The sequence below is a fragment of the Pan paniscus genome, chromosome 5, assembly GCF_029289425.2.
Source record: "Pan paniscus chromosome 5, NHGRI_mPanPan1-v2.0_pri, whole genome shotgun sequence".
In the NCBI taxonomy this organism is placed as follows: domain Eukaryota; kingdom Metazoa; phylum Chordata; class Mammalia; order Primates; family Hominidae; genus Pan; species Pan paniscus.
The window spans coordinates 173,616,973-173,761,151 of NC_073254.2; the positions used below are offsets into that span (position 1 = coordinate 173,616,973).

General features: G+C 34.9%; 1 non-coding gene and 1 pseudogene across 1 annotated transcript; both read left to right on the forward strand.

Moving 5' to 3' along the window:
• The first annotated feature begins 26,973 nt into the window (after window positions 1-26,973).
• On the forward strand, window positions 26,974-74,901 carry LOC117980795 (ATP synthase subunit a-like; annotated as a pseudogene).
• A 14,093-nt stretch (window positions 74,902-88,994) lies between these two features.
• Window positions 88,995-89,101, forward strand: LOC112440166 (U6 spliceosomal RNA). Its single transcript, XR_003028354.1, has one exon. It is a non-coding gene; the product is annotated as a U6 spliceosomal RNA (small nuclear RNA).
• Window positions 89,102-144,179: the final 55,078 nt, after the last annotated feature.

Sequence of the window (144,179 nt, forward strand, 5' to 3'; positions counted from 1 at the left end):
TTTGCATTTATCTCTTTTTAACTTTTCAAACTGACATCAGAGTGATATTCATAATACCCTAGTCTTATTACATTATTCCTCTATATCAAAATATGTTAAAGAAATCTGTATATTTAGAGCAAGTTTGTCAATGTAACCATCACATCCAAGCTACCTTAATATCTGATGCCTGACCAATTCCTGCCTTAATTGCTCCATTTATAATTTTCTAACAACACAAAACTACTTAAATATCAGGAAATACATTAACTCTCCATGTCTTTTTGCCTTTTCTCTTCTAACTGCCTGGAGTGCTCTGCCCTCGACTATATCCTCATTTTGAACTTCTACTCATCTTTTCAATCCTATCTCAAATAATATTTTCTCAGTGAAGTCTTTCCTTGGGCTTCTGGAAGAATTTATGCACTTCTTTAAGCTGCTTCTGCATGTTAGAGTTAATGCAGAGCCAGTAGCAAATACAACTTAAACTTGTTTTAACTATAATTTTAAAGCATAATATCGCAAACATTCTGTTCCAAAAATGACAATTTCCCATCAGAAAATTTCCTGCTGGTAAATACTTGTTTATGACAATCCTAAAGTGCCTTAACAATAGGAATCTTATTTTCCACGAATTATCCAGTTATCTGGTAAACCTATCAGACTGTCTGTCTCAAAATAGGGACAAAATGTTCACAAGTTTGTGTTACCATTCAAAAAAAAATTCAGTGTAGATGTAACTGCTTGTTTACTTTTGATTTAAAATAAATCTAAAAACTAGATTAGAATTCCAGTGCACTACTGGTATTTTAATCAATAACATTATCTACACCTTTTAAATGAAAGTTCATATACAAGAAACATTTTGTTCATATAATTCAAATTCACGGCCGGGTGCAGTGGCTCACGCCTGTAATCCCAGCATTTTGGGAGGCCGAGGCAGGCGGATCACGAGGTCAGGAGATCGAGACCATCCTGGCTAACATGGTGAAACCCCGTCTCTACTAAAAATACAAAAAAATTAGCTGGGCGTGGTGGCGGGCCCCTGTAGTCCCAGCTACTCAGGAGGCAGAGGCAGGAGAATGGTGTGAACCTGGGAGGCGGAGGTTGCAGTGAGCCAAGATCATGCCACTGCACTCCAGCCTGGGCGACAGAGTGAGACTCCATCTCAAAAAAAAAAAAAAGAAAAAAGAAAAAAAAATCACGTTTGTTAGCATGTAGTTTCAAAGATCTGAAAATCTTTCAATAGACATAAAGAGACATACAGGAAATAGGAGTTTCAGACAGAAGGTAGTAAATCTGTTAATGAGAAGCTGAGAAAGGCTGAGGAAAAAACGAGCTCTCTTACCCCTAGTCTGATGGTAGGTCCCTGAAATGGTTAAGTCCAAGGTGAGTCACTGATGTTCTAGGCTGATGGTACAAATACCTATGCGGCAGCTTTGCTGCCCTCACTTCTTTCACACCCTACTGCCCTAAACACACACACGTATACCTAAATAGCATTTTATTAAAAATTATACTACAGATTGCATTACCAGTTGGATGTAATAGGAAAACACTGAACTATTCATCAAGATACATGAATTCTAGTCCCAGATGTGCTATTGACCAGTTTTGTGAGTTTAATTGAGTTCATTATACCTAATTTCCTTGGTTTTCTTCATCTCCCAAATGAAGATGAAGTTTGTCCTTTCTCCACAGAATGGCTGTGGGGAACAAATAATATTATGGCTCCAGATTACTCTGTAAATGTCGAAGTGCTGCACAAATGTAAGAACTTACTATGTGCCAGGTTAGTTCTCATCATCTTCTCAACATTCCCTCTTCCTGTGTTCTTTATGTTAGATTCATGGAGTCACTCTCCTTCCATCACCTGCGGGCTGAAAACACGAGTCATTGTTTCTCCCCTTTCTTTTCCCCCTTCATCAATTCAGCCATCACTCCCCTCAATTAGGCCTCCATAGTGTGTACCAAATTGTTCCCCTCTAGCTTCCTTTCCCCTTCCTGAGCCAAAGCATTTGCAGGACTCATTATTCTCCTGACAGGCTGCTAGTTTCTAATTCATTGCCAAAAGTGCTGGAATTGTTTCCTATAAACACAGATTTCTAGCTGACAACATACACACTCCTCAGGCTGGCATTCAAAGCCCTTCACACTTTCACCATTACTAACCATTCCTGTCCTATGTGTGTGTTTGAGTGGGTGGGGGGGAAGTTGAAGTGACCAATCTCTCACCTTCCATCAATCAAAGCCCTCCCACAGTTTCATCACTGCTAGCCATTCCTGACGATGTGTGTGTTTGGGTTGGATGGGGGGAGTTGAAGTGGCCCATCTCTCACCTTCCATCAATCATGCTAACTGCAATGCAACTTTAAGCATTAACACAGACTATTCCATCATTGTGGGATGCCTGTGCTCTTCTTCCACTGCTGAATCCCCTACCATCTTAAGTCCTATTTCAAATCCAAGCTTTCTTCCAGCTCTCTAGTCATAATAGATCTCCCCCTCCCTCTTCCTCCCTTATAGTCACTGTATTCATTATCCACTGGTATGTAAATAAGTACTACAAGACTCAGCAGCTTAAAATAGGAAACGTTTATTATCTAATGCTTTTTCCAAGGGGCAGCTTAGGTACGTACTTCTAGCTCAAGATCTTTTCCAAGGATGCAGTAAAGTGGTTGTGGTCATTTCAAGTCTTAGCTGGGGGTGAAGATGTAGCTTCCAATTTTACCCACATGGCTGTTGGCATGAGGCTTCCATACCTCCCTACATAATCGTCTCCTGAGGGCTGGTTGTGATGTAGCTTCTCTAGAGCAAGTGATCCATGAGAAAGGTACAACAAGCACTCAATATGCCAGCCAATAATCTTAGAAGTGACATATAATCACTTTTTCCACGAGGTATTGGTCACACAGACCAACCTTAGTGTAATGGGGAGGGGAGGCTGAACAAGGTGTGGGTATCAGAGGCGTGGATCTTTGCGAAGTTGAAGGCTGGCCAACACATTCTTCTAGCGCATTAGTTTGTGGTTACTATAGTACTCATCATTATACCACTGCTCCAGAGTTACACCACTCCTCCAGAGTGGTATAACTCCTCCTACTAGACACCAAACAATCTGGCTTTACTTGTTACACTCTTACATCATCAGGAAAAATGATTCATGCAAAGTAGATGCCCATGAAATGTTATTTCACATAAGTACATTTCTATCATGTTCAAGGTTCTGAGTTATTTATAGCCTTGTGTTAAGAAAGTTCAGGTCCTGAGTGTGATTTTCTCTGAGGGTTAGTGAGTCTTATGCAGAAACTGTATATATTACTTGCACTTTAAACTTAGGAACTCATATTTCAAACACATTTCACTGCTAACAAAGTGGGTTGTAAAAGAGATTTGAAGGGCATTAATTACATTCCATCACCATTGCTAAAAATTAATTAGGAATGTGTGTTTTACCAACCCACTGACAGTGATCGAATATGTACACTTGATTTTATAAGAATAAGAGTGCATGGCAGAAAAACACTGGGTTTCCAAGAACTTATATTCCAATATAAATTCACTTTTTTTACGTTAAACCAGTTTACATGTTGCTCTTATCCTCATCACCATAAAACAAGTTTATTCCAACTCTAAAACTGAGATAAAAATTCTTCCTGAATAACTGGAATTTTGAATGAAGATGAGAATAGACAATGCATGTGAAAGTGTGTATCAACTTGGAAGAAAGACTCAATAACCTTGTACTCATCACTTGATACTTTATAAATTGAGGAATGTTGCTTCCCCATTTTTGCCATCTGTACTTCCATCTTTCACCAACAGACCACAAAATTGACCGTATGACATCCTGTTTTCACAGGTATCAGATATTCCATGTAGGATTTAGATCTTATTAGCAACCTAGAGGTTAGGACAATGAAAGGAGGGCTACTTTCATGAGGCAAATAGGTGCTTCTTCTTTTATCTAAGAAAACTCTTGGACACATTAGGGTAATCTAGGATAATTTTAAAATTAAAATTCCAAACTCCCAAAGACATCTTTATAATTTATACAATTTATAAATTTATATAATTTATATAATTTATAAAATTTATACAATTTTATAAATACAATTGCAAGATCCCCAAAGACCAATTAAATCAGAATTTCTAGAAGCAGGACCTTAGCATCATCATTTTTAAAAGATCCACAGTAAATTCTGATATTCATTTATTATTGAGAATCACTGGGGGAAGAGCTATGGGATGGCAAGGAAGAACTTCCAGAAAGCAAGTGAAAAAATGTAATTTCATCTTATGCTCAGCAAGTCATAAAATTAGAATTTTCTTAAGCTCGAAGGAAAAACTAGATTGAATGTGCCTCACTGGTGTTTTAATATGCAAATAAGATATCTTCTTTTTAAATAGTAAATCCAAAGGCATAATATTCTTTTGAACATGCTTTTAATATAAATGTTTTTCATATTTAAAATATACATAATTACAAATATATGACTCATTTTCTACTTTATCTTATTTATTGCACATTTTCTAATAAGAGAAGGCCTATTCTCTGGAATGAATTAGTAAAATAAATAGCAGGTCTTAAATTTGAATTCATGTACCTAGATTGATAGCTCAATTTTTTTCCCATTAAATTGCAATGGTAAGTATATCAACTTATAATATTTGTAATATCAGATAGTTGTGCTTGTGCACACACCCATGTGTTTACATTGTACGGATGGCAACAGTGTCTTCCTACAGATACTTGTGCTGTTAACTCAGAAAATGTCTGAGATCCAGTGAGTCCTCCTATAATCAATCATTTCAAGGACTTGCCATTAGACTAAGCTACCTCCTCATTGAATCCTCTCAGCTCAAAACAACCAATTTTAAATGTATGTCTTTTGAAAAATCAAATTTACTGTGTATTGGTTGAAAGAAGAAAAAGATTACCTGTAAGCTTATTTAAGCATTTGTTTTAGTATATGTGAAAACCTAACCCTTTTTTTGCTTTTCATCTTCTATCAATTATAGTAATGTATAATTGATAGTAAAATAGAAATAAAACAAATAAAAAAGATATTTCAAAGTTGAATATAGTTTGAGAAAACATGGCCTTTCTAGAAAGGATGACCTTAATATCAAGTGGCAAGCCTTTGACTCTATTTAAAATGCTCTATTCATTAAAATGTTAAAGCTCAGCACATAAAGATGAAAGCCAAGTTTCTTTTCATTACCAATACCCTCCTGTTAAGTATTTGAAAACATATTCCCATCAATGCATTTGATCTTTTCAAATTAAATTACTCTCTTTGAGTGAGCTAGATGAAAAATGAGTTACATTAAAATTAATGGGTTTCCTCACCTTTCCAAAGTGAACTGCAATAATTTCTTCTAGTTTTAAATTATATTTCCAGATAATGATCTTTTGGTGTAGGCGCTCTTATACTATATAGGATCCCAGTGGATTAACACTGAGACAGCATTTGAAATGAGCCCAATATGGTTTTACAACCGGGAGGAATAGCAACAATATATTACATATCTTGTGTGTGGGCATATGTTGTCTTAGTCTGTTTTCTGTTGCTAATAACAGAATATCTGAAAATGAGTAATTTAGAAAGAAGTAATTTATTTCTTACAGTTATGGAGGCTGTGAAGTCTAAGGTCAAGGGGCTGCATCTGGCGAGGGCCTTCTTGCTGATGGTTACTCCGCAGAATCTCAGGTGGCACAGGGCATCACATGGAGAGGGGAATGAGTATGCTAGCTCAGGCCTCTCTTTCTCTTCTTATAATCTTTTTTTTTCCTTCTTTCACCAGTCCTATCCCCAAGATAATCCATTAATCTTTAATTAATTAATTAATCCACAAATGGATTAATCCATTTATGAAGACAGAGAGACAATCACCTCTCAAAGGCCCCACCTCTCAAAAACTACTACATTGGAGATTAATTTTTCTTTTTTTTTTTGAGACGATGTCTCACTTTTGTCCCCCTGGCGAGAGTGCAATGGCACAATCTCGGCTCACTGCAATCTCTGCCTCCCAGGTTCAAGCAATTCTCCTGCCTCAGCCCCCTAAGTAGCTGGTATTACAGGCACACACCACCACTCCCGGCTAGTTTTTGTATTTTTAGTAGATATGGGGTTTCACCATGTTGGCCAGGCTGGTCTCGAACTCCTGACCTCAGGTTATCTGCCTGCCTTGGCCTCCCAAAGTGCTGGGATTACAGGTGTGAGCCACCGTGCCTGGCCTGGAGATTAAATTTTGACAGGAGTTTTAGAGGGGCCAAATATTTAAACCATAGAATGCATGTACAGTTTTTATTATTTTTTTCTGTTTTACCATGCAAAAAGATTCTTTATTTAAATAGAAAAAATGCATGATATTATTGAATAGATGTTTGCATGCAGCATAGCTCTGGGAAGTCTCACTGGAAGTCTGTGCCCTCTCAGTTCTGGCTATAAGGAACTGCTCCATCTCAATGTCTATACCTAGCAGAGTAGATGGCCCTCAGCAAATGTTTGTTACATTAAAACTTGAGATATAAGAATTAGATGATAAAGTTTTTCATTGTCTTCAAAATATAATATTACACAAAGTGGCTACACAATACTACATATTAAACTCCAGCCTCTATCTAGCAGGAGTTGGTTGCCTAAAATTGTCAGTTCGTCAAGACACAATATTGTTGAGGGCAATCCTACCCGTATGTCTGGCCAATTTATATTGGTTTTTCTTTAAAAATTTTTTCAGAGATTGTTACAGTTGGTTTGATTATGTTACTGTGTTGACATGAAGTAATAATTAGTCTAAATTAATATAATGTATAGAAATATTACTTTTGGAGATAAAAACTATGAGATACAGATTCTATCTCTACCAAAAAATACACAAAAAGTTTGATATTATTCCTTTCAAACTCATGTTATAAACTGATAGTAAAGGCAGACTGGCTGACTTGCCTACTATAGCACTTAAAATAAACCTGTTACAGACTACTACACACTCTATCCAATTGACTCATAAAGGAAGAATGTGATGGTAAAGAAAGATTCAGTTATTCTCTTATTCAACTCAATTTACAACTGTATATTTCAAAGAGATACAACTTATTACATTTATTACTAGATAAATTCAGTGGTGATTAATGGGTTTACATAAATGGCAGAATATTCATTTTTACTATGGTTACAATTCGGTATTTTAGATGGAGGAAAGCTCATTTAGATAGGAGTTTAAATTTATGTAATGCCCCAAAAAGCATTCCAAATACAATCATAATAGGTTGTTATTATTCTATTAGTAAGAATCCATTTGCAGATGATAGAAAACATTCCAGCTATTTTAAGCATGGACTGATGTTTATAAAATTTTTAGAATAATCATAGGGGCAGGTTTTAGGATGGATTTCAATAAAGCGTTTCCAGAACAACCCTGGGAATTGGGCTGCTCAGAGAATAACACAATCAGAGAGCTGGGCCATTAAGTAACTGCTGTCACATTTGTTGGCTTTGGGTTAAAACATTCTAGCTGAGATTTCAGAGTAAATTTGTAGCAACCAGAACAACTGCCATCTACTAGATTAAGAAAACTGTTTTCTAACATGTTATGGTATCCCCGCTACTTCAAGGGCCAAGCAAGGGCATAGTATCAGCAGAATGCCAAACACGTATAAATCCTTTTTGTAAGTCTTTTGTTTTTTTTTTTTTTTTAGACATGAGGTGTTAGTTTCACAGTCTCCAATACACAGACAGGAAACCTAGAAAGATGTTCGAATACGTGTATAGTGAATCAATCTAATGCATACACCACATTGAACTTTAAATTCATATTATTAATAACGAACACATAAAACCATTCCAAAGTGATCATAAACTATCTAGTTTGATTAGAAAAAACACAAACACATGATTTTATGTTTCATTTGGTAGGTTTTTTTGTTTGTATTATAACTGTATTATTAAACAATTCTGATACTTTTTAAACAAATGATGTCAATATCTGTTGTATGAGCTGTATCATTAATTTCACATTATCACTAGTGAGATATCACATAGATACTGACAAAATTGTGGGTAATTTTTCCTACAATAATTTGATATTTTTCTCAGATAGACATAAATTTATTTAAGTGGCAGTTAGCTATTTTATATGAGTCAATACAAATGGGAATCTTTAATATTTATTATTATTTTTATTGCAATCAAACTGATTATTTGGCAACAAGTTTCAAGGTGACATTTCTTGGCAAGAGCTCAAATAGTAAAAAAGTAACTATACTGTCATAATTTCTGAAGAAATTTGCATTTTGAAACAAACAGTCCATCAGGATGTAAATATTATGAAAGCTTTCTCAATGCAAAAAATCCACTTGTATAGCAACTCAGGAAACAGTTAATGATCAGGTGATATAGATTGTTGGATCTAAATCCCAAGTTACCTATTGTTAGAGTTTTTGTGATGAAAATAAAAAGTCAACATGTCTGTAATTTTGAATAGTTCTTAGCAGGTTAGGAGAATATATTATTTTGCCTGATATTTTCTAAGTCACAGGTTTCTAAATATTCAGGTAAGATAACAAAACAGATATTGCATATATTCTTACATTGCAAAATACAGGCTCAGATAAAAATATTTACAACTTACTGAAATGAACAGATTTCCAGGATTTTCAATATTTGCATTGCTAGTATAGCTAGTTTAACAGCAGCAGTTGTAAGTAGTTTTCAGAGGTTTTGTGTGACGTCAAGTAAAACGCAAGTCAACAGTATGATAAGGTTAACCAATATGCTAAAGCAACCGATTGAACTAATATAAGTATAGTATTCAAGATAAAAGATATAGTGCATCTTGTTTATAATATGTTATTTAGTCAACTGTTGGAGAGTGAATTAAGTTGTAAGTTCAGAGTACAATATATTGGAAATGATATTAATACACTGTAGTTTAGACTGAGGAAATTAAATAGATGGTTAATGGTCTTCAAACCATATCATATGCATACTGATTAAGCAAAAAAGAACAGATAAAATTCCAGTGTAATAGGTGCGTTAGTTTGGGCTGTTATAACAAAAATACCATAGACTGGGTGGTTTAAAAGTCACAGAAATTTATTCTTCACAGTTTTGGAGGCTGGGAATTCTAAGATCAAGGCACTAGTAGATTTGGCACCTGGTGAAGGCCCCTTTCCTAGTTCATAAAGTGTCTTCTTGCTGTGTTCTTACATGGTGGAAGGAGCAAACAAGCCCTCTGGGGCCTTTTTTATAAGGTCACTAATAATATTTATGAGGATAGAACCCTCGTGACCTAATTACTTCGCAAAAGGCCCTACCTCCTGATACCATCACCGTGGGGGTTAGGATTTTAACATAGGAATTTTGGAAAAACACAAACAATCAGACCATAGCAATCGTTCAGGATTAAAAATTTTTTTAAAAACTTAAACATTCAATCAATACTAAGAGTTCCTTCTCAAAATCAGGACGTCCCTGAACATGGGAACTTTTAAAGTAATGAAATGCAAATCTTTACTAATATGCAAAAAACTTCAGAGTTATTAGATAAAGGGCAGTTTAGTCTCTATGTGTTTTAAACAGCTACCCAAGATTGTGAGATTTTAGCTCTGATTGCCTGTGTAATGACCTATTTGCTCAGCATGAGACAGATAAAGCAGCTATCTTCTGAGCTGTCAGAAGTCTGCACGAGGCAGGTTACCAGAGAGATTTACCTCCACTCGGAAATTAAAATAACATCCTTTCCTTTCCATCATTGTAACACTTTTATTGTCTTGGTTTTGATAATTTTACTATGGTGATGTTAACACCAGGGGAAGTTGCCAGAAGGATATATGGGAACACTCTGTACTACTTTTGTGACTCTGCTGTAAGCCTCAAATTATTTTAACATAAAAGTTAAAAAAATTTCTCCCAAATTAAACAGATTTAATAGAAAACCAGGGAAGTAATTTGTAATTTATACAGTTAATTGGATTACTAATGTGTAAATTACTATTTTGTTTTTTAAATTTATTTTACTGATAACCGGAGAGACATATGTCTTCATTTTAATCTGCGTATCTATGTGTATATAACATCTGCACCGATTATTACTATAGCTTACTATTTTCTTCATTATTTTAAAAATATAATTATATATAAACTGGAAGCCAATTGCACATTGAAATAACTAGCAAATTAGACGTCAATTTTCAGGACATACTCTATTCTTGACCGAATTTCCTAATAACATGCAACATTTGTTGATATACTCTTCTCTGATCTTCACTAGGGCAGGTGTGTAGGTAGAAATGAGAGAAAATTTTTCATTCTCTGGTGTTGGTAGAAGAAATGCAGGAGTTGAGGAAGCAAGCTTCTCAACTGCGGTGACCTCATTCCAGTTGTCATAGTTTGGGTTCCCCAAGAAAACACCAAGACTCAGATTTGCATGTAGGGAGAGATGTATGGGAGTGCGTTTTGGGAAATAAAACCTGTGGGAGGTGAATTACACAGGAATGGGCAAAGGTAGAGGTGATACAGTTGCAGCAGAGGCTCCAGGGCTGGGATGGCCCTTCGAAATTGAGCTGAATTGGGGCTTGCCTGTACCCCACATTGATTAGTCATTGTATGTGCACACACCTAGGAGAAGGGCCAGGGTCTTAGATCTATTTAGCTGAATGCCCCATGGGAGAGACTAGGCTGACAGCCATTAGTGCCAACCCTCCTAGCAGCTGGGAGAATGTGTCAGTACTGAAAGGGAGCTCTTAGCAGCACACTGCAGTTCATACTGCATAAGCTCATACTGCGGTTCATCTCTTGGACTGCTTGGATCAAATTGTTTCATACAGGCCGGGCGTGTTGGCTCACACCTGTAATCCCAGCACTTTGGGAGGCTGAGATGGGTGGATCATCTGAGGTCAGGAGTTCGAGACCAGCCTGGCCAACATGGTGAAACCGTCTCTACTAAAAATATGCAAATTAGCCCAGCATGGTGGTGCATGCCTGTAGTCTCAGTTATTTGGGAGGCTGAGGGAAGAGAATCACTTGAACTCGGGAGGCAGAGGTTGCAGTGAGCTGAGATTGTGCCACTGCACTCCAGCCTGGGCGACAGAGTGAGACTTCATCTCAAAAATAAAAAATAAAAACAAGCAAACAAAAATTGCTTCATATAAGTTCTGCACAGCTCCTCACGGATTCTGATTGGTCTCTTTTCATGGAAAAATGCGCAAAACAGAGGTCAGTATAACGAACTACAACCCCATCACACCAGCCCTTATCCAGGCTGCAAATGAATACCCATCATCTTTCTCCTCTATACCAATCCTAGATTCCTCTCATTCTCAGCTAGCCCCTGAGTCGAGGTGACTTACCTGTTAGGGTGGCCCCAGTACCCTCTCTTTGAAATCTATGATTTTGTCCCAATGCCCTTCTCAGGACACAGATGCTACACCTGTGCTTTTACCATCAAAACTTGGCAGAGGAAGATCAGAACCTTATGAATGAATCCTTAGGGTGTGAAATGTATTCTTCACAGCCCCCTTAAGCAATAGCAGAAATAGAAGCTCTTTCTAATAATCAGAGAAAATTACTCCTACCAATGTGATTACTTCTTTTCTTACCTACTGCCCTCTTGGAAAAGCTGGCTAAGGGACCCAGTGGCAGCCATGACTTAAAGTTTAGTGGGACACTTGCTGTGTCTCTTGGTGGAAAAGTTACCTTTCTGGGAACTAGGATGTCTAGACATTTGCAACGGAGAGATTTGGGAGAGGAAGCACAAATTCCTCAAGTGGGTCACTGTCAAGTGATGGTAAATGTGGGCATTCCTACTGCCACTCTTGGGCTCTTGGGCCTCATAGGGCATAGTAGAATAGTTGTTGATTTAGGGTATATTTTTCATTCTAAGGGTGGTGCACCATCATTTCCAGGTTTCGTCTCTAAGTTGGCACCTCAGCTGTACCCCCACAAGGCTATTTCACTGCTCCATCTCAGTGGGGCTCCTGGAGCTGCAATATGTGATATGGCTGGTGGTTCTCATGGCCATGCATCCATCGGCATGTTCATCCTGGCATGGCATTTGCTGTAATGTGGGAGTGTCATGGGCTGATGTGATGTTATGCCTGATCCTGTGCTGCTGAATCAAGTACTGAATAAGCCCTTGAATAGTAATGTGGACTTGGTCACTAAAGGCAGGACAAGCAAATGAAAATCCAGGATATATGCTGATTCCAGTCAAGATGAATTGCTGCCATTTCGAATGTAATAATACCAAGTTACATTCATGACTCAAAGAGAGCTGCCAGATTTTGTTCTGCCTTTTCTTGGTGCTAAGTGTACAATTCAACAAATAGCCCCGTATTTTGGAAGAGATGTCTCAGCATTCCCCATAAAACACAACTAACTTGTTCCTTAGCTCTTTATTGGCTTGATCTCCCACCACCTGAAAGTGCACATTTCTTGCCAAAGCCTTTAGTCTACTTCCCCTTTCTTGCTCATCTGATATCATTATCTTGACGCTCTCAAAAGAGGAGACTAGAAGAAGGTATGATGCTCCAGATGCTTTCTGACTATAGTGTAACAGAGGATGAGAGAGTTACTGTAACCCTAGGGGAAGATGATAAATCTACCATTATCCTGCCCACGTGAATGTGAACGGAGAGCCATCTACTTTGGGTGTGCGTGTAGCAATGGGGGCAAGTAGAGAGGGCAAAATAACCTGAATCTTCTTATATAGATCTACTGATGGAAGCAGCTAATAAGGTATGAGGAAAAATTACAAATATGTGAGTATCATATGCTTATGTTTATGTGTGTGCTAATGTGTGTATATGAAATACACACATATATGTGCTTAGTAAATACATATGAACATACACACATATATGTATATATATGTGCATTTCTCTGTTTATATATGACCAATTGTGTCATTCCATTGCATTGGTATAAGGAATACTGGAGACTGGGTGATTTATAAGGAAAATAGGGTTATTTGGCTCTTGGTTCTGCAGGTTGTCAATGAGGCATAATGCCAGCATCTGCTTCTGGGTGGGGGGCCTCAGAAAGCTTACAGTCATGGCAGGAGGCAAAGGGGCACATGACAAGAGAGGGAGGAAGAGACAGAAGAGGAGGTGCGAGGCTCCTTTAAACAACAAGCTGTCCTGTGAATTCGTTACCATGGGAAGGGAACCAAGCCATTCATAAGCAATTTGCTTCCATGACCCAAACACCCCCTAATATGTCCCACCTCCACCACTGGGGATCATACTTTAACATGAAATTTGGAGGCAACAAACCTCCAAACTATATCAATGTTGTCTTCAAACAAACCAATGTTGTCTTCTAATAGAAGTAGCTATAAAATATTTGCTTGAATACGCTTCGGTTGGAGTGTTTATTCAAAATGATGATTCTACACTTCCACAACATGCAGTAGGCTTTTGTTGTAACTTTGGAATTTTAACTTTAATTCAGCAGTAAAAATAATTATTCTGATTCCCAGGAAACTCACTTTGGAAACTATTTTACTTGAGAAGAGTTCCTAAAATTTCCATCCGTCAAACATTTCCTCATTTGACCACACTATTGAAGTATGACTAATGCTAGTTCATATTAAATAAACCATAAAAATAGAGTAATTTAAAATGAATCTATATAAATAAAAATAGTTTAAGGCAAGTCTTTTTTCAAGAGCAAAACCTAAATTGTGAGAACATTGAATAATAATCTTGGCTTAATTTCACATCATAACTTTTACAATGTCCAGGGTACAGCCTCATCATACTCAGCTTCAATCCAGTGAAAGAAGAAAATATGACCAGTTCTCCAGAGAACATACAATCATTGCAGGCAAACCTTATGAATACTTAGCTGTTAGAATTGGCAAGAAATATTTTAAAGCAATTATAACTGTGCTCAATAACAATAAAAAAAGTGCCTAACATATGAAAACATAAGAAACCAAAGCAAATAAATAGAAACTATAAAAAGAAACAAATGGAAATTTAGAACTAAAAAATACAATATTAAAGATTAAAAATTTCTTGGGGTAGGTATAAAAGCAGATTGCAGATGCGAGAGAAAAATGTCAGTGAGCTAGAAGATCGATCAATAAAAATTATCTGATGTTTTATTAGTTAAAAAAGAGGGAGAATATGATTAAAACATAAATGGTACCTCAGGGATTGCTGGGATAATATTAAAAGGTAACATGCCTGTAATTAGAGTCCAGGAGGAGAGCAGAGAGAAAACGGGACAGAAAAATTTTGAAATACATTATGGCTTACAATGTCTCATAAATTTAGTCATAAATTTAAGAGATTGAAGTTTAGACAGTTCCAAGAAGGATGAATATTAAGAAATCCACATCAAACCCATCATAGTAAAACTACTAATAACACAGTTAAAAGAAAAATCTTTTTTTTTTTTTTTTAATCTTTAAAATAGCCATAGAAAAATGACACGTTATATATAGAGGAGTACAGACTTTTTATAAAATTCTAGAACTGAGCAACACAATAGCTGTAATAAAAAATCAATGAAAAATGAGTGATGTACAGAAGAATGGTCATGAACTTGAAGGTAGGACTATGCAAATTATCCCATCTGAAGAACATACAGAAAAGTAAATTACAGAAAAATAATAGCACTTCAGTGATTGTGACACAATACCAAGTAGACAAAATATAAATGTAGTTCTAGGAGAGGACAGAGGAAAATGAACAGAGAAAATATTTCAAGTAACAATGACCAGATTTCTCAAACTTGGTGAAAGGCATCTATTTACAGATAAGACACAAGAAGCTCAGTAGGTCTCAACCAAGTTAAATACCAAAAAGCTAAACATACCTAGGTACATACACAAACTGCTCCAAGCTGAATACAAAGGGCAAATTTTGAAAGCCAGAGAAAAAGGGGACATTGAAAAAGGGAGAAAGAACAATAGAAATTATATCTGACTTCTCATCAGAAGCAAGGCTGGAAGTAATGGAATGACGTCTTTCAAGCGGGGGCCAGGGTAAAAAAAGCCAAAATACACATACTACAACCACAACAATAACAAAAACACTTAATCCAAACTTTTAATCCAGCAAAAATATTCTTCAAAAATAAAGATATTTTACGGTTTTTTTAAAGCTAAGAGAATTTGCCACCAGCACACCTAAACTGTAAGATAGAAGTGCTAATACTTCTATTTGAAATACAAGTAGAAGGTAAATATAAAAAGATAGCTATTTGTTATTTTTTAAAGACAACTTTTTTTTAAAAAAAATTAATGTCTACTTAAGGCAAAACGATATCTCTTCCTTATGGGATTTAAAATCTATGTAAAATTAGTGACACTACAAGCCCAAAGAACAAGGGCATATTAAATGGAATTATATTGAAAGGTTTTTACATTCGTAAGCTGTGAATTGGTATAATATAAATTTAATGTCAATTGTGATGAGTTAAGAGATATACCGTACTTCCTAGAACAACCAGTAAAATTCATAAAAAAAGATATAAAGGTAACGACTATATAAATTTTTATATAACTAAAAAGCATGTGGAAGAAATAAAACAGAATGCTAAAAGATGCTATATTAATTCAAAAGAAGGCAGGGTAATCAGAAGGGAGAAACATAGAAGAGGGTAAAAAATAGAAAAATAATAGTAAAATGGTAGACTTAAACCCAATCATAAGTATTCCAATGATAAAGACAACAAGTAAATGGAAAGTAACAGAGTGCGAATGTTACAGCATAACAAAGCTGATGGGACTCTATTAATATCAGACAAAGTAGACTTTAGGACATGTAGGATAACCATCATAAGAGCTATGCTTTGTAAATATAAAAGCATGATTCATCAGGAAGACATGACCATTTTAAATGTGCACCTAATCGTAGAGCTTCAGAATGTAAGCAGAAGGATATGTCCTCAACCTGATGAAGGCCATCCACAAAAAACCTACATCTAAAACTATATTAATGGTAAAAGATTAAATTATTTTCCTAAGATCAGGAAAAAAGCTAGGATAGTTGCCTTACCAGTCCTATTCAATATTACACTGGAGGTTCCATTTGGTGCAACAAGACAAGATAAAAAAATAAAAGGCATCCATATTGGAAAGGAAAAAAAAATGTTAAGATAGGAATTGACCCACAATTATAGCTGGAAATTAGGATGCATCTTTCCTAGTAACAGAGCAAAATTTACAAATAACACTATCAAATAATCTGACCTAGTTGATATTTCTAGGGCTCTATGACCAGCAACTTCAGGTTCATATTTGCTTCACATGCACATGGAATATTATTAAGTAGACCATAATCTAGGCCATCAAAAGTTTCCATACATTTCCAAAGAATGAAATATTACAGAGTGTGCTTTTGACAATAGAATTAAATTAGAAATCAATAATAAAATACACCTAGAAACTTGCAAATATTAGACACTAAACAATACTTCTAAATAACCCATGAGTTATAGGAGAACTCACAAGGAAATCAGGAGATATTCTTAACTGAATAAAAACGAAAACATAGCATTTCAAAATTTCTGGGATGCAGCAAAAGCAGTGAGTTAGGGAAATTTATACTTTAAATGCCTACATAAAAACAGAAGAAAGGTTTTAAATCAGTGGTACGTTTCCAGCATAGAAAATTAGAAAAAGGCAAATTAAACACCGAGTAAGTAGAAGGAAGGAAATAATTCGGATGAAAACATATCTCTGGGGGTTGGTGGCGGGGCGAGGGGAGGGAGAGCATTAGGACAAATAGCTAATGCATGCGGGGCTTAAAACCTAGACAACGGGTTGATGGGTGCAGCAAACCACCATGGCACACGTATACCAATGTAACAAACCTACACGTTCTGCACTTGTATCCCAGAACTTAAAGTAACATTTTTTAAAAAAAGAAAGAAAATATATATTTGAAATAAAAAGAGACAAACAGTATAGTAAAAATGCCAAAAGGTATTTCTCTGAAACAGTTAATACAACTGATAACCTCTGAGCAAAACTAATTAACTGACCAAACTCAAAGGATATCAGGGTTCCCTTTGCAGATATTGTTAATAGTAATGATACTATGTTTATCAAATGCCTTCAATTGATAAAATGCATTTTACAAGTGGATTTTTTCTTGTTCAATTCACAAAGTAACTGAGTTATTTCTAATTTCTAATTTCAATTTCCATAAAATTAATCTTTCATATTCTTGCATGTTAGAAAACAATTTTCTTCTATTTAAAAGATATTTTAGTCTGCCCTTTCTTCATTATCATTTTTATGATTCAATTTATTTATTTTTACTACTTGTAAACTATTCATATTTTTACTAAGCTTTGTATGCTTCACAGAATAAATAATGTTAATATTTCCAAATGCAGCGGATTTCTAGTACTTGACAGGTAAGCCTTTGCAAAGTTAATATATTGTATTTGAAATACCCCCTGGGAGGCGGAGCTTGCAGTCAGAGGAGATTGTACCACTGTACTCCAGCCTGGGTGACAGAGCCAGACTCCGTTAAAAAAAAAAGAAAAAGAAAAGAAAAAAAAGAAAGAAATATTCAAGCTGCTGAACAAGGAAATCAGACAACCTCTTTTGTTTATAAGCAGGATCCCATCAGCCTTATCTCCTAACTAGATAAATGTAACCAGTTATTGAAGCATTACCACAGTTAAATAATATACAGACAGCCCCTCACCTCTCCTGGCAAAAAAACAGCCTTTAAAAAAAAGATTTCTGCACCTGCCTGTAGTCCTAACTACTTGTGAGTCTGAGGCAGGAGGACAGCTGGAGCTCAGGAGTTCAAGGCTGCAGTGAGCTATAATTGTGCCACTGTAGTCTAGCCTGGGTGACAAAGTGAGACCCTATCTCTACTAAAAAAAAAAAAAAAAAAAAAAAAAAGGAAAGAAATTCTGAATTCCTTTCTTTCTTTGACCAATTGTTCTGGATGTTTCATAGTTTGTGTCTTTCCTTGTGTCTATACTATAACCCCTTTTGAACAATTAGCACTTTATTATTTCCTATACAAACAAAATAGCCCTAATGCCCTCAAATATGGTTCCAAACAGTGTAAGAAGATTGCAGCCTGTCTGAACTGTCAGCCTTCTTACTTCTAAAGTCATTTTTGTTTATTAGTTCCTCATCACCCATCAGACCTCTTTTAGAATGTCTCAAACTGTTGTTACATTAATGGAGGGTTTCAACTCCCCACATAGAAAAAAGAAAATACTCATAGGTAATTACTTATCATATTAAACATGCACAGGTTTGTGTGCATGTGCACACACACATAGATACCCTAAAAATAAAGTTTGCTGGATTCAAAATATTCATGGCATTTGGGAAGAAGAGAAAGGGCAGGTCTTCGCAGTATGCTTCTAGATCTATTTTAAATATGTAATAATAGTGGAGGGATCAGTTTATTTTTAGCCTGTTTACCTTAAGAAAATATATAATCTCAGTTAATCATGTGTTAATACGATGGGTGCAGATAAGGATGTATTAAGGGATATATGATGTGTGCAGATAGGGATATTCTAGATCTATTTTACATATGTAATAATAGTGGGGGGATTGCTTTATTTTTAGCCTGTTTACCTTAAGAAAATATATAATCTCAGTTAATCATGTGTTGATACAATAGGTGCAGATAGGGATATATTAAGGAAATCTATGCAAACTCAAGATAATCACACTTAATTTTTTAAAGTGCAAGTGAGAGCACAGATCATTTCTAGGGTTTCATCATTGCCTGTATTAATCAGTAAATAAACAAGTACTTATGTGATTACTAAGTACCGAGAAATATCAACATGGAGAAGTCCATTAAAGGTCCACACAACACAGTGCCCTCTGCTTTAATGCACAAGCATATAAGAAATAGATTTCAGAGAATTTTTGAGGTATGTTCACATATTTCTACTTCATTTATCAAATATTATTTTGGCATGTACTATTACTCAACACTGCTATAGTTTCTAATACGAAAATTATGACTGCAAAGAAAATGGTAAGAGAGGAAGAAAGACATGAGACACAGCCTGGGAGCAAATAACTCAGCATTAGACTAATAATGTGCTAAACATTTTACAAACATTGTCTCATTTTTGTCCTAACAAGAAAGCTGAGGTGTGCTTTTACTATTTTGATCATACAGATGAAGAAATTGTCACATTGCTATTAAGTAAAAGAGCCAAATTTTGAAACAAGACTTTTCTCATTCTACTAATTAAAAATGCCTTTTGTTTATAACTCGACTATAAATTATAATTTCTAATTGTATTGTGAATTATAAGCCCAAAATGAGTTGAGAGCTTTAGAAGATACATTGTCTCTCAAGAGTCGACAGGGATTGGAAAATTTATAGCCTAATTTATCAAGCCTTGAACAATACAGAATTTACTTTTAGTAAGGTTTCTGTGGATGATTGCCTAATCTGGTGTAAACCAAAGAGATGCCCAGGCTTTTTAAAAATCAGGCATGCCCATAACTAGCATGATTATTCTCATTCAGGAATCCCAAGGGATGTTTCAATGGCTAAATTTCCTTGAAAATTCAATTATTCCTCAGATCATCCAATACTCAGTTGTGAAGTACCGTATTATGAAATCCACATGGTGGTAGATGCCCTAACTGTGTTTGTTCTTCTACAGTAATCAGACATCAAAGGTATTTATATTTCTTAATTTAAAATGTCTTATTAAAAATATAAAGCTATCTATTTAAATCTTGGTCATTAAATGGGCTGCTCAAACATGTTAGAGAAATCAGCCATTTTTATTTTATTTCATGTTATTTAAATAACTACATTCAGCAAATTTCAGGCAGTATTGCCATGGTCGTACTCATTTTTATGTTGACTTTTTGTTTGGATTCAATGCGTTGACTTTAAATGTAGCTTCTCCATGCTCACTTCCTCACTTTCAGGAGGTGGCATGATTTGCAATCAGAGAGACTTGAGCTAGAAATGGCCATACCATGGCACCTCTCACCTGCCACAGAAAGGTGTGTCTTTGGGTGAGCTATATATCATCTCTGGGTTTCAGTTTCCTCACTTGTAGAATGAACATAATGTGTTTACTTTCCAGGCCAATTTTTAGGTAAGCAGAGATAATATATGTCACCTGAACACATATAATCAGTATTCAATAACATGTTATTAGATAAATGATAGACATTATTGTCTACAATCTTCTGAAGTCACTTTACATCAACCTATTATGTTGATAGGACTAATGCCAGTTATTTTTCATATTTTTCTTTTACCAACTATAATAATTACAAAATTAGATATGCAGAGCTAATAGCTTTGCTTCTTTCTCCACCCCTGCAAAACACAAAAAACAAACAACAGAACAAAAACAAAATGTCTTAAGAAGAAAGACAATTTGTATCAAGATTCTTCAGAGAACAATCTATTTTTCCAGAGTTATTTACATTACTCTGGACAATCAGTTTTCCCCAGATGCCCTTTCTGTTGTGTCTTGTGCTTTAAAGTTTGATTCTTCTGCCATGTCGTCTATGGGTCGTAGAAATATGGATTAAATATCCCCTTTTTATAGCCAATAATGGTGCTAATCACTGTCTTACTATTGTTACATTATAGGTATATGTGATTGCACATAATATCCAATTTCCTCTGTCTCATTCTGTCTTAATAAAACATTTCCAAAATTCTTAAAATTTTTTGGATCTCCCTTCTACCTCGCCTAAAAGTATTGATGATGGTATTTCACCAGCCCAGAAATAACCACTCAGTTTTCTTTACTGCTTTGTACTATAAGAATATGTTCACATATATTATTTTCATATGCATTTTATAAAAAGGCACATGTATAACTTTAATTATTTTCCAATTCCCACCAACCCAGAACCTCACAAAATTTCCATAAGTGATGATAGAGTTATATTCTGCACCACTGTTGACTGAGGGCTGCTAAATAGTGTCACAGAGGAATTGGCAAGTAAAGTGACAGCACACATGAGTCATTATTTTTTAATTCAGACTCCAAGCCAGGAAACTTCCTTCATTCCAAAAGGACTTTAAAACTCTATGCCTTCCATGGTCCAGTGTAGAGTATAATTGCTGATTTTTACAGATAGTTACATCCAATTTAGAGACACTGAGAGCTGAAGATTCCATAGCCACACTTTTGTACAACAGTTTTGAGGAAAGCAAAATGCTTGTATTAATTAATGAATTAAAACTCAAAATAGCAGGAAAGCAGAAATAGATAAGAAATAATATGAGTCAGAAACCAGAAATAAATATACCTGACTCAGATGTACACTTAGAAAAAGTCCATGTTAGGTGAGAACAAGGAGGCATTGGAGACATTTTCATGTGCCTCATCACTTGAATAGTTTGTGATATGTAATTATGTAAAGCTCAGAAACCACTTCAAGCTTAGAAACGGCATAGCAGGTTTGTTGTATGTTTTAATTCAAATGTGATTCTTAGATACATGTTTTATTTTCCTTTCTCCCCCCTGAGCTCAGCAAGCATTTTATACTTGAGAACTGTTGCCGATTAGCTAACACATTTTTGGCTTAAGTATATTTACTATCTCCTTGGTCTTCTCTAAAGACTGAGATTCTCTATCCCTGCATATTTCAGTTGCCTTTAATAAGATATAAAATATTTCTTCATGTCTAAAAATTCTCCAATTATTATTATTATTTTTTTTTCAGATGGGGTCTTGCTCTGTCGCCCAGGCTGAAGTGCAGTGGTGTGATCTCAGCTCACTACAACCTCAGCCTCCCGGGTTCAAGCGGTTCTCCTGCCTCAGGCTCCCGAGTAGCTGGGATTACAGGCGCCTGCCACCACGCCTGGCTAATTTTTGTATTTTTGTAGAGATAGGGTTTCACCATGTTGGTCAGGCTGGTCTTGAACTCCTGACCTCAGGTGATCCACCTGTCTCGGCCTCCCAAAGTTCTGGGATTACAGGCATGAGCCACCAGGCCCAGCCCAATTATTATTCTTATTACTGTGAAATATATGATTCTCCTAACCAACTTAGGAAGTAAGTAGATATGGGAGAAGGCATTATTTAAGAGATTTTGCAGTCTGTAAAACAGGATGGTAGTACCATTTGTAGGAGTGTGACCAAAGTGTGCAGTGCTTATTATTAATTTAAGTATGGGTTGAAGGATTAGGGGGAATGTTAGAGAGAATAAAGTGAAAATTATCAAGGCTTGCTAAGATTTTAAATTCTAAGATATTCTGCTTACTTTTTCTTTACGGTCACAAATGAAATGGGAGATAGTATTCATTGAGGATACAAAAGAAAGAATCAAAAATATTTTAATTGTTAAAAATATAGGAGTTCTCAAATATAATTTGATAGGATTTAACATTATGATCATAATAGAGAAAGTTCCAAAAGTCATCATTACAATTTTAAGTGAGAGGTAGAAAGAGTATAATCAAGATTATTAATATCTATTTATGTAGCTGAAGTCAAGATCAAATTTTCTTATGCTCTGTAATTGCCTCTATTTTTATCATATGATTTGAGCTCAAAAGATAGTACCATATTCCTTTAGCCATCAGACATCTGAAAGATATAATCAATCAATGTTAAAAAACTAAAAAAGAAATTCTTTCTTATTTAGATAAAAATCTTCTGAAAATTTTCATCCAGAAAGGCTCTAGGCAGAGTATAAAGAATCTTCTGGGTTCTTGTCTGTGTTCCCTATAGGACTGTAAGAATTCCTGCATACAAAACAAAATACTAAAGTAATAGATACAATTGAGTACAGTGACCCCACAAAAATTTAAGCACATATAGCAGCAGCCACCAATGAATGATACAAATCATATGTCCACAGCATCATTAGCACAAAATTACATTTTAGCGTCTTCCCTAAGTGGATGAATAGCCTAAAGTTAAATCTCATGATAGTCAAAGACTATGCTAATAAAATCAGACACTAGGGGAATGAGAGAGGCTCAAGCCTTAGTGCTTAAAATATTTTTATCCTAAACCTGCTATATGTTGAATGTGTATCAGAAAGTCATTTTAGTTAATCTTTCTAGATGCCTATACAACATTTAATAGTAGTCATTTATTTGACAATCTGTTTCATTCCACTGCCAGATATTTTTTTCCAATAAGAAATGCAACTTTGTATAACTTAGCTTTCAAATTTTTTCATTAATAATTTCAGATACTTCACTAAAGGGAAAGTTTCTCAAATTGAAATTAGGTAATAAAAGCTGATGAAAGGCTTTTGTCGTGTCGGGTTTGAGATCTTAATAATGCTAGAGATGCCTTAAGGGAAAAATTCCACATACTAGTGACAGCATGTTTTATAACATCTTTTTTTTTTGAAAATTGCAGCCATTTATGAAAAATAATAGTCATTTCAGTTAACTTATTAGTACAGCACATGTAGTTAAGGGTACATGCACAATAATTCCTGCTACTCATGTTTTCAGTTTGAAAAATGATTAATCTTACATGCAAGTTACCTTAGGATACAATTATAAGTTTCTCAGTTTCATTTCAATGCATAGTAATCACCCATAGTAACTGAAGTATTGAATTAAAAGTGACTTGTTAGAACGCTGTCTCCATAAAAATAAAGAACACTCAATTACAGAACAAAAAACGTCAGTGAAAGATCATGTATTCCATTTGTTCCCAAATGTTGGCCTGTGGAAGTTGTCTATTGGTTACATGTGTCCCACCGGGGCAGCTTACTGAGAACAAAAGTGCCTGGTCTCACTGTGAGACACAGGTGGTAATGGAAGCCCGAGGCCTGGCTACTCAAAGTGTGGCCCTGGGCACGCAGGTTGATGTCACCTCAGAGCTTGTTAAGTAATCAGAATCTCAGGCTCCCTTCCACCCCATTTTAAAAGATCTCCAGGTAATTCATATGCACATGAGAGTTGCAGAAAGTGTGGTCTAGGATGCCAGCTTTTTGTTTGCTTTATTTGTTTTCAAAACACTCAGTTGATCCATAGAATATCAAATGACATTTTTCCTATACCACTTGAACTTAGGGCAGCAGAGGATTAAAGCAATTATTATTGAAAGGGGTTTTATGTGTTTGCTTGTTTTCTTTATCAAAGTCTTTGTCTTTGAAATTCCTGCAGAATGTGAAATAGGATGGCGAAAACTGAGAGAAAAGGCATTCCTGGATGAATGGACAGAGCATCAGGAAATGATCTATGGTGGAATATGCTGCAGAAATCAATGACTATAGATTGTAACTACAGCTAACTTGGAGAAAATCATGTGCAAGGAGAGATTTAAGATTTCTGAGAAAAAATTGACTGCTATTCCTGAGTCACCAGACCTAGGAAAACATAGATTGTGCCCTCAGTATGTGGAAAGTTATTCTGGCCTAATGAAATTAACACAAATGACGAGATCTGCGGCAGATGAGTATGTGCAAACAGTAGATGCAAGACGTGTGTGGAGAAACAGGTTATTATAATGAAATACGAACTTTTTTCACTAATGTTATTTACATATTACATGACTCAGGACTTACTGAATGTGTACTCATGAAGTTAAATATTCCATTTGAACCTGATAGATTTGTTTCCTGTTTTTCTAGTTATTTGCTTTGGGTGAAGAAATAGTAAAAGACCACTGGAGTTTTCTAAGGCATATTCTACACATTTGGGCAAACTGCTTTTAATCGTGATCTTTTGCATACAGGAACTGAAGGCATTTCTCTTAAAAATTTTCAAAAACGGTGTTATCGTATATAAAGAAAAACAGAACGTGCAACCATCCTGAGATAAAGAGGAAAGTAGGCAAGCTAGGCAGAGACGACTCCGTGGGATCAATGAGCATGGATGGCATTTCAAATGACTTTGTGTGAGCTCGAGATGAGGTCTGTGTGTCAGGAAAATGATATAATTGGCGAGGGGCAAGATTATTGTAGGATGTGCCAAATACAGCTGGCAAAATTTGGACAAAACAAGAAGAGAATGCAGAACAGATCATTACAGAGATAACAATCTAGCTAAATAGTTTTATTTTTTATGTTTGAATATTATTAAATATCCTTTATAATTTTATAAGTGATTTTATAATTTATAATTATTATATAAATATCCTTTATAGTTTTATAAGTGATTGCAATTATATAGAGAATATATATGAATGCGTGTATACATACACACTGATATAAAATAAATGTATGGAAAGAAAATTATGGGTTTTTGTCATTAATCTATTATTACAGCATTAAGTATGAGTTTATTATTGATAATATGCAAGACATTACATGAGGCAATGGGAATGGAACATAAATAATGCAAGCTCCCTGCTGTTAACTAATATACATTTTCATGGGGAGAATTCGGAAAAGAAGATACCAAGGTTGAAGTATATATATATATATATATATATATATATATATACACACACACACACACATTATACTTCTTATGTATACTATTATATACTATATACTATATAATATATATTATATAGTATATACTATATAATATATATTATATACTATGTTGTATATAATATATATTATATACTATGTTGTATATAATATATATTATATACTAAAGACTATATAATATATATTATATACTATATACTATATAATAGATATTATATACTAAAGACTATATAATATATATTATATACTAAAGACTATATATATATATATATATAAATCAGGGAGAATAAATAGAATGAAATGGTCAAGTTTGGAGAATGAGGAGGCATAGAGCAGTGTTTAACAAACGCTTTGTATAGGAACTCTACTTTGAATTGAATCTTCAGAGATAAGAAGGTGTTAACCAGGACACAAGAAGGCAAGGGCCAGCAGTGTCATGGCAAGCGAGAGATGTCCAGACAGCCAGATACTTGGAAAAGTTCATGCCCTTCTCTAACACATGCAAAAGATTTGTTTTTTTATTTTCAGTGTAAGGTTTGTGATCATCAAACAGAAAGACTTTCTGGACCTGTAAGACTTTTTTCTCATTATTAATAAATAAATAAGAAGCTTTTTATAGTTTGACTTTTCTGTCTTCAAAGAAGAAAGGTCATCCTGCTAATAAACAGAAAAACTAGACAAGCCTTTCCTGTTGTGACTCATTTGACACATTCTTATTTAGTCTATTTAAAGTTTTAGAGATAACCAGGTCTAATTGGAATCGCTATGATAGCTTTGCCCATTGCTCATGTGTGGCTAATATTGGTGGCATTAATGGACAAGTAACTAATGTACAGAAAAGCATGATTAAATGAAAGTCTTTTCAAAGGTTGTGCACACTGTTTGAAAAGCCATTTAAAGAAATAGTTTATTTCTTCCAAGTGAGTTGGAACTGAAGCACAGCTGCTGTTTCTCCCTGGAGATCGATGTCTCGAAGCCCATAGTTCAGATCAGTCAATGTGATAATCTTTCCTGTCAAACAAAGTACCTGCCTGTCCAAAGTCATGCTGGACAAGAAAGATGTTCTTTGTGCTGCCAAAAGATTCCAAATAAATAAGGATAATAATCATGTTCTCGCCATTTTATGAAATATTTCTGTCATTCTCAAGGAAAAGGATTAGATCAGGGCATCAAATTACAATTTCACTAAAGCATTCTCAGATTTTGCTACCCTTTCAAATGGTTAAAAAAGTCTAGAAGAGGAATGTTGCTTTTTAAAAAATGAATTACAGAATACCACTGAGGTTGAAATCACAGGAAAACATTTTTAAATATAAAATCTTCCTGGCTGAACAACAAAATTTACCCCTTTCCCACCTGACGTACTGGAAAGTTGTGGAAATGAGACAAAGTCCAATGTTATTTTCCTCAATCTTAAGGCCCGATGATTCCATAGCCAGCTACTGAAGAGACGAAAGGGAGTTAAATGCTTTTGAAATCACCTAATTCATGGAGATATTATCAATAGAATAAATGAGACCTGAAGTATCAGAATGGCGATTACATTTTATTCAAAGTTTTTCTATTTCTCTTGATGCCAGAAAGGCCTATTTTTTGCCAAGGAGACACTAGAAGAAGCACTTCCCCAAACCAGGATGACCCATGGGACGGATACACCCTTTACCTGTGACAGCCACTTTCATCCGGGATTTCATTCAGCTGAACAATTTCCTGGAAAGAGGTTAATGCAATACGGATCCTTCATCCAAAAAAAAATATATATATAGATATATATATATATGATTCATATATATATGAATTTTGCTAGTTTCTGGCATCAAGAGAAATAGAAAAACTTTGAATAAAATGTAACTGCCATTCTGATATTTCAGGTCTCATTTATTCTATTGATAATATCTCCATGAATTAGGTGATTTCAAAAGCATTTAACTCCCTTCCGTCTCTTCAGTAGCTGGCTATGGAATCATCGGGCCTTAAGATAGACGAAAATAACATTGGACTTTGTCTCATTTCCACAGCTTTCCAGTATTTCAGGTGGGAAAGGAGTAAATCATATAGGTATGATTCATATATATATATATATATATATATAAGAATTTCTTATTAAAGGTAGCATAATATTTTGAATAGTTCTCTTTGAATTTCAAGTGATTTGTTATAGGAAAGGAAACAAAATGCGACATATTATCACATTGTGACAAAACAACACGTCTCTTTCCTTTCAGAAGGAATGAGCACTATCATTTTGCATTTTGTTAGTTTACTCATGTGCTTAGTGATAGGGGTAGTTTATAGAAATAAGGACTCACTGTTCAGGCCGGACTGTCAGTCTTAATTTGACGTGACTCTAAAGGTAGGGATATTTAAAACCATTTTTACAAAGTAAGTGTTAAGAAATACTCTATAATAAGAATATATTTCTTTTTCTACCATCGTCACCATCTTTGGGGTCTGTTAGCTGTCTCAGCATTGAAAATGATGAGCTTAAAAATCACTGACCTCCCTTCCCCGCTCTGCCGCTTCAGTTTGTCAAAGTGTTCAGAGAGTGATCATTTGCAGTCATGGAAGAATTATGTTTAGTCATGCACGAGGCCGAGTGAAACAAAAAATCTGATTTCTTTTGATAGGGAGAAAAGTAACAATTTCAATTTTTCACACTACTAATTGTCTTTCTCAGCAGAAAGTGCATTTCATTTTCGTTACTGATGTTGTGATGAGTGGGAAGGACAAGAGCCAAGAGTCAGGGGACCTGAACTAATTAATCCTCTTGCTCATCTGTGGGGAGCAGGCAAGGTGTTTATTTACCGTTTCTGTAGCTTGCTTACCACATCAGTCCAATGCATGCAAGATGATTCCGAAGATTACTTTAAACTCTAAAATACTATGATCATTAACGTTGTTACTGTTATCACTTAAAAGCCCTTAACTGCCTTCTATGAAATATGTCAGAAAGCAAACCATATATGATCCCTCAAAGTTAGATTACTGCAATATAAAATACATGATATTTATAAGGATTTATGGAAAACAGAGAGATAATTTCTGAACTGAAACTGTAGCCTTAGCTACGGTTATAAAATGCTGACTGAGCTCCTAAACTGAGGATTAAAGTCTTTTCTGGCTTCTAACACATCATGATTGATTTAGAGACGTGCACATAACTCAAGCTGGAGGAAGGGGAATAAAACGTGGGTGTTGCAGCAACTGTAGACACAAGTGGGAGAGAATTATTGATTGTCCACAACATGAATTGCATTGTATTATGTGCTTTGGATATTTGGGATTTTACTGAGAGAGAGAAAGGCTTTAGTCTCATAAAAGTGTAACATAAAATCTATCCTCTAGAAAAGAGTAGCGTTTTCCAATTACCTTATATGTAAAGGTAAAATTTATATAGGGAGATTGAGTGGCCTGTTTGCCAGAAGAAATGGTTAATTATAGCTAACACATTGTAGCGCCCATACTAGTTTGCCAGGGATGCCGTAACAAAGTACCACAGCCTGGGTGACTTAAGCAACAGGAGTTTATTTTCTCATAGCCCTGGAGGCTAGAAGTCTGAGATCAAGACGTTGGCAGGGTTGGTTCCTTCTAAGGGCTGTGAGATCATCTGTTCCAGGCCTCTCTCCTTGGCTTGTAGATGGTTGTCTTCTTTCTGTGTCTTCACATCCTCTTTCCTCTGTGTGTGCCTGTGTTCAAATTCCCTCTTCTAAGATTGCCTAATATTGAATTAGGGTTCATTCTAATGGCCTCATCTTAATTGAATTACTTGTCTAACGACTGTATCTCCAAATACAGTTACAATCTGAGGCACTGGGGTTAGAAATTCAGCATGTGAACTTTTGAGGCACACGATTCAGCCCATAAGAGCACCTAACAAGGAAGTGCAAAGTCCTTTGCTAAAAACTTTATATAAATTAACTCATTTAATTTTTTCACAGCCTTGTAAATTCTATAATTATCCATAGAAGTTATGTAATTTGTTTCAACAAGAAAGTGGCAAGACAAAGATTTTAACTCAGTCCATATGGCTCCCAAGTATTTGCTTTTAACCGAAGTTTGGCAGACCCTAGTTTAAAGCCATCTCATTCTATTTCCTCTTCCTAGGTACAAAGGAACTAATTTTCCCATTTTTTCTTGCAGTGAGTTTGGAGCCACATGGCAGAGGTTTGACCGGTAGAATGTGAGTTCAAGGGACAAATGCTACCTTTAGATCTGAGACTCTAACATACCCCAAATAATCATCCTTGCTCTCTCTCTCTCTCTTTTTACTCCTTAGTCCTACTGAACACAGAGCAGTGGAGAAACCCAAGGAGGCCCAAGGAGTGTGGTGGCCCAGCAGGATGACAGGTCCTAGGAGCTCTGAATTACTGCATGGAGAGATGATTTAAAAACAGATGAATTGGCCAGGTGCAGTGGCTCACACCTGTAATCTTAGCACTTTGGGAGACCGAAGTGGGCAGACCATGAGGTCAAAAGATCGAGACCATCCTGGCCAACATGGTGAAATCCTGTCTCTACTAAAAATACGAAAAATTAGCTGGGCATGGTGGTGCACACCTGTAGTCCCAGCTACTCAGGAGGCTGAGGCAGGAGAATCGCTTGAACCCAGGAGGCGGAGGTTGCAGTGAGCCGAGATTGCACCACTGAACTCCAGCCTGGTGACAGAGCGAGACTCCGTCTCAAAACAAAACAAAACAAAACAAAAAACAACAAATGAATTGTAATATGAGTGAGAAATTAAGCATTATTGTACTAAGCTATCTAAATTCTGGAGTTAATTATTATATTAGTTAAAATCAATTACCCTGACCAATAAACATGAAAGCATAGTAGGGAAAGAGCTAACGTTTAGAGAAATTAGGTGTTTTTTTTTTTTTTTTTTGGTCAGAATATGTAAGCTATATTCTGATAGATAAGAAAAATGGAATTAAAAATATACTGTCATTATAAGGCTTGATACCTGTTAAGAAACCTACTATAAGATAATTTCATATTCCAGTTTTGCTCTCAATGAAATTATTTCTTTAGAAAAATCTTTATTTCTGTGGCACATAATTTAAATATATGGCTATGATAGACACTTTTGGCTATTTTGATTGCAAAAAAATTTTTAAACTTACCTAACTTAAGCCTAATTCAAAACATGCTTATGTCAAACAGTTTAAAATCAAATATTATTGAAGTAAGCATCAAGTTCAATGATGAAATGTTGATATTTGGTCATATGAGGTCTCAAATCAAGACTTCATCTTTTTTTAGAGAAAATTACATTGAGCTATAAAATTAGAAAGAGGAAAAACTGGAACAGCAATGAGAATTTTTATTGTCATGACATTGTTGTAAAATATCATTTTATTTGAAGTAATACTTTTTAAGACTACAGAAAAATGTGTTCCTTTCCTGTTTAGAAACAAAAGCCAGTTTAAAAATATAGCCCAAGAGGGATAATAGTTGAATACTTGGAATCCTTCCCTCTCCTTTCTACAAAGTAGAAAAAATTGACAAATTAGACAAAATATAGATTTCAAAGTAGAGAAAAAGAAGGAATCCCATGGAGTGTGCTAGAATTGTACGGTCAAATCATGTAGAGGTGACTTCGAAGCCAGGGACTTTCCAAGGCAGCTTTCCAGCTTTTCAATGCTGTAAGTTAAATATGTTGCTGTTATGAGTTTAAGCAAATTGTTATCATTTAGAGAAATTAAGAGTTTAAAAAGAAAATATTTTTATATTTATTTGTTGCTGGATACTTTTCCTTTTTTTTACATAGATATGAGTTTCTCATTTGTACAGTCTTCCTTATACCTGATAAGTCCTTTTCACATTTCTGATATTACAGGTCTGCTGACAATAAATTGCCTCGGTTTTGTTTGTCTGAGGAAATATTTCTTTTCAACTTTTTAAGAATTATTACATTGGATATTGAATTCTAGGTTGTTAAGATATTAGTTTGGTGCAAAAGTTACTGCGTTTTTTTTTTCCATTGAAAGTAATGATAAAACCCACAATTATTTATGCAGCAACCTAATATTTTTCTTTCAACATTTTAAATATTTCAGTCCACTCTTTCTCTCTTTTTTTCCTTTCATGGTTTCTAATGGGAAATATGCTGCGATTCCTACCATTGTTCCTTTATGAGTAAGACATTTTCCCTCTGGCTTCTCTCAGGATTTTCTCTTTGCCCTGGTTTTCTGCAGTTTGAATATGGTATACATATATGTGATTTTTTTTTTTTTGGTTTTTGTTATTTATGTTGTTTGTTTTTCTCTCATCTCCTTGGGTCTGTTGTCTCATATCCGTCGATAATTTTGAAAATATTTCTTCTGCTCTGTTTCATCTTTCCTCTCATTCTGGTATTTCAATTATATGTATTTTGCAATTTTTGATATTTTGCCCCAGCTCTTGAATGTACTGTTCTGATTCTTTCTTACTATTTTTCTTTGCATTTCACTTAGGGAAGTTTCTATTGACTTAACTTTGAGCTCACCGAATCTTTTCTATTCTACGTAGTCTATTAATTAGTCCATTGAAGACAATTTTCATTTCAGGTGCTGTGTTTTTGATTTCTAACATTTCCTGTTATTGTTGGAGTTTCCATCTCTGCTTATATTATGCAAATGCTTTTGCATGTTATCTGTTTTTCCCATCAGAGCCCATATTAAACATAGTTATTTTAAATTGCCTAATAGTTCCAATGTTTGCATTTTATGAGAATGTGACTCTGATGATTGCTTTATCCCTTCACACTGTTTTCCTTCTTGCTTTTTTGGCATGCCTTATTTTTTATTGAAATCCAGACTTATTAAATAAAATAGACTGGGGTAAATAGTCCTTTAGCAGGAGGATTTATGCTAATTTGGCCAACAGTTTTTCTGTGTTTAGTGATTGTTGTAGCTTTGGATACCAGAGGATACAATTTTGTTCAGTGTTTTTGTTTTAATCTGTCTTTGCTCTGGTTCTTCCCTAAACACTTCTTCTCAGAGAGAGTCTGTGCTGGCAGCTCTTACACCTTAATCCACTATGCATTTTTCTGGATTCTTATTGGTAGGGTTATAAGGAGTGGGAGATGGGGAGCGTTCTTTGCCAGTTAAATTAAATTGCAGTCACTTAGTGGGCCTATGTGTAGGGCTGTAGTCCTCACATGTGTTTCAATCTCTCCTCTAGTAGTAGAGCTGTTTTGGGCCCTCCCCACCACTCCCTTCCCTGGCTGGCACATTTCCAGTGGATTTCCTTGAATGCCTAACTCCCACTATAGATGTTTCTCGAACTTCCTTAGGTAAGAAAGAAAGACCGGAAGAGGTAAGGATGGGGAGAACTGCCCTTCCTCCAGCTCAGATAAGATTTCAGAATTGCACTTTGGCAAGGTCCTTTCCCCTGGAGATTAGGTCTTTGCCAAGGAGAAGACTCTGAAAATGTTTCAAAACAGCTATTCTTGTTCCCTTCCTCCTGTCAGGGCCACACCGAGATCATTGTGGGATCCTCACCATGAGAACCTGGGATGGTCCTGATGAGAAAGCCAATGAAAGTGTATGAGGCCCCGTAAAACTACACTTTGCAGAGTTTCTTTGTCTCATGGTGGCTCTCACTCAGCCTGAGGAATTCAGACATTTAAGATTGCCTTCCGGTTTATAGCTCTTTTGGCTTTTGCTGCAGGCAAGTGGCCTTTGGTTGCTATATATCCCTGGAAATAACTGCCTCTTTAGATTTAGGGTAGTGATTTGACCTGGGACCTTAGTTTTCTTATGGGATCAATAAAAACAATTGATTTTCAGGTTTTACTTGTTGTAGGGATGGGAGTAATGACTTCTAAGCTCTTTATGTATCAAAGATGAAGTTGACAATAGCTGTCTTTAAGTTTAGGAAATGTTTAAAAGGTTCACAATAACTTATATCAAAGATTCAACTATTTATTAACAAATAAGTTTATGAAGTTGAGGTTTAAATGGACCTTTAATAATATAGGTCTTAACTCCTAATTATATTTCTGGTACTGAAAATATTTTAATCAGAAAATAGCGTTATTCAAAATATATAAGCAGACTTTGGTTTACTTTTTCAGTCTGTGGAATGCAACACAATATGATAAGATTTCCTCCTACAGCACCACCTTTCTGTTTTTTTTGACACAGAATCTCGCTCTGTTTCCCAGGCTGGAGTACAGTGACACAATCTTGGCTCACTGCAACCTCTGCCTCCCGGGTTCACGTGATTCTCCTGCCTCAGCCTCCTGAGTAGCTGGGATTACAGATGTGCGCCACCATGCCTGGCTAGTTTTTTGTGTTTTTAGTAGAGATAGGGTTTCATCATGTGAGCCAGGCTGGTCTTGAACTCCTGACCTCAAGTGATCCACCCGCCTCGGCCTCCCAAAGTGCTGGGATTACAGGCATGAGCCAACGTGCCCGGGCAACACCACATTTTTAAAAAAGAAAACATTGCTAGAAGCTTATATATGTTAGTCCCATAAAATATTATATTTTATTCTTTTTCTTGGAACTTTTGAATTAAACCATGCATTAATGTGATTAAGACTACATATGGGAAACGGATTTGTTTCCTGCATAGTCAGATGAATTACTTAAAAAATGTTATGATTTAAAACTAGTGCAACAAAAGAAAACTGTAAAAAAGTGGTATTTAAAATTCCCTACAAATGTATCACAGAAAGACAATTGTTCATATTTTGCTACTTTAAAAAATGTTTTTCATTCACATTGTATATACTTTAGATGACATAAATATAAAATATATCCTATTTTCTTCACATACTATCACAGCAGAAGCTTATGCAGCTATTATCACATCTCTATAGATGGAATTTAATGCCTAAAATATTTTATCATTTATATAGCTATTCTATATTGTTAAATATCTAGATTTTTCCAATATTTCATTATGCTTTGCTCATATTTATTCATATATTTTTAAGTTTAACTGCCAAATTTACTGAGCTATGACCATTACTGGGTTTCCAGAAATAAATTATCATTTGCCTTAGTTATATGCTATTATAAGTAACAATTATTGTTTCCTATATGCTAGATAATATTTAAGTGCTTTATATATGATCATCACAAGAACAATATAATGTTGATTTTGTCATCATTTGCATTTCAGACATGCAGAAACTGTGGCACAAATACGTGAACTGTTCAAGGCTGGACAGAGTACAGGTGGTGGAGCTAAGGTTTGAAAGAAGGGAATCTGGTCTTGGGTTCTGGAATCTGGTCCTGGATTCTGGATGTTTCTACATGATGCTACATTCCCTTTTCCATTTCACGTCATCTACATCATTAAAAAAATTGCTAACTGAATGAGTTAAAATAACACACAGCTCATTCAATAAATTACTTATAAATTACTGAGTACACTATATATTATGTTAAATGCAAGAAGTGCTAGATACAAAAGCAACATTAGAATAGGGTACAGGGACTAAAGACCTAGAGGGGATGACAGTTTGAAGTATTTGAGTAGGGAAGCTTTAAGCAAAGAATGCATGAGGGGACTGGCCAAGGGGACTGGCCAAGGCTGGAGGGGGGCAGAAGGAATGGCTTGAGGGAAGATCCTGAGACTAGAATGTGCTTAGTGAGTGTGAGAAACAGTAAGAACGCTCAAGTGGGTGAGATAGAGGAAAGTGAAGGAAACTTGTAGATGTCAGAGTATAAATGCATGGCAGATTATGAAGGCTCTTGTAGGCCACTGGTAGGACCTAGGCTTTCACGCTGAGTGAATTTGGAGAGGATTGCAGGTTTCTGATCTGACTCACTGATTTTATTTGCATATCTTTGATTCCTCATGAGGTTGACTATTTTGTTCTTAAATGTAATTTATTTACCTGTTTTATGAAACACGTGAAATTTTGAAATTTATTTTGTTGACTTTGAGTGAGGTTTTCTTTTTTGCCCACAACATAAAGCAATTCTGGGTAACTTACACTGACAATGTCAAAGGTATTAATGTAATAGAAAGTAATTCACAGATCCAGGCAGAGTGGAATAATAATCACGGCTCAGGGTAGATGGGAACCAGGGTAGCTCTAAGAATCTCAGAACTGGAGACTAGAAACATTATGTGTCATAACCCCAAATGCCTTCCACTACCTACAAGTCTCAGAAGACAGTCCAATTGCCTTATATGAGGCCGCCTTTTTAATCATGGTTTGGATGCCAGGACTGGTAGCTTACCAGAAACATGGAAGTAGAAATGGGGTTAGTTTCCCAGAAAAAGACATATGAGGTAGACAAAATAAAAACTGTCTAATATAAAACCTAGTGTTATTAAATGTTGATTTCCAAGAGATATGTATGTGTCAAGAGTGTTAATCATTTATTTAGCATATGTGTTGCAGCATGACAGTTTATAGGTATTCTCGTGCGTCTTTATCATGTGGGGATACAAAATGTAATTTATTATCTCATAACTAACATAGACGGTTTACAAAAATACTATTTTATCCAAAGCTTTGATTACAGTCAGGAAGTTTTCTTTTATAAAGTGTCCTTGAAAATGATGTACGATGGTGGATTTACAACTGTATAATTATAGGATAATTGGATAATGACTTAGAAGTCTGTTTCACCCTTGCTGTAGTTGGTAGATATTAATTTTTCTGACTTGGCTATTGAAATGCTTTGAACAAACCTTTCTAAATTATTATTAAGCCTATATTTTATCAACATAATTTACGTTTTACAAGACACTTAAAACTTATTTCATCTCATATGAACCAGAGATATTTGACGCCGGCAGTCAGATGGTTTCATTGTCTTTCAATAGATAAAGCGAGCACAGAGAGGACAAATTAAGAATGTGTTAGTGAGGTTTCCCACAATATCTCCAGTGACTGGCATGGGGCATGCAAGCGGTAGGTTTTCTGTAAATATTTGTTGAACAAACAAATGAATCAATCTCACCAGGCTGCCCAGTGCCTACAAAATTAGAATCTTTGTAAGCATTTTCACAAAGCTTATCATATCTTCTCATCCATACTCAGAACTTCCTCTGTTTTCCAATAAAAGTACAGAAGCAATTAGACTGAAAATAAATACATAAACTAGTTTTATCACATTAGCCGTGAATTTTAAACTCATGAACAGAGAACTTCTAGGTAGAGCAGTGATGCTATATTCAGGCAATATTTCTCAGCACATATGAACGTTGGGGAATATAATAAGTCTTTGTCAGGTTGTTTTTGCTTGTTAATTTGTTTGTTTAACTTTCTCAGAAATCAATCCTTAACCAAAGAGGGATAGTCTCAAAATGCACTGCTTTCTACCTCTCACCTTCACTGTGAAAGACAATGCCAGCCAACTCTCCAGCTGACTCTCTCAATAATGTTTTCCCAGATGTGAAATTCTCATCAATGAACTGTGGAAGTGTGTTAGATCCCCTTACATTTTTCTTTTTTTTTTTTTTTTGGAAAAATTGAAGATGCACAACTTTTAAGTAAGATGATATGAGTACTTTCCATTTTATTTCTACTGGACTTCAATGATAGTAATCCTGCCAGAACAAATCCAGTTCACATTATATTTTAATTTAATTGAATCTACTCAGCTAGCTTGGTGTGCTTAATATTGCTCTACCAACCCAGAGATGAGTCTGTGAGTACCCTAAAGAGAATTCCAGAAATTCAGTTCTGCTGAAGGACACAGGATATCTCTTTCACTGACTCCTACCTTCTGTTAGAAAAATTCTCACTCTGTCACAGTATTCTGTGATCTTTCTGGGTTCTGCTTTTTTGAGGCCATTACCAACTGATATGGGACTTTACTCTCTGACTTAGGTTTAAATTTTAGTTTCTCCCTGAAGGGTGCCTAAAAAGTGATCTTCAGATCAATCCTTGTAGATTCAATGCCAGCTTTTAATCCATCACTGAACCCAATCTGAGTTAGACATCTAACCTCTGACATGATCTTCAAGAAATTTAAGACTTTGTGTTTGCATAATAATTTATACATATCTTACATCGGAGAAAAGGAAGTGGTGTCATCACGGACGTCTTGTACATCAGACGCTTTAGAGAGAAACTTTTATGTAATCCTTGCATTACTGAGAGTCGATAATGTCCACATTTTATCAAAAGGATGCAGGCATAGAAAAATTATTGAACCCAAGACCACTATTTAAAAATTATAGCAACTGCAATTAGACTTAAGCTGTAGAACCACAGAACCAATGCTCCTACTGTCCATATATGACATAAACTTTGAGAAAAGACAATTCTGAGAAGAAAGTTTGTTTTCCAATGCCTTCAGCCTTGCAATGCTGCCTCTTTCCTTTCTTTACAGGACCTAATTTTTGTTGTACTGAACACACTTTGACATCTGCTTCAGGAAGATCTAATAACCTAATTTAAATATAAGCCAAGAAATACTAATGCAATGCATGGCCTTTTCCAAGAGCTTTTAAATTATAATGAATTAACTACATCCTCAATAAAAGGAGCATGTACAAATTCTAAATTTATGCATTTTATACTTAGGGTAGGAGATATTTTGTTAGTGGAAATAGAGTATTCTTGAAATTGAATCATAGAGGCATATCAAGCACTCTGTGTTTGATAAAAGTAGTGCTGACCCTATCCACAAATAACTGTACCATCGTAGATGAGTATTTCATTATAGCATGGCTAGGTGTTCTGTGCATTCAAATGCATACAATATCAAGGAGTCTGTCTCAAATGCATTTTAGTAAGTTATTATGTAATTAACTAAACTGAATTCATAAAATAATCCCTGAAGCAAAAGTTCATATTCAATTCTTATAAAATGTATTTTTCTCAGTATGAGCATTACCAATGCCTTCACCATAAGCTTGAGAGAGTCTCCTTATTGTTAATACCGTCTGGCCTCTAACATTTACAAATTTGATGTAATATCTTGAGTTTAACACTGATTTTTTTTCTCATAATTCTCATTTAACCAGCTCTACATACATTTAAGAAAATATAATTCTATCTTAGACAGACCTTTTCCTCAGCCTGTGTTGATTTTGATCTTAGCATCATGGAGCCAGGCTCGTATATTCCAGAAAGGGTTTTTTTTTTTTTTTAACAAAATCATTTATGTAAAATAGATACAGAACAAGATACTGAATTTTAATATTCTAAATTTATCTTGCTAAGTTAAAAATAGAATAGCAATTGATAACGATATGATTTATTATTGTCTATAATATTTTTAAAAAGGCACGTAAGACCATATTCAGGCCAAACTAGAAACATTGATAATTCTAGTCTCAAAAGACATCATTCCAAAAGAGAATTGTAGTTTTCAATGTTACCAATTAAGATTATCATTCCTGGCTTGATGATAAAACTTCTGAAAGATGGTTCTTTATTATACTTTTAAGTTCTGGGGTACATGTGCAGAACGCGCAGGTTTGTTACATAGGTATACACGTGCCATGGTGGTTTGCTGCACCCATCAACCCATCATCTATACTAGGTATTTCTCCTAATGCTATTCCTCCCCTAGTGCCCCACCCCCCAACAGGCCCTGGTGTGTGATGTTCCCCTCCCTGCATTGTTCAACTCCCACTTACGAGTGAGAACATGCGGTGTTTGGGTTTCTGTTCTTGTGTTGTTTGCTGAAAATGATGGTTTCCAGCTTCATCCATGTCCCTGGCAAAGGACATGAACTCATCCTTTTTTATGGTTGCATAGCATTCCATGGTGTATATGTGCCACATTATCTTTATCCAGTCTATCATTGATGGGCATTTAGGTTGGTTCCATGTCTTTGCTATCGTGAACAGTGCTGTAATAAATATAGGTGTGTATGTGTCTTAATAATAGAATGATTTATAATCCTTTGAATTATATACCCAGTAATGGGATTGCTGGGTCAAATAGTATTTCTGGTTTTAGATCCTTAAGGAATTGCCACACTGTCTTCCACAATGGATGAACTAATTTACACTCCCACCAACAGTGTAAAAGCATTCCTATTTCTCCACATCTTCTCCACCATCTGTTGTTTCCTGACTTTTTAATGATCGCCATTCTAACTGGCATGAGATGGTATCTCATTGTGGTTTTGATTTGCATTTCTCTAATGACCAGTGATGATGAGCTTTTTTTTCATGTTTGTTGGCGACTTAAATGTCATCTTTTGAGAAGTGTCTGTTCATATCCTTCGCCCACTTTTTGATGTGGTTGTTTTTTTTCCTGTAAATTTGTTTAAATTCTTTGTAGATTCTGGATATTAGCCCTTTGTCAGATGGATAGATTGCATCAATTCTCTCCCATTCTGTAGGTTGCCTGTTCACTCTTATGATAGTTTTTTTTTTTTTTTCTGTGCAGAAGCTCTTTAGTTTAATTAGATCCCATTCCCATGTGTCAATTTTGGCTTTGTTTGCCATTGCTTTTGGTGTTTTTGTCATGAAGTCTTTGCCCATGCCTATGTCCTGAATGGTATTGCCTAGGTTTTCTTCTAGGGTTTTTATGGTTTTAGGTCTTACAGTTAAGTCTTTAGTCCATCTTGAGTTAATTTTTGTACAAGGTGTAAGAAACGGGTCCAGTTTCAGTTTTCTCCACATGGCTAGCCAGTTTTCCCAACACCATTCATTAAATAGGGAATCCTTTCCCCATTTCTTGTTTTTGTCAGATTTGTCAAAGATCAGATGGTTGTAGATGTGTGGTATTATTTCTGAGGCCTCCCGGTGGAGTGAATTCTCCTGCCTCAGCCTCCTGAGTAGCTAGGATTACAGGTGCCTGCCACCGTGCCCAGCTCATTTTTGTATTTTCAATAGAGATGGTGTTTTGCCATGTTGGCCAGGCTGGTTTCAAACTCCTGACCTCAGGTGATCTGCCCTCTTTGGCCTCCCAAAGTGCTGGGATTACAGGCATGAGCCACCACCCCTGGCTGGTATTTTCATTTTTAAACCAGTAATAATAGGGCTTGATATTTTTTGCAAGAATCTATTTATAAAGCCAATAGGGCTTGATATTTTTTGCAAGAATCTATTTATAAAGCCCACCCTAATACTCTGCAAATAAATCAAAATGGCTCCATTCTGATAAGCCCTTTAAGTAAATCATTTCACAAAAAAATTATCAAATATATTTCAGCAATTAGCTGATCAAAGTCCCACTTAGAGGCATAGCATGAATTAAAACTTTTAATTTTACAATTCTATGTATAAAATAAAATTTAAAAACTCTATATACTATATGATTTCTACTGAGGTAGATTGTTTGTATTAAGGGCCCACCTTAATGGTTTTCATGAATCAAAGTCCTTTGCCTTGTAGCTCTATAGTTCCTTCTCATGCTGACTCCTGGCTGGTCCATGGGCTTGCTTTGGCAATTAATGTTAGCACATACAATGATAGCAGAGGCTTGAATTTGACTTGCGCATTTCTACTTTCTCTTCTGGACCCCTGCCACTATCACAAGAATGTGCTCAGCTAGCCTCCTAGAGTACTGTGAGAGACATGTGGAAGAGCGCTCAATTGCCCAGCAAAGGCCATCTTAAAACAGCGTGCCCCCAGCCTACCACACCAACTACCTGCAGATGCATGAGAGAACCCAGCCAGTCTCAGTCAGTCCTGGCTCAGATTAGCAGAGCAAGTCTGCTAACCCATAAAGCTATGAGAAATAATATACATTGGCCGTTGTAAACAACTAATTTTTCAAGTGGTTTGTTATGCAGCATTACTGAAGTGATAAATAATTGATACATCTACTCTATACTTTTTCATTGCTTTTAAGAAAAAGGGATTGCTTCATAATTATTATCATTATCATCAGCATCATTATTATTAAATTTTCACATAATCTATGCCAATGCTCTTGACCTTGGCTATTTGGGATAGGTACAAAGTATTTTTTAGACAAGGTGTGTACATTGTTTTTTCTAAGACCTAATGCCACTGGACACTTACCAGACTGTAGCAAGTAGAGTGTAAACATAACTTTTATATGCACTGGGAAACCAAAAAATCTGTGTGACTCACTTTATTGCAATATTCACTTTATTGCAATGGTCTAGCACAAAACATGCAATATCTCTGAGGTGTGCCTGTACTTAATTCTGAAATGGCAAGGTGGGAATGGCAAAGCTATAATAAGCTACCATTCTCTTAGAGCAATTTGCTTTTAAGTTTTTCATTATCTAAATAATTCTTCATTTCCTAAGCATTAGTATTATTTACAGTTTTATTTGAAAAGGACTAAGACAATTTATTATGGTCCTAATTTTTTGTGATATTAAATGAGTAACCAGTATATTTCTATGACAAGACTTTCTGCATGCCTTTAGGATTGCAGCTTCAGATAGTCTACAGTTCAGATAGTCTACAATTAAAATAGTCTACAGTTCTGATAGATAGAAATAGAAGTCTGTAGTGTTTTACTTTTTTTTTTTTCATTTGTGGAAAAGATTTAAAGCTCCAGGGAGGCTTTTCACTATTAAATCTTTTACTAAACAAAAGAAAGAGAAAAAAAAACTATATCTCATGGACTGTCAAGAGTGCACAAATAGATTGTAGTTGTAAGGTTAATGTGTCATTTTATACATTTCCCCAGACCCTGGTAGTGGAGTGACTTAAAGAGTGTGATATTGTCATAAAGGGACAGTGAACAAAAACAAACAACAAATAAGAAAACTCTTCCTCATCTTTTTCTCTGAACAGACTGCCTTATTATAATGTATGAACACCATCAGAAATGCTTAAAGAAATGCTGGAAGCACTAACAGCTTTTCAGAAAGTGCAGAGAAATGCTCATCACTACCCATGAAATTCTATTCAATATTTTGTTTTGTTTTGCTCTGAAGAATCAGCTCAACAGAGCAAAGAAATCTGAAACCATTGTGAACTCAGCCCAAAGTAATCTTTACTCTTCTGCTTGTTCTTAGACACAGTGAACTGATGCAAATTAAGTACATGACTGGGAATGAATACTTGCAACATATTACAAACATAAGACTCATGTGATTTCAAATCATCAAGAAAACACAGCCCAATGGACATATGATGAAAACAGGTAATTCAAAAGAAAATATAATATAAATGGCTAATCAGTATGTGTAAGCATCCAGTCTAATAGTAATCAGACAAATTTAAAAGAAAAATGTAGTATAATATTTTACCCATTTAAGAAACCACACAATTTATCTTTGAGAATACTGAAGAGGCTTCAGGAAACTGATCCTGCCCTCAATATAATTGGGCAAAGCCACTTTGGAAGGCAACATAAAAGTTCATTACAATTAAAATGAGCACACTGTATGATTCCAATATTCCTCTCTCCACTAGAAAAACCTTTCCACTTTTCCACAGGAAGGCATATATATGGGTGTTGATTCTTTTCACATATTGTAGTAATAAATAATAAAATAATTTGGATGCCCATCGCTGGAGAAATGACTAAAATTGTCAATGTTCACATTACGGTATTATAGTCACAAGAAAAAAACGGAAGCACATTTCTTGTAAACCAAAATAGAAAAGATAAATAACATGTACTGTTGGGTGAACAAGCAGATTTTGTACTTCAATAACTTATAATACAATAGTCAGATATATCCAGAAAAAAGGCAGTTGTGTACAGAACATTTAGAAATGCTGGATGAATTACTATAAACATGCTTAAATGCAAAACAGGATTCCAAAGAAAGTAAATAAATTCTGCAGAGCAAAAGCAAAAGCAAAACAAAACAAATTAGAAACAAAAGCAAACAAGCAAAGAAAACAAAATAAAAAACATGCAACCTGAGTGGTAAACTTATACAAAAAATGCAGTTTCATGGTGGCATTTTTGGATATGTATAAGCAAAAGGCTTGCACTGGGTAGTTTTTGTTTGTTTTTTGCTTTTTAAATTTTTTGACATGCATATTAGCTTTATTTTATTTTACTTTACTTTATTTTATTTTTTGAATGGGGTATCCATCCCTTTAAGTACTTATCCTTTGTGTTACAAGCAATCCAATTATACTCGTTTAGTTATTTTAAAATGTACAAATAAGTTATTTTGACTATAAGTCATCCTGCTGTGCTATCAAATAGTAGGTCTTATACATTCTTTCTAACAATTTTTTGTACCCATTATCCATTCCCTCTCCCTCCCCCACCCCCACCTACCATTCCCAGCCTCTGGTAACCATTCGTCTACTCTCTATGTTCATTAGCTCAGTTGTTTTAATTTTTAGATCCCACAAATGAGACAAGGTGATGTTTGTCTTTCTGTGCTTGGCTTATTTCATTTAACATAATGATCTCTGGTTTCATCCATGTTGTTGCAAATGATGGGATCTCATTCTTTTTTAATGGATGAATACTACTCCAATATGTATATGTACCACATTTTCCTTATTCATTCATTTGTTGATGGACACTTAGGTTGCTTCCAGTGCTTACCTACTGTGAACAGTGCTACAATGAACATAGGCGTGCAGACAGCTCTTTGATACACTGATTTCCTTCTTTTTGGGTATATACCCAGCAATGGGCATGCAGGATCATATGGTAGCTCCAAACGGTTCTCCACATTGGTTGTACTAATTTACATATCCACCAACAGGATATAAGGGTTTCCTTTTCTCCATATCCTCACCAAAATTTGTTATTGCCTATCTTTTGGATATAAGCCATTTTAACTGGGGTGAGATGAACGTTCCATTGTAGTTTTGATTTGCATTTCTCTGATAATCCAGTGATGTTCAGGACCTTTTCATATGCCCATTTGCCATTTGCATGTCTTCTTTTGAGGAATGTCTATTCAAATATTTGCCCATTTAAAAAATCAGATTATTAGACTTTTTCCTATAGAGTTGTTTGAACTCCTTATTTATTCTGGTTATTAATCCCTTATCAGATGGGTAGTTTGTCAATATTTTCTCCCATTCTGTTAGTTGTCTCTTCAATTTATTGATAGTTTCTTTTGCTGTGCAGAAGCTTCTTAACTTGATGTGATCCCATTTATCCATTTTTGCTTTGGTTGCCTGTGCTTGTGGAGGTATTGCTCATGAAATGTTTGCCCAGACCAGTGTCCTGGAGGCTGAAGTGCAGTGGCGCAATCTCGGCTCACTGCAACCTCCACTTTAAGGATTCAAGCGATTCTCCTGCCTCAGCCTCCCAAGTAGCTGGGAATACAGGCGAGTGCCACCACGCTCAGCTAATTTTTGTATTTTTAGTAGAGACGGATTTTCACCATGTTGGCCAGGATGCTTTTGATCTTTTGACCTCATGATTCTCCCACCTCGGCCTCCCAAAGTGCTGGGATTACAGGTGTAAGCCACCGTGCCCTGCCAATATTTTCTTGTAGTAAGTTCATATTCTGAGGCCTTAGATTTAAGTCTTTAATTCATTTTGATTTGATTGTTGTATATGGTGAGAGATAGGGGTCTATTTTCATTCTTCTGCATCTGGATATCCAGTTTCCACAGCACCAATTATTGAAGAGACTGTCTTTTCACCAGTGTATGTTCTTGGCACCTTTGTCAAAAATAAGTTCACTGTAGGTGTGTGGATTTGTTTCTGGATTCTCTATTCTGTTCCATTGATCTATGTGTCTGTTTTTATGTCAGTACCATGTTGCTTTGGTTACTAAAGCTCTGTAGTATAATTTGAAGTCAGATAATGTGATTTCTCCAATATTGTTCTTTTTGCTTAGGGTATCTTTGGCTACTATGGGTCTTTTTTTTGATCCATATAAATCATAGGATTGATTTTTTTCTATTTCTGTGAAAAATGTCATTAGTATTTTGATAGTGAGCACACTGAATCTGTAGATTGCTTTGGGTAGTATGGACATTGTAACAATATTGATTCTTCCAATCCATGAACACAAAATATTTTTCCATTTTTTGGTGTCCTCTTCAATTTCTTTCATCAGTGTTTTGTAGTTTTCATTATCGAGACCTTTCACTTCTTTGGTTAAGTTAATTCCTAGGTATGTAATTTTATGTGTGGCTATTGTAAATGGGATCACCTTTTTATTCCTTTTTCAGATTGTTCACTGTTGGCATATAAAAACTCTACTAATTTTTGTATGTTGATTTTGTATCATGCAACTTTACTGTACTAGTTTATCAGTTCTAACAGTTTTCATGTGTGGGTTACTTAGGTTTTTTCAAATATAAGATCATATGATCTGCAAACAAGGATAATTTGACTTCTTCCTTTGAAATTTGAATGACCTTTCTTTTCCTTTTCTGATGGCTCTAGCTAGGACTTCAGAACTATGTTGAATAACGGTCATGACAGTGGGTGGGCATCCTTGTTGTTTTTAAGATCTTAGAGAAAAGGCTTTCAATATTTCCCCATTCAGTATACTAGCTATGGATTTGTCATACATGGTTTTTATTATGTTGAAGTATGTTTCTTCTATACACAGTTTTTAAAGAGATTTTATCATGAAGCAATGTTGAATTTTATCAAATGTTTCTTCAGCATCAACTGAAATGATCATATGATTTCTATCCTTCATTCTGTTGATATGATATATCACATTGATTGAATTGCATGTTGAACCATCCTTGCATCCCAGGCATAAATCACACTTGGTCATAATGAATGACTTTTCTAATGTATTGTTGAACTTGGTTTGCTAGTTATTATGTTCAGGATTTTTGCATCAATATTCATCAGAGATATTGGTCTGTAGTTTTCTTTCTTTGATGTGCATTTGTCTAGTTTTGATATCAAGGCAATACTGGCCTTTTAAAATGAGTTTGGAAGTTAACCCTCCTCATCTATTTTTTGGAATAGTTTGAGTAGTACTGGTATTAGTTCTTTAAATGTTTGATAGAATTCAGCAGTGAAGCCATCAGGTCCCAGGCTTTTCTTTGCTGGGAGACTTATTAGAGCTTTGAGCTCATTATTTGTTATTAGTATGTCCAAGTTTTGGATTTCTTTCCTGGTTCAATCTTGGTAGGTTGTATGTGTCTAGGAATTTGTCTATTTTTTTTCCTGGATTTTCCAGTTTACTGGCATATAGTTGTTCACAGTAGCCATTAGTGATTCTTTGAATTTCTGCAGTATCTGTTGTAATGTTTCCTTTTTCATTTCTGATTTTATTTATTTGTAACTTCTCTTTTTCTTAGTCTGGTTAAAGATTTCTCAATTTTGTTTAACTTTTCTAAAAATCAACTTTTTGTTTCATTGAACTTTGTATTGTTTTTTTCTTTCAATTTCATTTATTTCTCCTCTGATTTTTATTACTTGTTTTCTCCTACTAATTTTGGGTTTGGTTTGCTCTTGCTTTTCCAGTTCTTTAGGATGCATAATTACATTGTTTATTTGAAGTTTTTATACTTTTGTGATGTAGGCACTTATAGCTATAAACTTCAACTTCCATCTGAGCACCACTTTTGTTGTATCCCATAGGTTTCGGCATATGTGTTTCCATTATCATTTGTTTCAAGAAATTTTTCAATTTTCATCTTAATTTCTTCATTGACCCATTGGTCATTTGGGAGCATATTGTTTATTTTCCATATATTTTTATAGTTTCCAAAAATTCCCCTGGTTATTAATTTCTAGTTTTATTCCATGTGGTCAGAGAAAATGCTTGATATTATTTCAATTTTTGGAATGCTTTAAGACTTGTTTTGCCACCTGTCATATGATCTATCCTTGAGAATGATCCACGTGGTAAGGAAAAGAATATGTATTCTGCAGTTCCTGAAAAAAATGTTCTGTAAGTATCTATTAGATCCATTTGGTCTGTAGTGCAGATTCAGTCTCTTATTTCTTTGTTGATTTTCTGTCTGGAAGATCTGTCCAATGCTGAAAGCGGGGTGTTGGACTGTCCAGTTAAAACTGTATTGCAGCCTCTCTCTCTTTAGCTCTAATAATATTCACTTTATATATCTGGGTGCCCAAGTGTTGGGTGTACATATATTTAAAATTATGTACATGCAACATATGTCAGTTGCATATCTCCTTGCTGAATATACCTGTTTATCATTACATAGTGACCTTTATTGTCTCTTCTTATAGGTTTTGTCTTGAGATTTTTTTGTCTGATGTAATTATAGCTACTCCTGCTCATTTTTTGTTTCCATTAGCATAGAATATCTTTTTCCCATTCTTTTAGTTTCAGTCTATGTGTGTCTTTATAGAAGTGTGTTTCTTATAGGTAAATATTGGTAAACATGTAAGTAGATCTAAACAAATATGAACTGTATAAAATGGTAATAGTAATGTTTAATTCAATAAGAAAAAATAATCTGGAAACAAAATTCCAGAATAAAATAATTTGGTTTTTTGGACAGATATAATTAGAGCTAAGCATGCTAAGTTCTTATGATATTTGGGAAGAAAGTAAAGATATTGATTAAAATTAGAATGTGGTTAAATATAACTATTATTTTTAATCATAATGACCCAAACTAGCAATTGCATATAATTTTAAATTACTAGAGGTAAGTAAATTTTTTAAAAAATTCAAGGAAAAAAAAACAGGTAGGAGAAAAACAAGATACCTTGAAACAGAGAAATAAAAAGCATAATATAAAATGATAAGAAAAAATTTACACATATGTACAATCTCAATAAATATAAATGGATTGAACTTGTCAATTAATGTAACAGCTATCCATATCTGTTATAATTACCATGTTCGTATTTACGTTGTACAAATTTACAATGTAAGGACATAAAAGGTTTGAATTTTAAGGTTGGAAAATTATATTTCAGATGAATACCAAATAAGAGGAAGCATGTCTCAAAAATAGAGTTTATAAGCCAAAAGGCAGTATTAGGGAAAAATTCAATATACTAGGATATATATATACATATATATATATAAAATAATTCAAAACTGGCATTCGCTTAATAAAATAGCCTCAAAGTATTAGAAGCAAAAATTGACAAAAGTATGAGGTAATTTATTAATCTATGCAGAAAACTATTATATATTTTCTCATTCAGTAATTGATAGAACAGTCAGATAAATAGTATGGTTAAGGAATATTTGAACAACACATGAACAAAGTTTTATCTGCAAATCATATCTAGAGGAATATATAATTAATGACTTAAAAATATTTTTTCCCCAAGCTCACATGAATATATGTAAAATCTGATCATGTGTAATGCTGTGAATTCCAATCTCAACAAATTTCAGAGTATCATCCTGAACACATTCTTTTACTTAAATGCAACTAAGTGAGCAAGTATTTAAAAACATATGAATACAAAAACACTATTTGTTTGCAGCTCATAATCTATTTCTAAATAATTAATTGGTCAATGAAAAAGCAATCACTAAAATTGGGAAATAATCAAAATAGGACAAAAGTAAATATATATCAAAACTTGTGGGAAGCAGGTAAAGTGGTATTTAGATATTTACAAACTCGAATGCATGCATTAGTAAGAAAGACATAGTTAATGTTATTAACATCCAACTTTAGAAGGTTAAATATGCCCAAGAAAGTAGAAGGAATAATATAAAACAGAAAATGTATACCAAAATTAACGAAAAATAAATATTTAATATAGAATATTGCCAAAACCAAAATTTGATTATTTGAACAAATCAACAAATTAGGTAAATTTCTGGCAATATAGCTAAAGGAAAAAAGAAAGCTCATGTAAAAAAATAAATTAAAAGGCAAACAGTTGTAGAGAAGTTGCAAATGAAACACAATTATAACTATATGAACTACTTTATTCAAATATAATTGAGAGGCAGAATAAATAGACAATTTTCTCTAAAACTTTAACTTACTAAGATGAATTTTAAAATATATGGGAAATCTAAACAGAACATAGCCCCAAAATATAATGAGTCATTTTAAAACATCTAAAAAACAGATATAAAAATAGGAAAAAAAATACTATGCAAAGATGTATATACGTATATGAGCAAGCTTTACTAAGCATTTAACAGATAATCACAGCCTCATACATCTTCAAGAAAACTGTTTCAGAAAAAAGAAGATAAAAACAATTTGAGAAATAAAAAGTGCTGTCTTTCACATAGATGCAAAATATAAAAACAAAAATTTGCCACACTAAATCCAGCAGTTCTAAAAATTATACATCATAAGCAAATATTATCATGAGAGATAAAAGGTAGCTTAAGTTTAGAAAATTTGCTATAATTCACATAGTATTTTATAATCATCTCTATTGAGGCAGAATAGCCATTTAATTCAATTTAATATTCATGTATAATTTTAAGAGCTGTTAGTCATAAGGAAATGAAAATTAAAATTCCAATGAGGAAAAACATATAAGAAGTTTAAATAAAAAGGGACTCCGTATTACTGATGTTTCCTTTCACCTCCAACCTCGCTATGGCTCTACACAGCACTGTGACTGTTCTCGTCATTATTAAAATGTTCATATTTGTTCATCATTGATTTTTTTGGCATTAATTTTAATTTTTAAAAATACTGCATTAAATATTTTTTAAAATCCCAATGAAGTACATCCCTCAACAGGTGAATGGATATTCATGAAATATGGCATATATTATGGTATACTCTTAGAAAGAGATACTATGCAGCAATGCAAATGATAGCATATAACATCATGGACGAACCTCTCAAATATTAAGCTGAGTAAAAGAAGCCAGACATAAAATAACACACACTTGTTTGATTTACAGTCAGGCGCTATTAGACCAGTGTTAGCCTAAGCCAGCTATTGTGGGTGATTTGACTGGAAAAGAGCACTAGATAATTTTGAGGGGTGATGAACATTTTATATACCATGGCTTGGATGGCTATTACACAGCTAATTATATTTGGCAAAACTCATTGACACTTAAAATAGGCACCTTTGCTTTATCACATGTAAATTAAATCTAAATGAAGTTGGTTTCAGAAAGCAAATAAACACTTCATTCTGCATTGAATTATTGGAATAATCTCCTTAAAGTGAGACAAGTATTTCCACTCTCACTATATATCTAAACATGGAACTTGAGGTGCTAACCAGAGCAGTAAAAGGAGGAAAATAACAAAAGCCTTATAAATTTGAATGAATATTATATTATTTACTAAGGACAAGATTTTCTACATAAGAGACTGCATCTAATATAGAAAAGTTAATTCAAATTAATAATAGAGTTCAACAACATTCCTTTATATTGTTCAGCAATATTCAGAAATCAATAGTGACAAATACATGCATAATGTAATATTTACAGAAGGTAACATTTATAATAATAATAAAATAAGTCAACTAGGAAGAAATCCAATAATAGAAATAAATAGACTATATGGAGCAGATGATAAACTTCTTCAAAATTGTTTAAAGAATACCTACATGTATGATGAAACATGCTGGACTCCTGAATAAGTTCCAGTATCAAAATGACAGGTACCTCCTCTAAAAACTCCTAAAGTTCCAAGAAGAGATAGTTGTTGCTTTCTTTCTTTGCTTTTCTTTTTCTTTCTTTTCTTTTTTTTTTTTTCTTTTTCTTTTTTTGAGACAGGGTCTCACTCTGCGGCCCAGGCTGGAGTGCAGTGGCACCAACACAGCTCAGTGCAACCTCAGCCTCCTGGCCTCAAGTGATCCTCCCGCCTCAGCTTCCTGAATAGCTGGAACTACAGATGCATGCCATGTCTGACTAATTTTTTGATTTTTTTTTTTTTTTGTAGAGATAAGATCTCACTATGTTGCCAAGGCTGGTCTCAAACTGCTGGGCTCAAGTGATCTTCCTGCTGTGGCCTCTCAAAGCGCTGGGATCACAAGCATGAGCTACCGTGCCCAGTCAGTTGTTGCTTTTCTAATGCTATAGGTCCAATATTTTATATTTATATAGCACGGTAATAGGGGAAGCACTCTCCTTTATTATGTATTCAGAAAAAAAGGCTATCATGATAAAAACAGGATAATGAACAAAAACATCCGGAAAAATTCCATTTATAACTGTAAATTTAATATGTGGAAGAATTGCACTGTGTATTAGAGTAGAAGTATATATTTTTTTCAGTAAAGACTGCTGAAACAATTAATTACTCATAGGAAAAAATATGTTTGTAGTATGATCTCTATCTCGAATCCTATGTAACAAAAAATTCTTTATGAATTAAAAAGTAAATATTTTTAAACATTCTTTAAAGGCATTAGGTAAAAATATATCTTATAACAAAGGACTATTATAAACAAATCCACAAAACAAACCACAAACAATAATAATAGAGATAATTTGATTATTTAAAAAATTTTTTAAATCATGAATCAAAAGACATTATAAAGCAGTTGAACAGAACAGCCACAGATAAAATGCATATTTGAAATAAAAATAAATCGCAAATAAATACAAGCATTTGCAATAGAATTACCTCATAAAAATTAATATGTTAAATATATAAAAATCTTCCAAATGCAAAAAAAGACAAATAACTGTTAAAAAAAGGTGGGCAAAATCTATCAATAGGAAACTAATAGAAGAGGACGCTAGAATATCCAATGTACATATGAGAAGTTTCTCAACCTCAGGGGTGGAAAATTGCAAACTAAAGCAAAAATAAGATGGTATCTCATGTATCAAGCTGGCATAAATCTTGTGTGTCAGAATATTGTTTTGATATGTATATGATGCAATCAGAATGCTTATATATGCTTAGTAGTAGAAATGTAGATTGGTAGAATATGTTCACAGTACATAGTATATTTAAGATTGTGCACGCCCACTCACCTAACAATTCCATTCCAACTATATCCTAGAGGAGTATTTTCCAAACCACGAGTCTTGACATATTAGTGTGTTATGAAAGTAATTTAATCGATTGTAATAATATAAAACTAAAATAGAAAAATCAGAATGTATTATGACTAAGAAAGTAAAGTATTGGCTTGTAAAGTTATAGTTCACCTATTTATGTGCATGCATGTACTTTTGTGCTGAATCTTGATATCAATTGTGTTTCTTACCCTGAGTTGAAGTAAAAGAATCTGAAAGAACATCTTTTGTGGAATATCACAAGTATGTTCAAGGACACATATAAAATAATGTTTTGGATAGAATTGATTTTTATAGCAAATAATTGACAACAATATAAAGTCTAACCACCAAAACAATAAAACAAAATTATTGATTGTAATGTAGTCATAACATGTCCATATAACAGTAGTAGAGGGAACCAATTTTAGTTGAAGGTGAGGAAGTGGAAGGAGACAGACAACGTAAAGGGTTGTTATATGTGTTAGGACAGTTTTGGTCTTTAACCTAAGAAGGATTGGAAATCTTTTGTTTGTAAATGATTGTGATGAGTATATGTGTGTGTATGGTGGTGTGCACTCACAAGGCAGTCAGGAGCTGATTAACATAATTTGATTTCTCATTGCAGGTGGGGCAAGTGTGGATGCAGGAGATCACTTTGTTAAGCCCAGTGGGAAATAATGGTAGATGGGAGGCTTAATAGCAGATATCTGAGTTAAACAACTAGGTGGTTGATAGGTAACATTCATTAAGATACGGGAAACTAAAAGAAAAGTATACTTGTTTTAGGTATTCTAAATTTTAGGTTATAGTTGGGACACATATACATAGTGTAAAGGGAACATAAGGGCCTGAGGGTTAGATTAGGGCTTGGCTTTATAAAGTCATTCCTCAAGTGTCATCTTCTCAGTGAGGCCATTTCTAACTAACTCAAATGAAAAGTCTCAACACAAACTCCACCTTCCCCAATTTTTCTTCAACACTCTTATGACCACCAGGTCAATTCAACATACTAGAATTTATTTTGTTCATTGTTTGTCCTTCTCCAATAAAATGAAAGTGCAAGCAATCAAATATTTTGATTCACCTGTCTCCCACTTTGTCCCATTTACCTGGCACATGTTGTTACGCAATAAATAATTAGGAATGAAAGAATCCGTAAGTGAATAAATGAAGCTGTGACATCACAGTAAATCAATCCCCCAGGAAACACTTTTAAGTGACAGTACAATTGACAGTTATTATTTAAATCTCAATGTTATCTATCCTTTGTTTTTCCTGTTGCTACTCCCAAATTCTAAAAGGATGCACAGAAATGCACTACATTTTGACATTTTGTTACAAAACAAAACAAAAAAAATGTTAACTAAAATGGACCATGGACTTAAATGAAAACATAAAACATTTAGAAAAATTTAGGATAACATTTTTGAAATCTAAGACTTGGTAACGAATTCTTAGGCATAACACCAAAAGCACAGTCCATAAAAGAAAAAACTGATCAATTTGACATCATCAAAATCAAAACCTTTTTTCTGCAAAGTACTTAGTTGAAAAGATTTTAGAAAACAAACTACAGAGTAAGAGAAAATATTTGTGAATATGGCGAAAGACAAATATCTAGAACATATATATGTATGTATTTCTAAATTTAACAGTAGAAAATAGTCAATCCAACTAGAAAATAGGCAAAATATACAAAGAGTTCACCAAAGAAGAAAGGCAAATGACAAATAAGCATGAAAACATGTTCAACGTCATCAGCTATTAAAGTGTGCAAATGAAAAGCACAATGCAGTATTTTTACACTCTTATCAGAATGGCTAAAAGAAAGTAGTGACAATTACCAAATGCTGGCAAAGATTTGCAGAAATTAGATCACTCATACATTGCTGGTGGAAACGGAAAACAATATTGTCACTCTGGAAAACCACCTGGCAGTTTCTTTAAAAACTAACCATGCAACTGCCATACAACCTGGCATTTAAACATCTGGGCATTTATCCCAGGAATATGAAAATGTATATTAACACTAAAACCTGTACCTAATTTACTTTTTATTTGTAATAGGCCCAAATTGAGGATAATCCAAAGGTCCTTCAAGAGGTTAACACAGCTGTAGTATATTCAGCCATATAAAGGACAAAATACTAATCCATGCAGCAACCTGGATGAATCTCCAGAGAATTATGGTGAATGAAAGAAAAAAAGCCAAACCAAAAAGTTACATGCTATATGACTCCTTTTACATGACATTTTTTAGATGACAAAATTATAGAAATGGAGAACACATTAGTGGTTGCCAGGGATTAAGGTTAAGAAGTCAGTGAAGGTGAGTGTGGATTGGGCGTGGCTATAAAAGGACCACATGAGAATGCTTGTCATGAACAATGTTCCATGTAATGTCAATATCTTGATTGTATACTGCACTATACATTTGCAAGATGTTGCCAATGCAGGAAGCTGGGTAAAGGGAACAAGATGTCGCTCAGTACTATTTCTTATAACTTCATGTTGATTTATAATGATCTCAAAAAAGAAAGAAACTACATATGTGGTTTGCCTTTTTGGCTCACATTTTATTATCTGTAAATTATAGTTATTTAAAAATAAATTATGGATAACAATGCATCTATATTAATCTATATCTATACTTATATTTTTAATTACAGTCATGTACCATATAATGATGCTTTTGTCAAAGAATTGCACATACAAAGGTGGACCCATAAGATTATAACACCTTGTTTTTACTGTACCTTTTCTAAGTTTGGATACACAAATATTTACCATTGTGTTACAATTGCCTACAGTATCCAATACAGTAGACTGCTGTATAGCTTTGTAGCCTGAGTAGGTAGTAGGCTGTACTGTCTAGGTTTGTGAAAGTACACTCCATGATGTTAGCAACTCAATGAAATTGTCTAAGGATGCATTTCTGAAAAAGTATTCCTGTCATTAAGTGATGCATGCCTATATTGGAGAAAGGTTGGGTTCCAAAGGCTGCTCTAACTTTGTAGGCCAAATAGAAATAGACCTACCCTTCGAGTCATTCAAATAGAATGCCATTTCCTTATTCACAGATGCACATTTCCTTGTTGAACCTCTCCCAAAATAGAACAATGTGTTCTGTGCTAAGGTATCTAATGAGAGTAGTAGCACTCTCTTTATCATCCCATAGGTGTTCCAAAGAACTGCTTAATGCCTTATTGCTTTGCCACTCATTTTCATTGGCAGAATTGAACCTTGAGCATGTACAATCATATGTTCTTGAGTAAAATTTGCTATTGGTAGCATTTTCAGCTTGCCTATCTTTTAACTTCTTGAACTTCCTCAGAATTAACATTTTACAAAGAAGTTTCTAACTTTGGGGATAATCCTTCAGGCCCACACTCAAAAATGTTATTTAATTAATTGCTTTCCTCACCCCTCGCTGATTATTGTTGATTAAATTATTTACATGTTGCATCATTTGCTCTGTTTTTCAAAATAGTTCTTACTCTGATAATTTTTCCCATAAGCCCAGGTAACGTGATTTTTCTAATTCCTTTGGGCTTTTAAATGAGCTCTACTTGCATTTTCATTTTAACTGCACTACCGATCTTATTAGCACTTTCAACCTTCTCATGGTTTTTCATATTCATTGGATGTGATGGGTTTAAATTATTTATAAAGCACCTCTACACTAAGGACAAAATGAGCACAAAGTATGATTAGAAACAGTGTGATAGAGGAGACAAAAATGACAGCATGCAAATTATAAGGCATTTGATGGCTGGCAGAGGTGATATTTCTCCTCAGGAAAGAATCTTCCTTCCTAGCTACGAAAATTCATAATTTGAAATGTCATAATGTAGGAGGAGCTTATATGGCCAATTTCATGAATCTGGTAACTAAGTTTTCTGGTTGCATTTAAATGAATAATTCCTTGACTTTATTTATATCTCATTACCAATTTTGATTCATTTTCGTTTATAGCCTGTTATTTAGAATGATGGCAAATTAAGAATATGGACCTGATTACTGTTTTTGTTTTTGTTTTTATTGTGGTAAAAAACACTTAACTTGGCCAGGCGCAGTGGCTCACGCCTGTAATCCCAGCATTTTGGGAGGCTGAAGCAGGCAGATACCTGAGGTCAGGAGTTTGAGACCAGCCTGGTCAACATGGTGAAACCCCATCTTTACAAAAGTACAAAAAATTAGCCAGGCATGGCAGTGGTGTATGACTGTAATTCCAGCTGCTTGGGAGGCTGAGGCAGGAGAATCGCTTGAACCCGGGAGACGGAGGTTGCAGTGAGCCAAGACTGCACCACTGCACTCCAGCCTGGGTGACAGAGCAACATTCCGTCTCAAAAAAAAAAAAAAGTAAAATAATGATAATAATAATAATAATAATAATAAACGAGTTCATCTTTAAGTCAGTTTTAGGAAATGATAGTTAATTTCATTTAAAAATCTCTTCTGTCTTCAGAACAGTTTCAGAAAATGATAAAGGTGGCAAATAAGATCATTAGCCTCAAATATATAAACACCAAAGAAGGCTTATGTGATAATTATGAAGTATCATGGAGATATTTACCTCCTTACTTTATTCATTACGTGAATCTATAAGGGTACTGGCCTGTAAGCCAGGGAACTAGAATTCTTGGGGGCATAGTACGAGGGTGGTTGTTTATCTTGTCTGCAATCTTCAATTTTCACAAGTGAATGCCCTAAATATTTAAAATAACAACAACAATGCAACAATAATGGCAACAGCAACAGCAACAAAACAACAATAATTTAAACACTCAACAATGCGACTTGGCTGAGCTGTCTTTCCAGTGCACCAGCATTTCCTTATTCTTCAGAATAAGGGATTTTTATTACCATCATGATAGCTGCTTTATGGAATATATCTGATTATATTTTTACAGTCCCAATACCCTTAGTTTTCCCGACTTTACCCATGAAAGCAAATAGAGCTGCTTTGCTCAGTCCTACAATCTAGATGCTGGATTTCACAAGTATGCCTGTTCGCTTGGGATATTAAGACATGTTGCTTAAATGTTCTTGTCCTCTTATTTATCAAGAAATGCATCACATTTGCATTTATTCATTTTCACTTATCCTAAGCATATAAATTGGTACTATTGCCTGACATATTATATATCATAAATCCAACCTGCCCCATGCTAAGCAGAGCACTCTCAAGCTTTCCACTACAGGAAAAAAATACATGAGACAAAGGAATTCAGGCTACATCATCCCAGTTCAACAGCTGAAATGATATTCTTCAACTGTTACTGCTTGAAGCACAGGTAAGGTGTCACCAAACTGTGGTTAAATTAATTACTTTTGATGGCTAGCTTTCCTTTTTACAAGTATTGTAATAAAAGTCCTCTCTTAAATTTCTAAATTACATTTTAATTAATGTAATTTAGTCAAGTTACAAAATGAATCATACAGGAAATAATGCAAGATAGTAATAAGAAAGTGAAAACCACCTTTAATCTATCCAAACAGATGTCTTACGATAACATTTTGGTGAACATGTTCCCAAAATGTTCTAGTAACACATGAACACATACATCTATATTCATAAAATGTATGAGATCATGTTATACATGCTATTTTGTAACTTGATTTTTCAGATAAGATTATATTATAAATATCTTTCCAAATTAATAGGAATAAAACCTATGTCTTAATGTGCAGGTTTATAATTTTTATTTTATCAATATCTCTTTCTATTTTTCACAAATATAATTTACACTGAAATGAACTTCCAATACATTTGTCTTTGAACTATTTCTTGGGGAAAGTTCCAGAATTGAAATTACCATACACTGAGCAGAAGTATCTCAGACTTTCCTTAAATCAGGGTTTACCAAGAATAAGTATCATTAATTATTATTCTTTTCTCATCTAGAGTACGAGATTAGTTTCTCATTATTGTAATAATTTACATTCTTTGATTTCTAGAATCAAATGGTTAAACCATTATTTTTGTCCAACTGAATTAATTTCATTTTATTTGTTCAAGTTTGCATGGCAATTTATAAGTGATGACCATATTTTAAGATATCACCTTTGTTTTATATACATGTACATATATATCTGTTATTATTTATCAGAATGTATTAGTTACATATTACCTATTATAATAGTTTATAAATTATCTGATTACATTATAAATGCTAATTTATTGATTTGATATGTGTTTACTTCATTATGTTTGGAGTTAAACATTTTTATATATTAGTTAAACATTATTCTTTTAAAACTTTTATATCATTTTCCAATTTTTTATATTGAATTGTAAGATATGTTATATGTAAGATATGTTATAATCAATTTATACCCAATTCTCTCTTGTCCTTTGATTTTTTTTTTTGGTAAAAATGTGGGCATACATAGTTTATCATCGCCATTCATCATTTAATTTTCATGTTATCATGCTTGTTCTTTGTTGTTTCTTCATGGCTTCTGGATTTAGGGCAATGATTTAATTCAAACATCAATAATAATAATCCTGTCCTTAGTTAAAATTTTGTTCATGATAGATAGCTTTGATTTTTAGAATGTTTAAATATTAAAAATATTTCAGCATAATGTTTTAAGTATTATCTTGATCACTGAGCTTTTTGGCATCCCCTCTAACTGTGCACAAGAGGTCAGTGAGGCACTTGCCTCATTCAGTTCATCCTAGCCTAGCCCTGGATTTGGAAGATCTCCCCTCTCAAAATTATAAAATTAATTACTTATGGGTTTTTAAATAGCTTTTATATTTTTACATTTAGTTATCTAAGGGCACCTGGAATCCTGGGACATAGAAGTAGCAAAAAAGGAATCTAGGTTTATATATTTTTCTCAATGGTTATCTTACTAATAGGCAAACCCACTAATTTAAATACCATGTTTAACAGGTAATAAACTGCTCATTTTTCTCTTTAGGAAAAAAGTCTTCAAGAAAAGCTGCATCTGATATTTTATTCATTAGTGGCTCCTTTACGTTTTTCCTGAGGAATCAGACTTCCATTAATTTTTCAATCTATTTTATTGCTCTTAATAAAATATTTCATACAGATAAAATATTGCATATTCATAAAATTAGTAACAATAAAAGGACCCCAAAGTGCCCATCACAGAGATTAAGATATAGATGATTATCCAGTCAATTGGTGAATTCATCCCTTTTGTCATTAACACCAACCTCCCCACCCCCATATATACGGCTATCATGAAGGGCTGTGTGTTTGTCATTCACTTAAATTTTAGCTTTACTATATACACATACATTACTGTATGTATTTTATATTTAAATATACAACATTCTACATATTTGACTTTACATTTAAAAATAACTATTTTTTGAACTAAGCGACATTTCTTTTGTTCAGCATTATATTTGTGGCATTTATCCTTTTGAAGTGGTAATTTATTCATTTTCACTACTAAATAGTATTTTAACACGTGAATATATGTCCAGTTTTCTTCCAATGACTAATGAGGCTGTATCTCATTTAATATCTTTATGATCACACCCTCATGTCACCTAAGAAGGCTCGTCTGTCGTCCATCTTTTGGTCCTTGAAAGTAAACCCTTTCCTAAAAATAAGCACCTGAAAGAGTAGGCTCACCTTTCAGGTGACTGTTTTCAAGCATAACAGAGGTTGTAAATGCTCCTGAAGGAGCTTCCCCTTTTAGTATCTTGAAGACAAGGAAAATACAGATGAAAAGGAGAAAACATAACTTCAGGGTATTAATTTATTTTTGTTCTTGGAAGGGGTTTAGATTTTGTCACTAATTTTCAAATTATCTCATGTAAGGCAATTTTTGTGATCAACGATGAGTAGAAGTGGCAAGTACATTTTAGCTTTCTCAAAACTTTCACCATACAAATGTTTCAACAGTATGTGAGATATTATGTAAAGTATATTTTCTACCATAAAAATGAATAAGACGATTAAAGAAACAAGGCTTATAAAGAAAAAGTCAATAATACTAAAGACACAAGTAGGTTATTTCATATGGTATTTAAATATATAACACCTAAATTAATTGTATAAAAGAGCAATTTTCTATCTATAAAAAACTTTCTAAAAGATAACACTATGAAAATATTCTAAAAAATATATAACTTTAAATGTGTAAGTGGTTAGATGTAGGTTTTACTTTTTAAAGTAGCTATCATGTAGGCATTCCTTCTAACCAAACATTTTCCAAGTTTTTTGGAAATTTGCCATAACTTTATCCTTTACCAATCAAATCATTTATCATGAATTGTACAACTGAAAACCAGACTTAATGTTTACTACTTTCTAAGTATGTTCATTTATACAGAGATGTAGAATTCAGTAATTACATTTATACAATTGGCAGGTTTAACTTGTAAACAAGTTTTAAACGTATATACAGAAAACATAAATTCAAAAATCTGACAAATGATAAAATGTATTCATTAGAGCTACTTTCAAATTTTTTGCTGCTTAGATGTGCCAAGTTCAAAAAAGACAGTCCGCATTTCAAATTATAAAATAATGATATTTAAATCAACTTATAATGAGCAAGATATGTAATTTGCATTGAACTTTCATTAAAAGGAATAATGTCTAACATTTAATGTTTTGCTCAAAAATACGTTATGTGGTTACAAAAATTTAATTTTCATTTTGTCATGAAATAGCTTAAGTTTGCTTAGAGAATACCATTTTAGTAACCCAATCCACTCCTGTCATAAATTTATATAAATCTAGTTTAAGTTAATTTTTATTTAATTCCTAAGCTCATTGATTCATCTAGACAACATTTTTTGAATACGCATTATGCTAAGAGCAATGTAGAAACCATTGTTAAGAAGGAAATGTAGGTGCAATTATTATTCTGGAAGATCAATCTATTGTAATAAACAGTCTAGGAATCAGGGAAAGAATTCTGATTTCATCATTTCATTAGTATGACATTCCATAATTTATTACATATCTTAACAATTTAATTCCTTGATTGATGAAATTGGAGAGATAAACTAAATAATCTCTAGTGCTTTTACATTTTCTATTTTTATAATGGTGGGGGTAGAGTAAATATACAATGTATCAAAGAAATTCTGAAATGATCACAGATGTAAGAAGGTAATTAAGTTGTAGGTACATATATTTGTAATTATGAACAGTAGGTGTTAAAAGAATAATTAAATTTTATCCTTAAAAACAATACTTGAATCTGATACAACTGTGTCCATCTTGAATTTTACTTTGCATTTGCTCAGGTTGCCTGATTGCTATGTATACTACGAATTAATGGTATATATTGATTCAAACACAATGTAAGTTTACTTCCTGATCATGGAATAGATAGTACCAATTGCTAAGCACGTCTAAGGGGTTAGGGGCTTGGTAGGCTAGGGGTGTACTTCCGTGCAATATTCCACAGATTCAGGCTGAACAAGGCTGTGTGATCTACTTGGGAGTTTGCAGGTGGTCCTGAAAAGATGTCCGTGATAAGCAGCCAGCTGGACAAAAGATCAGCAGAAACATCTCAGGGAAGATTTTATGAAACAGGCTTAGAAGTGATGCCTAGTATCCTAAGTACATTCCGTTAACTAGATGTAAGCCACATGCTCAAACTGAACTGGAGATACCTGGGATACGATGTTCTTGGGGAAAGACCATTTAAAAAATAGCTATCTGCTATGGAAAGAAGAACATGAATATTTGATGGACAGCTAGTAATCTTTGTCATATCCTTGATTTTTTAAGAAAAATATTTTTGAGAAACTCTGAAAGTTATTCTGTAAAACAGCAGTTTATAAAGTTTAGAATAGAAATATTTAATATTTATTTGATAATTTCTTAACAAACCCATAAGATTTTACCAAGAGTCAGATTATGTTTCAGAGTATGTTCTAACCAACCTAAGCAGGGAGCTCTTACCAGCTTTCTTTGTAAGGAAAAGTACTCCCCTGGTGAGTGCCTACAGTCAATTTACAGTTAGCCCTCTGGATCCATAGGCTCCCATCTGCAGATTCTACTGATACAAAATATTTGGGAAAATAATAAAAAATAATAATGCAACAATAAAAAATAATGCAAACAAGGCCCGGCACAGTGGCTCACACCTGTAATCTTAGCATTTTTGGGAGGCTGAGGTGGGAGGATTGCTTGAGCCCAGGAGTCAGAAACCAGCCTGGGCAACATGGCACAACTCCCTCTGTACAAAAAATTAGCTGGGTGTGGTGACACACAGCTACAGTCCCAGCTACCTGGGAGGCTGAGGTGGGAGGATCATCTGAATCCAGGAGGTCAAGGCTGCAGTGACTGCAGATTGTCATTGCACTCCAGCCTGGATGACAGAGTGAGACCCTGTCTCAAAATAATAATAATAGTAATACAAACAAAAATACAATAACAACTATATACACCGCATTTAACATTTTATTAGGCCTTATAAGTAATCTAGAGATGATTTAAAGTACATGGGAGAATATATATAGGTTATAAACAAATACCATACCATTTTACATCAGGGACTAGAGCATCCATAAATTTTGGTATCCACTGACTTGTCCTGGAACCAATCCCCTGCAAATACCCAGGGATGACTGTAGACTGCTGAAGCTTGACAGGAGGAAGACCTGTAGGTAGACCTTGACCAGGTCCATGGTCTGTCTCTGTCAGTGGTTTTTCAAAGACAGGGCTTCAGCCACACTATATTTTTCCAGGCAGGATGTAAGGAATATTCCTGCCCCTCCCATTTATCCCACCCTGATTTCCCCCATCCACCTTTTTACACTGAAATTGAAGCACTACTGAAGCCCAGGGTTCTAATCTGTGATGTGCCATGACATAACCTTGACAATTAAGCTTGATGAAGCTAAGTTTCCTCATTTGTAAAACAAAAAGATTGTTCTAAATGAACTCAGTGGTTGTTGCCAGAGTTAAATTTGAGTCACAAAGGGAAAACCAGAGTCAATAAGCAAAATTCTGTTCTGCTGATTTTGAGTCCTATTTTGTCGGATTCAAGACTTCAGCAATTCTTTTGCATTGCCAAAGTTAGCTAATAGACATCAAATCTGATTATGTTCTGAATACCCAAGCATTCTCTGCAGTTTGAAACGAAAAACACTTCACATCCTGTAATATTTCATATTGATATTGATTTTTTTCTTTCTAATAAACTGGGAACTTCGCTTAAGTTTGCAGAAATCAACAATTTTATGATTCACTGTAATCCTCCTTAAACCGATTTCTTAAATAACTGTGTCCTGTTTGGTTGGAAAATGTTATTGAGGCTGTAGAAGATTCGATGATGCCTGTGAGACTGATGAGTCATCACTAAATATTCTGCAGGGTAGGCTGGGAGCGGTAGCTCATGCCTGTAATCCCAGCACTTTGGGAGGCTGAGGCGGGCGGATCATGAAGTCAGGAGATCGAGACCATCCTGGCTAACACGGTGAAACCCCGTCTCTACTAAAAATATAACAAAAAATTAGCTGGGTGAGGTGGCGGGCGCCGGCAGTCCCAGCTACTCGGGAGGCTGAGGCAGGAGAATGGCGTGAACCTGGGAGGCGGAGCTTGCAGTGAGCCGAGATCGTGCACTGCCCTCCAGCCTGTCTGACAGAGCGAGACTCCGTTTCAAAAAAAAAAAAAATATATATATATATATATATATATATATATATATATATTCTGCAGTGTAAAACAGAAGGGGAAACAAGCAAATTTCTAAGCAATTCTTTTTTAACAATACTCACAAATATATGTGTGTTCATGCATAAATGCCCACATACACATTTCATTACCTTTCCCTAAACATTTCAGGTTGAACTCAGAAATGTAATTTTATTCTGAATAAATTAAATGTGTGTAAGTACACTAGAAAATATCACCTCAGTAGATTTACATCCAGATACGTTGTTAACAGAAGTCATGCTCCTTTTCCCTCCCTCGTGCACAATCCTCAATTCTTCCACTGAAAGAATCTATATGATAGTAGTGCCAAATCAGGTATCCCCATCTGATAATTACAGTGAGCCTTCCTTTAGAAATGTTTAGGCCAAACTGGAGTAAAATGGTGAACTATGTTTTAATAGAAGTATGCACATATATTTGTAGATGTGTTATTTAGATACTGTGTCTACATGCATTTTTAAACAGAATCATTACATAATCACCTGGGTTATTTACTTGTTCTTCTAGATTATAAGCTAGATTTCTCAGTCATTAGACCTATTTTTGCTGATAGAAAAAGCTCCACTCTGAACTGACTTTGCCTGGCTTTCATTTGGCAATTATCTGTTAACCTTGCCACAAAGACAGCTTTTAAGAAATTGGCACCATACTGTGGTTTTAATATAGTATTAAAAATGGTCACAATAAAGGTAATTAATAGAGCATCTTCAAAAGTTTAGCTTTTTTTTTTCTTTTTTAGCAGTCAAATGTTACAAAGATTTATGAAATAAAATATTACTATTTCTCTCAGTGCCATCCCCTGGAGGTGTCCAATGCTAACAGACTAGTATCAACAGTATCATTCTGCATCCACACCTTTCTTCATACAAACAAATGCCAGTATGCACACATGCATGCAAACACACACACACACACACACCCATGCCACACCACTTATTTATTGCTTGGCTGTTGTTCACTGAAGTATTAGGGCTAGACAGCAGAAAGATCATTTAGGAAAGTATTCCAACAGTTCTTATGAAAATGAAGTGGCAGTAGGATTGCGAAGTTGGAGAAAGATCAAGGAAGCAGATGGGAGACAGAATTGAAAGGAATAATGATTAAATGAGAAAGGGAGGTGGAGAGGATGAAACGTGCTGACGACTGGGTCCGTGCTCTTAACATTTTAAACAGAAGTAAAAAGTTATGAGCAAAGTCAATAAGAAAAGGACTATTTAATTTTGAATATGTTCATAGGAAAGACTAAGTGATTTTAAAACCATGGGAAAATAAGTTAAAGAAGCATTTAAATACTATGAGGAAACATCGAAGTCTTGTAATTGATAAAAAAGTTATGTCAAACTGCTCATACGCTTGGCTCAACATAATTTGAAAAATGATTAAAATGTCATTTCATTTTGCCACCACAACATAAGCTCCATATAATGTAACCAGATCATTAAAAGAATGGGACTGCTTAAATTAAATGACAAGTTTGAGGCTTAGAACATGATGCACTTAATTTTATTTTTTTCTTTGAGTTAAAAATATCAATGTTAATCAATTATGGCAAGATAATAACCTGACTTATACAATGATTTGATTTCACTTTATTGCCTTCTATTAATTCCACTGAAAATTTCATTTAAAATAATTGTTTTAATCCAAACCTGAGTAAACCCTACATATCTTTTTGCAAATGCACAAACCAATATTTTAGCCAATAAATAAGTTTTTACATCAGGGTCCATATTTACTCATTTTAGAAAACACAGCTTTTAAGTTTGGCTTAAAACACACATATTGTTTTTGCACAAAACAACATGAGGTAGCTTTGTCATCACAGAATGTAAGAATACAAATGGAATCAAGTTCTCAATAATTAGGGAGGGAGAAGATTGTTTCTACCACATAAAGTATCTCCGAGCAAATTCAAAAAAACCACCTACTGTAGGTAAACAAAGTGTCATTTAATTGTACTTTAGCAAGTGAAAGTTATTTTATACGGAAAGGAGATCTCTGTAGGTGAGTGCATCCTATTCCCAGGATAATCAATTTACATGTGGAGCAGAGATTTTATTCCCATCCCATTTGCCCCTTCAGCTAGACACTCTTGTATAGCAAAAAATATGTACAACCATATATAATGGTTCTTCTAGGGAAGGAATAAATAGTAAATTTGATTTTAAAATATAATGAAAAGTAGGATGCACTCACTAAATAGTTACGCAAATTAGAATCACTTCTATAAATTAAATGATAAACAATGTATATATAACAACTTCTTATGCAAATTAGTATTGCTTCTATAAACTGTTGACCCTGAGACTCTGAAAATATTACTGCATCCATGGGTAGTATAGTGTGTCCTTTCTTAACTCCCTGTATTAATCCAGTTTCTCCAGAGAAACAGAACCCATAGAAGGTTATCTATCTATCTATCTATCTATCTATCTATCTATCTATCTACCTACCTATCTATCTATCTATCTATCTGTCTATCTATCCTCTATCTATCTATCGAGAGAAAAAGAGAGAGAAGGAGAGAGGAGAGAGATTTATTTTAAGCAGTCAGCTCACATGATTGTGGGAGGAGCTGGCAAATCTTAAATGAGAGCAGGGAAGAGTTAATGTTGCAGTCTCAGTCTGAAAGTCTGGAGGCAGAGATCCAACTTCCTAAAGGGACCTCAGTTTTTTTCTCTTAAGGCCTTTAACTCATAAGATGAAGTTCAGCCACATTTATGGAGGGTAATCTGCTTTACTCCATGTCTACTGATTTAAATAATTAATTACACCACCACACTCCCCAAGTTCCATGAAATTTATTTTTTAGTCAATTTTCTCTAGAGACATATCCATTCTTCTGAAAATCTCAGTTCACATTAAGTATACTACTTCCCCCCTTCCCCTCTCTTTCCAAAAGCCCCAGTGGTACAAGTTTAAGTACATTTGATGAGAGTATAAATTTCTTTTCCAAAAACACTTCATGGATAACTAGGCATCAAAATGCTTCTCATAGATAAATTGAGAACATATCATTCTTTGTCTAAATCCATTTTAGAAGTACAGTTTTCAAATTTAATCAGTGCCTGCTTTAAAAAATACACATGTATTTTTTTCTTCTCTAAACCAATAGGCCATTAATTGAAATTTACTTTTCTCATGAAAATCGTTTTAGATAAGTGGATTATAGTTTTACTTTTAGACAAACATAATTTTTCAATTTTATCCTGAAACTTTGAAAAAAATATCTAGTTGATATAAAAATTAAAGATTTCATTTCTTTGTTAAATATAATTTAATGCAATCTATTTTTTTTTAAAAAAAAATCATCCTTGATACTGCTGAGAAAAACACTGTAATTCCAAGTTACAGTCTGCTGTTCTAAGCTTACATGGATAAAAAGAAATCCTGAAATGACAGAGCAAATTCAAAGCACAAGTGTGTTCTCATTCTACTTGATTCATTGGAAAACTCTTTAAAAATTTCCTTGAATCTTCCTGACTCTGGCATGTTTATACCTTGACCCCATAGCCACTGATTGCGTGAGGGATCTTGAAACTGCATATATTGATGGAAGATTTATTGCAAGAATTCCCCCCAGTTGTTCAAACTTGTTTAAATTCTTGTCCTTTGCAACATGACTTTTCAGCTCTTGACTCTGGGCCGTCCTCGTCACTTGCTTTTGTCAACAGGATGGTACTAAATGTGATCTAGAAAGAAACTTGGCAAAGTGCTTCCAAATGTTGCCTTTTGCCCCCTGTTGCTCTTGAAATTCAACCACTGACTAAAAAACAGTTTTCTAGATGTTAAGAGTCTCATGGCTATTCACACCCATCACCCAAGGCGACAGCCAGATATATTAGAGTGGCCATCCTGGATGGCCAGCTAAGCTACTAGCCAACCCTGTCAGCTTATCATTGACATGTTAACAAGTCCAGAAAAGATCAGTCAAACTTGACGATACAGGCAGATTTGCCCAGTTGATAAGTGAACTCATAACAAATGCTAAATTCTTATTGCTTTAATCACTGGGATTTGGGTTAGTTTGTTATATAGTAATAGCGAACATTTTACATGGACTTTGCTATAGTCCCAGACAAACATTTAAACTTATTCAACTGGCTTCCAGCATGAAGCCATGAATCTGATTCCAGCATGAATCTGAAGATTCCTCTGCAAATCAGGAGTACTGATTTAAATTACAAAGGACATCATATTGACAATACATTTCCCCAATTAACATCCAATCTTACCACTCACATGCAAAATACATGAGAGACTCAAACACTCATCTCCACTGTAAGACAGAATTTTGCCATTTTGCTTGTGGCTGGGACTACAGGCACACACCACTGTGCCTGGCTCATACTGTTTTAATTAGGGTAGCTTTGTACATGTTTTGACATCAGGAAGTGTGAGTCCTTTAGTTTTTTCTTTTCTTTTTTTTTTTTTTTTCCTGCAAAAAGTGCCATTTGGATTTTGGTAGGAATTGCATTGAAACTGTAGATTGCTTTGGGTAGTATAAATATTTTGACAATATTAAATATTCCATATATGAACAGGGAATGCCTTTCCATTTATTTATGACTTTAATTTCATTTAGCAATATTCTACAGTTTTCAGTATACAAGTCTTTTGCCTGCTTGGTTAAGTTTATTCCTAAATATTTTATTATTTTTTATGCTATTAGAAATGGTATTGTTTTAATAATTTTCTTTTTGGATTATTAATTGTACATGTATTTAAAACTACTAGGCCAGGTACAATGGCTCACGCCTGTAATCCCAGCACTTTGGTAAGCCAAGGTGGGTGGATAAGGAGGTCAGCAGATGGAGACCAGCCTGGCCAACATGGTGAAACCCCGTTTGTACTAAAAATACAAAAATTAGCTGGGTGTAGTGGTGCATGCCTGTAATCCCAGCTAATTCGGAGGCTGAGGCAGGAGAATTGCTTGAACCTGGGAGGCAGAGATTGCAGTGAGCCAAGATCACACCACTGCACTCCAGCCTGGCGACAGAGCGAGACTCTGTCTCAAAAAAACAAACAAATAAACAAAAACTACTAAATTGGAGGTGTATTTGGAGATGTATTTTGTATCTATAACTTTACTTGTTTATTGATTCTAATGGATAAATTTGTGGAATCTTATGGTTTCTAAGTGTAAGATCATATTATCTGCAAACAGATAATTTTACTTCTGCCTTCTCCATTTGGATTTATTTTATTTCTTTCTCTATCATAATAGCTCTAAGACTTCCAGTATTATGTTTAATAATAGTGGTAAGAGTAGGCATCCTTGCCTTGTTCTTGATCTTAGAGGAAAGCTCTCAGTTTCTCACCATTAAGTATAATGCTAGCTGTGGGCTTTTCACATGTAACATTTATTATATTGAGGTAATTTCCTTCCATTTCTAATGAGATGAGGTTTTGTACCATGAAATGGTGTTGAATTTTGTCAAATGCTTTTTCTGCATGATTTGAGATAATCATGTAGTTTTTGACCTTCATTCTATTAATGTGCTTTATACATTGATTTTCACAAGTTGAACTATCTTTTCATTCCAAGAGTATATTAATATTCCATTTGTTTATGGTTGTATAATTCTTTTAATGTACTTGTGAATTTGATTTGCTAGTATTCTGTTCAGAATTTTTGCATCAATATTCATCAGGGGATATTGGCCTGTTGGTTTTTTTTTTTTTTTGGTAGTATCTTTGTCTGGCTTTGGGTAATCTTCTTCAGTTTTTCAAAGACTTTGAAAATGATTCTGTTAATCTCTCTTTAATGATTGATAGATTTTGCCAGTGAAGCCATCTAGTCCTGGCATTTTTATTGTTGGAAGGTTTTTGTTTATTGATTCAATCTCCTTACTATTTATAGGTCTATCCAGATTTTTTATTTCTTCATGATTCAATCATGGCAGGTTTTACGTATTGAATTTATCTACTTCTGGGTTGTACAATTTGTTGGCCTATTGTTCATGATAGTCTCATAAATTCATTTTATTTCTGTGATATTGTGATGTCTCCTCTTTTACTTCTAGTTTTTGTTATTTGAGTCTTCTCTCTTTTATTTTTTAATTAGTCTAAAGATTTTTTATATATGTTGTTCTTTTCAAAAAACCCTTTCTTGGTTTTGCTGATTTTTTTATATTGTTTTCTACTCTGTATCTTGTTTGTTTTTGTTCTAATGTTTATTATTTCCTTTACTGATTATCTTATGGAAGTTCCATTGTATGTAACAAATTGCTTTTCTCATACTTCTTTCAGGATTCTCTCTGTCTTTGACATTTGACAGTTTGATTATAACCTGCCTTGATATTGGCCTTCTTGAGTGTATCCTAGTCACAGTATATTGAACTTCTCAAATGTGAATGTTCATTTCTTTCCTCAGATTTGGGAAGTTTTGGGCCACCATTTCTTCCAATAAGCTCTCTGCCCCTTTTCCTATTTTCCTTCCGATACATCCATAATTCATATATTGGTCTGCCTGATGGTGTCCCATAAGTTCCTTAGACTTTCTTCACATTTCTTCATACTTTTTTTTTTGTTCCTGTGAATGCTAATTTCAGATAATCTGTCTTTAAGTTTGATTCTTTTTTCTACATGATCAAGTCTGCTGTTAAACATTTCTAGTAAATTCTTTAAGTTATTGCATTATTCAGCTTCAGAATTTGTTTGGTTCTTTGATATAGTTTCTATCTCATTGTTAGTGCATTATTTTCCTGATTTTGTTTACTTGTCTATCTGTTCTCCTTTAACTCATTGAGTTTCTTTAAAATGGTTGCTTTGAATTCTTTGTCAAGTAGTTCATAGATCTTCACTTCTTTAGGATACTTTTCTGGAGGTTTCTTTTTCTTTTGATTTGATCAGATTTTCCTGTTTCTTCATATGTCTTGTTAAATTTTACTGGGATTTTGGCACTTAAAACAAAACAGTTACCTCTCCCAGTCCTCAAAGACTGGATTCACAGAGTGGAAGAGCTTCACTACTCAATCCAGCTTAATATTTTGGAGCCCTCTCCAACTTTTTCTGGAGACATAACTTCTCTTGGCTTGCAGATCTAACTTTCCAATTTGAAAAGTTGCAAAGTTTATTTTTTAGCAGCTCGTATTCTCTTCCTCCCTCTGGTGTCTGTCTACAGTAGTCCAGGCTCTACTGTGTTTCAAGAACCCACCAGTCTCTCCTTTGTTCTCAGAAGCCTCCAGCCATCCAAATTATGCCAGTTCTCCATCAATGCTACAAATCAGGCAAAACAGAAACCAGTTCCTTCTGCACCTCCCAAACACCAGGACATTGAACATGAGACCCACTCTTTACGTTTCCTCACAAGAGAATAGCTGTAAATTGAACCTTTTCTCCTGGTTATTCCTAGCTGTGCCAGATTAGGGAAGGGCCATCAAAGAGAAAATGCAACGGTTTTTCTTACCCCTTCCAATGTGACTATTCTTGGCTTTTTTGCTTGCTTGGAGGATTACAAATTCTTAACTGGTTTCTGAAGTTTCTATAAAAGCTTTTTGGAAATATATTGCTGTTAGATCAATTGTCTTTGGAGGAAAACGGTCTGGGGCTTTCTGTTCTACCAACTTGTTAACATCATTCCTCACATACAATTATCTTGCGTTAAAAAGTGTACCTGAATTGAAAATATTTTTTGTCTTAATACAAATATTTCTAATCTTAATTCTTAAGCTATCTAAAAACATTTTAATGTACACATTTATAAGGGAGAATTGCAACAAAATATTTCAATGGCCAAAATTAATTCAAGGTATATTGAATTTTATACAATTTAAAATTATTTGATTTCATGTTTCTTTACTACTTATTATTTAGTTCAGTTTGTGAAAGGAAAATAAATCTTGGGGTCACAAAATCACTAAGCTAAAGGGAAAAGTCAAGCTGGGAACTGCTTAGGGCAAACTTGCCTCTCATTCTACTCAAAGTCACCCCTCTACTCACTGAGATAAACGCCTATCCGATTGCCTCATTTGGAGAGACTAATCAGAAACTCAAAAGAATGCAACCATTTGTCTCTTACCTACCTATGACCTGGAAGCCCCCTCCCTACCTTGTTTGTCCCGCCTTCACCTTGAGTTGTCCCACCTTTCTGGACTGAACCAATATACATCTTACACATATTGATTGATGTCTCATGTCTCCCCAAAATGTATAAAACCAAGCTGTGCCCCTACTATCTTAGGCACATGTCATCAGGACTTCCTGAGGCTGTGTCATGGGTGCGTGTCCTCAACCTTGGCAAAATAAACTTTCTAAATTAATTGAGACCTGTCTCAGATTTTTGGGGTTCAGAGGATCCATGGGGTATTTCACAGTGTAACAGCCCTTTCAAAGTTTACTTTGAATGTACTTGTTTGATTATAATATAGTCTCAAAAATCTCAAAAGTCTAATGGACTTGTAAACTATTCAAATAAAAAATGAAGAGTAATATGTTTTTATACTTTTAATATTAGTTTTAGTTGATTATTTAAACCTTATATTTTAAAATATGATTAATATTAAAATGAAGAAAAAGATAACATTTTACCACAATATAGAAATTCTTATACAATCTTTATCTGTGCACTACACTAAAATAATTAAATGTTTAACTTATACCATATTAACTAAAATTGATAATAAACTATTTTTTCCACTAGGTAAAGTATCACAGCAAGGCTCATTTCATTGGGATGTTTTATTTATTTGTATGTTGCTTTCGTGTATCAAAACATTAAGCAATACAGGATAAGTAATGCAAAGTGGAATATACATCAAAAAGTGTATTTTATTAAACATTAGTTTTATTTCTAAGTTTTTTATTCTGTGGCTGTATAAAGCACAGTCATGCATTACTTGCTCTATTAAATCTATTTGTCTGAATAAATTTTGCAAGGGAGGAGTAGAGACCAACACATAATATAAGATTAAGAAGATTTTATTTATTTGTTGAATTTCCGAATCATTTAGCTTTATTTTGGAACAAGAGACGCAAAGACTGTCACTTATGCTCAAAGTGTAACATAAAATATTGCCAAGTTTGAATTTCATGATGATTTATTATGAATATATTTGCTTCCTCTTTTTATAATCCCCTTTAAATAACATAATGTGTTGAATTAATAAATTATCCATTTACTAAAAAATCAGTAAGTTATCCATAATGTATTGAATTAATAAATTATCCATATTAATAAATTATCCATGCCTGAATTGACTTTGCTAATAACCTCTTTATAACAACTTTAATCCTCATAATCAATGGGACTAAATAAAACAATTTTATCAAGTTGTACATTTGACAAGAACATTATGTAAGCATACACAGTCTGTGTATAGAAGATAATGGCTATAACACAAACTGGCTTTAACTTCCAAAAGAATTTTGGTTATAAGTGTGTCAGTTGAGAAAAATGACGAGACAGGTCTCAGTCATTTTAGGAGGTTTATTTGCCAAAGTTAAGGATGCACTCCCAGAAGACAAGTCTATCCCTTTCTCTGAAGATGGTTTTGAGGGCTCCAAATTTAAAGGGAGAAAGGAAGGAATTGAACCCCAAAAACTGGTTTCAAGCCAATCTCATAACTTCTATGACTTTTTCCATGAGATATTGGTAAAACTATTATATAACTTTGTCAAAGTTAACTTATAGGTTAAAACCCTATGTGTCTTAATGGCTCATCCATTTCAATTAGGTCTTCAAGATGCTGTATCTCCTATTATAGAAGAATTACTTAATTTTCATGACCACACTCTTATAATTGTTTTCCTAATCAGTTCTCCGGTTTTCTATATTATTTCCCTCATAGTGACAACAGAATTAACACACACTAGCACTACAGATGCCCATGAAGTAGAAACTATATGGAATATCGTACCTGCCTGCTATTATCCTAATTTTAATTGTCCTCCCATCTCAACATATCCTATATATGATACATGAAATTAATAACCCCTTTCTCACTGTCAAAACAATTGGCCATCAGTGATACTGAATTTATGAATATACAGATTATGAGGACTTAGGCTTTGATTCTTACATAATCCCTACAACAGACTTAAAACCAGGAGAACTATGACTCCTCAAAGTTGACAATCGAGTATTTCTCCCAATAGAAATTCCTATTGTGTATTAATTTCATCAGAAGATGTTTTACACTCATGAGCTGTCCCATCACTGGGCCTCAAAACAGATGCCATCCCCAGGCGCTTAAACCGAATGACCTTGACCACCACATGGCCAGGCCTTTACTATGACCAATGCTCAGAAATCTGTGGACCCAACCACAGCTTTATACCCATTGTTCCAGAAATGGTCCCCCTAAAATGCTTTGAAACCTGATCTATATCCATACTCCAATGTCACTGTAAAGCTAATTAGCATTAACCTTTTAAGTTAAAGATTGAGGATTCTGAACTCCCCTGCAGTAAAATGCCCCAACTAGACACATCCATGTGACTCATTACTATTTTATCCATAATCATAACTCTATTCGTCATTTTTCAATTAAAAGTCTCAAGTTTTATTTACCCTTTGAATCCCACACCAAAAGCAATTAAGATGCAAAAACACTCAACACCTTGAGAATTAAAATAAATGAAAATTTATTTGCCTCGTTCATTACCCCAATAAATATTAAGTCTACCTATGGCAATCTTAATTATTTTATTTCCCACTATGCTACTTCCCACCCTTAGCCATTTAGTCAACAACCAACTGACCTCTATTCAACAGTGACTAATCCAACTTGTATTTAAACAAATAATAACAATGCATAATATCAAGAGACGAACCTGATCCCTTATGTTAATTTCCCTGATTCTCTTTATTGGTTCAACTAATCTTCTTGGACTTCTACCTCATTCATTTACACCAACTACTCAATTATCAATAAACTAAGGGATAGCAATTCCTTTGTGAGCTGGAGCAGTGATCACCAGCTTCCACTTGAAGACAAAAGCTTTCTTAACCCACTTCCTACCATTTCCTACCACAAGGCACACCTATCCCACTTATCCCCATATTAGTAATCATTGATACTATTAGCCTATTCATTAAACCAATAGCACTAGCTGTACGATTAACAGCCAACATTACAGCCGTCCACCTACTAATGCACTTAATTGGAGGAGCTACTCTAGTATTATCAACTATTAGTTTATCCACAGCTTCAATTACACTTATTATTCTAGCTTTACTAACCATCCTTGATTTTGCTGTAGCCCTTATTCTAGCCTATGTCTTTACACTCCTAGTAAGCCTCTGCCTACACGACAACACATAATGATCCACAAAACTCATGCTTACCACATAGTTAACCTTAGCCTCTGACCGCTTACGGGAGCCCTTTCAGCACTACTGATAACATCCGGCCTAGCCATATGATTTCATTTTAACTCTACTCCCCTCCTGACTAACTCTAGGCCTATTAACCAATACATTAACAATACATCAATGATGACGTGATGTTACCCAAGAAGGCACATTCCAAGGCCACCACACATCAATCGTCCAAAAAGGCCTTCGATACAGAATAATCTTATTCGTTATTTCAGAGGTGTTTTTTTCCGCTGGCTTCTGAGCATTCTACCATTCTAGCCTAGCCCCGACTCCAGAACTAGGGAGATGCTGGCCTCCAACAGGCATTTACCCTCTTAACTCTCTAGAAGTCCCTCTCCTTAATACATCTGTTTTACTTCCACCTGGAGTTTCAATTACTTGGGCTCACCACAACTTAATAGAAGGTAACCAAAGACACATACTTCAGGCACTGTCCATCACAATTGCCCTAGGTATTTACTTTACACTTCTATAAGCCTTAGAGTATTTCGAAGCCCCTTTCACTATCTCTGGCGGGGTTTACGTCTCAACATTCTTCATAGCTACAGGCTTTCACAGGCTTCATGTTATTATTGGATCAACATTTCTTACTGTCTCTCTATTCCGCCAACTAAAATTTCACCTTACATCCTACCACTATTTTGAATTTGAAGCCACTGCCTGGTACTGGCACTTTGTAGACATAGTATGTCTATTCCTATATGTTTCTATCTATTGATGAGGATCTTACTCTTTTAGCACAAAATAGTACAATTGATTTCCAATCAATTAGCTTTGGTATTATGTGAAAAAAAGAGTAATTAATCTAACATTAGCCCTAGCAACTGACACCTTACTGACACTCTTACTAGTAACAATCACATTTTGACTCCTACAACTTAACATCTATACAGAAAAATCCAGCCCCTACGAATGTGGGTTTCACCCAATAGGCTCTACCCGCCTCCCCTTTTCCATGAAGTTTTTCCTAGTAGCCACACATTTCTCCTCTTTGATCTAGAAATTGCCCTACTACTACCCCTACCATGAGCTTTTCAGACAACTGACCTAAAATTAATAATTAGTACAGCCCTCATATTAATTATCATTTTAATCTTAGGCTTAGCCTATGAATGAACCTAAAAAGGATTAGAATGAACTGAGTTGATAATTAAAGTCAAAATAAATGATTTTGACTCATTAAATTATGATAGATTATAATTACCAAATGCTATTTATATTAATATTACATTACCTTTTATTATGTCTTTAATAGGGGTAATAATCTATCGATCCCACCTGATATCATCCCTACTATGCCTAGAAGGCATAATACTATCAATATTTATCATAAGTACTCTCATAACTTTAAACATACATTTCACACTAGCATCCATAATACCTATTATCCTTTTAGTTTTGGTAGCCTGTGAAGCCGCTGTAGGTTTAATCTTACTGGTTATGTCCTCCAGTACCTATGGTCTAGATTATGTACAAAGCCTGAATTTACTCCAATGTTAAAAATTATTATCCCAACTATTATACTACTTCCAATAACATCTTGCTCTAAGAACTCTATAATCTGAATTAATACAGCCTCCCACAGTTGACTCATCAGTCTCATCAGCCTGCTATTCTTCAACCAATTTAATGATGATTCATCCAACTTCTTATTAACTTTCTTTCCTGATCCACTGTCATCACCCCTTCTAATTCTGGTTACTGAATTCTAATACTGGTTACTGCCCCTTATAATTTTAGCAAGCCAATATCATCTATCCAAAGAATCACTCCTGCAAAAAAAGCTTTATATCTTAATGTTAGTTTCTCTACAGATATCTTTAATTATAACATTCACAGCCACAGAACTAATCACCTTATATTCTCTTTGAAGCCACGCTAGTCCCCACCCTAATTATTATTACTCGTTGAGGTAATCAAACAGAACGCCTTAACGCAGACTTATATTTCTTATTTTATACACTGGTAGGATCCTTACCTTTGCTCGTAGCACTTATCTATATTCAAAATGCATTCAGCTTACTAAACATATTAGTAACAACATACACTTCCCAAGAATTGGCAACCTCCTGATCCAGCAACCTTCTATGACTAGCATACATCATGGCATTTTTGGTAAAAATGCCTCTCTCTGGACCCCACCTGTGACTCCCTGAAGCCCACGTAGAAGCCCCCATTGCCGGCTCAATAGTACTTGCAGCAGTACTCCTAAAATAAGGCAGCTACGGAATGATATGGCTCACTCTAATCTTTAACCCCATGACAGAATACATAGCCTACTCTTTCCTCATGCTATCCCTATGGGGAATAATCATGACAGGCTCCATTTGTCTACGCCAAACCGATCTAAAGTCACTCATTGCTTACTCCTCCATAAGCCACATGGCACTCGTTATGGTAGCTATTCTCATTCAGGCAGCCTGAAGTTTTATAGGCACAACGGCCTATATAAAATGCTAGATGTTGAGAAGTACACAATTTTCATGTAAGAGGGGACTAGAAAGAACATATTCATGCTTTCGTCTGACTCAGTGAATCTGCATTTTTACATAAGGTAGCATAGACAAATAGGGGAAAATGCAGGGATTCTGTGTTTTTACATAAGCCAACAAAGATAAGTGGGGCAGGAGAACAATCAGATATGCGTTTGTGCCACGTGGGCAGAGGGGTGACTGCATCTGTAAAGATATAAGCTAACCATTTACCGTGCCATGGTGAATTTTAACAGAAATACTATAGGGTAAATATCTTGGAGCTAAGAATTTCCTTGTGGGCAAAATATGAGGAAGATGTGTAGCTTCTCATCTTGTAACCACCTTATTTAGGAACAAAAAGGGAGAGGCAGGTTTGCGTGACCCACTTCCCAGCTTAACTGTTCCCTCTGGCTTAATGAGTCTGGGGTCCCAAGATTTATTTTCCTTCACAAGTGTATGTCGTTAGAGAGTGTGAAAGAAACATTGGCAATCATCAACACCAAGAAGTCTATATACAAATAAGAACTTTGCATCGGGATAATATTGTATGTTAATGCTCTTAATTCTCCAGGGATGATTGAATAATAAAGATTACTAGTTTAAAATGAAGCATCTTAACTACAAGACAGAAAACTTTAAAATGTTATACATGGTGGAATATGAATTATTTTTCTTCAGAAAGAATGACTTCATTTTAATTTAATTTCACAGGAAGAACTGAGGTTTAAATACAATAGCTACCTCATCCACTTCAAAAGATTATTGAAAGAATCAATTAAGACAACATCTGACTTCATATTTGAAAAATAAAGGAAGACTTATAAACAGAAAGTACCATGGAAAGTAAATTTTTTTCATAATTATATGAACAATTGTCTCATTCATTCTAAAGGCATTCAATTAAAGGAAGTCCAGATAAAATGAAAATCAGTCCATTTTACACTGCTTATCAGCGAAAAATAATGCACGTTTCTAGCAATGATTTGATTAAACAATTTGAAAGGCTTTCAATAAATAATATGAATAGCGAAGAGTTTTTTATCCAAGACAAATGATAAAGATGATCGCTTGCCACTCTTATTTTGCGATTGATATTTCTACCAACAAAAGAAATTATTTCAGCAGTGCCCACATTTTTCAAGCATATCTTCTTGGTGAACTATGAGTCAGACAATGCTAGCTTATTCTTATTAATCAAATTTCATATAATGTCAATGTCAACTACTATGATTAATAATGTTCAAGTTGCCACAGTAATCTGGAAAAATAGACCTGATATTTTAAAATAATCTCTTGGACTATCAAACATTCTTTTAGTTAAAAATCAATCTTAATATTTGAATCAGTAATCAATATTTAAGTCTCTTTTTCACTCCGAATAGATATTTATTGTTTTAATTATAACATAATACATCAATTTTAAAAAGTATATTTTAAATAATAATTGTTCAAAATATCTTATTTAAAACTGTCTTATTCAGTTCAGGCTGCTATAACAAAAATACCATAGACTGAGTGGTGTAAACCACAAATGTTTATTTCTCACAGTTCTGGAGGCTGGGAAGTTCAAGGCTTTCAACATCAAGGTGAATATTGATTATATTCCTAGTGAAGGCCCTCTTCCTAGTTTCCAGATGGAAGTCTTGTTGTGTCCTCACATGGAAGAGATTGGAGGGAAGTGAATTCTCTTGTGACTTTTCTTTATGAGGGCACTAATCCCATCATGAGAGCTCAGCTGTCATGACCTAATTGCCTTCCAATGGCCCCATCTCCAAATAACACCACATTGAGGATTAAGGTTTCAGAACATAAATTTGGGGAAACACAAACATTCAAGCCATAGCGACAATTAAACAAAATTTTAAATGCTATCAGGCAGATTCAACTCAGCTGAAGATCTTGTTATTTATTTGCCAGCTATCTGACACTCAGTGGTTTGCTTCTAACATGCAAAGTGATGGGATGTTTCATTCAAGATTAGGTAATAAAAGATGGTAGTTTTCATCTGGCTTGCATATTCCCTCTCTCCAGTCTCTGTCTCTGTCTCAGTCTGTGTCTCTCTCTCTCTGTGGCTCTTCTTTCATGCTTACTCCGATTAAGCAAGATGTGTTATGAGCTGCCGTATGAAGAAGTCCACATAGCAAGAAACTGAAGGAGGCCTTCTTACCAACAGACAGATAAGTACTGAGGACCCCACTCTAACAACCATTAAGGAACTACCAAAAACCATATGCGTGATCTTGGAAGTGAAGCCTTCCCCAGTCAAGTATTCAGACAGCTGCAGCCACCATTTGGATTCAGTTTTTTGAAGCAGAAGATTTATTCAACTAAGATATGCCTGGATTTATGACCCACAGATTGTTAATATATCTTAGTTAATTCAGGCTGCTACAAAACTGCCATAAACTAAGTAGTTTATTAAAAAACATAAATTTATTTTTCATAGTTCTGGAACTAGGAGGTCCCAGATCAAGGCAGCAACAGATTTGGTGTCTCAGGAGGAGGAACTGCTTCCTCATAGACACTGCCTTTGTACCATGTACCATGTCCCATGTACCATGTCCATACACAGTTGGAGGGGTCAGCTAGCTCTCTGAGGTCTCTTTTATAAGGGTACTAATTCCATTCTTGAAGGTTCTACTATCATGAACTAGTTACCTCCCAAAGACTCCACCTCCTAATATTGCCACCTTAGGGGTTAATATTACAACATCTGAATTTGGGGGGATGTAAACATTTACATCACAGCATAAGCTAATAAATATGTATTATTTTAAGCTGTTAAATTTGTCATAATTTGCTGTATAGCCAGTAGATAACTAATACTATCATGGTAATTAAAAATACAAATAGATGGCAGAAAAAATACAAATAGATCATTAATCACAGTAAATGTTACTGGAGTAAGCTAATTTACTGAGCAAAAGAGATTGAGAGAGGATGCGCAAGAGAGATTAGAATCCAGCTATATGAAGCTTACAGAAGTCATGTTTTGTGGAAAAAAATATACATGTTGAAAATAAAGGAATGGAAAAAATCATAGCAACTATTATACCTAGAAAACAAAAAAACTATATATGATATTCATATCAGGTATTATATTATACAAAATGTATTTATTTCAAGATAAACCCTAAATAATAATAAAAGGAAAAATCTGCTGAAAACTAAAAATAGGCAAGAAAATAACATTATGTATAAAGTATATAAAGCAGAAATTAATAAATGTGGCATGTGGGAGATGAAAGCTATTAGATGGGAGCTGGTCTGGCACTAACAGCTGGACCACAGTGTTTTCCTGTTGATGATAAACAATTTCACAGAATACCCGCACCAGACAAGACTGCAATGCACCAACCACAAAACTGATCAAACATGCCTCTCTCTTGGCTAGTGTGAAAAACTTTTGTTTCTTTGCTAATTAGTGTTTAGCTCCAGTTCATTCATCCTGCCTTCTAGATAAAAAATATAAGGGTTCAATCATAGAACTGCCTCCACTTTTAATATGATGCAATCCTGAGAAAAACCACAATTGTTTGAATTGTTCTACAAATCATTAACACAAGTTCAAATTCTGTAGCACACCCCTCCTAACATCCTATTACTGAGATACCACATCATTGCCGTAGTATGTTGTCTCTCTCATTGCACTGAGTCAACAAGCCCACATTTATTTGACTGTAGATTTGCTCCTGGTGGTCTTTGGATGAAGGGTATCAACAATATCTTTCGATATTTAACAGTTAAGGCTGACAATAATATCCATGATCTATTTTTAAGCAATTTATCATCAGTAAGCAAGGTACCTTTAAAAGCAGAAAAACCTTTAAAAGTAGAAAAAACAAAAATTATAATTAATGCAAATTGTGGCATCTGAGCTTTCTAATAAAAGTTGCCTATCAAACCTTCAGCCCTTGCATAAAAAAATGTTGATGAGGTGCTAATACATGCTTTAGGACTTAATGAGTTTAAACTTGATCAACATTAACCAGTTTCTTAATGAATAATAAAAATGCTACCATTTTTCTAAAATTTTGCAAAACATATTTTAGAGACATCAGCATTAATTAAGTTTAAATCAGCTAATTTTGGAAGTTGCTGGAAGCTTGCAGGTTCAATTTACCTTGTATTCTCTTTTCTTCTTCAACATTTTCTGTGACTCTACAAATGATTTACCAACAGAATAAAATGGCATGTTATTTGTCCCTATTTATTTATGTTAATTTCCTTTTCTTAAGTTTAAAGATTCATATTAAATAAATTATATATGGGACTCAGATATTATGGTACAGTTCATGGTAGTAGCATAGCCATGATTATTCTAGACTTTAATGTGTCTCCATAATAGCTTACTCTAAAGCCAATAATTTTTCACATTTTTTCTAAGCATTTAAAAAATAAAATTGAGATGAGTTATCTAGTGAGACTTTTTCCAATTGATTCTGTCTAAAATGTATTTTAATATGTTTCTAAATTTAACAAGTGAAAGTTTTTATAATTAACCTGTATCCCAATTTTTATGTAGTTTAAAATTTATTTTTAATATCTATTTACATTTAACAACTAAGAAAACAAGATTTTATACATTAATTGAGACCCTCAGCATAAAATCCAAACAGTTCTGCTGCAACCTGACATGAACTCCTAAAAATTTCCGCTCTAGGCAAAATCAATAATAAAATTTTAGAGAGAATAAGGAAAAATGGGCTTCGGAGCATAACACCAAACAACTTTGTGATATATAAAAAATAGGAAAAGAAAGTAATAAAAACTTTAGCATAATTTTACATATTTGATTGTTTAAAAATACATAACTACTATAGTAAATATAACATTTTACTTGGTGAAAAATTGGAAGTGGGTATCTGAGGGATTACAGGTTACGAATTTTTGTGAAGTGATGGAGGAGGGTAATCTGAAATCAGATAGAAATTTCCAGCACCAGATATGGATGGGCGTGGCTCAAAATATGCACAATGAACTGAGGTAGCTGGTAGGTGTTTGAGGTGAGTACATGTGTGTTTCTTACGTGTTTCTATGCCTTGGATTCATCCAGGTACAGTTTTTTGGTTCAGAGTATTTCTTGCAGATAAAATCAAGCATAAGTAAACATGAAATTCAAGTTATGCTCAAATGGTTCCCTAATATATTAGTCACATTGGACCAAATTTGTTTTCAAAATAGGAATTAAGGCAAAACTGACTGTAATATCTTTCTATTTGGAATGGAGAATTATAAAATGTGAAAGCTAATGAAAACCTCTGTCTTTTGTCTCATTTACCTATTTTTGCTTACTTTATGGTTCATTCTGCAATATGTCATATCCACAAATATATTTTGATATTTCCAGATTTTATTGACACTCCAGTGATATAACAGATCTGGGCTCAGAAACAAAGCACTTTTGATATCAGGATTTCTCTGACCTTGAACTTCCTGCCTTGCTCCTGAATACATTAACTTCACCTTATACACAGTTCTAGTAATTTGCCGTTCCCACATCTTGAGCCACATATAAAACAATAATGACACTCAGAATCAGCACAGGTAAAAAACCCTCACATAGGTGATCCACAATTGTCTAGTGGAGAAAAAGAAGGATAATGCCTTTGAGTGGTATGAATGTGCATCCCCACTATATATGTAGGGAACAGAACGCTAACTAGGATGATTTGATGCACTTATCAAACACTGAAGACGTAACTTTTCTAAAAATGGTTCTGTGACTTAATTATATGTTATAGATGTAATTATATGTCATAGATAATTACAGTCTTATAGATCAACTCTAGAAAAAGTATGTCATCATTGTCGGTAAACAATGCATAAAAAAGCTAAATAATCTATGTGTATTTTACTAACACTAAGATTTTTAAAAAGAATTAGAAGAAGACTAGAAGACTGGAAATAAGTATTATAAAAATTTAGCAATGATTCCTTTAAGTTGATTTATACAAGCTTAAATTTTTGGGAATTTTTCAAACTTTTTTTGTTTTTTTGTATCTTTATTTTTAATATTATTATTTTTAATTTTAGATTTGGGGGTACATATGCAGGTTTGTTACATGGATACATTGCATGATGCTGACGTTTGGGCTTCAGTTGAATCTGTCACCCAAATAGGTAGCTTTTCAACACGCAATAGGTAGACCCAATAGGTAGTTTTTCAGCCCTTTCTCTCCTCCCTTCCTCCCCGTTTTTGGAGTCCCCGTGTCTATTGTTCCTATCTTTGTGTTCATGTGTATCCAATGTTTAGCTTCCACTTATAAGTGGGAACATGCAGTATTTGATGTTCTGTTTCTGTATTAATTCACTTAGGCTAATGGCCTCCAGCTGCATCCACATTGCTGAAAAGGACATGATTTCCGTTTTTATGGCCGTGTAGTGTCCCATGGTGACCACATTTTCTTCATCCAATCCACCACTGATGGGCACCTAGGTGGATTCCATGTCTTTTCTATCGTGAATAGTGCTGCAATAAACATGCAAGAGCAGGTGTCTTTTTGGTAAAATGATTTATTTTCCTGTGGGTATATACCCAGTAATGAGACTGCTGGGTCACATGTAATTCTATTTGCAGTTCCTTGTAATCTCTTGATTTTCTCCTAGTCCATTTATCTCTATCTTGTCTTGCTCAAAATTTAAAACAATGAAAATAATGAAAACATGAAATTGTTTGCTGTGTTTGCTGTGTACAGTTTTGCCCAAGCATTGTTTTGATTTACTGGCTCTCATCAGCACTCCATGTTGAGAGGTCTGAAATTGAACTGTCTCCATTTTCCTATAGAGTCAATTGGGTAAAAAATTAGGTTAGAACCCACAGCCACTTAGAAGAGAATCAAAGCAATGCCATTTTAAAGTGGTTCTTTCATAAAGCCACCAAGGAAACATCACAAGCAGATAATGTATTACATTGCATTGCATATGTTGCTATTACAATATCTGTAACGGTTGATGCCACTGCTTTGAGGATATGAATTTTAAGATTGTTTTCATTTTAGAAATGTTTGCTATAGTACATAACCCTTTCAATGACATCCTCCTTTCTAGCAATAGTTTTCTCACTATTAGGCTGTATAAACTCACACTAAGTTTATTTTAATACTCCTTAAAGCGTATGCTCAGATTTTGAGCTCTGAATCTTGAGACTTTATAAAACTGAATTTTATAAAGACAATATTCTAATTGAACATTTTTTTTCCGTTTTAAACTTAATCTAACCTCCAAATATAAGTTCTTTCTTGAGACTAATATAACATTTTTAAAAAGAAAAGTTTATTCAGTTATGCTCAATGTCATTCCTACATACTTGCTGGAACTTTAAGAAGTTATGTAACAAAATCTTCATTTGAAAAACTATCGACTGAAACAAGACAGTATCTCAGTTCTGCAAGGAGAAGCAAATCAGTGCATTCTCTTAGAAAAGTGCTATTGATTGTGCTTCATATTTCAACAATCACTTTTTAATTTTTCAGCTAATATTTGATATCCAAAATTCCCCCTTTACTTTGAGATTATTCAGAACATCTAAGAATGATATGCCGTGAGACTGCCCATAACAAGATATGAGGAAAGGACATTTCTTCATGTTCTTTGAAACCCAAAAACTTAAAAAAAAAAGGCTCACAATATTTTAGATACAGTGAGATTTCACAGAAGAAAAATAATCTTTTTACAAGCTTTCCTGCTCTGTAAAAGCTCTGTGAGATGAAGCAAGAAACTGATGAAGCACCTAAGAAATAAGGGATGATTTATCTTTGTGATTTCTCTCGGTGATTATGATGAATGCTAATAAGACTGCAGAATGCAAATGAGATCATGTAAAACAACTTAAGATTTTATTAAAGGGAGGAATAAAGAAGACACTCAATGAATCACACAATGCATATAGACCATCTGGCATCTGGACTATCTTTTTATCTTTAAGATTAAGAACTAGAACTACAAGAGGAATTCTAAGTATGCCCCACAAATTTAAAGAAGGAAAAATAAGTAGGTCTCTAACAAAACATTCCCTGTAAGGTAGAAAAAAATAAACTGAAAAATGTAAAAGAAAGAAGAAACACTGGACAAAACTAATTAAAATGCAATAAATTAAGTCAAGCTATATTAACTTGTTTGAATTTCTAGTTACTTTGCCCATTTTCCTTGAAAAAGCCATCTGCAGTGGCTATTACTACGCTACACTTTACAACAAAATTGGTTAAGGGACTAGGAGGCTGAAATCATTTGTGGAGGGCAGGTATACCAGTTCACCTTACTGTTTGGTAATCTCAGAAGGCTGAATGCTTCAGTTTTAACCCACTTTCCCAGCTAATAGCTCATGAACAGTTTTCCCCTGGGGAAAAATTAACACTTTCTTTTTTTTCTTTTTTAAATACCGTAGTTTTATTATGCCTTTTATATGTTTAGATATACAAATGCTTATCATTGTGTTACAATTTCCTACAGTATTCAGTGTAGCAGTATGCTGAATAAATTTGTAGCCTAAGGACAATAGGCTACAACATTTAGCCTAGGTGCGTAGTAGGCTAAACCATCTAGGTTTGTGTAAGTGCATTCTATGTCATTCACATGACAAAATTGCCTAATGACACATTTCTCAGAACAGATCCTGGTTGTTAAGTGACACATGACTGCACACATTTTGAAAAATAGAAAAATCATTCATTCCAACAAGATGAATGTATGCCAAAATTGTAATACAAATTCCATTATTCATTGGATTTGCATTGTATTTTTTAAATTATACTTTAAGTTCTAGGGTACAAGTGCACAACGTGCAGGTTTGTTACATATGTATACACGTGCCATGTTGGTGTGCTGCACCCATTAACTCGTCAATGTTATCCCTCCCCCCTTTCCCCACCCCATGACAGGTCTCGGTGTGTGATGTTCCCCACCCTGTGTCCAAGTGTTCTCATTGTTCAATTCCCACCTATGAGTGAGAACATGTGGTGTTTGGTTTTCTGTCCTTGTGACAGTTTGCTCAGAATGATGGCTTCCAGCTTCATCCATGTCCCTACAAAGGACATGAACTCATCCTTTTTTATGGCTGCATAGTATTCCATAGCGTATATGTGCCACATTTTCTTAATCCAGTCTATCATTGATGGACATTTGGGTTGGTTCCAAGTCTTTGCTATTGTGAATAGTGCCTCAATAAACATACATGTGCATGTGTCTTTATAGCAGCATGATTTGGGGAAAATCATCTTGTGATGCAGTGATTAAGATATTGGAAACTATCACATTTAAATAAGTTTGTTTGTTGGTCTGTTCTCCACTGTTTTGCTGAAATAGTGTTAACAGCACTTCTTGATAGAGGCTCTGGTATGTGAATTCCACCTGCATTTAAATCAGCACGCGTTTTTTTCTTTGTCATTAAATTTTTAATATAAGAGGTCTGTATTAGTAATGTGTTAGTTTATTATAAGATCCAGTTATATGATTGCTCAAATTGCACACTACCCACCCCTGTCTTTTAAACCATATCAACTATAATGATACATACAAAAACAATGTGCAATAGTAATTATTAAGGATATATTAGATGTTTCTTGATTTTTTCTATTAAAAATGTGTTTATGGACTAGATAATTTAAGACTTTGGCTTTGGAGCTAGACTGCCAGGTGTTAAAGGTTCGTTTTCTGAGCAAATCACTTCACCTCTGTGTGCCTTAATTTCTCATTGGCAAATTGGGTTGGTATGATAATTAAATAGTTTGATTCATGTTAAGTGCTTAGAACAATGTTTGATACTATTTCAGCCCTCAACAAATACTAGTTATCATGAACTTGACTTATCAGATAGTTTTAAAAAGCACTACTTTGAATGGAAAAGATCTGTTACATACTAACTGCATGTAACTCATTCTATAAACATTGATTTTTTTCATGTGATTCAGTCAACGTCTTTAGTATAAAAAAATTACCAAGAAAAAAGCCATATACCTACAGCCAACTGATCTTTGACAAAGTTAACAAAAATATACACTGAGGAAAGGACACCCTATACAATAAATGGTGGTGGGAAAATTTGATAGCCCCATGCAGAGGAATGAAACTGGACCTGTATCACTCACCATACACAAAAATTAACTCAAAATGGAGTAAAGACTTAAACATAAGGCCTGAAGATATAAAAATTCTAGAAGAAAACCTAAGAAAAACTCTTTTGGACATTGGCCCAGGCAAAGAATTCATAACCAAGATCTCAAAAGCAAATATAACAAAAACAAAAATAAACAAATGGGCTTTTAAAACTAAAAAGCTTCTGCACAGTGAAAGAAGTAATCAACAGAGTGAACAGAGAGCCTACAGCATAGGAGAAAATAATTGCAAACTACATATCCAGCAAAAGGCTAATATCCAGAATCTTCAAGGAACTTGAACTTCTCAACAGGAAAAAGCCAATAACCCCTTAAAAGTTGGGCAAAAGACATGAACAGTCAATTGTCAAAGGAAAATACATAAGAAGCCAACAAACACATGAAAAAAAGTTCCACATCACTTATCATCAGAGAAATGTAACTTAAAACCACAAAGAAGTACCATTTTACACTAGTGAGAATGGCTATTAATAAAGTGTAAAAAAAAATGTTGGCGAGGATGCAAAGAAAGCAGAATGTACACCATTGCTGGGAATGTACATTAATATAATCTCTATTAAAAACAATATGGAAATTTCTCAAAGAACTAAAAACAGAACTACCATTCAATCCAGCAATCCCACTACTGAATATATACCCAAGGGAAAAGAAATCATTATATCCAAAAGATATCTGCACTCATATATTTATTGCAGCAGTATTAAAAATAGCAAATACATGGAATCAACCTAAGTGTCCATCAATGAATGATTAAAAAAAGAAAATGTAATAGACACACAGACACACACATGCACACACACACCCCCCACGGAATACTACTCAGCCATAAAAATATGAAATCATGTCTTCTGCAGCAACATGAATGGAACTGAAGGCCATTATCTTTAGTCAGATAACTTAGAAACAGAAAGTCAAATACCAGGTATTCTTACCTATAAATTGGAGCTAAATAATGTGTACATATGGACAAAGAGAGTGGAATAACAGACATCAGAGACTCAGAAACATGGGAGGTTGATTAGGGATAAGAAATTAATGAGTTCAATGTTATATTAAAAGCTCAGACATCACAACTATGTCATATATCCATGTAACAAAACTGCGGTTATAGCTTCTAAATCTATAAAGATAACATAAAATTGTAATAGAATAATATGAAAAGTTAATGGTTTACCCTGGATTATATTCAGTACATTTTTCTTCATTAGAAGTACAAATGCTTGCATCCCAATTAGATTTAAATATTTTACCTGATTTACTAATCTAATAGAATCAAATTAATTTAATAAAAGGTGTATGCCACATTTTTAACATTGACATGATAATAGCAAACCATGATTGAGTCTATTTTCCATTTTTGACAAATTATATTATTGCCTCTTATTTCTCTCAATATTAATGAGCCATATGCATCACAAATATAAAGTAAAACTAATATTTAAAAACTGTTTGCACTCACTTCAGCAGCACATATACTAAAATTGGAAGGATACAGACAAGATTAGCATGTTCCCTGTGCAAGGATGACATGTAAATTTGTGAAGCATTCCCTATTTTTAATATAAAAGTAAAAAACCCATCCAAAGGATAGCAACTTCAAAGTTTAAAGGAACATCAGCCCGTACAGATGAGAAAGAACCAGTACAAGAACTCTGGCAACTCAAAAAGCCAGAGTGTCTTTTTACCTCCAAATGGCCACACTAGTTCTCCAGCAATAGTCTTTAACTGAAATGGCTGAAATGACAGACATAAAATTCAGAATCTGGATAGAAATGAAGATCATCATGATTCAGCAGAAAGCCAAAACCTAATGCAGGGAATCTAAGGAATCCAGTAAAAAAATACAGGGGCTGAAAGATGAAATAGCCATTTCAAGAAAGAACCGAACTGATTTGATAAAGTTGGCAAACTCACCAAAAGAATTTCATAATACAACTGTAAGTATTAACAGCAGAATAGACCAAGCTGAGGAAAGAACTTCAGAGCTTGAATACCAATTCTTCAAATTATTTCAGTCAGACAAAAACCAAGAAAAAAAAATGAATAGAACCTCCAAGCAATATGAGATTATATAAAGAGACCAAATATACAACTCATTGGCATCCCTGAAAGAGAGACAGAAAAAGCAAGAAACTTGGAAAATATATTTGAGGATATTGTTCATGAAAATTTCCCTGACATTGCTAGAAAGGCCAACATTTAAATTCAGAAAATGCAGAGAGCCCTTGCAAGATAACATACAAGATAAGCATCTTCAAGACACATACTCATCAGATTTTTCAAGGTTAACATGAAAGAAGATCTCTACAAGAATTACAAAATACTCCTCAAGGAAATCAGAGACAACACAAACAGATGGAAAAACATTCCATGCTCAGGAATAAGAAGAATCAATATTGTTAAAATGACCATGCTTTCCAAAGCAATTTACAGATTCAATGCTATTCCTATCAAACTACCGATGACATTTTCCGCAGAATTAGAAAAAATTATTCTAAAATTCTATGGAACCAAAAAAGAGCCTGAAGAGCCAAGGCAATTATAAGCAAAATGAACAATGCTGGAAGCATCATATAACCCAACTTTAGATTATATCACAAGACTACAGTAACCAAAATGGTATGATACTGTACAATAACAAACACATAGACCAATGTAACAGAATAGAGAGTCCAGTAAGTGTAAGCCCATACACTTACAACCACGTGTTCTTTAACAAATTCAACAACAACAAGCAATGGAGAAAGTACTCCCTATTCAATAAATGACACTGGGATAACTGGCTAACCATATGCAGAAGACAAACTGAATCCATTCCTTAAACCATATACAAATCAACTCAAGATGGATTAAAGACTTAAATGTAGGCTGGACGTGGTGGCTCATGCCTGTAATCCCATCACTTTGGGAGGCCGAGATGGGTGGATCACCTGAGGTCAGGAGCTCAAGACCAGCCTGGCCAACATGGTGAAACCTCGTCTCTACTAAAAGTACAAAAATTAGCCTGTCATGGTGGTGCATGCCTGTCATCCCAGGTACTCAGGAGGCTGAGGCAGGAGAATCGCTGGAACCTGGGAGGCAGAGGTTGCAGTGAGCCAAGATCATGCTACTGCACTCCAGCCTGGGTGACAAAGCGAGATCCCCATCTCAAAAAAACAAAAAAAAGAAGACTTAAATATAAAACTTAAGACTATAAAAACTCTGGAAGAAAGCCTAGGAAATATCATTTTGGGCATAAGAATAAGCAAAGATCTTATGACAAAGATGCCTAAAGTAATTGTAACAAAAACAAAACTTGACAAATGGAACCTAATTAAACTAGAGACCTTCTGCACAGCAAAAGAAATCATCAGCAGGTTAAAGAGATAACTCACAGAATGGGAGAAAATATTTGCAAACTATGCATCTGAGAAAAGTCTGATATCTAGAATCTATAAGGAACTTAATTTTACGAGCAAAAAAAGAAACAACCCCACTAAAAAGGACATGAACACACTATTCAAAAGAAGATATACACAGGACCAACAAGCATAGGAAAAAATCCTCAACATCACTAATCATTTGAGAAATGCAAATCAAAATGGCAAGAAGATACCATCTCACACCAGTCAAAAAATAACAGGTGCTGGTGGGGCTGCGGAGGAAAGGGAATGCTTAAACACCACTAGTGGGAAGATAAATTAGTTCAGCCATTGTGGAAAGCAATTTGGTCATCTCTCAAAGAACTTAAAACAGAATTACCATTCAACCCAGCAATCTCATCTTTGGGTGTATATACTCAAAGGGATATAAACCATTTGATATGGTTTGGTTCTGTGTCCCCACCCAAATCTCATCTTGTAGCTCCCATTTCCCACGTGTTGTGGGAGGGACCCAGTGGTACATAATTGAATCTTAGGAATGGGTCTTTCCCATGCATTCTCATGATAATGTATAAGTTTCATGAGATCTGATGGTTTTAAAAATGGGAGTTTCCCTGCACAAGCTGTCTTTATTTGCCTACTGCCATCCATGTAAGATGTGACTTGCTCCTTCTTGCCTTCCACCATGATTGTGAGGCCTCCCCAGGCATGTGGAACTATAAGTCAAATAAACCTCTTTCTTTTGTAAATTGCCCAGTCTTGGGTATGTCTTTATCAGCAGTGTGAAAACAGACTAATACTCCATTCTACCATAAAGAAACATGGACTTGTATGTTCATCACAGCACTATAAACAATAGCAAATACATGGAATTAACCTAAATGTCCATCAACAGTAGACTGGATAAAGAAAATGTGGTACATGTACACCATGGAATACCACACATCCATAAAAAAAAAGAATGAGATTATGTGTTTTGCAGCAACATGGATGGAGCTGGAGGACATTATCCTAAGTGAACTAATGCAGGAATAGAAAATCAAGTGCCACATGTTCCCATTTATAAGTGGGAGCTAAACATTGAGTAGAGATAGACACAAAGAACGGAACAGTAGACATTGGAGCCAATTTGAGGTGGGAGGGTGAAAGGAGACTGAGATCAAAAAACTACCTGTTGGGTACTATGCTTATTATGTGAATGACAAAATATTCTGTAGCCAAACCTCCACAACTCGCAGTTTACCTAAATAACAAACATGCACATGTACCCTTTAAACTAAGCAGTATCTTAAGAGAATAAAAATGAAGATTAAAAAGTGTTACCTTCCTGAAAAGCAAGGAATTTTCCTTTTAATTTACATATGAGTTGAAGGAAAATTAGTCTTAAATTGGTCTGTTTAGAAATGAGAAGTAAAAATCTGAAGTAGGAGGATAATACAGAGATGAGACAAGTTTGAGGCACATTTGAGACATAAATAGGTGTCCTCAGGAAGTGACTGAAAATGATGAATTACAGTGAGAGAGGTAATAGAGAGTAGTAGTTAAAATTAGCCTTGGCTGTCAAATGAAATGATGATACAATTTCAGCTTTGCCACCTGATAACAATAACACTATAGGCAATTGGTTTAACCTCACTTACCCTCATTTTCTTTTATTGTTACATGGAGTGTTTGGGATGATTAAATAAGATAATGTTCCCAAATCATTTAATGATCCCTGGATTACAGTGAACATTCAATAATAGGTAGATATTACATTTCTGACAGTGATGCTGATGGTGATGGTAGTTGTCATGGCAATTAGAAAACAACTGAAAGCTTTCAGTTTAGGGCACTTTGTGATATAAGGTGATAAAAGTAATCTGGAATTTTGGATATATGATAACTTTAATGTCTGTAGGATATCTGGATTAACCTAGAAGAGATTATCCTAAGTGATAAAAATTCTGGATCACCACTGAGCAGGTAATATCTGGCGTTATTACCCAAGACAAGTGTGTTAAATGAGACAAAAATAAATGACCAGGAAACATTGACATTGATTGCATTTAAAAAGAGAAAAGAACTCTCATGGAGTCAGAAAAAAGATAGAAGATAATATTATCAAAGAAGCCAAGGCAAAATAATTTCTTGATTAAAAGATTAAACTGCAATAGTGAAGACATCTCAAGAGAGTGAAGACCAAGAGGAAATCATTGGATGTGGCAGTCAAGACATCCATTAATTATCATGACAGCCTGTTTTTTTTTTCTTTTGAGTGGGGATGAATAAAGATAAGTTAATTTTGTTGATGCCTGGATAAAATATTTAAAAAGATGGCAAAAATAGACTAATCTTCAAAACAATCTTCATGTTAGCCCTATTTTGTATGTGAGAAAAACAGAAGCAGAGAAAAATTAAAATACTCACTTGTGATCACAGTTCATAAGCAGTGGAATCAGCATTAAAATCTTGTTTTAGAGCAGTTAAAAATCATAGCTCTCATTAATATATTCTATTTGCAATTAATTTCAATGAGATTAATTTGTCCACATATAATGAAAAGCTAATTTCTCTTGGCTTATAGACAACGTTCTAATCTATTGGGTTAGACATTAACTTTAGTAGGAAGTGATTGATTTTCAAGGGGAGAAATTATTCTAAAATTCTGGCAAAATTTCATTTAGCCATAGGTAAAAAATTAGATCAGGATATTGTTTTACTATGGGTGCCACTTCAAAGGAAGAAAAATTTTTTAAACAGGGAACCTGTATCATTGGCCAAAGAAAACTGTTTCTATAATTCTTGACACTATGTCAGCTCTGAATCTGCACCTTGACATGCCTAGTACAGTCCAATTAAATGGCACCTGTTCTTTTGGGGTTTCTAAAAAAGCAATTATTCTTAGATTTTTGTTTATTCCCACCCTTCCTCTAACCCTGAAAGTAGTTGTTCATCCAACCACAGTAATGATGATGACAGGATAATTTCATCAAATTGATCCTAGAGACTATATGATTAAATCTCACAGACGGTTTGGAGGGGTCATTCATTGGCTAAACTGTTTTAGAATTTCTCTAATTCATCAGGCCTGTCCCAGACCAGTTATTAAAGCACAGAAATGCCAGAATCTAACTTCCACCTAAGGCTCTTTCATTCTCCAAGACTGTAACTAAATATGTGGTACCTGGTATTTTTTGTGCTGAAGAGAAATGAGGGAAGATAACAGGATGGAGATGAGGACCTTCAATTTTCCCAAAAAGTTCTATAGGTAAAAGTAAAAAACAAAAAAATAATAAAATTAAGCTTTATAGGGGACATTTTAGAAAACAACACATACTATTGTCTTTGAGGAACTTGGGCCTTTTGCATGTTTAAAGGGACAAGAAGACCCCAGGCTTAATACTTCCATGTCTAAGAGAGTATTTTATTAGTCAATTAATAGTTTGTGTCTGATATTTAAAAATAAGCATTAATTTTAACTTACATATAGAATGGCATGACACACAAACTTTTTTTGTATATTCACTATCTTATTAGAGCCTGCCAACAATTTAATAAAAAATCTAACCCCCTACAAAAACAACAGTTCTGGATAAATTAACAGGCTTGTTTTCTTTTGTTGTTGTTGTTTATTACTTTATTGGGATAATTTAATAAGTACATAGGACAGTAAGAAAATTGTACAGTTCAAATACACATATTTGTACTCCTAAATGAACATTTTACCGATACATGTAAAATGTGCAAAAACAGAGAGAATCTCACAAACATAACTATGAGCAAAAGAAGCTAGAAACAAAGGATTACATATTGTTTGAATTAATTTATGACTCAATGACAGGCAAAACTTATTTATGCTAATATATACGTTACAGTAGATATACAGTAAGAAAATTGTACAGTTCAAATACACATATTTGTACTCCTAAATAAACACTACCTAGGTTAGGATACAAAACATTCCTATTACCTAAGAATTGTCCCTTATGCCCCTCTATGCCAATAACTCCCCGTTACCACTCTTATATTAGCATAAATAAGTTTTGCCTGTCATTAAGATTCATAAATTAATTCAAGCAATATGTAATATTTTGTATCTAGCTTCTTTTGCTCATAATTATGTTTGTGAGAGTCTCTATGTTTTTGCATGTTTTACATGTATCAGTAAAATGTCTTTTCTTACTGTTGCATACCACTTTTTTTGTCCCTCCCCAGCCCCCCACCCCGCACAGGCCCCAGTGTGTGATGGTCCCCTCCCTGTGTCCATGTGTTCTCATTGTTCAACTCCTATTTATGAGTGAGAACATGTGGTGTTTGGTTTTCTGATCTTGTGATAGTTTGCTGAGAATGATGGTTTCCAGCTTCATCTATGTCCCTGCAAAGGACATGAACTCATCCTTTTTTATGGCTGCATAGTATTCCATGGTATATATGTACCATATTTTCTTAATCCAGATAGTTTGCTGAGAATGATGGTTTCAAGCTTCATCCATGTTCCTGCAAAGGACATTAACTCATCTTTTTTTTTTTTGAGACAGAGTCTCGCTCTGTCACCCAGGTTGGAATGCAGTGGCTCAATCTCGGCTCACTGCAAGCTCTGCCTCCCGGGTTCATGCCATTCTCCTGCCTCAGCCTCCCGAGTAGCTGGGACTATAGGTGCCCGCCACCACGACCGGTTAATTTTTTGTATTTTTACTAGAGACAGGGTTTCACTGTGTTAGCCAGGATGGTCTCAATCTCCTGACCTCATGATCTGCCCACCTCGGCCTCCCAAAGTGCTGGAATCACAGGCATGAGCCACAGCACCCGACTGAACTCATCCTTTTTTATGACTGCATAGTATTCCATGGTGTATATGTGCCACATTTTCTTAATCCAGTCTATCATTGATGGACAGTTGGGTTGCTTCCAAGTCTTTGCTATTGTGAACAGTACCACAATAGAATGATTCATAATCCTTTGGGTATATGCCCAGTAATGGGATTGCTGGGTCAAATGGTATTTCTAGTTCTAGATCCCTGAGGAATTGCCACACTGTCTTCCACAATGGTTGAACTAATTTACACTAATTTACACTGCCACCAACAGTGTAAAAGTGCTATTTTTCCACAACCTCTCCAGCATCTGTTGTTTCCTGACTTTCTAATGATCGCCATTCTAACTGGAGTGACATGGTATCTCATTGTGGTTTTGATTTGCATTTCTCTAATGACCAGTGAAGATGAGCATTTTTTTATATGTCTGTTGGCTGCATAAATGTCTTTTGAGAAGTGTAACAGGCTTGTTTCCAAAGAAATAATTCACTCTTTGTTTATCCCACATACACAGTTGAGTGTCAACACTTTATGCCAGGCAGTATCCTGGAAAGCAAAGATTCAATAGTGAACAAAATATACAAACTTCCTAATATAATAGAATTTATAATACAGTTTGCATACTGGGAAAGAGAAGAAAAAAATGCAACTACTAGAAAATCAGATAGAGATAGAGAGAAAGGGAAAAAATGTAAGTAATAGAAATTCAGATTTTAGGTGAAAAATAGGTCAGGTGCGGTGGCTCACACCTGTAATCCCAGCACTTTGGGAGGCCGAGGCAGGTGGATCACTTGAGGCCAGGAGTTCAAGACCAGCCTGGCCAACATGGTGAAACCTTGTCTCTAGTAAAAATCCAAAAATTAGCTGGGTGTGGTGGCGGGTGCCTGTATCTCAGCTACTTGGGAGGCTGAGGCACAAGAATCACTTGAACTTGGGAGGCAGAAGTTGCAATGAGCTGAGATCACACCACTTCACTTCAGCCTGGGTGACAGAGCAAGGCTCTGTCTCAAAAAATAATAACAACAGAGGCTAGGGGAAAAATAAAGCGAGGGGCAGAGGGAGAAGCATATGGAAGGGATGAAATGGGTGAGGTAGGTGAAGTTGTTATTTAACATATCTATGAATTAGCCATCTAGATGAGCAGGAGAGTGAATGAAGAGAGAAAATGAGATTGGTTTCTGAAAAGACTTATAAGATTACTTGAAGTCAAAGGTCATAAATTTAAAGTGAAACCAATCATCACAGTTGTGATTTTTAAACTATGTTCCCCCCTGCAATAGGAAGCAAGTTGTAATTCAACCAGGGATGTTAATACAGTAATATACTAGGTATGTCCAACCAAGAAAGGCAGGACAAAAGATTTGAAAGTACATGCAATGGAATGATGACCAATTAAGTATAGATCAAAATCAAGTTACAATATTATGAAAGTCAGGGTCCTGGAGGCAGTAAACTAGAACAGAAAGTATTGAGGTGTTTAATATTTTATAGATGGAGTGCAATTATTGGTTGTAACATAGCATTCGGTATGAACTTGGCAGTAAGAAGCTAATATGGAATGGAAGTCAAGATTATTAGCGTAAAAACTGTCAAAGAATGAAGAGCATTGGGTATTGAATGTATTATCTAAATGGATATTGAGGTCACCAAAAAAGTATGAGGTAACGTTGGGTAGGGTTGGATTTAAAAGCTAAAATCTTCACACAATGAGGGGGACCAAGGGTATGCTCTTAGACTGACTAACTCATGAATGGAGAGCAGTCTTTGAAAACTGAGGCATATACTACTGGAATGAACTTCCAAGCAGTGAGTTTTTAGAAAGAAAGATAGTGAAGAAAGGAGCAAAGAGGAAATATCTATTCCAGTACCAATCCCACAACAATAGTAAGAGATAAATCACCTACCCCTTAAGACAGCTAGAAGGAAAGCAGTGTTATTGGAGGGAATAGTTAGGTTTTATTTAGAGTAATACATTGAAACCATCTAGAGAAGAAAGGGCATAGAGAATTCTTTTATTGATCATTAGTTACAGAAGGCAAAGTTCATGGTTTTGAAACCAGCCCAATTGTTCCATAGAACTCTTATTTATATTTTTTTGAATAAACATAGAAATGGACCCTCCCTGGTCCTAAAACTTGAAACTTACATTTGCCATACCTGAATTCCTCGCTCAGGCAAGGAGCTGAAAGTTATCAGATAGCTGTATGCAGGCAATGAGACACCAGACTCCTCATCCATCATGATTTCTTCCTTACCCCTCCTTAATTCCTGTTTTCCTGCCTTCCTTACTATATAAACCCCTAATTTTAGTTGGTTCAGGGAGATGTACATAAGACGATTCTCATTGGCATTGGCTGAAACACTGGAATAAAGGCTTCTTCCCTGGAAACAGGACATGGACTGAGAACCCTGGCATTTCAGTGACAGTTTGGTATGCTTAGCAAGGAGTGAAGAGAGGAGCCATGTGAGGATGTATAGACTCATTTGAGAATGAAGTACATGTGATGACCTGGAAGATGTAGGTTGATTATCAATGTAAAGAGGAATAAAATAGAATGAGAAACCAGTCCTAATGGTCATGGAGACGGGTTGCAGTAGTGAAGCTGTTTAAGTTGAGAAGGGAGGCAGTGGAGGTATGAGGATGTGAGGTTCTTATCAGGAATTGGCAGAATGCTGAAGCTTCTTCCTTCTAGTTGACATAGTTCTGATAGCTGTGGGAAGGGCATGTTGCAGACAGCACAGAACACAGAGAACTCCTATCTTAGGAAATGATTCCAAGGTGCAGAATATACCTTTCTTATATGACTTTTGTTTACTCAGGTTCCAAGCAGAACAGGAATAGCACAGACCACCATGAACTAAAAGGGTATGTCCAAGTAAGTTTTTTTTTTTAATACTTTAAGTTCTAGGGTACATGTACACAACATGCAGGTTTGTTACATATGTATACATGTGCCATGTTGGTGTGCTGCACCCATGAACTCGTCATTTACATTAGGTACATCTCCTAATGCTATCCCTCCCCTGTCCCGCCACCCCACAACAGGCCCAGGTGTGTGATGTTCCCCTTCCTGTGTCCAAGTGGTCTCATTGTTCACTTCCCACCTACGAGTGAAAACATGCAGTGTTTGGTTTTTTGTCCTTGCGATAGTTTGCTGAGAATGATGGTTTCCAGCTTCATCCATGTCCCTACAAAGGACATGAACTCATCCTTTTTTATGGCTGCATAGTATTCCATGGTGTGTATGTGCCACATTTTCTTAATCCAGTCTATTACTGATGGACATTTGGCTTGGTTCCAAGTCTTTGCTATTGTGAATAGTGCTGCAATAAACATACATGTGCATGTGTCTTTATAGCAGCATGATTTATAATCCTTTGGGTATATACCCAGTAATGGGATGGCTGGCTCAAATGGTATTTCTAATTCTAGATCCTTGAGGAATCGCCACACTGTCTTCCACAATGGTTGAACTAGTTTACAGTGTAAAAGTGTTCCTATTTCTCCACATCCTCTCCAGCACCTGTTGTTTCCTGACTTTTTAATGATTGCCATTCTAACTGGTGTGAGATGGTATCTCATTGTGGTTTTAATTTGCATTTCTCTGATGGCCAGTGATGATGAGCATTTTTTCATGTGTCTGTTGGCTGCATAAATGTCTTATTTTGAGAAGTGTCTGTTCATATCCTTTGCCCACTTTTGGATGGGGTTGTTTTTTTCTTATAAATTTGTTTGAGTTCTTTGTAGATTCTGGATATTAGCCCTTTATCAGATGAGTAGATTGCAAAAATTTTCTCCCATTCTGTAGGTTGCCTGTTCACTCTGATGGTAGTTTCTTTTGCTGTGCAGAAGCTCTTTAGTTTAATTAGATTCCATTTGTCAATTTTGGCTTTTGTTGCCATTGCTTTTGGTGTTTTAGACATGAAGTCCTTGCCCATGCCTATGTCCTGAATGGTATTGCCTAGGTTTTCTTCTAGGGTTTTTATGCTTTTAGGTCTAACATTTAAGTCTTCAATCCATTTTGAATTAATTTTTGTATAAGGTGTAAGGAAGGGATCCAGTTTCAGCTTTCTACATACAGCTAGCCAGTTTTCCCAGCACCATTTATTAAATAGGGAATCTTTTTCCCATTTCTTGTTTTTGTCAGGTTTGTCAAAGATCAGATGGTTGTAGATGTGTGGTATTATTTCTGAGGGCTCTGTTCTGTTCCATTGGTCTATATCTCTGTTTTGGTACCAGTACCATGCTGTTTTGGTTACTGTAGCCTTGTACTATAGTTTGAAGTCAGGTAGCGGGATGCCCCCAGCTTTGTTCTTTTGGCTTAGGATTGACTTGGCAATGAGGGCTCTTTTTTGGTTCCATATGAACTTTAAAGTAGTTTTTCCCAATTCTGTGAAGAAAGTCATTGGTAGCTTGATGGGGATGGCATTGAATCTATAAATTACCTTGGGCAGTATGGCCATTTTCATAATATTGATTCTTCCTATCTATGAGCATGGAATGTTTTTCCATTTGTTTGTGTCCTCTTTTATTTTGTTGAGCAGTGGTTTGTAGTTCTCCTTGAAGAGGTCCTTCACATCCCTTGTAAGTTTGATTCCTAGATATTTTATTCTCTTTGTAGCAATTGTGAATGGGAGTTCACTAATGATTTGGCTCTCTGCTATTACTGGTATATAGAAATGCTTGTGATTTTTGCACATTGATTTTGTATCCTGAGACTTTCCTGAAGGACTTTGCTTAGGAGATTTTGGGCTGAGACAATGGGGTTTTCTAGATATACAATCATGTCATCTGCAAACAGGGACAATTTGACTTCCTGATTTCCTAATTGAATACCCTTTATTTCTTTCTCCTGCCTGATTGCCCTGGCCAGAACTTCCAATACTATGTTGAATAGGAGTGGTGAGAGAGGGCATCCCTGTCTTGTTCCAGTTTTCAAGGGAATACTTCCAGGTTTTGCCCATTCAGTATGATATTGGCTGTGGGTTTGTCATAGATAGCTCTTATTATTTTGAGATACATCCCATCAATACCTAATTTATTGAGAGTTTTTAGCATGAAGGGCTGTTGAATTTTGTCAAAGGCCTTTTCTGCATCTATTAACCATGTGGTTTTTGTCTTTGGTTCTGTTTATATGCTGGATTACGTTTATTGATTTGTGTATGTTGAACCAGCCTTGCATCCCAGGGATGAAGCCCACTTGATGATGGTGGATAAGCTTCTTGATGTGCTGCTGGATTCAGTTTGCCAGTATTTTATCGAGGATTTTTGCATCGATGTTCATCAGGGGTATTGGTCTAAAATTCTCTTTTTTTGTTGCGTCTCTGCCAGGCTTTGGTATCAGGATGATGCTGGCCTCATAAAATGAGTTAGGGAGGATTCCTTCTTTTTCTGTTGATTGGAATAGTTTCAGAAGGAATGGTACCAGCTCCTCCATGTACCTCTGGTAGAATTCGGCTGTGAATCCATCTGGTCCCGGACTTTTTTTGGTTGGTAAGCTATTAATTATTGCCTCAATTCCAGAGCCTGTTACTAGTCTATTCAGGGATTCAAATTCTTCCTGGTTTAGTCTTGGGAGGGTGTATGTGTCCAGGAATTTATCCATTTCTTCTAGATTTTCTAGTTTATTTGCATAGAGGTGTTTATAGTATTCTCTGATGGTAGTTTGTATTTCTGTGGGATCAGTGGTGATATCCCCTTCATCATTTTTTATTGCATCTATTTGATTCTTCTCTCTTTTCTTCTTTATTAGTCTTGCTAGCGGTCTATCAATTTTGTTGATCTTTTCAAAAAACCAGCTCCTGGAGTCATTAATTTTTTGAAGGGTTTTTTTTTGTGTCTCTATCTCCTTCAGTTCTGCTCTGATCTTAGTTATTTCTTGCCTTCTGCTAGCTTTTGAGTGTGTTTGCTCTTGTTTCTCTAGTTCTTTTAATTGTGATGTTAGGGTGTCAATTTTAGATCTTTCCTGCTTTCTCTTGTGGGCATTTAGTGCTATAAATTTCCCTCTACACACTGCTTTAAATGTGTCCCAGAGATTCTGGTATGTTGTGTCTTTGTTCTCGTTGGTTTCAAAGAACATCTTTATTTCTGCCTTCATTTCGTTATGTACCCAGTAGTCATTCAGGAGCAGGTTGTTCAGTTTCCATGTAGTTGAGCGGTTTTGAGTGAGTTTCTTAATCCTGAGTTCTAGTTTGATTGCACTGTGGTCTGAGAGACAGTTTGTTACAACTTCTGTTCTTTTACATTTGCTAAGGAGTGCTTTACTTCCAACTATGTGGTCAGTTTTGGAATAAGTCTGATGTGGTGCTGAGAAAAATATATATTCTGTTGATTTGGGGTGGAGAGTTCTGTAGATGTCTATTAGGTCTGCTTGGTGCAGAGCTGAGTTCAAGTCCTGGATATCCTTGTTAACTTCGTCTTGTTGATCTGTCTAATATTGACAGTGGGGTGTCTTACTCTAGGGAGGATTTAGCCCCACTATTAGAGTTTGTTATTCTGGCATCTCTACTGAATTCACTGAGCTACGGATGAGGCTTCCCACCATGACTAGTTAGTACTCCAAAGCACGCCAGCTCTGAGATATACTCAAGTCGCAGCTCTTCAGTTGCTTTTGTGTCAGGCCTTTTTGAGATCTAACCCTTAGGCTTAGATGCACGTCTTTGTATTCAGCAAAACCTCAAGACTCGCTCTTTGCCTAATTTCAAAGCATGTTAACCTATACATGCATACTTCATATTTAGCAAAGATGCAAAGCTCTTCAAAGACCCTGATACAAAGTTCGGGAACTTATCTGTAGAGCCATTTCAAGTCTGGAACCTTGGCCAGCTATATCCATTCACCTCAGTGTCACTATCTACAATCTCTGTTTCCTAGATTCAGTGGGACCACCCTACTCCCCCTGGCCTGGCCATCTCTCTGGAGTGTGCTTTCAGGAATAAAGTCTGGGGCTATCGAAGGTTCACCTAGTATTTTTATTTTTCTCTTTCCTCAAGGATCACAGTCATGCCATGCTTATTTTCCAATATCTGCACCTATGGTTTCATATCTTTTGCCCAGATTTCTTATTTTTGTTACAACACAAAGGTAAATCCAGTTTCTGTTACTCCACCATGGCAAGAAGCAAAAATCTCCTTTTAAAAACGAAGAAAACTAACACTAACACACACACGCAAAACTAGAGGTCATTTCTAAATTATAGGACTTTTACCATGCCTAAAAACTGATCATGGCATACAAATGCATTGTCTCTGATTACCACTTGCCATGGTGAAATGACCTCTCCATAATAGGGTCAGTAATTGAGATGAAAGGACTCCTTACAGAAAGCTTAATTAAAAACAGAGAGGTATGTTCATTGGAGTAGGAGAGCATTGACTTGGCATCTCCCAATCTTTTAGTTCCATTTTTTTGTCATGAAAAATGACAATTTTGTTCATGTGTAAACCTCAACTTTCATAGAAAATTGCATTCTTGTCTTTGGATACTGTAATAAATGATGTTAAATATACATATTTTTCAGATTGCTATTGAAATATTGATAATCAACTAATTTGTTCCCACTTTCTTGAATGCTACTGCATTTTGGGCTATATTCACATTTGTCAAGTACTTTTTAGCTCACCAGTAAACACTCTAGTTAAGAGATGAAATTATAAAAATACCTTCTAGGATTTTCTGCTGCTTCTATTTGTAGTTGTCCCTAGTTCCCTCTGAAACCTTCTTAATTGTATTGCAGAGTTTCAAGAACTTTTTTGTAATTTCTTACATAGTTAAAATGTCAGAAAACTCAAATACAGTCATAATTTTTATTGACTAAAAAAGGCAAACTTACGAAATCCTGAAACTAATTATGCCTTTTCTATAGCCCTTGGGCATAAGAGAGAATTCTGTCTTTTTGAGGATTTTCATAGCCCTTTTATATCTTTTTTAGATAATTTTTTTTTTTTTTTTTTTACTATTTAGAGTCTTTGAGTATGCCCCAAATTAGCATCATCCAAGGATGGTTTTTTTAAAAAATGCTATTAAAGTACAAATATAATCTTTGTGATTTTGTATCACCTTATGGAAAATAAAAACAAAAAATAGCACTATACAAAATAATATGATGGAAAATATTTTTATATACTGATATAAGTACTTTTTAATGTCTCCATGTATAGAAATGAAAAAAACTTGATAGATCATCACTCATTTATAATATTTATAGAAATCAGGTTTTTTTTGACAGATTATATTTAGCAGCAAAAACAATCCTCAGCAATAAATTAGATTTCAGATTATTTATCTGCTGTTTTCTGACCAAATGTAACATTTAAATCTGTTCTGGTTAAAATTTTCTTTTTTCAGAATCTTCACCTTCTTCCCTTTACCCTGTTTTCTAAAGAAACAGTAAAGATGAATAATTGCAGTCTATATTCCTCAAGCCAGACAATCATGATATGTTTCAGGCATTTGCATTTAATGTCAGTTCTTGTCTAATTAGGAACATAGTAAGCACATGTGGCAGACTGCATTATTTGCCCCAATCCTTGATGTCTTTTGTACATGATTTTGCAGTTACTTTCATTAAAGCAAGCTTGTCCAACCCACGCCTCATGGGCCGCATGCAACCCGGGAAGGCTTTGAATGCAGCCCAACACAAATTTGTAACTTTCTTAAAACATTATGAGATCTTTTTTTCAATTATTTTAAAGCTCATCAGCTATTATTAGTGTTAGTGTACTTTATGTGTGGCCCAAGACAATTCTTCTTCCAATGTGCCCTAGGGAAGCCAAAAGATTTGACACCCTGCATTAAAGGATCACAACAGATTTTCCCACTCTTTGACTTTGGGTTCAGTCATATTACCTGCCTTTAGACAATGGGACAGAATTACTGACATACCAGTTCTCTGTCTGAGCCTGAAGTGTCTCCCATGTTTCTGTCTGCACTCTCAGGCATCCACTGCCACTGAAGTGTACCTCAGCTAAGGGGCTGGAATTTGCACTCCTACTTCTGCTCTTTAAAAACCACTGCCAACACTGCTGGAGCTCCCTGATATGCAAAGGAGAACCCAGAATGGTGAGAATGCAGCTGGGAGCCAAGAGAACTGGAGTAAATGACCCACATTCTGAAATTCTTCTATGAGGAATTTTACACGAGGGTCCATATTGTATCTAACCACTTAAATTCATCCATTTAAACTCACCCTCGCCTTGCATAAATTTATCATATCTCTGCAAATCATGCCTATACCCAAAGTTTCCTTGATCAGTAAGCAAAGTAATTTTATTTTATTTTATTTTATTTTTGCCAGTCCGATAACAACTCCTTCTCTGACCTCTGGCTTATGTTTGCCTTGTTTCTTCTGATATCTACAATGAATCAACAATGAGTTCACAACACAAGGAAATAACTTGGCTCTGTCCAGAAAACATCAGGTGTCTGATTGACTGTTGTCTATTATTGTTGGTTGTAGCTTTGTTGTTTCTTAGTTTAACAAGGTTTCTATGCCTAAATGCAAGTGGAACCAGAAAGAGATTAACTATGGATTGTTAAAAATAAAACTATTTTTGCTGTGGTTTCGTAACAGTATGGCCTGAACATAATATAATGGTGAGCAATATCACTACTCAAAGTGTCACTATTATTTGTCTGGATAGCTAAATAACATTTAAGGAATGTCCATAATATTTTAGATTGAAATTTAGCAAATATTCTTTTTATACAGTGTAAAGTTAGCTATCACAATTTGCAGGTTGTTTCAATGGACATTTAATGAGTTGAAACCTTGAAGCACAATTAAAAATAAAAAACACTTGCCTCTCAACCTATAGCTGTTCTGCTGTATTGATCATTAATAATTAAATACCATGTCCCAAGCCACTCTTTCCAAGGAGGCACTTAATGGAAATAAAAAAAGGAAGCATCCAAATGCTAAAAAAGTCACATCTTTAATGTCAAGCTTGCAGTGACTCATCTTCCTTCTTGTGCCTGTGACCGTAGTCGGCAGAGCGTTCAAGGCAAAAGAACACCGATTTGCTTGCCAAGAGAAAGGTGAACGGAGTTGCAGATGTCTAGGATAACAATCAATATTTAGAGAGAAATGCTCCAGAGAAGAAAGTATCTTCCTATATCTCCTGTCCCAGCCAATCTCCACCCCCTTGAACCCTCTCAGATAGTAGAGGAGCCAGTTCCTATTCTCTTGCATTAGCTTTAGAGAAGAGGTGCTCAAAAACACCAGGAGGCTTTTTTTTCACCTCTCTATATCGCCAAAATACCAGGAGAAAGGTTTTCATTTTCTCATCACAGAGCTTCTCCCCAGTCCTGAACAGCAGGGCTCTGTGCACAGATGAGATTTTGTATTAAACTACTCGAATAGGAATTGTGTATTTTATAAGGAGGGGATACATTCATTGATTATGCATTCAAGTTGCAGTTTTAATACAACAGTAAAGATCCTTGCAGAGAACAGCACATTTAACTTGTTAGAAAATGTAAAAATTATTTCGAGGTTCCTCTGAGTCATTACTCTGAATCATACTCATCTTTTCTTTTGCCGCACAAGTTACAGTTTATGAAGTATTTGCATTAAAAATATTCGTTCATCAATCTTCTAGCCTGTATGTTTGCCCATCTGAGGAATGCAAGTTGATCACATTACTGTGGAATAATGATGTGTCAGATTCTCCTTAAAATGAAACCATTTGTCATCTTTATGAATATGATAAATTATATTCTTGTTTTTAATATAATCTTTGGGGAATTTCTAACAATTTTACTTTGATAATCTTGTTGTAATATTTTTCTAGAGGCAGTATTTAGCAGTGATTCTGGTTCAAGATTGTATTTTAATGTTATTTATTCTTAAACAAGTATTTACCAAAGAGATGTAAGAAAAATTGACATATCATATGTTCACATATATGACTTTTCTTAGGGACAAATCACATTTGTCATTTTCTATATTCATAGAGATTTGTGTAACAATGATACTAATAGTTAACATTTACTAATGAGTTAAAATACTGTGCAATCTACTTGTTTTAAATAAAATAATTTATATAATGCTGACAACCTTTGAGGTAGGTACTAATATGGTCAACATTTATCAGATGGAAAATAATCTCAGTGACTTTTTTCCCAAACTTTTGACAGCTACTTAGTATCAGAGAGTCTATGTTCATTAATTCTAAAGAATTAGGAAGAAAACCAAATCCAGGTTAGAAGCCAATAAATAAGTGGAGAAAAGTTTAAAATCCAGAGCTAAAACCAGAAAATGGCCAAAGCCAAGAAGGTAACTGAAGGCAGGATTATAAGGCCAAACAACTGAATTTAAGCTGGCCTATTTGTTTGCTGAAAGCTGCTTTTCAAGGACCAACCCAATGCCTTTCAAATTAATCTTGCAAGTTACTCAGAAATGCACACTTGTTTTTAACAATACAATCTCTAGCCATAGTCATATGTAATAACTGTCCAAATAATTACATGTAAAGGTTATACTATATGGGTCCTTTTACAATGGTAACATGATTAAAATGGGGAACCCTTTAAAAAATGCAGGAATTTTCCTATAGTAGAGATAGCCACTCTTACATGATAACAAAATTTGGGGTAACTAAATTGATGAAAAGGATATGATGATTGGCCAGGCGCAGTGGCTCACGCCTGTAATCCCAGTACTTTGGGAGGCCGAGGTGGGTGGATCATGACATCAAGAGATAGAAACCATCCTAGCCAAAATGGTGAGACCCCGTGTCTACTAAAAATACAAAAATTAGCTGTGTGGTGGTGCGCACCTGTAGTCCCAGTTACTTGGGAGGCTGAGGCAGGAAAATCGCTTGAACCCAGGACACGGAGGTTGCGGTGAGTCGAGATCGCGCCATTATACTCCAGCCTGGTGACAGAGCGACACTCCATCTCAAAAAGCATCTACAAAGAGAAAAACAAAAGCCATATTAAGGTCAGGTGATCAGGGGCCAATTCCCAGGCATATTGCCACTTAGTCACTTTAAGCAAATTATTTCACTTCCTCGGGTCTTTGCTGTTTTTAACATTAAAATAAGAGCTGGTGATGATTTCTTTCACTTTAAATAATACATAATCTTCTAACTTTTTAAAATTAGTTTTTCAGATAGAAGATTGTCATACATTTTTTATGATGTGTAGATAGATACCTAGTGACATGAGACTGCTGATCTAATCAATGGTAAATCTATACTGATTTAATCAAGAGACTGAAATTCTTGAATAAAAATTGACCTAGGAAGTAAATGTTCCCAAAGCAGCATTAATTCATTAGTAATAAGTAGTTCCATTTGATGGAAATGAGTTTAATAGTGATGGGAGGAAATGTGACTCTCCAAGGAAGTCTTTATATAAGACTGTTTTCCCAGTGAACAGTGAAATATTACAATCTAGATGTCAACAATATATCTTTCCTTGAGTTACTTTCCTTTCTTTCTCATTCTTATTGCATGCATAGCTCCCAGGTCCACCAAATTGTTGTCTCAAATTTGGATGTCCTTTCATCATGGAATTCAGAAGCCAGAAAACCTAGATCTCTACTCTCGGTTGTCACTACACCTTTCAGGTTCTTGGTTTTCTTGATTTTAAAAGGACTTCGATACTTAAAATGCTTAATTCAGTGTGGACATAAAAAAAATATGATCTGATGCATTATGTTAAAAAAACAAAGTGTCTAAGCATTAACTTGTTATTCATCATTCAGTTATCAAAATCGAACACTTACTGATTACTTATTATTTACAAGATACTGTGCGAAAAAAGAGCAATATGATTCCTGGTCATGGTGATCTCTCCATTAAATTAGAAAAACTAACTGCAGTTGAAATTCAGTGGGATAAATGCAAAAACAGAAATGGTAAAATGCCCAGCATAAACAACAACAACAAAAAATGTACTTAACTATTTTAGTGGGAAAGGGGTGGCTAAGGAAAACTTTCTGAAAAAGCTAATTCTGAGTTGGAATTTGAAATAAAAAGATATTTTCCCAGGAGATAGGAGAGAAAAGACATTTGTGGAAAGGCAAGGACTGTGAAAAGCACAATTCAGGGATGTGCAATCATTTTCTCATTGCTGATGTTTCCAGGTTGATGGGAAGTGGCAGAGGATGAAAGTGTGAAGACTTTTTGCCTTGTAGGTGATAAAGACTCAATAGTTTTGATGCCTGTGTTATGATCTAATAATATGTTTTACAAAGGGATGTGGAATAAATACAATGGGTTATTTTTATTTTTCAACTCTTTATTCTTCCATTGCTTAATTTTGTACAACTTTTTATCAGCTACTTTTTACTCATTATCTTTGGTGTCTCAAGTCTACCTTCACTATTTCCTACATTTTAGTTCACACTTCAACCCAAAAAATCATCAATGCATATAAGGAAATGCCTATAGGCATTTTGTTCTTTATATCAGAAAGGAAGATAAATCAACTTTGAATCATGAATGTATCAACTTTGAAGACTTATTTACCTCTTATTATCTCCAATACACTGATCTGGATGCTGAGGTAATGAGAGGACTCATTTTTCAGAGAGGCTATTTAATAAAGAAATGTCAAAGTCAGTAGATGACTAGAGGCAGCACCTGGACATGGCACAGTGGAAGCACAGCGCCTCAGCCACACATATGCCTGGCAGAGCATAAGCAATGCTTGGAAAAGGCAGGTTGGGTCTACAAGCAGATGAGTAAGTGGGTGAGCAGATGTGGACATAGAAGAAGAAGGGCAAACACACCAAGCAGTGAACACAGATTATATAATAGTGTGCTTAAGTGTCTCATGCAGATGTTTATATTTTGCTATGTTCTTCTCTCAGAGTTCAGAGAGATTTGTTTGGTATTCCTAGAATTGACTTCATCCATTCTTGAAAAAAAAAATAAAGAACCGAATTACTAGTAGTGTCTACTGCTTAGCATTCAACTGCTATCAGATCACATTCTTCACCAAATCCGGACTGCAAACAAGGACAGTAATTTATGCAGTTATGTGAGATCAGGTGATTAAAAGTAGACCTTCTGCCTACACTGACTATTCATCTTCTCTCTTCTAAAAGTAAACATGCATATCCCTAGACTGAAGAAGCAGATTTGGGCTATGTTACGAGGCAAGACATTAAATTCTTTCTGCATGTCACTTTCTATTTATATTTCCAATATCTAGACCACTTCTAGAGTATAAGAAATGTAGAAAAGCAAGATAAGCTAATAATTTGAGTGTTCTTTGGGTTTGTTCTTGTTTACTGGAAAATATTTTCACTTTGCTTTTATTTTTAAACAGCTTTATTAAACCATAATTCACATACCATACAATTTGCTCATTTAAAGTACACTAGTCAGTGGTTTTTAGAGTATTCACATGTATGTGCAACACCATCGCCACAGTCAGTTCTATCAGCTATAAAAACTCATGTACCATTTTGCTATCACCACCCTCCCCTTCCATCACTAAACAGCCATTAATCACTTTCTATTTCTACAGATTCCTCTATTCTGTATTTTCATATGAATGGAATCGTTCAGTATGTGGAGTTTCATGACCATTTCCAAGCTTTATCCAAGTTACAGCATTTACCAGTTTCTTTTCTTTTTATGACCAAATAATATTCCAGTGAATCACATTTGTTTATCCATTTGCCTGTTGATCAACATTTGGGTTGTTTCCACATTGTAGCTATTATGAATAATACTGCTATAAACATTTATGTGCAAGTTTTTGTGTGGGCATTGAGTCTTCTATTTTTAAAATATTTCTTAAATGCAAAATAAAAACTCTTCCCTGCTTGGAAAGCAGTTTCGCAGCCTCTGTTTTTAAGTCTAACCATTTGCTATTTCATTGTATCTCATGGGGCTCATCAAAGGTCCTTTTCTTTTATTCAGTCTTCTCCCTAAAGGATTTCTAGCATATTGTTTATTTAATAAACATTTTCATGGTGCTTACTATGTGATAGATGCTGTGATAGATGTGATAGCTTTTAAACACATATGAATTTTTATAAAAATACTATGAATTAGGTGTTATTACCATTTTCATATTACAGAGAAGGAAAATGAGTCCAAAGAAAGTAAGTAACTTATCCAACACCACAAATGGTAAGTGGTAACCTAAATTGAAACCTGAGTAGTATGGCTCCTGAGTCTTCACAGGGATCCATTATGTTAAGCAGAAATTCTCTAGTAGTGCTTTTTAAAAATAACTTTTTTATTTTGAAACAGTTTTATATTTTCAGGAAAAAAATGAGTTTTTAATACCTTACATCTGGTTTTCCCTTTTACGAACATCCTGGATTAGTTACATTTGCTATCACTAATTAACTGTGTTACATCATTATTAACTCGTTTGTACTTTATCGAGATTTGCTTGGTTTTTACCTAATGTGCATTTCCTGTCAAGGATTCTATCCAGGATACCATGTTACATTTATCTGTCATTTCTGTTTAGATTCTTCTTAGCTGTGGCAATTTCTCAAACTTTCTTTGTTTTTGATGACTTTGAAAGTTTTGAGAACTGGTAAGGCATTTTGTAGAATGTCCCTCAATTGAGATTTGTCTTATATTTTTCTCATGATTTGACTGGGGTTATAAGGTTTATGGAGGAAGACCACAGATATTAAATGCCATTTTCATCACATCATATCAAAGATAGATAGTATCAACATATCATTATTAGTGTTAACCTTGACCACCTGGCTGAAGTAGTGTTTGTCAGATTTATCTACTGTGAAGTTACTCTTTTTCCCCCTTTCTGTATTATATTATTTGAAAGGAAGTCAGTATGAAAAACTCACACTAGAGGAGTTATGAGTCATGTACCACCTCCTTGGGGGTGAAATACTATTTAAATTACATGGAATTCTTCCGCATGTGACATTTGTCTCTTGTCACTTATGTTTTTATTCAATCACTTACTTAGAATAATATGGGCCAATGAATTTTGTTATAGTTTGTATTTTAATTCCTTGTGATGTTGTTTATTTACTTTGTGGCTCAAATTGTTTCCACTTTATTAGGAACTCTCTCATGTGACTACTGTGTCCCCTTGATATACAACTATCATTTTGTGTGTGTGTGTGTGTGTGTGTGTGTGTGTGTGTGCATGTGTTTGAGCATGTTTTATTCTGTCACTACAAGATGTGACAGGCTGCTCTTATGTATTTTCAACTGGCCCAAGAATCAGCCATTTCTCCCAGGAACCTTGGTTTCTTTTTCTAGAGAATGTTATTAGAAACCAAGCTATAATCTGAATATAAGGTGTGCTCATTTCTACTGGGTTGTTCTTTCATTTAGGTCCTCTCATCTGACAAAACAAGGAAATATATGTGCATATATTAACCTGTATATATATATACCTATCTGTAAATATTTCTATATATAATCATCTGTATCTATGTTAAGCTAAATATGACTTCATAGTGAAGTCTACAACTCTAATCTGTTACCATATGGATCATTATTCTTTCACCAATACCAGGCTGTCTCGATTATTCTGGCTCTATAAGAAGTTTTGAAATTAGATAGCATGAGTTCTCCAATCTTGGTTTTTTCTTCAGTATTGTGTTAGGTATTCTAAGTTTTTGCCTTTTCATATAAACTGTGGAATCACTTTATTAACACCTATTAAAAAGCTTATTGGGGAGTTTTATATAGATTGTGTTAACCCTTTGATCAATTTAAGGAATACTGCCATCTTAACGATATTAATCCTTTTGATAGAAAGCATGGGATGCCTTTCCATTTAATTCGATCTTTAATTGTTTTTAACAATTGTTTTGTAACTTTCAGTTTAACGGTCTTCAACTACTTTTATTAAATTTATTCCCAAGGATTTTAGTTTTTTGATGTTGTAAATAAAATTGCATTCTTGATTTTATTTACAATTTTTTTGATAGTATATGTAAATATAATTAATATTTTACATTGATCTTGGATCCTGTAACATTGCCAAACTTGTTTATTCATTATAATAAATTTGATGGATTCCTTATAATTTTCTATATGCAAAACTACACCATCTACAAGTAGAGATCTTTTGTGTGTGTGTGTAATTTCCAATGTGGATGTCCTTTATTTCTTTCTCTCACTGAAGGCATCCAAATCAGAAAGTTGAGACAGATCATCAAATGCTCAGGTAACTTTAAACTCTGCCTTTGACTTCACTTTCTGCATATGCAGGGCTTTAAGAACATTCAGAGGTAACAGATTAGGGCCCATTTAGCTCCTTCCTGTGATTACACACAGCCCTGCAGATATATGTAGCCCTTTAGATTCCCAGGAATATGTCAGGGCTTTTCAGAGCCTCCTATGGACATCTTTTCCTTTGATATTTTGATGGTTTTTGTTGGGCTTTTGTTTGCCTTATCTGCTATTATAATCTCAGGCAACCATGGTGCTAAACAATTGTCACTGATTGTTTTTAGCAAACATCTTGCATGTGGGAATGTCTTACAGTATAAATTCCAAATAATGTCAAATAGTGTAAGTATCCTTACAATTGGCCTCTTTCAGAACATTTCAAAAGCTGACAATGTTCTGGAAATTAGACTTTGTGAGGAGCTTCAACACCAGTCTACCTCCTCTATTGGTTGCAAGACTGCTAGTTTTCTCAGCTACTGTGGTTGTGAGCTGCTTATTTTCAAGTCTGCCAAAGGCTTGGCCAGAGCATAGTGGGAATAGATCAGGTTAAAAGGTTACGAAGCCCACTATTCTTACTGAGATTCAGCATTATTTCTTGAATAACTGCTCCCAGAATGTTGCAAACATTCGATTAATTTTCAGAATTCTGTAAAACTTGATTTTACCATTTTGTTGGCTGCTCTTTTTATTGATTTTATGAAGGAGTAAATTTAAAGAGGTTCTCATCCTACCATTCCAGAGGTCTTTTTAACTATTCTATTTTTAATATGTGTTTTCTTTAAGACACTGTCAATAGGTTTCAATAACAAGTAATTCAGTATTAATTTTGATATGCAATTTTAAAACATTGCTTAATAAAATTTCATCAAGAATATAGTCAAGGCTAACTTAATGATGAATATATCTCCTACTTCTCTTCTATTCAGCCATTTTATCGCAGCCATAGTAGTATTTTCACATTCTGTGAACGTACCAGGCATGTTGCCACCTCAGCTTTTGCACTTGCTGTTTCCTCTGATATTTTAATAACTCACTCTCTCAACTACATTCAGTTATTGGCTTAAATGGCATGACTTCCAGGAGGCTTTCATGACCACTAATCTAAAATAATACCCCCATGTCTATCTACCATCTTACACTGCTTTATTATTTTTTTCTTAGCACTAATTACTACCTAATATTTATCACAGTATCTCCAGAAACTAAAAGAATGTTTGTCACACAATAAGAAAGTAACAAAAAAGTGTTGGTTAGTTTCAGTATATGAAAGAAGATAACCAACATTGTTTCTTCAAAACAATGTACCACTTTGGCTAAAATCAGAGCAGTAATGAAAGTTTTACATTTTTTATTTATGGAATTCAAGCACACTCACTGACAGAAAATTTAAAAAAATATAAAAATAAGGTAAAATATTTTTAAATAGAGAAAAAGCCACATCAGCTATTACCCTTCCTGCCAGACAAAACCAAGGTTAACATTCATGTATTTCCTTCAAATGTTTTTAAATATGCAAGCAATGGTAATAAGCTTGAAATTATAAAAACATCTAAATTATTCTACATATGGTTTTAATTTTTTTATCTAGAAATGAATCTGCAAGTTTTCCATGTACAATCTATATTCTGGCATATAACTTAGTTCCATTTTCTCACAATTACATATAAAGCTTTGGTAAGCATTGATGCATTGTTTTACATTAATAATCATAGACATATAATCACATCCTTAGTTTAGATTCTTAAACAGAATTTGAAGCAATGACGTTTTTATATGGTACCTTAAGCTTATTACCAAACTGTTTCCTAGAAATATAATACCAAATAACATTTCCAATAGCAGTGTATAAGACGGCCTGTCTTACTGCACTCTCCAAATATCTACTACTGAATTATCACATTTATTCAATTTTTGCCAATTTCCTGGAAGAAAACATTAAGTCCTATTTTAATTTTTTTACTTATCATTCATGAGAGTGAGCATTTCCTTCACTTACTGATAATTTGTGTTTCTTGTCACATTACATACAATTTTTCTCTTATAGTTAGAATTTTTTAAACTTTTATTTTAGGTTCCAGAGTACGTGTGAAGGTTTGTTACATAGGTAAACTTGTGTCCAGGCAGTTTGTTGTACAGATTACTTCACCATGCATGTATTAAGCCCAGTACCCAATAGTTATCTATTCTGCTCCTCTTCCTCCTCCCTTCACCCTCAGGTAGACCCCAGTGTCTGTTGTTTTTCTCTTTGTGTTCATAAGTTCTTATCACTTAGCTCCCACTTATAAGAGAGAATATGCAGTGTTTGGTTTTTTGTTCCTGCGTTAGTTTGCTAAGGATAATAGCCTCCAGCTCCATCCATGTTCCCACAAAAGATATGATCTCATTCTTTTTTATGGCTGCATAGTATTGTATGGTGTAAATGTACCACATTTTCTTTATCCAGTCTACCATTGATGAATATTTAGGTTGATTTCATGTCTTTTCTATTGTGAATAGTGCTGCTATGAACATTCGTGTGCATATATCTTTATGACAGAGAGATTTATATTCCTCTGGGTACATACCAAGCAATGGGATTGCTGGATCAAATGGTAATTCTCCTTTTAACTCTTTGAGGAATTGCCATACTGCCTTCCATAATGGTTGGACTAATTTACATACCCACCAACAGTGTATAACTGTTTCCTTTTCTCTGCAGTCTTGCCAGAGTCTGTTATTTTTTACTTTTTAGCAATAGCCATTCTGACTAGTGTGAGATGGTATGGCACTGTGGTTTTGATGTGCATTTCTCTAATGATCAGTGGTATTGAGCTTTTTTTCATGCTTTTTGGCCGCATGTATGTCTTCTTTTGAAAAGTGTCTGTTCATGTCCATCATCCACATTTAATGGGGTTGTTTTTCTCTTGTAATTTTTTAAAGTTTCTTATAGATGCTGGATATTAGACCTTTGTATAATACTTAGTTTGCAAGTATTTTCTCCCATTCTATAGGCTGTCTGTTTACTGTTAATGATTTGTTTTGCTGTGCAGAAGCTCTAAGTTTATTTAGATCTCACTTGTCAATGTTTACATGTGTTGTGATTGTTTCTGGAAATTTTTTTATTTTCTGTCTTCCTGTATGAACAGAGATCACTATGTAGACCACTGTCTATAGTTTTAACATCTAGCACAAGCCAAGAGGAACAACAGACACTCAGGGAATTAGTAAATAAATGATGAGTGAATAAATCAATCTATAAAATAGAAATTATGTTTTTTAACTCTGTGTCTCATATCTTACCTGACTTAACAGTTTGACTTTATTTTCGTTTTTATTTTGTGGTATATGAAAGGTTTTTATTCAAGTATATGATAGTGCATTTTTTACTGTGACGTTGTCATTGCTTTTATGTTTTAGAAAACCCTTCACCGTTTAGATAAAGACAATTGTTGTCCACATTTTTCCAGACTTTTATACTGATACTATTATTCTTTTTAATTGATGATAACCAAAATTTTAGGATAGAAGATATTTGAGTTTTTAGTTTAATTATTCAATGTATTAATTTGACTTTTTAATAAAATTATTCAATGTACTAATATAGCTTATTGAGATACTTCATCCTTTTCTCATTGATTTCTGGTTAGGTTAACATTGTATTACGTTATATGGCTTTACAATATACAAAATTATTTCATGAACTGTTATTACCAATTCTTGCTTTTGTGTTTAAATAATTAGGTTTAAACAATTTTGGATAGTTTTCTTTAGTTATGAGAGAATACAAAAGGCTCCAAGATGAAATGTGAAAACTTTTTTGTGTTAAAAATATCACATTGTGGACATGAATGCTTTTTATTCCCAGTAAATGAAATTGTGGCTACATTTTCAATTTTTAACATTTTCAGGGTACTGTTTAATCTACTCAGATCCCTCATTTGATAACAAATGGAGCTGTTATTGTGCATGCAGCTTCCTCACAGTGCACATGGGTGCTCTACACTTTTCCATTTAGCTTTCCCTCTAATAGTCAGGTTAATCCTGTGCAGCTCAGCTCAACCCTCGGTGTCCAGTGCAGGTGCATTCTGCTAATGCAGATGCATCTTCCCTTTTAAAGTGAGAGAGAAATTCACTTACATTTTGAAGTTCTTTGAACAGTGTCAAACATGAAACACTTAGCCCAACTTATAAAACTACATCTGATCTGAAATACTCACCAAGGTCTATCCATCTTTATTTACAATAGTTTTCTTGAGTAACTAGGATTCCCCCTCCTTTACACCTCCTTTACTTCTTTTTGAATTGCTTCCTGGAAATGTTGTTTGTAAATAATGTAAAAAACTAAAAAAGAAGTTCATGAGGTGAAAGCGTAGGCCTCCAACTCTGGTTCATTGATAAGACAGTTCTCATCAAAGCTGGTGTGTGTACCCAGGGTAGGGACAGTGAGGGTGGTACGATATCATTTTCTACTGGTTAAAATAATAAATCCTGTGTTTTGTATTCTAATGCAATATTTTTGCAACTCTGTGTTAGAATTATTACTGAGTCGTATAACCAATTTATTGAGCGAGACCAGTTTTTTTAAATGACATAGGTGAATAAGACTTTCTTACCTCATACCCATCTACTTTGTCTTCCATTTCCCTTAACTTGACAAGCGTTTAACATGGACACTTTCTCTCATGGGAACTTTCACGGGTTATTTGGAAGCAACCCCTCTACCTCTAACCCTTTCCCTCCATTCCTGGGAAACCCTCTACTGGAGTGTCCCAAGAGAACTGCCCTGGAATCCTTACACATACACGTACACATACACACACGCACATGCATGCACATGGAGTAATTTAGTAGAATTATTTTTAAACAACTCTATGTATCCTAAAATTATTAGAGTCATATCCCTAGTTACTGTCAGTTCCCAAACCCAACCCTTTTATTTACTTCCACCAGTCAGCTCATTCAGTATTTTGTTTTAGATTTTTCAGGTGTCAGGCAGACACCAGTTCACCATTCCTGCCCAAATGGCAGGGCACAAATGACAACCTCGTGGGAAAGTCTCTCTGAAGACCTCTCAGTAGCCTTGAAGTCACAGAAAAATCCCCAACTTTCTTCCATGCAGTTAGGTATGATTGTATTCGCAACACCCTACGACAAAGAAATAAATCTGTGGTAGTATCTTCTTTCCCTGGCCTTTCCAGTTTTATAATTTAATAAATAGTGATGAGTGTCAAAAGAGGTTTGGGGCACTTCTTTTTCAAGCTCCTGTCTAGGTTGACTGCACTGTATTTTGTAATATGAAAATAGACCTCAGCAAAATCTGAAAATAAAATATTTCCATTCTAAAATCCTGTTTACACTATTAGGAAAAACAACTTGTGCATGAACTACAACAAAATTGAATAGTTGATTTTAAATAGATACCTAACAATATTAGCATATGGCGTATTAGTCTGTTCTTGCATTGCAATAAATACCTGAGACTGGGTAATTTACAAAGAAAAGATGTATAATTGGCTCACAGTTCTTCAGGCTACACGGAAAGCATGATTCTGGCATCTGCTTGGCTTCTGTGGAGGCCTCAGGAAAGTTACAATCACGGCTGAAGGCAAAAGGAGAGCAGTCATCTCACATGGTGGAAGCAGGAGGAAGAGAGAGAGATGGGGAGGCCCACGCACTTTTAAAAGACCAGATCTCAGGAGAACTCAATCCCTGTCATGAGAACAGCACCAAGGGCAAATCTGTCCCCATGATCCAATCACCTCCCACCAGGCTCCACCTCCCACGTTGAGGACTACAATTCAACATGAGATTTGGGCAGGGAAACAGACACAAACCATATCAGTGCACTTACTTATCTCAGAAAATATGGGAGCTGTTTTTGTTTTTTTCCTCGCTTGCTTTTTCTTCCTAGGATAAAGTACTCATTATGATGCATTTGGCAATGCCATTGGAAACCATGACCAAGACCTTGTAAAAGTCCTTGAGAAGATTCAGTGCTGACATTTGAGAATTATCCTCATACTAAACGATCTGGGGTTTTTGAAGGATAATATATATCTAGCATTACAGGAGCATGAGTTCCCATCTCTCATATCTGATAGCTTATCTACAACATGACATTAACAAAAAGACAAAACATGAATCGACTAAAATACGGTGCTTTCACATTTACCTCTGTAACAAATCTGCATGTCCTGCACATATATCCTGGAACTTAAAATAAAATTTAAAAATAAAATAAAATGCAGTGCCTTTAAAAGGCTCATTGAAGATACCGAATAGTTAAGGGAGATAGCCTACTTGGTTTTAATTTTCATTTACATTTTTTCCAAGCTTTATATGTTATCATTATTCTATGTTAGTTTTTTAGAAAGCAAAACACCTGGATCATAACTTCTCAGCTCTCTCAAGAGATGACAGCATTAAGACTATAATTTTATTTAGCCAGCCAACCATGGTGGCTCACATTTGTAATTCCAGCACTTTGGGAGGCTGAGGCAGGAGGATTGCTTGAGCCCAAGACTAGCCCAGGCCAACACAGGGAGACCCTACCTTCACCAAAAATTAAAAAAAAAAATTAGCTGGGCATAGTGATGCACACCTACAGTGCTGACTACTTGGGAGGCTGAGGAGGGAGGATCACTTGAGCCTGGGAGGTGGAGGCTGCAGTAAGCAGTGATTGCATCACTGCACTGTAGCCTCAGTAACAGAGAGAGACCCTGTCTCAAAACAAAGACCATTGTTTTATCTATACACGTGTATGACTTATTTTACCTTATGCTTCTTTGTGTAACATACCTCAAATCCTTTTCAAAGTGTATGGGGAAAATATGTGAATAAAATATTGTGACCATCATTTTGGAACAGTTTATCAGCACTTATTTATCATCTCTTCCAAATAAAATTTCACCATGTTTAATATATTACAATTTAAAATACACAGGTCTGATTTAATTATAAAAATAGGTTTTCTAATAAATGTGACTGGACTAATTTTTCTAATGATAATTTTACATTTCATAGTCAATATCAAACTGTTCTCTAATTTTATTACCCAAAATTATTCAATAAGAAGGCCTTAGAATATCAACAAACTTGAAGTATGTAGATCTTGAGACTGTTTTTTGAATTGATCCCCCAAGATTTATATCCTCGTTAGTTGCTTTCCTCAAAACACAATGTGTAGGTAGCTATGGAAGATGAAGTTTTCCGGGCACTACAAATTCCAAGTTACCATAAGCACTAGAGAAATTAAATAGTTCAGGAATTTCCTAGGAGCTCTAATTTCCAAGTTACCATTAGCAACAGAGAAACAAAATGAATTTGGATACTTTTGCTGACCAATCGTCACAGCACTATTAAGGATACTGCATTTTTCATGATGATATTTAATATCTTAGCACCGTATGAGACTAAAAATGATGAAATTTTAAAAATATGAAAAAGGAAGTCTAGAAATATGAATTGCATTAAATGTTTCTAAACTAATATGGTTATATGGTAAAAGGTTCCTTTTTTTTTTTTTTTTTGAAACAGAGTTTTGCCCTTGTCGTCCAGGCTGGAATGCAATGGCATGATCTCAACTCACCGCAACCTCCACCTCCTGGGTTCAAGCGATTCTACTGCCTCAGCCTCCCGAGTAGCTGGCATTACAGGCATGTACCCCTACGCCAGGGTAATGTTGTTGTTGTTGTTGTTGTTTTGGAGTCTCGCTCTGTCACCCAGGCTGGAGTGCAGTGGCTCTCAATCTCCGCTCACTGCAACCTCCTCCTCCTGGGTTCAAGCGATTCCCCTGCCTCAGCCTCCCGAAAAGCTGGGACTACAGGCGCCCGCTGCCACGCCTGGCTAATTTTTTTGTATTTTTAGTAGAGACAGGGTTTCACCATATTGGCTAGGATGGTCTCGATCTTCTGACCTCATGATCTGCCCGCCTTGGCCTCCCAAAGTGCTGTATTACAGGCATGAGCCACCACACCTGGCAAGAAGGTTACTTTTATATTTGCTTTTGAGTTGCCAGAGCCCCACAGAATACAAAAACTAAGTTAAAGTAAAAGGAAATAGTTTTTCAGACAGAAAGAACTACTCTATATACTTTATACTCTAGGTACAATCCTGGTGATATATTCAAATAGGTGGCCCATGTAATGGGGTTGTTAAGACACTTATTCCTGGGCAAAGGAGCAGATATAATGTTCAGAAGCTGATATTTTAAAATTACTTTATCTATTTTATATAAAGAATGTAAATGGTTATCTGTATTACTAAAATTATGAGTTTGCAGTATTCTTTTGCAGCAACCTCCACTCTGAATTTCTAGTTCCTGTTTTTGTGAAACAACAAAAAGGAAAATGCCTTGGCGTTTTGGATGGAGAATGCTCATCACAGCTCCGAGTCTTGCAAGAACTCTGAATTGGGAGTCTAGCAACCCTGGGCAGATCATCAAACTTCTCAGAGCACAATATTTTTTTCTACTTACAAAAGATATGAAGTTAAAAATGCAGTTACCAATCTCAACAAGTAAAGAGGAAGATACATATGGTAATAGATACATGACAACGGAAACAAATTATTTTTCTCTTATTTCAAAAAACATGAAATCCTCTCCTCTTTTCAGAGTATAGTAATGATCATTTATTGGTGGAAAACAGTGAAAGTTTATATAGTCTTTTTCTATTCATTACCTCAACTTATTTTTATGTGAAATCTGCCAGTTAAGTGTCTTATTCCATTTGTACTGCTACAACGAAATATCATAAAATGAGTGGCTTATAAACAATGGAAATTTGCTTCTCACAGTTCTGGTGGCTGAGAAGTCCAAGATAAAGGCACCAGAAGATTCATTGTCTGGTGAGAGCCCACTTCCTGGTTCTTAGAACAATGCATTTGCACTGTGCCCTCACATGGGGGAAAGGACAAGGCAGCTCTCTAGGGCCTCTTTTATAAGGACACTAATCCTGTTCCACAGGGCTCTGCCCTCATGATCTAGTCACCTCCCAATGGCCCCACTTTATACTATCATCACATTAGGGATTAGATTTAGAACAACACATTCAGATCATAGTATTAGGTAAAATAAGCAATCTTTTTCCTAGATAAGAAAAAACACATTTTACTGATAAGAAAAGAGGCTTGAAAGTTTAAGAAGATTGTCCAGAGCCAATGAATGGGAGAATTTAATCTTTCATTCTGATTTTATCCCACTAAGTTAAGAGCTCTTTCCTCTATATCATGTTACATAATCTAGAGTTTTATTTTTACTCAAACATCAATAACATCCATAATTTGGTAAATTTTTTAATTCTCCCTTTGTGATTTACATTAATAAAAAGATGTTCTTCATTTTAGAAAAGCAATACATCAAAGCCTGGCCTTACTGAGGGTGTATGTATGTGATGGTATATGTAGTAGATACTAAATACATTCTATAGGTTTTATAAAGTTAGCAATACAGATATAGGCTACGTTGACATTTTCAGTCACTTAGAAACTCTTGCTGTGCCATACAACTCAATGGATTTTCTGGGATGAAAGATTAAAAACCTACCACACTCATTAATTTCTTGTAGTGAATGTTCAAAGTACCAGAACCTGTCATGAAGGAATCTGAATAGAAGATGATAATTTTTTATCATTTGTTACTTTTCTAATCTGTTTTAAAATGAAATAAATAAAATCTTATGAATGAAAGCTTGACAATTTCATGGAAAAAAAAAAAGCAGCATTCATCATGATTTGTCCAAAATTAGGGACTCTTCTACCAGGAAGTGGTTAAGTACTAAAGGATCAGCGATTATTATTCACAAAGTAAAGTACAGTCTGTTCACAGATGTTTGAAGTGGGAAGACGAGAGAAAGAAAGGTTGATTCTCCTTAATTCCATTTCTTTACATTTCATTTCAATCTCCTTTTGTGGCCTGACTTTCATGTGCACATTTTCTGAGAGGCCTGATATATCTTTAGAATACTATTGGAAAGTAATTTTTAAAATTAGAGATGCTGTGTGTTTTTTCAGTACTAATGGGTACTTTTGTTGAGTGACTAACCTCTTGAATGTATTTAGTATCCATCACAGATACCATCACAATTACATACACTCTTGGTAAGGCCAAATTTTGATGTGTTGTTTTTATAGAATAAAGAACATCTTTTTTATTAATGTAAATCACAAAGTGAGAATAAGAAATTTACCAAATTATGGATATTGTTGAAGTTTGAATAAAAATAAAACTTTTTTTGTTTCTTTATATTTATTTATTTATTTATTTATTTATTCATCTATTTGTTTTTGCAGCTTACTGGTCTGACAGGCTGGGAAGCAAAGTCTCCAACCAGAAGCCAGAAACAGGCATTTCCAAAACATATATTTTGATTTGTTACTGGCTATATATGCAGAAGGCACATATCCTGGGTAGGTAGTCTTAATTCCCATACTGTGAGTTTAAAAATGAGCTACCCCTACCCAAAATTACTATGGGAATTCCATTTAAGTGTAAGTAGCCATACTTTGGGAGGGGAGGAAGTCAAGTCTAGTTTTAACAAAAAAACAAAAAACTCCAGGATAAGATCTTATTGGAAACTTGTACATCATCTTTCTGCATTTCCAGGCACCATCCTTGCATGTCTACCTTCTACCTGTTCCCAGCTACCCACTCCCTCCCATACATTCCAGGTCCTAAACCCCCGCCCCCACCTCCAACTACACTGGATCACAAAGACCTGTTCTCTGCTCCTCCCATGCTTTAAATCACTTTTACTTTGACACCACTTCACTGTCTTGTTGAAAATCTCCCAACCCTTATCAAGAATAAAATTTTCTATAGTATCACTGGATTCTAGCAGTGGTTCCAATATTCTCCTATTTTTTTTCACAAGCAATGCAACACCTTTTTTATTTTTCACAGTTATTGAAATCAGTCAAATATTAAATAATTTAATTCAGAAGTATTATTTATGCACACAAACTACACTTATAACAGCATGACCTTTTACCTGAAAAATAAAGGATGAAGTATTATATTTACTTATTTACATATTGCCCATAACACTGATGGGCTTTTTTTTAATGCTTTGTTTTCTAAACGTTGTACTGTTTTTAAACAAACAAAAATAGATTTGAAAAGACTGAACCAAAACAGTGCTACCTAAAAGTCAAATCTTGTTATCAGACATCAGTGTCCTTATAACAATTCAACTAATAAGATTTAAGATTTAACTTCATCCCAAAGTATCAGAACATTAAAAAAAACACACACACACAGTCTCAATGTACCTATTTAAATAAATCCGCATCCTTTGTGGGAATGACTATAGGTGAAATGTAAGTTACACGGAACCAGGGTTGGCTTTATGTAAAAGCTAGTGACCTAAATAGAAAATGAACTTTACCTTAAGAGAAGTTGTTTGTACAGTGGGGAATGCTAATGACTTACTTCAAACTATTTCCCAAAATACGTGCATTTATTTTGACAATACAACTTAAGGCTCTTCATGACAAGGCCTTGAAAAGTTACTTAAGAGGAAAAATGTCTAAAGGAAAAGATTCAATAAGTTTACATTAATTATTCAGTGTTGTGAGTAAATAAAAATTTGTGCTCTTTACTGTTTTTCATTCTTCTACTATTAATGGGAAGAATTCTTAAAATGTTACTCTCTTCAAACTGTCTTTCACTTGGATTTAACAGATTTCTCAGATATTTGTTTTAAAGAAATTAACTTTATCCTCAGTGAACATGCTGAACATCCAGTCCCTTCAATTGTAAAAGGTCTTTCTCTGAAGATGACAGATGGAAGCCATTAGAGCCAAGGATTTAGACCCTGAGGGATGGTGCATGGAGCTGGTGCTTCAAGATCTAAATGTGGTACCAACAATGCCAGCTATGGGACCTTATCCTTCTCGACAGAATTAACACTGTGATCATTCAGGTACATTTGGTTTGCTTTTTTATCTCCTCCCCCAGTGGGCTATTTTCTGTGTCTAAAGATGTGCTCATGTATTTTTAAAATGATTCTTGGTAGCCAATCATGATTCTATTTCTATATTTGTCATGGCTTAACCTTATCTAATACCGTGATTCTACTTTACTAATTCTTTAAATGCAAATCATTTGGTATTCAGATCCTGGATGAGTAAATGAGAATATTGTGAGAGAAAATTATGGGTTGGTGATCAAAACTGAAGTTTCAGGCAATTCCTTTAAATTATTTCATCTGTACAGTAGAAATAATTATTGATTCTGCCTATGTTTAAGGCTGGCTCTGTTTTAGGTTATAAGAGAAAATAGACATTTCTCCATATAATAAAATGTTTATTGAGTCCTAGCAAATTTCAGAAATGTCCCTCCAGAATGTGGTTCTTCCAAACCATACTCATGACCACTCTCCCACTTCAGTCACTGAATGCTTGGTAAATTTGAAGCAGCTTTTTGAATAATCAACATTTTCAAATAAAGAAAAATGAGAATCAAGTGATTTAATGAGAGGAAAAGCTATAATAAAAACATATTATTGCTTTGGTGTTCTGCCTTATGTATGAAGAAAGAGGATCTTCTGACACCTGTTAATATTTCCAGTGCTATAATCTAATGCTACGGTTACACAGCAGATAAGTTATTTGATGAGGCAGCCAGCATCGCTAAATGTCATTTGTTAAAGACCAGTCATAAAACAATATTTATTTAATCACGTATGAATTTTAAGATCATTAAATGTCTTTAATTCATATCATTTGCCAGAAAAGGAAAAGTGCAAACAAAAAGGAATAAAATTCTTATAATTTGGCTTTACCTAGCCTATATTAGGTTGGTGCAAAAGTAATTGCAGTTTTCGCCATTACTTTTAATAAATAAGAAAAAGAAAATGAAATAAAAAACACGATATAGTTTTATTTGTATTCAAACTTCAACAACATCCATAATTCGGTAATTTTTTTCTCCCTTTGTGATTTACATTAATAAAAAAGGTGTTCTTCATTCTAGAAAAGCAACACATCAAAATTTCGCCTTACTGAGGGTGTTTATATATGATGGATACTAAATACATTCAATAGATTAGTCACCCAACAAAAGTACCCTATAGTATTGCAAAAACACAAAGCATCTCTATTTTAAAAATTAATTTCCAACAGTATTCTAAGCATATATCAGGCTCTCCGAAAATGTGCACATGAAAGTCAGGCCACTGACTTGAAGCCATCCATCCTGTCTAGTGATTTCTTGAGAAAAAAATGTTAAACGCAGATTCAATGTCTTTAATGGAAGTATTGCCTTTCAAAGATCTATTTTTTCCTGTGTCAATTTTGGTCAGTTGTATTTTTCTGCAAATGCCTCCACTTCGAATAAAGTTACAACTTTTTTGTCATAAAATTCTATCAGCTCTTTGTGGTCTCATTAACATCCGTGGGGTCTTTGAAGTATCCTTCCCATTTATAAGTGACTATTAATTTTCTCTATCTGTGTTACATTTTACTAACATAGTCTCTTATTATTTCCTTCCATCTACTTCTTTGCATTTAACTTACAATTATTTTTCTAACTCCCTGAGATGGATGCTCATATGGCTGATTTTCTTTCATCCTTTTCTAATGTATGCATTTACCATTATAAATTTCTATGGTTTGAGATTAATTCAACCAATTGTGATATGTAATAACTTGCAATAATTTCATTATTATTTAGTACAAATGATTTTACTATTTCACTTGTGACTTCATTGATGCATGGAATATTGTTTAATTTTTAAACATTTGAAGATTTTACAATTATTTTTGTTATCTTAATTCATTGTGGTTAGAATATGTACAATATTATTTCAACCCTTTAACATTTGCTAAATTCCATTTACATCTACCTGAAAAAAAACTCTAGGTTTTGAGTGTTGTGTTCTTAATATAGAAATTAGTTGTTTCATTGTTTGCTTGTTCAATCTTCCTTATCCGTAGTGATTCTTTAATTTTTATGAAAGTGATACATTAAAAGTCTAACAAAATGTTTGTGGGCTTATCTATTTTTTGACTAGTTATTTACTTTTATAATATATGTATTTTGAACATACATTTTTCTGTAAAGGACCGGATAATAACAATTGTACACTTTGTGGTACATATAGTTTTTGTTGTGACTACTTAACTCTGCCATCTAGCATAAACACAACCATGTATAATATATAAAAATAAATTAGTGTGCCTGTGTTGTAATAAAAATTTATTTATAAAAATAGGAGATGGAGCACACTTCACAGGTTGCTGGTGTATAGTACTAGGGCATGTACATTTTTAATAAGGCTTTTGGATTTAAAGTCAATTTTATCTGAAATTATATAATAACACCATTTGTGGAGACGGGTAATGGATGAGGCGAGATAGTGTTTGCTTGCTATAAGACGATGTTTTCTTGGTGTATCTTTATTGTAGTCTCTTTATTCTCATTTTTCTCTTCTATTACTTTAAGGTATGTCTCACATAAGCTGTACATAATTGGCTTTGTTTTGTTCAATGGGTCTGTGAGTTTTGCACTTTTACTTGGAGCATTTACTCCATAATATTTAATGGAATTATTGAAATATTTGAGTCTGTATCTCCTGTATTACCATTTGCCTTTTATTTTTCCTATTTGTTTTACATTGTCTTTTCTCTCTTGTCTAGTTTCTTTTGAAATAATCAAATAATATTTTTCAATCTTCGGCTTTATTTTCTTGTCATTTGTACATTCCTTTACTATTCTTTAGTGGTTGCTCTAAAGATTACAACATAAAATCTTGATTTATTAGCACCTATTACAGATTAGTACTTTTATTACTTCTCAGACAATATAAGGATTTTAAAACATTTTAATTACCTTAGCCCAATCTCATATTTGCACTATTTTTGACATATTTAATCAAATTTTTAACTTTGATGACACTTTCCTTATTATTCTGCACAATTAAAATTTATTTAAATTTATCTGCATATTTACTATGTATTCTGCTGTCTATTCATTCCTCTGTTTGCTTATGTCTGGAAACATTCATCTTTACCTCAAAAACATCCTTAAGCATTTATTTTAATTCTAGTCTGTGCATTGAAAATTTTCTCTATTTTTGTTTGTCTGAAACATTTTAATTTTATTTCCATATTTGGAGGATATTTTTGCCAGTTTTCTAACACTAGGTTAGTAACTTTTATTTCATAATTTTAAATAAATTATTTGATTTTCTTCTGGATTTCTTTTGTGTTTTTCATTTTTTATAATTCATTATATTAACACTTTCAGTTTATTAAGAGAAATAATCTCACCCTTCACTTTTAATTAACACAAGCTTATACAGAGATTTAAAAACTAGAATGTTTTGGCCCATATACTTGTAAAGTAATCAGTGAAATGGGCCTGGATCTAGGGCACAATTGTTACCATAGGAACTCTCCATCTCTCAGTTTTAATTCTTTCTGTGTTAAGCTACATTTTCTTTTTCTTAATATGGTACAAAAGGGAGGAATTCTCATAGATGTCTCAGACTAGAATATCTCCATAGAGTCAGTAATTAACCCTCCTTCTTTTTCCTAGCACTCTGGAGGACTTCAATCACTTTATATGTGTTCTGTGGCAGTTTCTGGGTCATTCACTGTACCAGAGTGATGACGTAATGACATGGTTGGATAGGGCCGGATTACATGTTCATTCAATGTCTTTGGAAGAGAGGTTCTACAAAGGAATGGGTATAGTATTATACTATATTAAAAAGGAAACTGGCTTATTGGTAATACAAAAAAATACAACCCCATTAAGAAGTGGGCAAGATACATAAACAGACACTTCTCAAAAGAAGATATATGTGCAGCCAATAAACATATGGAAAAAAGTTCAACATCATTGATCATTAGAGAAATGCAAATCAAAATCAAAATGAGATACCATCTCACGCCAGTTAGAATGGTGATTATTAAGTCAAGAAACAACACATGCTGGTAAGGTTGCAGAGAAAAAGAAACACTTTTACACTATTGGTGGGAGTGTAAATTGGTTCCACCATTGTGGAAGACAGTGTGGCGATTCCTCAAAGATCTAGAAACAGAAATACCACTTGACCCAGTAATCTCATTGGTATATACCCAAAGGAATATAAATCATTCTATTATAAAGATACATGCACATGTACGTTCATTGCAACACTAATCACAATATCAAAGACATGGAATCAACCCAAATGCCCATCAATGATAGACGGGATAAAGAAAATGTGGTACACATACACCATGGAATACTATGCAGCCATAAAAAGGAATGAAATCACGTCCTTTGCAGGGACATGGATGGAGCTGGAAGCTGTTTTATCCTCAGCAAACACAGAAACAGAAAAACAAGCAAAAGCAGGAGCTGAACAATGAGAACACAGGGACACATGGAAGGGAACAACACGGGGGCCTTTTGGGAGGCGGTATGTGGCAGGAGGGAGAGCATTAGGAAGAACAGCTAATGGATGCTGGGCTTAATACGTAGGTGATGAGTTATCTGTGCAGCAAACTACCATGGCACAAATTTACCTGTGTAACAAACTTGCACACCCTGCACACGTACCCTGGCACTTAAAAGTTGAAAAAAAAAAAGAAAATATAAATATTAAAAAAAATAGTACAGCACATGAGGATACCATTCTTTATTTCTTTGTTGTAATGTTATGTTGGCTATTTCAGAAAAGACTCATAAAACATAGTTACCCAGCTCCTGTGTCTCTTCAATAACTCACTTGCATTAGGATCTTTATCTTAAGGTCTATTTCTGGTACCTAAGAGAATAAATAACAAAATTGGTTCTAGGAAACAGCCTGCATGAACAACATAATGATGCTGGCTCACTCATTGCCCAAATAGCAATAAAGATCCTCATCATTTGTAATAGATAAGGTGTTGATAGCCCTGACATAATATATCACTGTAGTGGATGAGACTTTCACCTGTGATAAATTGGATATAATATAGGCAGAAGGGACTGCATTGGTTTTTATGCTGCCACTTTTCTGGCATTTGAGAGATACTAGGGGAAATGATAAGCACCAGGACTCTGGAATCAGTTTGTTGTTGTTAGGTATGATTTATGTATTGAAAATAACAAATGGCAAGTTCTGATCAATCAATTTCCAACCTAAGATACAAAGAAACCCTCATTTCTGGCCGGGCACGGTGGCTCACACCTGTAATCCCAGCACTTTGGGAGGCCAAGGTGGGTGAATCACCTGATGTCAGTAGTTCAAGACCAGCCTGGACAACATGGTGAAACCTCATCTCCATAAAAATACAAAAAATTAGCCGGGCGTGGTGGCAGCGCCTGTAATCCCAGCTACTTGGGAGGCTGAGGCAGGAAAATCCCTTGAACCCGGGAGGCAGAGGTTGCTGTGAGCCGAGATCGTGCCACTGCACTCCAACCTGGGCAACAGAGCGAGACTCCGTTTTAAAAAAAGGCAAAGCAAACAAACAAAAAACCCTCATTTCCTGAAAAGAGAGGGCCAACAGGCTTGGAACTCAATTTTAAGAATGGCAAAATTTGATAGAAATACATTTTAAATTGCAATAAATCTCCTACAGAGACGTTTCGTCTTGATAGGGAAGGAGTGAGACTCTGAGACTTCAAACGGGAAGGTCTGGGTTGATGAAATTAAAAACATCAAACTCCCATTCTTATTCACCCTGCTTGCCTAAAAAAAAGTATCCCACCACCTTGGTAGGGGCCAGAATTGGTTTCTCCTTTGCAGGAAGACTGCAAAAGGGATGTAAGGGATGTAATTAATGCTTGGTTTTCTTAATGCTTTCCTCCTCAGAGTCTTTCCACACAAACTCTCAGTGTCAGGAGAAAGGTAGTAGTGTCAAAGCACTTCACGTTACAATTAGGCAAATCGTGTCCCTGGTAAGGGACAAAGAGAATTACTTACAAATGAGCTATAGGGCCTGATTAATACGTACTGACAAAAGCCAGAGGTAGATACTGAGGATGCTGAATCAGAGTGTTAGAATATAAAGCTGGATAAGATAAATTTTGTCATATAGGAGCATTTTCCTGTTACCTAGTTTTAATGCTGTAGTCAAGGACCCTGGAGCTGATGGGATTTTTCTTGGAGGCATAGAAAAAATATATAGCTCATATAAATAAAGTGGAAATACTGTCAAAATACATGAAGGAAAAATTAACAGAGAAGTAAATGGACAAATAGATATACTTGAGATATGGGCACTCTTAATTACTCTCAGTAATTGATACAAGTTGAAAGAAAATAAATAAAGATCTAGAAGAGTGGAATAGAATTATCAACCAAATTGACCCAGTGGAAATCCAGAAACACTCTATCAACAACAGAAAAGTACTCTTACTTTTTAAGTACACAGAAAACACATATTGAGATAGATAATTTGGTAGACTGTGTAACTAAGTCTCACACATTTTGAAATCATTAGAAATATGTTCTTTTACTACAAATGAATAAATTTAAAATTGATAATAAAAGATAACTGAAAAATCCACAATCACTTGAAAATTAAGCAACACATTACCAAATAAACTCCTTGTCAAAGAAGAAATCACAAGATAAGTTAGCAAATAGTTTGAATTTAATAAAAATAAAAACATGTATTTAGATTTGTGATATATTTTGCAAGTAAAGCAGTGCTTAAAAGAAATTTTATAGTGCCAAATTTTTATGAAAATAGTAATGGTCTAATATCAATTATTTAAATTTTTCTCTTGAGATAATAGAAAAAGTAATCAAATTCAATGCAAAGTAAGTAGGAAGAAGAGACTAATAAAGATAAGAATATAAAAGAATTAAAACAAACAAATGACAGAGAAAATTAATAAAAGTACAAGTTTTAGATTTAAAAATATCAATGAATTTGATAAACTCTAGGTAGGTTAATCAAGAAAGGAATGAAACAAATTACAAATATTCAAAATAAAACAGATCTCACTATGTATCCCAGAACATCAGATGAATAATACAATAACTGTTTATATGGATATTCATGCCAAGAAATGTGACAACTTGAATGAAATGGACTAATTAATTAGAAGTCTGAAAATTGATACTTAATGAAATAGAAACTTGGATAGCCCTATACCTATAAAAGAAATTGTTTATCATTACAAATTTTGCCACAAAGAACTCCAGGCCTAGTTTTCTTCTCTGGTGAGCTGTATCAAACATTTAAAAAAAGAAATAATATTTATTCAACCAATATTATTTCTAAAAATTATATGAGGAGGGAAAACATCACAATTCATTCCATGAAGTTGTATTATACTGATAAGGAAAACAGAAAAAGACATTCTAGGAAAAATAAATTATAGGTCAATATTCTTCATGTACCTAGATGTACAGTTCCTCAACAGAACCTCCGTTTTCCACTCCAATATGTAAAGAGTTTGTAATCACTTGTATCACTCTGTCCACACAAAAAAAAAGGGCTGAAAACAGAAAAACAAATCTTCCTAAACCCTTCAAAGAATTAAGATCACAGGGAAACCACTGCCCTCAAAAATGGAGAGACAGGTAAATACAGAGGATCACAGCTTACTGGGATCAGAAGCCACTAAAGCCAGTAACTTGGCTACAGTAAAACACTCATGGATTATAACAGACTTACAGAACAAAGACTAATTACAAAGGAGTTTCTAGGGAAATTCAAAGAAAACAGAGAGACAAAAGCAAGGATCTTAGAGGAATTTCAAGTCCCTAACTCTTACAACTACAACAAACATGAAACACAGACTAACTCCTAGCCAGATAAGCATAAAACTTCACTCTAAAGGCCCAGTTGCCTCAGTTCCTATTACCTGATACATCATGTCTGGCTTTCAACCAAAAATGACAAAGCATTCTAAAAGTCATGATAACAAATTGTCTGAAGAGACAGCACAAAATCAGAACAAAGCTCAGATATGGCAGAGATTTTAGAATTAGCAGACTGGGAATTTAACATAACCAGGATTAATATGTTAAAAGCTCTAATGGAAAAAGTGGACAAGGTGCAAGAACAGATTGGTAATGTAAGTGGAGAGAGAACTTCTCAGAATCAAAGGAAATACTAGAAATAAAAAACATTGTAACACAAATGACAAATGCCTTTGATAGGCTGGTCAGTGGACTAGACACAGCCAATGACAGGATCAGTGAACTTGATGACAGGTCAGTAAAACCTCCCCAAACTGAAATCCAAAGAGGAAAACAAAGGAGAAGAAATAGAACAGAACACCAGGAATCTGTGCACTCATTCCCCAGCTTTTGTATTTTATCCTTTTAATGCTTCACGCTTGCAAACTTCCTCAGAAGATTGCCCCTTGACTCCTAGAGAGGCTTCAGCCCTCATTATAGTCAGAAATTCCTGGGAGTCTGCATTTCCCTTGTGAAAATAAGAAAGCTTAGCTCCCTTTCCTTGCGGCATGACTTGTGCTCAATAGCTCTTTTGAAGTAAGTTGATGCTAGGAATTGTCTTATCTTTGTGACCATTTGGCTGTTCCTCTTTCCCTGTCCTGTTATTTTTTATTGATTTCATGTGGCAGTGATTCTCACAACTTGCTTGTACATGAATGTTTATCTCAGAGTCTGCTTTGCGGAAGGTCACATATACATACGGTAATAACTTTTAAAAAATGAAAGATGTTTCCTAAATGTCACAAACCTATGTAAGTAAGTTTCTGATTATATATTATGCATAATTTCTGTTCTCATGCTTATGGAGAGAGTGAAATTTGGGTCGCAAAATACATGCTTCATGTTTATGTTAAGGTAAAAGGAAAACTCTCTTTTATCTTTATAATCCCTCAAGTTTGAAAATTATGTTTCATTAAAAGTAGGCACTGTTTTACTTATAAAATATTACAGCAATCGTATAGCCTCATTCCATAGTCATATATAAGGAGTCATACATGTTCAAATGTAAATCAGCATGTGTTACTTCAAAATAAAATATAAGCAGGAGAAATGAGTCTATGAGGTTGCATGTTGATAATAGCTATTTTAATCATAAAGTCTAAATGTCCATCAGGAAAATCTGAGTTAAGAAAATTATAGTAATCCATGTAATAAAATACTATGATCTTTGAAAAGACTGATCAGTTTTATAAATAGTTATATGAATTAATGCCAAGGTTATATAAGTAAGGAAAAAATCAAGGTGTGCAGTAGTATTATAGTATACTATTTTATAAATTATAAGATTTGCATAATATGTATTATGTGTGGATGTTTGTATATGCATAGAATATAATGGAAAGTATATAAACAAAATGTGGTAACATATTTATTTGCCTCTTGGGAAAACAAATGAGGAAAAGAAACAATGTGGGAGAAATAGGAACATTTACTTATAAATGGAAATTTTTATATACATACATATATATTTATCTATGTAGAGCACATGTATGCATAACTACTGAGTGAATGAATATATGAATGAGTTGATATGTTTGTAAGTATCTTCAGTTTGTTAGGGATAAAATTCTAATTTGATAGTTCCTCATTTTTTAAAATTTTAAATATGTGCGGGATACATCTGTTATTTAAGAAGCATAATATGAAGGGTGGGTTTTATTATCTAAAAATAGGGAAAGACACCTTATTTCACATTATTCCCAAAATAGAATAAAATCTGAGTGCATGTGCTGCACCAATAATTATTTTATTTCTTGGCCAAAATGGTCTCTAATGGTCTCTGTATGAGATACAGAGAGAGTTAAGAGGTTTATACCTTCAGATATGTTCTCATTAAAGGTGAAGGAAGGAGCTTTTGACATAGACAGGAGATCTTGAGAAGGAAAAGTTTAGATGAATTACTTTGAGCCCTGCGAAACCTTTAAGACACTTTATCCCTTGCTAAGTATTGAACTTACATACACCTAAACATGCATGCTGAAAGATAAGCCCTTGTGATGAACACAATTTGAATTATCAAGGAATGTTCCTATTGGGGCTGCTTATTACTAATGATTAAAACCTGCCTATTGGAGAGTCTCCCCTTAAAGTGGGGGAAATTCATTGATCAAAGATCAAAGTCCTGGCTGTAGTAACACATTTAGCTAGCCAGCACAAAACTCTCAAAAACAAGTTTTAACTTTGAATAATGAAGAAAATATCAATGGAATGAGCTCCAGACAGGGGGAAGTGGCAGGTAATTTTATTCATTTATTAATTTAATAAGTAATTTTAGGTTACCTACTGTCATTCAAAGCACTACATGGGCACTGTGACTAGTACAAGGTTGAATAAGACAAGGAATCTATCTGTAAGAAATTTTATAGTTTAAAGCTTTTCAAGGGAAAAAGAAAAACCCATTACAGGGTGAAATAATAGAGCTAGTACTCTCACAACACCAATTATAGTCTCAGACTCTTCATAGCCATGCCATCCTGAGGATGGTACCATAGGGTAGAGCATCCTACTCTGGAAGAACAAATAAGACACTATGGGGAGCAATTATTTATGTCACTTCTTTATTTTTTAATAGTGCATACAAATAAGTAAGCATCTTTAAGACTATATTTTATTCAGTCAGTCTATATGGATCAGGGGAAACTGGGAAACATTACTCCACATCTGTATTCCTTTGCTAACAGAGGCTTTGTAGTCCTGACATATTACTTACCTTAAAAGCAGCAGCAGCATAGATATTCAGCCAGCCAGTGCTAGCAATTTCTCATGACCTGGTTATCTTACTAACAGTTTGTATTTTAGTAAGTACACTGTCGGATACAGCATCCACTGCTGCTGTTTTCATTTTCCAGCACAGAACTACTGTGCTTTGTTTGTCGTGGATTCTTTCCTGTTGAGATAAAGCCCTGAGGCACACATTCAACATGGATGAGTCTTTTGGTACTTTAAGCTGGAGGCCTAATTTTCCAAGATAAAGATAAGCAGGGTTGTAAAAAAAAAAATCCATCAAGTATAAACAAGAAATCATATGCAGACTTTCAAAAATTATTTTTAAATTTCCTGAATTTGTATAGTTTTAAACTTTACCTCAATATGATACTCATGCAAGTTTTCAAAAATTGAATCAGCAATTCTTCACATCGCTATAGTGTGACAATTTATGAAATATCTGTCTCCCTTTTCTGCAATGATTCACGTATTATGGGAAATATTATGGTGATATGAAATTTCTTTGATTTTTTTCTAGCAATTTGCCAAGCCATACATGTGCTTTCACTATCAGTACAAAGTGACATGCTATACTAAAGCTTTTTTTTAATCCCTTGGGGGTCTAACTCTTCAAATCAGCATTGTTCAGTTAATATGGGTGTTTAGAAACAAACTGAGTGAAAACCGTGCTGGGAATATAATTACTTTATTAATACCAATTTAAGTCTTTTATTGCTAAGCCTTTTTTTTTTTTTGAGACGGAGTCTTGCTGTGGCCCAGGCTGGAGTGCAGTGGCTGGAGTGCAGTGGCACGATCTCGGCTCACTGCAGGCTCTGCCCCCCGGGGTTCATGCCATTCTCCTGCCTCAGCCTCCGGAGTAGCTGGGACTACAGGCGCCCATCACCTCACCCAGCTAATTTTTTGTATTTTTAGTAGAGACGGGGTTTCACTGTGTTAGCCAGGATGGTCTCGATCTCCTGGCCTCGTGATCCACCCGCCTTGGCCTCCCAAAGTGCTGGGATTACAGGCGTGAGCCACCACGCCCGGCCTATTGCTAAGTCTTTTGAATAATCATCATCGTTTTTTCCTCTTAGTTATAATAGCTTTATTTACATATTCACCTGGAGATATTTTCTCTTTCAATTCTTATTTTTGTCTTTCAGATACAAAAATCCACATATAGAACTACTAAAAATCAACAAAATTCACAGACTGGAAAGGCAGACTCATCAATAAACAGTGATGCATGAGTTGGATATACACATGCAGAAGAAAGAAATTCAACCTCTATCTCAGAACATATATAAAAATCAACTCAAAATAGGTTAAAGACTTAAGACTTTAAACTGTAAAACCATTATAAGAAAACAGAGGGTAAATGCCTCTTATCACTGGTTTTCTCAAAGAGTTTTTTTAATATGACCCTGAAAGCATAGGCAACAAAAGTAAACACAGACAAATCTGATTGGCATCAGACCAAAAACCTTCTACAAAGCAAATGAAACAACAAACTTAAGAGACAACCCATGGAATGGGATAAAGTGCTTTCAAACCATGTCTGATAAAGGGTTAATATCCAACATATATAAGGAACTCAAACAACTCAATAGATCTGTTGTGAGGTTTATTCTTATGTATTGTAAAGTTGCTATTACTACTGGAAATGACATATATTTATTATATTTTTATTTGTCAGTTGTTAGTAGGCACAATATGATTGATTTAGGCTTATACAGGCAAAATATATAGCAAACTTCATGAGCTTTTGTTAATTCCAACAATTTGTCAATTGTTCTGAGTTTTTAAAAATACAAATAATCATATAATTTGTAAATGGTGACAGATTTCTTTATTCTTTCTAGTTATTTCTAACTTTTAAATACTTTTATATTTTTGTGCTGCCTAGCCTAACAAATAAAACCCATAAGAGCAGATTTGTTTTGATTATTCTTAAATTTAAAGGAGATACTTTTATTATTTCACAATGTGTGGTGATATTTAAGCAGTTTTTGGAAAATACCCTTATTTTATCAAATTTAGAAAATTCTGTTTTATTAATAGTTTGCTAAGATGTTGATTCTTGTATCATTAATGAGTTATACATTTTATCCAATATTGTTAGGCATCTATAGAGGCTGACAACAAAGTATTTGTTTCTTGAAATTCTACTGTTGAGATGAATTACATAACCAGTCAGTTTTCCTATCTTCAATAAATTCAACTTGATTTTGGTGTATACATGTTTTAATTCAAAGTTTATTTAAGATAGATTTCCAATTTTATTGACATAAATTTTTTCATATGATTTTCCTATAATTTTTATAGGAGTTTATAGACTTCTATCTTATAATTATTTTATCCATTGTTAAATTTATGTTTTCAAATAAATTTTGCAGAGTTTTGTCTATTTTTATTATTCTTTTCAAATAACCAACTTTTGAGTTTATTAACACTTTATATTATATCTTGGTTTTCTAATTCAAATCTATGTATGTTGGCATTACCTTTCTTCATCTTCCTAGAGTTTTATTCCATTATTCTTTTTCTACCATCTTAAGTCAGACACTTAGCTCATTAATTTTTATTTTTTTAATAGTATAAGCATTTAAATCAAATACAATTGTCTACATCTCTACATTTCTTATTTATATTGTGATATCACCTTTGAACAATTGGCTATTTATAAGTATGGCCATCTTTAAGCGTTTAAAAAATCCCAAAGTTAACTAAGGTCAGAGCAGAACTGAAGGAGACAGAGACACCAAAAACCCTTCAAAAAATCAATGAATCCAGGAGCTGGTTTTTTCAAAAGATCAACAAAATAGACCGCTAGTAAGACTAATAAAGAAGAAAAGAGAGAATAATAAAATAGATGCCATAAAAAATGATAAAGGGGAAATCACCACTGATTCCACAGAAATACAAACTACCATCAGAGAATACTATAAACACCTCTATGCAAATAAACTAGAAAATCTAGAAGAAATGGATAAATATCTGGACACATGCACCCTCCCAAGTCTAAACCATGAAGGACTCGAATCACTGAGTAGACCAATCACAAATTCTGAAATTAAGGCAGTAATAGCCTACCAACCAAAAAAAGTCCAGGACCAGACGGATTCACAGCCAAATTCTACCAGAGGTACAAAAAGAAGTTGGTACCATTCCTTCTGATACTATTCTAAACAATAGAAAAAGAGAGACTCCTCTCTAACTCATTTTCTGAGGACAGCATCATCCTGATACCAAAACCTGGCAGAGACACAACAAAAAAGAAAATTTCAGGCCAATATCCCTGATGAACATTGATGCAAAAACCCTGAATAAAATACTGGCAAACCGAAACCAGCAGCACATCAAAATGCTTATCCACCATGATGAAGTCAGCTTCATCCCTGGGATGCAAGGCTAGTTCAACATGAGCAAATCAATAAACGTAATCAATCCATCACATAAACAGAACCAATGACAAAAACCACATGGTTATCTCAATAGATGCACAAAAGGCCTTCAACAAAATTCAACGGCCTTCAACAAAATTCAATGGCCTTCATGCTAAAAACTCTCAATAAACTAGGTATTGATAGAACATATCTCAAAATAGTAAGAGCTATTTATGACAAACCCATAGCCAATATCATACTTAATGGGCAAAAACTGGAAGGAATCCATTTGAAAACCAGCACAAGACAAGGATGCCCTCTCTCACCACTCCTATTCAACACGGTATTGGAAGTTCTGGCCAGGGCAATCAGGCAAGAGAAAGAAATGAAGCGTATTCAAATAGGAAGAGAGGAAGTTAAATTGTTTTTGTTTGTAGATGACATGATAGTATATTTAGAAAACCCCATCATCTCAGCCCAAAATCTCCTTAAGCTGATAAGCAACTTCAGCAAAGTCTCAGGATACAAAATCAATGTGCAAAAATCACAAGCATTCCTATACACCAATAATAACCAATAATAAACAGCAGAGAGTCAAATCATGAGTGAACTCCCATTCACAATTGCTACAAAGAGAATAAAATACCTAGGAATACAACTTACAAGGGATGTGAAGGACCTCTTCAAGGAGAACTACAAACCACTGCTTAATAAAATAAAAGAGGACATAAACAAATGGAAAACCATTTCATATTCATGGATAGGAAGAATCAATATAGTGAAAATGGCCATACTGCCCAAAGTAGCCTGATAACCCCATCAGGCTACCACTGACCTTCTTCACAGAATTAGAAAAAACTACTTTCAATTTCATGTGGAACCAAAAAAGAGGTAATATAGCCAAGACAATCCTAAGCCAAAGGTATCATGCTACCTGACTTCAAACTATACTACAAGGCTACAGTAACCAAAACAGCATGGTACTGGTACCAAACCAGACAGATAGGCCAATGAAACAGAACAGAGGCCTCAGAGGTAACACCACACATCTATAACCATTTGATCTTTGACAAACCTGACAAAAACAAACAATGGGGAAAGAATTCCCTATTTAATAAATGATGATGAGAAAACTGGCTAGCCATATTCAGAAAGCTGAAACTGGACCCCTTCCTTACACATTATACAAAAATTAACTCAAGATGGAGTAAAAACTTAAATGTAAGACCTAAAACCATAAAAACCCTAAAAGAAAATCTAGGCAATAGCATTCAGGACGTACGCATGGGCAAAGACTTTATGACTAAAACACCAAAAGCAACGGCAACAAAAGCCAAAATTGACAATTGGGATCTAATTAAACTAAAGAGCTTCTGCACAGCAAAAGAAACTATCATCAGAGTGAACAGGGAACCCAGAGAATGGGAGAAAATTTTTGCAATCTATCCATCTGACAAAGGGCTAATAACCGGAATCTACAAAGAACTTAAACAAATTTACAAGAAAAAACCAAACCACCCCATCAAAAAGTGGGCAAAGGATATAAACAGATACTTCTCAAAAGAAGACATTTATGCACCCAACAAACATGTGAAAAAAAGTTCATCACCACTGGTCTTTAGAGAAATGCAAATCAAAACCACAATGAGATACCATCTCACACCAGTTAGAATGATGATCATTAAAAAATCAGGAAACAAAAGATGCTGGAGAGGATGTGGAGAAATAAGAACACTTTTACACCATTGGTGGGAGTATAAATTAGTTCAACCACTGTTGAAGACAGTGTGGCGATTCCTCAAGGATCTAGAACCAGAAATACCATTTGACCCAGCAATCCCATTACTGGGTATATACCCAAAGGATTATAAATCATTCTACTACATTCTACTGGTATATCGTTTTTTGTTATTTTTTTTCAAGCTGAAGTTCCTTTGTATTTTCAAAAGTATATGGCTTGGCTGGGCACGGTGGCTCACACCTGTAATCCTAGCAGTTTGGGAGGCAGGGACGGGTGGATCACCTGAGGTAAGGAGTTCAAGACCAGCCTGGCCAACAAGACAAAATCCAGTGTCTACAAAAAATACAAAAATTAGCTGGGTGTGGTGACGGGTGCCTGTAATCCCAGCTACTCAGGAAGCTGAGGGAGGAAAATCACTTGAACCTGGGAGGGCGGAAGTTGCAATGAGCTGAGATTGTGCCACTGCACTCCAGCATGGGTGACAGTGTGAGACTCTGTCTCAAAAAAAACAAAAAATATATGGCTTGATTTTTTAAAAACCTACTCAGAAAAGTATTGTCACTTAATAGATTAGTTTGGTCTATTTATGTTTTATTATAAATGTATTTAGATTTATTTCTACTATCTTTATTTATTTATCCTGCTTTTCCTATTCTTGTTTTCCTCCCTTTCAAACTCCAGTTGATTATGAAATTATCTTTTGCTTTTTATTGGCATGTGAATACTGTACTATTACAGTTTACCTTTTTATTATTAACATTGCATTGGGAATTGATGTTTTAAATTATATATATCTTAGTACTTACAAAAGCAATCAGTGTTTCTCCACTGGTCTTGGGCATATTAGTACCTTAAATGCTTTTATCTCAAGTAAAAATAATTCTGTTTTAATCACATTGTATTTTCAATCATTTTTTTCATATTTTTTCAACTTAGCTGAAATGTATGTTAGTGCTTTGACCTAGAAAAATAAATTATCTTTGCGTTTTGTTGCACTTTTTAATATTAAGAATCCTAAAAATCAGGGATTCTTTGTGAAAGAAATCTACTTTTCAACATAGTGATTACAATAAATAAAGGCAAGAGTATGCATTTTTATCATCTTTTCAGTCATCAATCAACATATTCTTGAAAAGACAGCTGCTCAAAGACTCATTTAACGTGATCCTGCTAGGCATGGACAGAGCAGATAAAGCCAGCCCATTTAATTTCAGTTATCTTCCACTATTATGTTTCTGTGACTATCTGCAGAACTGACATGTGAAGATAAATGCAATGAAACCTATTGAAATAGAGATGAGTATTAATGGTTAAAATTTAAAGAATGAATAAATGTAACTTTTTATTCTCCAAAGCAAGATTTGTCTGACTAAAAAGAAAAGCACACTATAAAAAAAATTATTAAAGATAAATTGTATGTAACCCACAGATCAGTCTAAGACCTGGAAAACCATGGAATCAACCAGAATCATCTCTGCCACTTCTCCATTTTGGACACCAAGTGACATGAAGCACATCTATTCTGCTAAGACTGCACTGTGACACTGTTCTCTTCTCATTTATTCTGGATGGACTCATTTCTGTTCAAGTATCTTCAAAAACCTTACTCATTCCACTAGAGTTTGATTTCTGCCATTTGCAATGGCAAAGAAGTGTTACTACTCTCACAAAACACTGGGTGTTAGAACCTTAATGTTCAAGAGTCCTGAAGTATGTGTCACAACTTGGATATAATAGTCACTGGATAAATTAGTTGTTACAAACTGAATTAAATTATTGGTTAGAAAAATTTTAAATAGATTTCAATAGTGTGATATATACATGGTAGGATGTTCAGAGAATAACATTTTTTAATATGACAATATTTTAATTAAAATAAATCATGAAGGTCATTAATTACTCTTCCTTCTTATGAAATCCATTGTGTTATAGAACTGTGGTTCTCTCCTTCTTATTGCCCACAGTGTGGTAAGTGGGAAGTTGTTGGGGTCGAGGGTGCTGGCATACTTCAGCCAATTCATGTTACAGCTCTTTCAATCCTGCCATCCTGCTCCATCCCCCAGCTCCTGGACTGGCCTGGCCCCACTGCTGCTTCCTGTCATGTGGAACAGCTGCCTGGTGCCAGCAAAGGGTGGGAGGGCTATAGTGTTCCAACAGCTCTGGCTTAAGGAACCCCGAGATCTGAGCCCCCAGAAGGGTCACCGCTCTTCACTCCCACAGTCTTGGAGCACGTCACTGCCCGCAGCTAAGCAAGCCAGCCAGGAACCATTTCCTGTTACATCTCCTTTCACTCCAGCTGTTCAGTGGGTCCTGAGTTCTTGTCCCACATCCAGGAAGAATGAGGTTACACAGACAACCAGAGGGTAATCAAGGCAGTGATGAGCTTTAGTGAGAGACAGAACAGCTCTCAGGAGACCTGAAGTCAGTAGCTTCTTTCTGCAGGCAGGTTGTCCCAGCAAGTGTGTGATTCTGGCTGATTCTGGGGTTTTATGTGCTCAGAATGGAGGAAATGCATGCTGATTGCTCCATGGGCAACCATGGGCAGGCCTGGAAAGAACACCATCCAACTGTCCAGAAGGCATTAATAAAGTTCTCACTCCCAGTTGTGGACTCCATGTGGAACTGGCAGCCCAGCCCCCAGGCTTCAGGTCGTCTCTGGCTTGAAGGTGGGTTTTAACTGGGGATATGCCCCTTCCCACCTAAGAACCTGTCTGCCTCCAGCCACCATCAACATGCCATTCACAGTACCCAGGCTGTCTGCACCAAGGAAACTCTGCAGGCCCGTGCTGAGCCACCCTCAGCCTGTGCCCCACCCCACCCACCACCTCCCTCCTGCACTTTTTGGCACCCAAAGTCTGGAAAGGACCGAGGCAGCAGTGGGGGCTGATGGGTAAGTGCCACCCCGAGTGCACACACACCTGGCCAGGTTGCGACAGCACGTGGGCTTAGCTACAACTCCCCAGCTTCCAGAAGCAGGAAAAGGCCAGGGAGTTTGAGCAGGTACTTCTGAGTCTGCAAGGGCAGGGGCTTCCTGAGCCCCTGAGAGCACAGGGATTCCTGGGTCTGGAGCTGTGGCTGGGTGGGTTGCACCTGCACCCTGGAACATGGGCTCCTGCCCTGGCAACTCAGTAGGGCACAGAGCTCCCACTCAGATCCCTGTTCCCAGCTCCCACCAGCTCCACAGAGCACTCACCTCTGGACGCAACTCCCTCTGCTGCAGCTGGCATCCCCACAGCGGCCACTCCAGGTGGTCCACTGCCACCATCACAAGTTAAGCAGATTTGGGGTGCAGTCACAAAAGGTAAAACAGAAAAGGCAATTGAAGTTTGCCTGAGGTGATACGGCAGCCTGTAGAGCTCTACTCAACCTAGGACCATGCTGTAAGGGCGCTCTGTAGCCTATTCATGGAGGGTCAGCAAATTTCTCCAGATTCCATTTCCATGCCCTTTCTCTGCTCTGGGATCAGCCCTGATGTCGTATGTCTGAATTTTCTTTTAGCTCCCAATCTTATTTCACCCCATTTCATCTCCATATTCTGCATTCCAATAGTGTATCCTGCCCATGACAGCACCATGAACTGAGAAAATAAGCACAGCTTTATTATCTAGGGTCTGGCTTGTCTGTGATGAACGTCCAGACAAGAA